General features: G+C 42.5%; 7 protein-coding genes and 2 long non-coding RNA genes across 13 annotated transcripts in view; 3 read left to right on the top strand and 6 right to left on the bottom strand.

Moving 5' to 3' along the window:
- The window catches only part of stxbp5b (syntaxin binding protein 5b (tomosyn)), a 31,391-nt gene extending 27,981 nt beyond the window's left edge, over positions 1-3,410 (bottom strand). For all 4 annotated transcript variants that reach the window (XM_036541944.1, XM_036541943.1, XM_036541945.1 and 1 more), the window contains exons 1-2: positions 2,892-3,410; positions 1,208-1,305 (exon numbers count right to left, since the gene is read on the bottom strand). In XM_036541944.1, coding sequence (XP_036397837.1) covers positions 1,208-1,305; positions 2,892-3,032 — 239 coding nt within the window. In that variant the 5' untranslated portion in view covers positions 3,033-3,410. The remainder of the gene's footprint in view (positions 1-1,207; positions 1,306-2,891) is intronic.
- Positions 3,411-7,097: 3,687 nt separating this feature from the next.
- LOC118786506 lies at positions 7,098-8,223 on the bottom strand. Its single transcript, XR_005005344.1, has 3 exons — positions 7,947-8,223; positions 7,555-7,731; positions 7,098-7,298 (listed from the first exon to the last, which is right to left on the bottom strand). It is a non-coding gene; the product is annotated as an uncharacterized LOC118786506 (long non-coding RNA).
- Positions 8,224-8,280: 57 nt separating this feature from the next.
- On the bottom strand, positions 8,281-12,249 carry LOC118786543. Its single transcript, XR_005005346.1, has 3 exons — positions 12,196-12,249; positions 8,630-8,769; positions 8,281-8,340 (listed from the first exon to the last, which is right to left on the bottom strand). It is a non-coding gene; the product is annotated as an uncharacterized LOC118786543 (long non-coding RNA).
- A 5,527-nt stretch (positions 12,250-17,776) lies between these two features.
- Positions 17,777-27,305, top strand: LOC118787022 (TGF-beta-activated kinase 1 and MAP3K7-binding protein 2-like). Its single transcript, XM_036542411.1, has 7 exons — positions 17,777-18,132; positions 21,461-21,641; positions 21,785-23,306; positions 25,121-25,281; positions 25,706-25,799; positions 26,490-26,579; positions 26,940-27,305. Exons 2-7 carry the CDS (start codon positions 21,540-21,542, stop codon positions 27,077-27,079), a joined length of 2,109 nt encoding a protein of 702 aa, XP_036398304.1. The 5' UTR covers positions 17,777-18,132; positions 21,461-21,539; the 3' UTR covers positions 27,080-27,305.
- Positions 27,306-32,842: 5,537 nt separating this feature from the next.
- Positions 32,843-36,700, bottom strand: LOC118787376 (CCN family member 2-like). The gene is made up of 5 exons (XM_036542915.1): positions 36,294-36,700; positions 35,478-35,694; positions 35,035-35,292; positions 34,571-34,782; positions 32,843-34,205 (listed from the first exon to the last, which is right to left on the bottom strand). Exons 1-5 carry the CDS (start codon positions 36,354-36,356, stop codon positions 33,930-33,932), a joined length of 1,026 nt encoding a protein of 341 aa, XP_036398808.1. The 5' UTR covers positions 36,357-36,700; the 3' UTR covers positions 32,843-33,929.
- Positions 36,701-46,704: 10,004 nt separating this feature from the next.
- On the bottom strand, positions 46,705-67,971 carry LOC118787091 (sodium/potassium-transporting ATPase subunit beta-1-interacting protein 2-like). Of its 2 annotated transcripts, XM_036542512.1 has the most exons (7): positions 67,918-67,971; positions 60,005-60,142; positions 59,043-59,123; positions 53,375-53,575; positions 49,994-50,054; positions 47,649-47,730; positions 46,705-46,927 (listed from the first exon to the last, which is right to left on the bottom strand). In XM_036542512.1, exons 1-7 carry the CDS (start codon positions 67,969-67,971, stop codon positions 46,918-46,920), a joined length of 627 nt encoding a protein of 208 aa, XP_036398405.1. In that variant the 3' UTR covers positions 46,705-46,917. The 2 variants fall into 2 exon arrangements, with proteins under 2 accessions (XP_036398405.1, XP_036398406.1); XM_036542513.1 differs by lacking the exons at positions 46,705-46,927; positions 53,375-53,575 and having other exon boundaries at positions 47,645-47,730.
- A 2,980-nt stretch (positions 67,972-70,951) lies between these two features.
- Positions 70,952-85,253, top strand: LOC118786823 (triadin-like). The gene is made up of 12 exons (XM_036542157.1): positions 70,952-71,380; positions 74,504-74,728; positions 76,631-76,684; positions 77,497-77,613; positions 78,208-78,237; positions 79,090-79,122; positions 79,365-79,391; positions 81,242-81,898; positions 83,690-83,824; positions 84,310-84,408; positions 84,913-84,942; positions 85,177-85,253. The coding sequence occupies exons 1-12, from the start codon at positions 71,335-71,337 to the stop codon at positions 85,251-85,253; spliced, it is 1,530 nt and encodes a 509-aa protein (XP_036398050.1). The 5' UTR covers positions 70,952-71,334.
- A 49-nt stretch (positions 85,254-85,302) lies between these two features.
- Positions 85,303-113,589, top strand: si:ch211-266g18.10 (neurofilament heavy polypeptide). The gene is made up of 65 exons (XM_036542155.1): positions 85,303-85,334; positions 85,722-85,754; positions 86,249-86,296; positions 86,750-86,776; positions 87,556-87,609; positions 87,858-87,905; positions 88,052-88,099; positions 88,406-88,453; positions 88,605-88,652; positions 88,838-88,885; positions 89,071-89,118; positions 89,314-89,361; positions 89,492-89,536; positions 89,667-89,714; positions 90,287-90,334; positions 90,701-90,742; positions 91,074-91,109; positions 91,926-91,973; positions 92,131-92,172; positions 92,276-92,323; positions 92,485-92,532; positions 92,688-92,735; positions 95,369-95,416; positions 96,001-96,048; positions 96,560-96,607; positions 96,871-96,918; positions 97,086-97,133; positions 97,882-97,932; positions 98,088-98,135; positions 98,285-98,335; positions 98,574-98,621; positions 98,777-98,824; positions 99,627-99,674; positions 99,836-99,883; positions 100,168-100,215; positions 100,711-100,758; positions 100,924-100,971; positions 101,102-101,149; positions 101,242-101,289; positions 101,904-101,951; positions 102,116-102,163; positions 102,337-102,384; positions 102,514-102,561; positions 103,035-103,082; positions 103,214-103,258; positions 103,394-103,441; positions 104,107-104,154; positions 104,943-104,990; positions 105,140-105,187; positions 105,627-105,674; positions 106,045-106,092; positions 106,265-106,312; positions 107,177-107,224; positions 107,734-107,781; positions 107,925-107,972; positions 108,084-108,131; positions 108,895-108,942; positions 109,098-109,145; positions 109,320-109,367; positions 109,583-109,621; positions 109,818-109,856; positions 110,767-110,808; positions 111,624-111,653; positions 111,903-111,938; positions 112,144-113,589. Exons 16-65 carry the CDS (start codon positions 90,712-90,714, stop codon positions 112,257-112,259), a joined length of 2,382 nt encoding a protein of 793 aa, XP_036398048.1. The 5' UTR covers positions 85,303-85,334; positions 85,722-85,754; positions 86,249-86,296; positions 86,750-86,776; positions 87,556-87,609; positions 87,858-87,905; positions 88,052-88,099; positions 88,406-88,453; positions 88,605-88,652; positions 88,838-88,885; positions 89,071-89,118; positions 89,314-89,361; positions 89,492-89,536; positions 89,667-89,714; positions 90,287-90,334; positions 90,701-90,711; the 3' UTR covers positions 112,260-113,589.
- A 9,689-nt stretch (positions 113,590-123,278) lies between these two features.
- LOC118787172 (clavesin-2-like) lies at positions 123,279-133,843 on the bottom strand. Its single transcript, XM_036542636.1, has 5 exons — positions 132,509-133,843; positions 131,308-131,482; positions 125,503-125,613; positions 124,624-124,844; positions 123,279-123,401 (listed from the first exon to the last, which is right to left on the bottom strand). Exons 1-5 carry the CDS (start codon positions 132,895-132,897, stop codon positions 123,308-123,310), a joined length of 990 nt encoding a protein of 329 aa, XP_036398529.1. The 5' UTR covers positions 132,898-133,843; the 3' UTR covers positions 123,279-123,307.
- Positions 133,844-142,652: the final 8,809 nt, after the last annotated feature.

Here is a 142,652-nt window from a genome sequence, read left to right as displayed (position 1 = left end):
ACCCTAAAAAGGGTGGCCAACATAACCCCAAGATAAACTAAAAAAAAAAAGAACAGAATGGAAATTTTTATGAATATCTGACTGTTCCTATTCTATATCTAAGAAAGCTCTACAGCCAAACATAACAGGAGAAGATTTAAAAAAAAAAATTCAACATATCAAATCATATGATAAAGGGAAAAAAGCATGAAGCACCCCTGTCCACCATGATCCATCGATGATCACATAAACACAAGACATTATACGCCAGAATCAAATCGCTCAACAAGCCCCGTACGAAGCTGAATTCTCACATGTGGAGCACAGGACCCAGCCACACGAAACGCCAGAGGAGCAGTGAGGAGTACAAACTCCTGAACTGCATCTGTCTGATTTATGTCTTTCAAACGGTTTTGAAAGAATTTTCTGCACGATGAAAGCAGTGAGGGAAAAAAAGTCACCTCTGCTGAACTCCACACTCTTAGGGTGGGACAAGCGCATTCATCACAGTAACCATTAATCAATTTCCATAAGCAACTATTTCACTTCACATGTCAAACTTAGCATGGCGATATATATATGGGCAGGTCTGTTGTGAGCACTGCATTTGCCTTGCCAGCACTAGACTTGTTCACAAAAAATAGCAGCCAATCCTTTCCCTGGAATAACCTGCTAATACAAACACAAGAGAGCTAGAAATATGGAAATGCTTTGGTTATCTACAGCACATGTGTGTGAAAAACACTCCCATACACACACCACTGAACCTGCAGGTCAGATGGGAGGCAGTAGAGCATAGTTTTAAGGGAACTGGTGGGTTGCAGGTGTACCGTTCGAGAACACCCTGAACTGCCTCTGTAAATGTCAAACTGTAAAGAAGAGGGACTTCAAATAAGAAAAACATCTAACGGACGGCCTGTGCGAGTCCCTTTAATAAGGGCATCTGCTATGAATCAGTGGCTGTTTACTCTGACGGGGGCAAGCTTGCCATCTCCTCCATCCCCATCACAGCTCATCCACACCCTCTGTCCTCAGCAGATCGTTCTGTGCGTTACCTCCCTTCCTCCAGACAGATTCCTCTGCCCCTGACTCAACATTCACAACTGCAATGTAACATACACACAGCCTACCTGAGTGCAAGGAGGTTGCCATTTCACAAGGTCACTTCAAACAGGTAACAACCTGCCTGACCAAAATGCACGAGGATGTTCACTCAGCAAAAGGATACATCCGCAGAGCTCCGGCCTGGGTCCCCACGGCCAGGATCTTCTGCACGGGGTCAAAGGCCATGGAGGAGGGCTGGTAGGGGAAGCCATGTCGAACCGTCTGTGCGCCCCGAGATGGGTTGAGGTCAGGGTTAGAGTGCAGGGCAGGTGGGGCAAAAAGCAGGAAAAGAATTATTGCCAAATCATACCTACTGAATCCCAGTAAATTCTGTCCCACTCATATCACTTGATAGGAAAACTGGGCTCTTCGGAGTACTGTGGCTCATGAGCCTGGCCTGAAAATGGCAAAACAGCTGCCATTTATGCCCAAGCAGTGGATAACTTTCCAAACAAATACCAACTTGATTCTTGTGATGCTACAGAGTTGTATTAAAACAGTTTTTTTGTGTGTGTGGCTTGACTCATACACAATACATGAATTATTTAGTTCTTTGCTTGTTCTTCACTGATAAAGGGAGAGTTCATATTTGTCATTTTGTCTCATGTATTATACATATTACAGTGTGTTCATAAACATTTGTCCTTGTATTCCAACATGGTGTAAACTGAACCAGCCAACATGTTCCCCTTCTGAATATTGCATGTTTTCAAATTTCTTCAGTTCTTACAAGACACATACTACAGTGTGGGTCTGTGAGAAATTAAAACCATAGAAACACACTTCGAAGGACATAAAAAGCATTTATCATCAGGCTCTTACGGACCACTTATTTGTTCATTGATCGGTAAATCCGACTAAACACATTCTCTTGGATGAATTTTCAAATATTAGCAAGCTCCTCCAAAGAGGTTCAGACAAATTTCAATTATCCATACCTGATAAAATAAAACTTAAACTGATAAAAATTACTTTTAACTTACAGCTGAATTGCATACAGGTTTAGATGAGTAACAAAGCACTGAGTTACTCCGATTCTCGGAGTGGATCACCTGGCCACTACTCTCCCTGAGGGATTAACCTCGCACGGAGGTTTGTTTCCTTCCTACAGCTGTGTGTTACACGAAACGCACATGGTCGGATTGACCGGTCTATTTACATGTCTGTGGACACCGCATGCTGCAAAGTTAGGCAAATATTACAGCTAACTAGACTAGCCGCAGCAGAGCATTTAACCCCTGGAGTGTTTGTACCGCGGTGCACGGCAGCTGCCAGAAACGGAGCTGGCATATGGCAAACGCCACTCTTCGCATCGGCTCCTTTTTGCGCGAACCAGGCCACAGGTGTTGACAGGTGCCAAGGATGACAGAACAGTCCTGCAGCCAGTCGCGATAACAGCGCAGCATTATCACGTGATCCACGACAGGAGCTAACGCTAGCCCTTTTAATCTGAAGTATTTCTGTTGACAAATCCTTTAATAACAGAATTAGCTAGCTGCCGCACTTAGCTAAATGACGCTGACTCGCTAACATCAGTCAAACGCAAAAGCAGTATGGAAATAATAAATCTTGTTAGGATGACAGCGAGCTGCCTAACTAGTCCGCTAACTACCTAATGGCAAACGACGAAATCTTAACTAGCGACAGTCAAAGTGAGAATATATGGACCTGTGCAAGCTGTTTTGCAGGCTAAATATTTATGATACCTGGCTAGTTTGAATTGTTCTCTTATGGGCAGGTATACGCAGAAACACAAACTGATTTCCTTAAATAAAGTGCATTACCACAGTAAAATATCTGACCCCCACCTTGCAGAGCTGGAAATGTTCGCACTGGAGAGTCTCCTGGATCGTATCATTCTCCCTGTTCCCAGGCTGAGGAGATGCGGGGGAAGACGAGGAGGCGGACGTAAGGCCGTCCAACACTTTCCTTAAGTTAAACTTCTTCATTTTCCCCCAAAATATAACCGGCGATGAACCGCAAAACGCGAACCACCAACAAACGGAGGCGAAGGGAAACAGACGTGCACGCGCTTATTCCGTACAATCTCACATGTTACGAGTGTGTTGTCGCTGCGATCTCCGCACCAAAACAGACGGTCATCTCTTTCCAAGCTTACACACGCATTGGGGACATCTGAAGGCGATCCTTTATGTTATTTTGTTATTTCCCGGTGCCGCTATAATGCGGTGCAACTCCTACATCCGCGCAGCTCCGGTGGGGTCAGCTGAGATCCCCTGATTTCCCCCTGCTAACACGGAAACGCAACTGTGAAACGGAGCCTGCGCATTTGGAGGAGCACCCGGATGTGTGTAACAGCGGTGGCGCTGTCGGGTAACTCGCTGAGGCGATGATCGCAGCGCATCGGTGGCACTGAACGGTCTTACCTTCAGGTGCTTCAGTGCGTCTGCAAAACAGGTGATGAAAAGAACGCGTAGCCTGGAGGTCTGTGCCAACCGCCGTCTCTTTCAGTGTGAAAGAGTACTGCGTCGTCCCCAGCGACAAACGCTTTTCTCTCCCAATATTCACACCCTCCAGGAAAAAGAGATATCGCAAAATATTCACGTAGAGTTCCATATTGAAATATTAAATATTAACCTCCTTTCGTATGCCCTATCGAACAAACAACTGCATGCCGTTAAAATGTCATTGTATAATACATATTTACATCAGTGATTGTTACAATGTCATTATCATTATCACAATGCAGAGGACTTTCAATGTAAAGACGACATTTTTTTCTTGTTCAGTACACGACCGTACGCCACTGCCTATGAGGAAGATGATTCCATGCAGGGGGTGTGGTGGTGGGGTCTTATTGGTAGGATCTGAGCTGAGCAGCACCAGTGAATTTAAGGTGATTTTGGAAAAACTGGTCCGGCAGTTTTGCAATACATCCAGAAAGTGAAGTCATGCTTCCTCATTTCCTCAAGCAGTAACATTTTACGCTGTAAATGAAACCTGACTGGTTGTATCTGTCTCCCTCAGTCAAGCAGGAACATAGCTGCTATACATAACCATCTGCAGGATACGTGTAGATGGGGTGACGGTGTAGTATAGTGATAAGGTTTCATAACCTAGAGGTTGCAGGTTTCATAACCTAGCGGCTGCCGGTTCAATCCCCTGCTGGGGCACTGTTGCTGTATCCTTTGGAAAGGTACTTAGCTGTATCTAAACATTGACCATGTTTTGTGTCAAAAACACACAGTCATTCTTTGTTAATTACCATTTTAAAACTTAAAACGAACACACAAGTATAACCTTGTCGTAGGCACACTGTTATAGGCATATAGCGTTGTTTCTGCTTACCCTACCGGGTTAGGATTGACGGCGGATCACTGAACGCAGAGAAACGGTAGTGACTGGCGGCTCCTAGTGGCTAAACGCTTTAATACCGTCTCCTTAGCCCAACGCTCCACTGGCTCAATTAATTAGGCTACTGTAGCTAAAATTCCAAAATAATAAATTTTTAATACAATAGTTGCAAGCTAGTAATGGTGTCATATCTGAAGTGCGAGTAAACTGCGTTTGGTTGGCTATCCGCCTATGATGAGACGTGTCTGGGGACCCACTCAATGCCACGCCAGCATGTATACTAAACGTTGACTATGTTTTGGGTCAAGAACACACAGTCATTCTTTGTTGATCACTTTTTAAAAAACTTATAGACTTATAAACAAATAGACAAGTATAACAGAGCAGCTGGTACACTCTTATAGGTAGGCATATATTGTTATTTCTACTTACTGTACAGACTTTGGATTGACCCCCTGATCACAGACAAAGGGTAGCAGCTAGCGGATTTAAGCGGCTAAACATTTTATATGCTTTGCTGCCATCTCATTGGCTCATCCATCCATCGCAATGTCATTAGTGGCCAATAGATTTCTTCTTTAAACACCCATCGAAATGTGATCTTTTTCACGCGATGGCGCTACGTATTCCCGCGAGAATACCAACGAGATCCGTTATTTTCAGTCTGCAACGGTTACCTAAGCAACAACTGACGGGAAAGTAAAGTAGTTCATAATTAGGCATCTGAAAGACACAATACGGCCCTTAGTTTCCATATATTTCCCTCCGATGAGGGTGTAAGGAAAAGGTGAATAATATCATACGGGAAATTTTAAACATTACAAACCAGGCGTGGGTTTGTAGTCGGCATTTCAAGCAGGAGGAGATGACAGAACCGACATCAGAAACGGGGCGACGGCGCCTGACAAAGGCAGCTGTCCCGATATGATTTGACTGGAAGACCCACGGAAGATGCTGCTTCACAGGAGGAACAGGCGGCCGTCAGCCTGGAAGAGCAGGACTACCGCTCAGCCGCCAACCCCGCAGTCACCGACCTCACTCTCTGAAAACAGTCCAGGTGAAATTGACCTATAGTGTATTTAACCATGCACATGCCTTTTACACGACCCGCTTGATGGACGACAAAAATCTCAAGGCTAAAAATATCTAGACTAAACATCAGGTTAAAATATTGTTTTAAAGACTTCCTCATCCAGCTCATTTTATAAACATAAGTAGTAAGAGGAAAATGTCTGTATCAGAACAGTGAAATCGGGGTAAAAGGAACAAATGCAGTGTCTGGGAATCGCATTGTTGATGCAATTGACTAGCGTTATCTAGCTGGAGCTTTTATGAGCTAACAACCGCTAGCGTAGCAACATTATGTGGGAAGCTACTAGAGCTATCCATTAGGAATTCCCAGGAACCTGAATTTAGAAATAAATCGTGGCCTTTTCTTAGCCGACTTATTGCTTCCTCTCCCTTAAACTCAAATTGTGGCTTTTGGCGTTTTCTCACTGACCTGAAGCGTTGTGCCCTAACGGTTCTCTCTCCTCTCATTCGATCCTTGTTGGAAACTTTAACGTTATGACACTGGATACGCTGAAATACAACGAGAAAGTAGCCAATATTAATAGCATAATTGACAAAAAGTTAGTTAAGATGATTAACAAAAGAGTTGTATTTAGTGGCTAACTGAGAAGCTAGCTAATATTAACTAATTGCATAATTAAGTTCTTTAAGAAGAAAAGTAACGACAGCGTTATTATCTTCATTGGCTAATTGTTAGACTAAATGGTAAGGCAAGCACCTATTATTAGCTCAGTCGATAGGTAGCCAGCTAGCCAAATTGTGACTGAATTTGAAACTTGAAATTTGATGTTATGGATGTAGCTTGAAATATAAACTTCAAAGCTCTTTTTACTTGCGAAGACACTGTACATTGATTGAACAATTCGATGTACGTTGGTCACCGTTAGAGGCAGACCTGGTAGACATATTGTAAAAAATGTAACAAGCTAAGATTCAGATAGCAAAAACCTGAGGAAACCGAAGCAGGAAATGAACAGTCTGGCTAATTGACGGTGCATACGTGAGCGTATATAGCGTCAGATTAAGCGAGCATAGTCTAGGACCTCATGATTAATTGAAAACAGGCGTCTGCGCCCGGTGCAGTTTTGTCGTGTTCTTTTTCGTGTTAAAATGTTTGTTACAGCAGTCTTTGCTGTAAAATTAAGTATAGTAACAGCCACATAACTGCAAATGGGCAAATGATTTTGGTAGATATATTTGAAGAGGATTTATGACCGTTGGGCCTCTGGCTTGCTTTGGTAAGAACGCTGCAGTCTTGCAGTCTTTGAATATTGTTGAATGTTTTATATGTTTCATTTTTAAACCTTTTCACCCTGGGAATCATATATTTTAAAATATTATATGTTGTATTATGGTGTGTCGGTACTAAGTAAATTCACACATACATTTTAAACTCCAGAACCTTATCATTGAAGATGACTGATATGAGTTAATTTGTTTGTCAAGAAAAATAATTAACAGATTAAACAACACATAAATAACAGATTAAACAAAGGTTTGTTAGAAAGGAAGTGCTCATAATCAATAAATCAGAAAATAAAACAATATTGAACCAGAACTAAAATATACTTAACCATAAATATATATAAAGATCTGTAATTTGGTATTTGATATGATGTGCTGTGAGAAGTGTCATGAAGCAGCACTGAAGTGATCGAATGTTTCTGTTTTCGGCTCTCAGCCCGTCCCTCAGGTGCGCTGTGCTCAAGGCCCTTCTTCCTGGTCTGGCTGGAGGCGTCACTGGAGCCAGGGGTGCTGGAGAATTTCGGCCATGGTGGGCCTGGCCAGAGGCCGCTTATCAAGGCAGCGGTGGAGAAGGTCCTGGCAGTCTGAGGGGTCAAAGGTGAAACGCAGAACGGGTCAGAGGGAAGAGGAGGGGGTCACGAGTCAAACAGGTGTACAAAGCTCTTTCTATGAGAACGAGCAGGATGTTCATAAAACAGCCACAGAACTACCGTGGACTTGGTGGGTGTGTGTTATGTCAACTGCTGTCTTCTAGAGTTCATTTTCAAATACTGACTACTACATGTATTTTTTCCTCTTTCAGAAACCTGCCCATTAAAGGACCATCTCACTCCTGCTAACCTCCAGAGAGAAAGCTCCAGAGATCCAGCTGCTTGTGGACAATCTCCTTTTTTCCATTGAAGGGTCTCTCCCCAGTTAACATCTGGTGGAGGACCACCCCCAGCTGCCAGACGGTGGAAGGCCCAGTGTAGAACTCATGTTTCTGGTACCACTCGGGGGCGGTGTAGGCGCGGGTGCCTGCGAAACAGGAACAAAACAGACACCAGTGTAAACACAATCATGTGTTTCTACATTACTCAGGTGCTGTGCCATTAATTCTCACATTGCATGCTGGGAAAGGCTTCCTTTTCCAAGAGACAAAAGTCACTCCTTTCGCATAAAAGGTAGACAATATTACACTAAACAAAAAATCAATGGTGTTGTGTTTCTGCTTGTCCACGGCGCTCTCTCACCGCTGAAGCTGGTGTAGGGCTTCTCACGGAGCACGCTACCTCAGCCGAAGTCGATAACGTGCACCCGCGGCTGCCCCGAGCTTGTCTCGACCAGCACGTTCTTGGGCTTGAGGTCGTGGTGCACCACGCCCCTCGAGTGGATGTCCAGCGTGGCCTCCACCAACTGCCTCATGATGACCTTGGCCTCGTCCTCCACCAGCCAGTCCCCTTCATCCTCCAGGAAGTCACACAGGTCCTTGCATGGTACAGGTCGCTCCAGGACCAGCAGCACTTCCTTGGACAGCCTGTACCAGTCCAGCAGGCCGATGACGTTCCTGGCAGGGGTGTCCCCACGGCCCACCATCCTGATCAGCGCCACCTCTTTGGGAACCTTCTGCTGCTGTCCATCAAGGGTCTGAGAGCAAATCAAACACAGACACACGCAATATTCACAAGTACACTGCCACGTAACTGTGTTTTCCATAAACTAGACAATGGACAATGCTGATATCCTAATTTAAATTTTATACAATGACGTGTTTTGTAATTTGTGTCTTCTGTGTAGAGTAACATTAAAACCCACACGCATAGTACATATGAACAGGTATTTGTGTTACCTGTGTCGGCAAGCATAACTATATTCATGTTCCTGTCTGTCAACTGTTCCAGCAAAGGAGGATCGGTTTGCAAAGAGAAGAGCTTACTGTAGTCATCCAGTCAGCTTTGTGCAGAGGGATGTGCTTTATGGCCACTGGCAGCAATCCCTCCTTCCGGTATCCGGCAAAAACTCTGCCGAATCCGCCACTTCCAAGACACTCTTCCTCTGTGTATTTCTCTGCAAACTCTGTTGAAATTTATATTAAACATATGTATGAGCCCAAAAGCTGCTTATTAGTTTTTTCCTTTTCTGCTGAAGCATAAAACTTGGATCTGTTCTAAGCTTTGCACTGGCAGGAAACGCTGCTGCAACTCCTCTCCGTTTCCTGGAGGCGGAGTCAGAGAAGGAGGCGGAGCTGGAAACGTGAAAACAAAATAAGGCAATAAACTGATCAAGTTGACCTGATACTAAAACGACATCAGGCTTTTAATATTCTGTTCCGAGAATGAATCAGATGTTGAGAACACGGGGTAGATCTTCTCTTTAATCACTGGAAGCTGTCAGTGAAAGTGACTTTACGACCAAACTAATAAAGTCCTTGATCATATGTTAACATATTGAAAATTACACATAACTACTCTAACCCTGACCAACCACCTCAATATCCCCTGGCCATATTCACTACTCAAAACAACCAAAGGTACTCTTTCTTTTCTCTTTACAAGAAACAAATTGTTTAGCAATCATTTTTCTGTCCAACTTGTCCAGCCTCTCCTTTTGTATGTGACACACAGCTACACAATTAAGGCGTGTTTGTGACCTAGTGCTACGGAGCCATGTTTTCAGCCTCTAGAGACTGCTGAAACCTCTTTCAGCTTCAGCTGATGACACAGGAAAAACAAGAAGCAATCTGACAAGCGTTTCAACTTGATCAAAGAGGCCACGGACCTCTGGGCTCATCCCCTTAAGAAAACCTGCAACTTCACTGCTGGACTGGAAATTATACTTCATCCTACCCATTGCTAGTTGTATTTTCAGGCAGTCTGATCTGAGCTCTGGGTACTGTTGCACAACATGATGTACCTCTCCAATTAGGAAGACTTGTTCCAGATTTCTGATCACTTGCATTCCCTCCTGCTCAAATCTTTCTCTAAACTGCATTTCAATTCAATACAATTTTATTTGCATAGTGCTTTTTACAACACAAGTTGTCACAAAGCAGCTTTACATTGATCCCAGGCCTGAGAGCAAGGCAACAGTGGCAAGGAAAAACTCCCTAATTAACAGGAAGAACCCTTGAGCAGAACCCAGCTCAGTGGGGGAGCCCATCTGCTTCTGGCCGGCACTGGCTAGATAGATATATCCAGAACATCGAAGACTATAGAATTCAGTTGTGTAGTACTCAGAAGGGGATGCATGTACATGTGCAGGAGCACAGCCTGTGAAACGCTGACGTGGCTTATGGGCACGTGGAGAAGTACTTGGAGTGAGATGAAGTGTTTCATACATCTTTGTTGCTTTGGTGTGAACAGTTTGGAAACTCTGGATTTTGTTTTTTGCCAAAAGTTTCTTTCACACAGGCAACAGCACATCATGTCATGAGCATGTCATCTATGCTGTGCTCTGCTCTGGAGGGACACACTGAGAGCCTCCAACTCCTCTGTTGTCTCAAAAGCACACAGAAGACTGAGAATAACATTTTCCTGCTGAAATTTGTCATACAAGCCCTACCAGCTGCATCTGAATCACCTGCTGCCATCTCACCCAAAGCATGCATTATATGCTCATATTGGTTCAGCACAGCACGGATGGCACTTGTGCAAACCGTCCACCTTGTTGGACAAAGAGGTCCGATAGTCTGACAGGGACCCTCCCCAGACTTTGCAATTCCTTTGAATATGTCCTTGAGTTTCCCTGACTGTCCAAATAAAATTCCTAACCCACTGACCCACTCCATAGAGTTGCGAATAACTGGCAAGGCAGTACAAGCCTGCTGTGTAATGAGGTTTACACAGTGGGCACCACAGTGGACATAAAGAGGCAGAGGTTGTGTTTTCCTGATGATGGCCTGTGCTCCTGTATATTTGCCTACAATGTTTGCCGCCCCATCATATGCCTGTCCTCGTAACCCACTGATGGGCAAATTGAGGCGCTGTAATACATCCATCACCACTCTAGCTAGAATTTCTCCTGTAGTCAGAGAAACCTTATAAAGACCAATGAACTCCTCATGAACAACTAAATCTTGGTTGACATATCTCAAACACAATGCCTCTTGCTCTTTGCCCGACACATCTTGTGTCCTATCCATTATCACTGAAAACTGTTAAGTGTGGAAGTGATCAAATATTGTCTACAATTACCCTTATGATGGAGTAACACAAGGATCATCGTCTTGAGTTGTATTTCAGTAACTGATGGAGATTTCCTTCACCAGAATCATGCCCCCTAAGAGGTAAGCCCTGCCTTGCCAACATCTGCACAGCACCAATGATTTTCAACAGAGATTGCTCTTGCTGTCTAGCACCCACATTAGACAGCTGAGACTAACTGATCTTTCTTCATACAGGTGTGTTGTTATGGCTGTAATGCGACAATCTGACTTCTCGTGTGAATCGCTCAAGGGCTTTGCCTCAATTTTTAGAACCAGACGAAATAAATGCTGGTTCTGCATTCTTTGCCAGCGCCTGCAACTGCCTATCCTAAACAAGCAGAACACAGCAGTAATCAGGGATGAGTTATTGGAGTGGGATAACAGGATTTATACCACGGCTTGGTTGAATTTCATATTGTGACGCATCCTGTAGAACGTCAGTTAACGGCTGTTTGTCCTGTAAGTTCAGAAACTATTCAATGTATGGCGGAAAGAAGTAGTTCTACAAAGTAGTCTGTTTTAGTGATCAAAACGTGGAAATTATATCCGCAAATTAACATAACGCAAGTGTCCCGCTTATCCCGTGGTATAAGCTGGAAAATGGACTTCACGGCGTTCGAGTAGCAGAAAATAATGCACTTCGAGGTGTAACGGCCGGTCGTGACCGCATTACCACCTCGAACGCGGATTACTTTCTGCTACCCGAACTCCGTGTCGTCTATTATCGCTTACTTAACCAAGCTCAAACAAATAGCCATCCGTTACCTAAACGAACACTAACATAATATTAAGGAGTGCAAGAACAACACTAACGAAAACGGAATTATCTAGTCAGCTGGCAAGCCTTGGGTAGAAAGCTAAGCAGAACAAGTTCATTTCATTATAACTCCACTTACATGATTTGACTTGAAAATGGACTCAGTCTTCTTCTGCCTTTTCCATTTATGCATCCTAATTATCTTCCATAACAAAAAGAACAATTCTATGATAGGAAAATGCAATGGTGCAAGAGAAGGTCCAAAAACACGGAGTTACTCACACTTTAACGTGCTAGCTAGTTGTGTCAATGCTATCTAACTAAATAAATCCAAACACCATTGGCTAGCATTAACATTAGCTGACTGGCTGGCTCACATTAGGGATGATTGACCTAGCTAGCCACCTCGTCTAGGATATTTTATTTTAGGCTATATCTTCCATAGATAATGTTAGCTGGAATCACGAAGCAAGACAACTTTGTGACAGTAAATTCTACATTACTAACTATCTACATAGCCTAATGCAGTATCGTTTCATACCTCAAAATTGTTGACAGCTTCAGAAGCTGTTTTCTCACGCACGTAACGTTTCATTACTTCAACGGACTTTGAATTTGTTGTCTTCTCCGACTCCGAGGGATTGGCTGTGATTGGCTGGATGGCCGTTCAATCAATCTAAGCTGACCTATGTACTGTATGTCTGTGTGTTTTCAGATACAGAACTCCTACTCTGGAGTATCTGCAACGCCCATGGCTACAGCTAAATTCAAGTATTTATTCAAAATAACTTATCAATAAAACAATTAGTTGCAAGCTAACAATGATGTAAGTGTGAGTAAATTAATTTTGGTTAGCTATCTCCCTTCGCAGAGATATGCGCAGTCATTCTCAACTGCCTTGAAAGTGTCTACAAACCAATTTCTAACCTTTTTCACTCGGGACTCCCTTGATGTAATGCGCGCACGTGTGCTGAACGCTGACCATGTTTTGTGTCGAGAACACACGGTCATTCTTGGTTGATTACCATTTAAACCACTGCTGTAGGCATTATTTTACTTACATTAACGTTAATGAGCCGCTGCGGATTCATAGTAGATCGCTTCCTTATTGCGGAGAAACGGTAGCGACTGAATGACACAATTGGCGATGTGTATAAAAGAATGAGGTCTTGTGATGGGTGGTTGAGCCAATACAATACAATGGCAGAAAAGGCTATAAAGTGTTTTGCCACTTGGAGCCGCCAGTCGCTACCGTTTCTCTGCTATCAGTAATGGATCTACGATTAATCCGAAGCCTGTCCCTTAGGCTACATTAATGTCAGTAGAAATAACGCTATGCGCTACTCTATGACTTCACCACCAAGTGACTGCATATAGGCAGATACCTAACTAAAATTAATTTACACACACTTCAGGTTTTACATCACTACGAGCTTGAAAATAATATTTATTAGGAATTTATTCATTAGGAATTTACATTTAGCTGTAGCTATTACTAGAGCCAGTCGAGCGACTCGATGCTAGGAAAAAACTGCCACTTTATCAGTAGCACATAAATACCCATTAACGTGAGGCTAATATTAGATGTCGTGCATATGACTGGCTAGCTGCATGCACATATTTCTTCCCAGCTGGCAGCTAGGTAAGCTAACTCTAAACTAACAATTTAGCCTCTAGTGACGCCCAAGACGTTATGCTTGTGGAAACTAAAAGAGCAAACGCAGTGTTTCAACCACAGGGATCGAGCCAGGCGCTCTGCTTCGTGACGTCATTGCTGAAGTCATCATCGAACGTTTGTGACATCAGTGCCGTCACCATTAAGTTTTTATTGTCAATAAAAAGCCGTGTTGAGGTGATGCACGCTATTCCTTAAGATCACACCTTGAGAAGCATCAAGCAAGGCTTTAGGAAAATACTGCTACTACCACTGCTACTGTTATTATTATTAAGCATTTTCTCTTAATTAATCTACAATGGACAGAACATCTGAACTCTCAGGTAAAATTTTAAACACGTTTATAGTACATTTCACATTTTCTGAAAATTAATTACTTTTCTTAATCAGATGATTTTCCTAATATGTTTTCTGACTTTACATTCTCTTTATATGGCCAGTTAGCTAGAGCCATCTAACATGAGCTAACTAGCTATCATGGTGTTAGCTGATACATAATAACACCACAATTACAAAGTATGTGCATTTCAAGCATAACAATAAATGAAAAAAAATAAGGTCAAGCAGCTATGTTCACACCCATCGTGTATCCATTCGTCATTTGGAATGTTGATGACAACCAGGTTAATATTCTGGAATCCAAAGATCATGGACAATAACAGCAAAAGCTGAACATTTTTCTGAACTTGGGCCTGGTGGCTTTGGCCGACCTCGTGTCTTGCATCCGAGATAACAAACGTCTGGTTAACGATCACAGACATACGGACATCAGACATACGGACATGTGGACAGCTCCCGGGGAAAGAGCTGTGATGCTCAGCAGAGTGTTTTGTTATTCACTGTAAAACTACTGTTTGAACAAAGGTTTTTGCGGAGATCGCAAAGGACAGAAGAGAAAAAGGGATGAGGAGGAGCCAAACAGACAGACCAAACGCAGGACCCCAAAAGGCAAGAGTGCAAAAGGGAAGCGCATGCGCTCAAGCAGGTCCTCGAACCCCAGGCTTTACATTGACATCAGCGCGTCGAGCTCTTCCCCTGACAATGGCAGGAAGAGGCAGCGAACCAGCAGCCCCTCGAGCTCTCGCCTGTGTATGGACCTGTCTGCCTGTAGCTCCGCCTCCAGCTCCACCTCTGACTCCTCCTCCAGCCTCCAGGAAACGGAGAGGAGTTGCAGCAGCGTTTCCTGCCAGTGCAAAGGTTCCAGCGGCCATCGCCATGGTCAAAAGAGAAAACGTGAGGAAGAGTCAGACACAGAGGTCAAATGCACGACCCCAAAGGACACGACAGCAAACCAGGAGAGGAAGCGATCCAGCACCTCGGGCTGTTACGTGGACCGCACCGGCCTCGGCTCCTCCTCAAACCCTCGCAGGAAGAGGCTGCGCCCCCTGCTGAAAGAGGACATGTGCCTGTCTCCCTCCCCCAGCCCCTCCCCCAGCCCCGTCCCAACACCTGTCCCTAACCCTGTCCCGAATCCCGACCCCATCTCATCCTCAGGGTCCTCCAGCTCCACCTCCTCCTCTGACTCCTCCTCCAGCCTCCAGGAAACGGAGAGGAGTTGCAGCAACGTTTCCTGCCAGTGCAAAGGTTAGAACAGATCCAAACAGATCCCTCAGCAGCACATTTTCCAGTCCAATCTGGCATGACTTCCCCAGCACTGGCAGCACCATCTACAATTTACTTATCTTCTATTATCATCCACTGAGTTTTAACACTTTACATTTACATACAAAAAAAATTATATAGTGAGAAAATATTTTACTAAATATATTTCTTAGCTCAGTGTCTTTGTAAATATGTAAGTTTATATATTTTAAATTTTTATGGTTAAGATTTGTGCTACAGCAGAAAAGAAAAAAAATTATATTCAGCTCTTTTTCCACATGTACATCTTCTACATTAATTTCAACAGAGTTTGCAGAGAAATACACAGAGGAAGAGTGTCTTGGAAGTGGCGGATTCGGCAGAGTTTTTGCCGGATACCGGAAGGAGGGATTGCTGCCAGTGGCCATAAAGCACATCCCTCTGCACAAAGCTGACTGGATGACTACAGTAAGCCCTTCTCTTTGCAAACCGATCCTCCTTTGCTGGAACAGTTGACAGACAGGAACATGAATATAGTTATGCTTGCCGACACAGGTAACACAAATACCTGTTCATATGTACTATGCGCGTGGGTTTTAATGTTACCCTACACAGAAGACACAAATTACGAAACACGTCATTGTATAAAATTTAAATTAGGATATCAGCATTGTCCAGTGTCTAGTTTATGGAAAACACAGTTACGTGGCAGTGTACTTGTGAATATTGCCTGTGTCTGTGTTTGATTTGCTCTCAGACCCTTGATGGACAGCAGCAGAAGGTTCCCAAAGAGGTGGCGCTGCTCAGGATGGTGGGCCGTGGGGACACCCCTGCCAGGAACGTCATCGGCCTGCTGGACTGGTACAGGCTGTCCAAGGAAGTGCTGCTGGTCCTGGAGCGACCTGTACCATGCAAGGACCTGTGTGACTTCCTGGAGGATGAAGGGGACTGGCTGGTGGAGGGCGAGGCCAAGGTCATCATGAGGCAGTTGGTGGAGGCCACGCTGGACATCCACTCGAGGGGCGTGGTGCACCGTGACCTCAAGCCCAAGAACGTGCTGGTCGAGACGGGCTCGGGGCAGCCGCGGGTGCACGTTATCGACTTCGGCTGTGGTAGCGTGCTCCGTGAGAAGCCCTACACCAGCTTCAGCGGTGAGAGAGCGCCGTGGACAAGCAGAAACATTTACATTTATTTATTTATTTAGAAACACAACACCATTGATTTTCTGTTTAGTGTAATATTGTCTACCTTTTATGCGAAAGGAGTGACTTTTGTCTCTTGGAAAAGGAAGCCTTTCCCAGCATGCAATGTGAGAATTAATGGCACAGCACCTGAGTAATGTAGAAACACATGATTGTGTTGACACTGGTGTCTGTTTTGCTCCTGTTTCACAGGCACCCGCGCCTACACCGCCCCCGAGTGGTACCAGAAACACCAGTACTACGCTGAGCCTTCCACCGTCTGGCAGCTGGGGGTGGTCCTCCACCAGATGTTAACTGGGGAGAGACCCTTCAGTGGAGAAAAGGAGATTGTCCACAAGCAGCTGGATCTCTGGAGCTTTCTCTCTGGAGGTTAGCAGGAGTGAGATGGTCCTTTAATGGGCAGGTTTCTGAAAGAGGAAAAAATACATGTAGTAGTCAGTATTTGAAAATTAACTCTAGAAGACAGCAGTTGACATAACACACACCCACCAAGTCCACGGTAATTCTGTGGCTGTTTTATGAACATCCTGCTCATTCTCATAGAAAGAGCTTTGTACACCTGTTTGACTCGTGACCCCCTCCTCTTCCCTCTGACCCGTTCTGCGTTTCACCTTTGACCCCTCAGACTGCCAGGACCTTCTCCACCGCTGCCTTGATAAGCGGCCTCTGGCCAGGCCCACCATGGCCGAAATTCTCCAGCACCCCTGGCTCCAGTGACGCCTCCAGCCAGACCAGGAAGAAGGGCCTTGAGCACAGCGCACCTGAGGGACGGGCTGAGAGCCGAAAACAGAAACATTCGATCACTTTAGTGCTGCTTCATGACACTTCTCACAGCACACAGCACATCATATCAAATACCAAATTACAGATCTTTATATATATTTATGGTTCAGTATATTTTAGTTCTGGTTCAATATTGTTTTATTTTTTGATTTATTGATTATTTAAACTTCTTTTATAACAAACCTTTGTTTAATATGTTACTTATGTGTTATTTAATTTCTTTAATCTATTAATTATTTTTCTTTACAAACTGAAATTAAATCGTATGTCAGTCATCTTCAATGATAAGGCTCTGGAGTGTTTAAAATGTATTTGTGAATTCACCACCATACTACAACATACAGTATTTTAAAATATATAATTCCCAAAGTGAAAAAGGTATAAAAATGAAAAATATAAAAGAGTCAATACTATTCAAGGACTGGAAGACTGCAGTGTTCTTACCAAAGAAAGCCAGAGGCGCAATGGTCATAAATCATCTTCAAATATATCTACTAAAGTAGATTGCTCATTTTTATACTCATGTGGCTGGTATTAGAAATAACGTTACAGCAAGAATTGTTTTGCAAACAGACATAAATCCAAATGGGGACAACTGCAATTTTCAGCCAAAAATAACAACAAAACTCCGCAGGACGCAGATGCCTGTGTTCAACTCCCATGTATAATTACAGTTCCAAGACTGTTCTCGCTTTATGCTGCAAGTCAACGCCACCTGGTCGGGTGACTCAGCCACTGAACTTCCTTAACCATAAAAGTTTGTGGAAAGAGTTTGATCTGACCGTGGCTCGGTTCAGCTGATCCAGCATCAGTAACTATACTGCTGGCCTGTAAAAGTCTCGTTCGATCTCGCGATAAGATGCCTGCATGCGTCGCCACCATATTGTTTCATAGCAGCTGGCTGGCTAGCTAGTTAGCTAGCTAATTTGATAAGTATGGTTGGAGTAGCTTAGCAAAGTTAGCCGACTAGCTAGCTGGCAGGAAAAGAGTTGGGAGTTGGAGTGGGGAAATATACAGAACTGTCAAAATATCCGAAGCAGCGGGGGAGGGGAGGGGTGGGGGCTAGGATGTAGCAAAAGTCCCCCCCCCGTACTCCTCAGTCAAAACAGAAGGGCCACGGTGCAATTCATTCCCCTTTTTTACAAAGTTTCCTCCCCGCTTTTCTGTGACAGCAACTCGGCCCCGGTGGTGAAAAAGTGACGGTGTGTCGGATGATCTAGGTGCTGCAGTACAGACGGTAAGGTCGCTTCGAGACAGTAGCTAACTAGGGAAATGTTAAGCTAGCCACCTAACTAAGCAAGCTAGCCATTAGCTGCTAGGCTAGCTAGTTTAGCTGATTACAAATGCACATTGCTACCCACCTTCATGCTATTAGCTAACCACATTTAGTAGCTGGCGAGTCAGCTTTAAAAAGTTTTCACAACTTATTGCAAACTAAGCTAAGAGAAAATAAAAATAAATCAAATCACCTCCAAGTCTCCATATATCTGAAGGTTGTCTTACAGTAACGTATTTGGCTAGTTAGTAGTGTACAACCTACCTAAGTTGAGACATATTTGTGCAAAGTGCAAGTAGTGTAAATTTCACAATGGCAAGCATTTCAGCAGAAGGTAGCGTTAGTTCCTGAGAGACTAATATTGTTAATGTCGCTTAACTGGGTGGAAACCGAGTTAGCAGTTTGCTTAGAAGTAAATCAGCTAAGCTTATTTGGCCACACCACATAAAAATGATAGGTTCACTGTAGAAAGTGGACTAGCGTTAGTTATCACATTTGTTGGTTTAACTACTATAACTTTAGTACTACTGTAGTTTAGTGCTGTAGTTAATGGTGGTTACGGTAATAGTTATAGTAGTTTAGTTCTACAATAACTGATCAATTTTATCAGTTAGCTACTGATGAACTTGATCAGCGACAGTTCACTTCATGCTAATGAAGGTATCACAGGGCAGTATTTTTCCAAGACGTTCACATCATTGATTTAAAAAGATGGCCGCGAAGCCATGATACCACCCTATGTTATATTATCGTTGAAGCAATAAATTAGGGCTAAAGTTAGGGTCGCGACTTTGAAACGAGCTTGATGCACCAACTCGCCAGGCTTCTGCACTTGCCAGAGGTGACACAGACCGTAGGTATTGGATTGTCAGAAAAGGTTCCTCGAAGCTCTTCTCTTCCTAAATTAACAAATCTTTGCTCAGCATCGTATTCAGTTTAGTGTTTTTTTTTCAGCTTTTTCTCTCTGAAAAAGTATTTACCTTGGTGTCCACTCTCAGTGGCAAACCCCATTATAGATGCTAACTCAGATCTTAAACTGCTGTTCCATTTGCTGGGGTGTTTTTAGTAGAGGCACAAGGGAATTATAACTAAGATAATAAACTTTCAATGGTACACAAGACAGAAATCGCAAAACTCACCTCTATAGTGCGAGAGGAATGTATTGTCAGAGTGGCCTGCACTGTGGCAACAGTGTGTGATTGACACTTTCTGAAGGGCTCTGTGGCACTGTCAGTATGCCAGCTGTCCGTCTTTGATGGAGGAGGTTGGCGCCGGTCTTTGTGTTTTGGGTCACCTCATAATGGCACTAAAGTGCTCCTAAGGCAGGTGACTGAGGCAGGTGTGGCTTTGCACTGCCCTGTGTGTCTCAGTGCCTTGCTTTTAATTCATCGATTTCCTTCTTGCTTTTGTAAGTAGGCCTTCAGTTTTTAATGCTGTCGTATTAGATCTCTGGTCCACCAGCTCTTTTTTGCTTGGTTGGTCATCTCTGGTAGACCGTGAATGTAGCATTTTACTGCGTTAGCAGTAACTATTGTCTGTCACAGTGTTTTAACTTTTAATAATGCATAATGTCGACTTCCCGTTCACTGTGAAATCTATAGTAATTCATTATGAAGTGTTTCAGTCTCTGTTCACAGCCAGGTGAAGCTAATTGACGGGCGTTTGTTTAAAACAATGTCACTAATTTGTGGACTGTGTCAAATTTAGGAGCGGCAAATGGATTCATTTTTTATTTCACTGAAATGTTGTCGTTCAAAAGTTCCTTCTGGTTCCCTGCATCATCTGCTGGGTTGTAACAGGGCAGTGGGCAACAGTAAAACTAAAAATTAAAAATTGGCCCATTAAAGTGTACCTCGGATATACAGCGTATGCACTCACTAGGACTCAAGGAGTCAAGCACCAGGAGTCCAGCCTTCAGAGCCCTCAGCAGTACCTGGACGCAGGACATTAGTCTTGCAGGGGTCATTAATTAGCTGCTTGTGCCTGTCTTGACTTTCAGCCAATACTGCACTTTCTGAGCGGCGAGCTGCCACAGGCAGCTGTCAGGTAGATGCAGACACCAAACAAAACTATGTGGTGTAGAGTGGGACGAAGATGTGGGTGTGCAGTAAAGACATTATCAGCGACCACTCCTGCTTGTGTTTTTGTAAGGACACGCGCGTATTCAAAAAATACCCACAGGGTTGCTGACGCTGGCAAACTAATTTCTGCAAAAATTTGTTTTGTTTTTAAAAGCTGTTGCACCATTTTTTTTATATTTGGCATTATCACTTGTTGCCATAGTGAATTATGTGTGTGTGTGTGTGTGTGTGTGTGTGTGCGTGCGTGCGTGCGCGCCATGTGAAGTGGCTGGGGCTTCTGCCGGCAGTTTTAAGTGAGCACACTACCGATTAGTTCCTTTATTTGTTTAAATTTCTTGAGGCTGCGTGGCACTTGGCAGCCCCTCAAGAGCCAAGGTTGTGTCTGGTGTCAGATTGGGAGGAGGTAATCCAAAAACCCTTTTTGTATGCCTTTGGGTTTGTAATATTCTCAGATGAAAAGTCAGGAACATCTAGAAGAATGGGACAAACTGCTCATGGTGGACGTCCTTATCCTGTGTTATTTCTAGTCAAACTTTTTGTACGATCAGCTTTCCTCACTTGTAGTGATAGCCTTTTAACAGAGATCTCATAAACAGCTTCATTTAATACCAGTGGATCCTTCTGTGACAGAGTGGTGACTGAGTGCACCTGGACTTCGTGCTTTTTAACCTCTCTCTGAAGAAGCATTACCTCCAGGTTAAAGCAACTGACCAGGCATGTTTTAGTCCTCTTCTGCACATGGCCATTGTGAAATCAGACCCATTTTGGCATGATGCTGAGATTTTGAGAGGTGGCACTCACATTTCTTTTGTCAAGGTAACCGCAGAGCCAGACATTTACTTTTAAATAATTTCTGTCTTTTAATAAATGCATATCTGGGGAAGGAGTGGGTGCTTCCAGAACAGCCGAGGCCTTTAAAGGCGCCTAGGGGTTGTTCCTTTCATACGAAAGGCAGAGAGAGAGAGTTTGCTTTGACCTACCAAGAATTTATAAATTTGCCTTTTCAGGACAGGTTGACACGGTGTGGGCTTGATGCAGCAAGCAAGCAGTTTCCTTGGGGTTCGTCTTTAAATATCGCCTTCTTCCCAGAAAACGTGTGATTAATGTGAAGTCTGATATATATGTTTTAAACAGCAGTGCGGAGGAAAGCGGGCAGGTTGTTGGACAGCCCCGGCGGCTTGCTCATGTCTCCTGGTTGTTTCCTGCAGTGATGCTCCGCTGTGGGTGTGGCTCTGCCCCTGCTGAAGCATCAGTCTGAGCGATCTGTTCTGACCCGGCGGCACACGGATGGCCCAGGGAAGCCCGGGGATCGACCTTCAGGTTTTGCACGACCTGCGGCAGACTTTTCCCGAAGTGCCAGAGGGTGCAGTGTCCCAGTGTCTGCTGTCGGTGAGTGCCACACCGTTTAAAACCAGCAACCTGTGACTGGAAGCTCCGCCCAGGCTGCTAGCTACCATGCAACAACCTTGTTAATAACTCGTCATTCATACCATTGCGTTAAAAGTTGACTAAACTCTTATTTTCTCCCGCAGAAGCACAGCGATTCAGACGGCTGCTCTAAGCGCCCGCCCCAGGTGAGCGGCGAAGCAAACCTCGGCCTCTCGAGATTACGGAACCACATGACCCAGCTGCACCTGGGTCTGCAGTCTCAGAATGCGCCCCTGACCCCGCCGCGGGACGGCCCGAGGATGAACGGGGGCAGGACCCTGTCCCACAGCCTGAGCGACGGACCCCTGCGAACGGGACAGCCCGAGTTCCTCCCTGCGGAGCCCCTGTCGGCGCCCCCGCAGGTGCCCGCCAGCCTCCGCGTGTTCGCGGCGATGGACGCGGCTCAGGGCCCGCAGCTGGGGCTGTACCCGCTGGCAGGGAAGGAGCTCCTCTCCGGCCCCCAGCCGGCCCGCCGATTCAGCCCCATCACCGTCACCCTGGCCCCCAACGTGCAGAGCGGCCGCAAGACGCCCACCTCCCTGCACATACACGGGGGGCACCAGGCCGGGCCCGGCAGCCCGCAGGCCAACGCCATCTACATCAGGCCGTACGTGACTCAGGCCGGGGCGGCTCGGCTCTCCCAGCAGCACGCTGGCCGGCTCCAGAGCAGCTCCGTGTCTCAGCAGCTGCAGCAGCAGCAGCAGGCGTCTCAGCCTCCCTCCCCGCTCGGCCCCCAGCCCCAGTCCCAGGGTCACCAGATGTTGCACGTCTACATGCCCATCAGCTCGCCCACCAACCCCCAGGCCCCTTCCGTCCACCAGGCTTCCTCTGGAGCCCAGGCCTCCTCCTCTTCCTCTTCCTCGCCCTCCTTCGGCCAATACAACATCCAGAACATCTCCACCGGACCGTGTAAGAACCAGATTGAGATTAAACTTGAATCTCCCCAGCGCAGTAACTCTGCCTCTGCAGTGCTGAGGCCTGGAGCCGGCCCCGCCTCTGGCTCCTCCTCCTGCCCCTCCCCTGCTTCGGTTGCCGTGGCGGCCTCCTCCCCAGCTCCCCTGTCCGTCACCGCTTCCGGCCTCGGCCGCAGCCAGCCCAAGCTGTACATCTCCGCCACCCCACCCGCCGCCGCCGCTGCCCCTGAAGAGGCGTCTGCCTCCTCCGGGTCCCGCCTCCAGCCCACGCTCTACATTTCCACCAACGCTGGGGGGGACGAGGCCGGGGGCGGGCGCAACCCACCCACCGTCTACATCTCAGCCAACCCCCCGCTGCAGGGCCCCCCAGGGGGGACCCGGAACGTTTCGGGCCAGGTCAGCATGGGCCCGGCCTACATCCATCACCACCCTCCCCGGTCCCGCGCCTCCGCAGCTTCCCCCCGCGTGCTGGTCACCCAGCCCAACACCAAGTACACCTTCAAAATCACCGTGTCCCCAAACAAGCCCCCGGCGGCGCACCCCAGGGCAGTGCCCCCCGCCTTCCAGCCCGCGGACCTCAGCTGCCTGCCCTCCGACCACTTTGTGGAGCCGGAGCCTCATCACCTGTCGGACCCGCTGTCGGCGCGCAAGGAGAGACCCAGCGAGGCGCGAAGACTCAGCACCGGCTCCGACGACCTGGCCTACACTCAGGGTGGGGGATGAAGTAAAAAAAAAAAAAAAATGTTTTTTTTGTAATACTATAAGTTTGTATAAGAAGATGCTCTTATAGATTGGCACTGAGAGGAAGTTTAAGGAGAGGCTCTTCCGTCTCACCAAAAATAGGTTTTACTGAAAGAGTTACTCCAGTCATGCTCTGCTGAACGGGACATGTTTTTTCATCTGATAAGCCCTTTAGGCAAAGGCACCTGTTCAGCTTTGTGTCTGGGCTTGCATCTGATCTGATCTTCATAGCAAGTTGCATGTCCTCTGCACAGCACTGAACGTGTTTACAAATAATATCAGAGCAATAGCTGCAAGCCCAGGAACCGAGCCTTGAGGGACATCACATGGAACTATGAAAGGGTCAGAGGAGACGCCTTTAAATCTAAAATCTGCACAGATTTTTATCTGAGTGGAAGAAAGAGTTACATCTGAAGAGGCGCTTCAGCTGGAAGTGGCTGTGTCAGGGTTTGCGGAGGTTTGTTTTGGATGATAGTGCGGCAGATACGCTTGCAGGGCCTGACATCTGACAGCAGTTGTATTAGTCAGCCGTGCACAGAAAGAGCAGAACTTCCTTTTTAGGAGTTTTTGGGTGGATTTGTTGTGAGTCACCCCTGGTACCTCTTTCTGGGGTGACTAATATGCAGGGCCTCACCTTGGACCCCCCGCACCTCCACCCCCCCCCCCCCTGTAGTGATGAGTCATTCAGTTCCTCCACTCTCAGACTGCTGAAGATGGTAGATGGGTTGCATTACCATTTTATCATTTTTTTCAGTAATTTACTTTTAATTTATGTTTATTTTGTATAGTTCCTGTAAGCACTCTTTTTTTTTTGTTTTTACTGACAAATGAGGTTGCCCGATGTTGGCAGCCGCCTCATTAATTTTTGAGGTGGACCTGGTTAAATGTTTTGGTTGCCCAGGGAAACCGTGCAACCCGATATGAAAACCCAGAGGAATCTCTGATGATAGCAGGGTGATAATCAAGAGTAATTGTCAAGTTCTGTGGCAGATGTTTTGGAAGGAGGTTATAGGAAAATAAGAGAGTAGAACTGGGGAGTGGTGTGAGTTCAGAACAGAAACAGCAGAACCGTTTATGAGATCCAGTCAGGGGATTCCGAGCAGAGAGAGAGAGCTTTAGTTCTGCAGGAATGAGAGGTCGGGGGAGGGTTGAATCTTTAAAGGCACTGAGGATCCAGGAGGAAAAGCGGCAATGAGCAGGGGATTGGTGGGCTCTCCGCAGGTCAGGATGTGGGGGCAGCGCCCTGTGAGGAACTGGATTCTTCATGTTGACCTGTGGGGGATGTGTGTAGGAGTGTTTTCCTATGTAACACTGTGTGTGTGTGTGTGTAGGGGTGTTTCCCCTGTGAGATGTAGTGTGTGTGTGTGTGTGTGCGCGTACGTGTGTTTGTGTAGGGATGTTTCCCCTGTGAGGTGCAGCGTGCGTGCGTGTGTGCATATACGTGCATGTGTGCGTGTGTGTGTGTGTAGGGGTGTTTCCCCTGTGAGATGCAGCGTGCGTGCGTATGCGTGCATGTGTGCGTGTGTGTGTGTGTAGGGGTGTTTCCCCTGTGAGATGCAGCGTGCGTGCGTATGCGTGCATGTGTGCGTGTGTGTGTGTGTAGGGGTGTTTCCCCTGTGAGATGCAGCGTGCGTGCGTATGCGTGCATGTGTGCGTGTGTGTGTGTAGGGGTGTTTCCCCTGTGAGAAGCAGCATGCGTGCGTGCGTGCGTGCGTGCGTGCGTGCGTGCGTGCGTGCGTGCGTGCGTGCGTGCGTGTTAGTTATCGGAGCATTATCTCCCCTCAGCTCTGCTGCTGCACCAGCGGGCCCGCATGGAGCGGCTGTGGCGGGACCTGGAGCTGAAGAAGCTGACGCTGGAGAGGCTGAAGGAGGAGGTCAGCGAGATGCAGGGGGGCCTGACCCAGAGGCAGGCCCACAGGTCCCGCTCCGCCTCCCCCGCACCCTCCGTGAGTCCTCTCCGCCCCGGCCTCACACAGAGAGCTGCTCTCACCCTAACCCTAACCCTAACCCTCACCCTCACCCTAACCTTAACCCTCACCCTCACCCCAACGCCCCAGCCTTACACAGAGAGCTGCTCTAACCCAAACCCTCACCCTAACCCTGCTGCCCTCCATGAGTCCTAGCTAATTTATGCACAGTTATGCCAATAAATTTCATTGTATCAATTCATTATTTTGCAATTTCATTGGCAGATTAGACTTTTTTGCAGTTGTGTTTTTAGGTCATACAGTACCCACTCCAGTGTTGGTCTTAGAGTTGACCGTGCTCTCACACCAAAGCTGGTGTAGGGGTAGGATGCAGGTCTGATTTGCTTGGTCACTGCAGTGGTGGTGTAACCGTGGGGTTTTCGGGTGGTTTCTGGGGTTTCAGGTTGATGAGGTGCAGCAGCTGCGTTGCAAAAACAGGATGCTGCAGATGGACATCGATCGCGTAACCAAAGAAACGGACCTCTGTCAGGCCAAAGGTACGCTGGGAATTATGGCCTTATCTGCAGGTATCAGCTGAGCTAGAGAAATTCATTCAGTAATAACAAGCATGTTTGATATTGCATGATATTGTTATTTAGCAGATGCTCTTATCTAGAGAGATTTCCATAGCTCACAATGTTGTCCATTTATACAGCTGGATATTTACTGAGGCAATTGTGGGTTAAGTACCTTGTACAAGGGTACAGCAGCAGTGCCCCAGCGGGGAATCGAGCCAGCAACCTTTCGGCTATGAGCCCTGCTCCTTACCACTATGCCCACTGCTAACCCAGTGATGTATATTGATGGTAATGCTGATAGTTGTGCTTGCAGTTTAGCAGTGTAGCAGTTTTGACATAGAAATCAATAACGACATGATGCAGTACCCTTAAAAATATGATGTGTTTCCATACAGTTTTGATTAGCTGGGCTCAGTGATGAATTACTGAATCAGATCTGAGTAGCAGAAGCTGAAATGCAGTTACTCTGTCAGATTTCTCTGGTGCCATTTTTGCCTTCAAAGAAAAATGATGATGCCTTTCATACTCGGATTGATCCAAGGAGGTCTCCCTTTGGCATTGAGCTCATAGAAAGCGTGGCTGTTGCATTTGCTTTGCTTCTTGTTAGCAGTGAATGTTGCTGGTTGTGTTGAAACTGTGGGTTGACTGCTGGTTTCCCTGTTGTTACAGGAGCTCTCCTAAACCTCAGTGGTCATAACCCCCCTGACAGTACCCCACCCCCAGGTGCTGTTCCACCGAACCGCAAAGGTACTTCCGCAGGTGTGTATCAGAAGGACGCATCACAGCGTCCAAGGCCAGCTCCCCTGTCTGAGCACCTTGCCTGACAGGCAGCACAGATTTAAGTCACCTGTACACTCATCTCACACATTTGTCACGCTGTCTAGACTAGTGCCCCCCTTTCTGTTACACAGAGCCAGGTAGAAAACAGGTGTAGGATGTGAGGTTATACCTTCTATGAAGTTCATGGATGTTGTGTGTTTTCTGAAGATACGCAAAATGGCATGGACAGTTAATTACTGGGCGGGTGGAATGTAACTGCGCCTCTCTCTCTCTCTCCCTCCCTTCTCTGTTTCCCTTCTCTCTCTCTATCTCTCGTCTTTCCCTCCCTCCCCCGGACAGACTCAGCGTGTAGAAGCCCGCAGACGGTCAGAGACAGTGAGGAGGATGAGGGGGTGCCGTGGAGCTGCACGGCCTGCACCTTCCGGAACCACCCCGCCCTGCTGCGCTGCGAACATTGCGAGTTCCCACGCCACTTCTGAGCCTCTTCCGTTTCTGCTCGAGGAGGGGACCTCCGTTTACTCCGGCAGTGAGAGGACACGGGCGGGGTTTTAACACATGCCCCCCCCCCAAGTGGGGCCCAGTTCCCGGGTACAGAGCTGCGTGCCAAAGGCAGTTTGTACAGCTTGTGTTGCTGTGCAGGGAATGTTTAGGGCGTGTGTGGAGAGAGTGTGTGGGGAGTGTGTGTGGGGAATGTGTGTGAGGTGTGTGTGGAGAGAGTGTTTTGGGGTGTGTGCGGGATGTGTGTGGAACTGTCCTGGGGCTCTGTGTTTTTGCAGGCTCAGACTGGCAGAGGTAACTCCACGCGAGATCTCCCAGTCATGAAGAGAAAGTGTTTCTGCTCACGTCTGTCTGTTGGTATTCATCAGCGGGCCTTTGGCTCGTTATTTCATTGTGTCAATAAAATAGACATTTTTCTTAACATTATTAGGTAATCAGAAAGACTGCCTCATTGCGGGTGACTTGTAGCATTAAAATTAATAGGCATTGTACTTGAGTACAAATATGACATGTCAATATTGGTAGGAACTGGTCTCACAGTGAACCCATTACAGCACAGGAACAGGGTCATACCAGTGGGTTCTGGGTCTGAAAAAGTGGCATTCCACCCCACACAAGCCGTTAGCACTCTTTAATTTCTCGCACTCCCCTTGGAAATTTCTCCCCTTAGATGCTACTCATGGACCAACAACCAGACCTGCCTTAAGGCTGATGCATGTGCGCCACTCTGATGTGGAATGGCAGTGTGAAGTCACAATCGGAAGGGAGCTGCTAGAGGTGCGCTTTGGTTCGGCTTCCGTGTTGTATGGTTTGCACAGTGCAGTCTGGAGAAGCTGGCTCACACTTCTCCCAAAATGCCCCACAATAAAGGTCCTTGGATTTAAAAAAGGGAGGCTAAAGAAAATGCACAATGTATTGGAAAGAAAACAGCAACAGGCAATAGTAAAAGGGGTAAAACTAGGACCTAAAGACAACCTTCCCCAGTTCTCTCCTTGCAGTCCCTTTTTCTTTCCTCAAACCCAGCTTTTGTTGGTTGGTTAGCCACACCCACCAACCAAGTAATTTCCCCATTACTCAATGCCACTCGTGCTTTCACACACACACACGCGCACACACTCTCAGGATTTGGAATGGAAATGGAAATGGAAACACATAGGGCTCAGATGACAAATGAATTCATACACCTTCAGACTGAATGAATGGGAAGGCAAGCTGTCCTTGGTTGTGAGAACTGTGTCTTCACACAGTCACCAAGTAAAGTATGCCGCAAACGGTGTGTTTTTAAAGGCCCTCAATGAGGGATTTTATACTGTAACTTAAGCTGATGCTCAAACTAGCCAGTGAAATTAATATTATAGACCTGAAAGTGATAAACTGTACATTTTATATGACAGTGCATTAAGGGATTTTTTTTTAATGAAATATTCTGGACTACTTGGGAACTAATGATGTAAAGTGCAAAATGTACATCCACATACCATGCTCAGTGTAGGTGGTTTGATCTCTGCCTTAGGCACCAGATGTGGGATGGTTTTGTGGGCCAACGTCGTCTATAGGGTCCTTGCTCCGCTGCCAGTGTGGGCTCTGTCGCCATAGCAGGACAACGTTCATACAACATTCACACAGCATTCTCACTGCGTTTGCACAACATGCAGGGGACGATGGGAAACTCTCTCACAGTACCGCTCCTGTGCAAGGGATGGTGGGAAACTCTCTCACAGTACCACTCCTGTGCAAGGGACGATGGGAAACTCTCTCACAGTACCACTCCTGTGCAAGGGATGATGGGAAACTCTCACAGTACCGCTCCTGCACCTCCCTGCCCCTTCTGTGGGCAGGGGATTATGGGAAGAGCTTGCCCCCTGGCACCCCACCCTCCCGCCCCCTCAAGCACAGCACTCCAGGCCTCAGGAAAGGAGCAGAAATGAAACTGCATGTGATGTGCGTGCAGTACACTGAGGAGTGAATCTTATCTTTTTACTGCACATAGCTTTCCTCACAAAATAAGCCCTTTATATCTGTAAGCACAGTTGTAGTTTTTTGAACTGGCACTGTGTGCCTAAGCTTTTTAATCGATGTGAGGGTGAAGGCTTAAGTAATGAGTCGTAGTATGACCCCGCACAGCTGAGGGCTTTGTGTTCCCTCCGGTCCTTGCAGTGTCCAGCTGGGGTCGTGGAAGTGCCTCTTTGTGCTGGTTTATGGTCCAGCTTCGTCTCTCACCTTCTGAATTAGTTGTTATTGTGTTTTTGCTTTCATACTTCAGAACTGATAGGCCTACATCATCAATGTTTAGTCAGACATAACAGGCAGTAGTAAAACTTTTCCTGGGTCTGATGTTTATTTTACAAATAATTACATAAACATATTTTTCAATGATACTTATCACATATATAATGTTTTATAAGTGTATTTTCTTGGATTAAAGAAACTTCATCTGAATAACTGTAAATGGTGAAAAGGAAAAAAAAAGTTTTTCAAAAGATAAAAGTCTCATTCTTAAAGCCGGCTTGAATTGAATTACTAAAGCAATAATTCGTGCCACGGTCCATTCTTAGGGTGTGGTCGTCTGCTGCTGCTGTTGCATTGGTTCTCCGTGTGCTTGAATCCTTGACCCAGTGCTGCTACTCACAGCTTGGATGAAACGGGCCCTGAACTTGTCCCACAACACGGCGTACAGGACCGGGTTGACACACACATGCGCCGTACGCAGAGTCTCCGTGATCTCTACGGCCTTCTCAACGTCCGCAGACAGAGAACAGCTCATTTTAATCACCCGTGAAGCCATCAGCGTTATGAAATACGGGCTCTGAAGCGCGGTGAACGCCAGCATCACTGCAAAGACGAGCTTTGCTGCTTTTTCGTTTCCCGGCTCGCCGTATGTAAGGCCTCTGCGGGACACGGTCACAACCAGGAGGAGCAGCAATGGCGGGGCAACGATTCCAGCGCAATATTTAAGCATGCTGAAAGCCAGCCACTGACGTGCGAGGCCCGGCCCCCCCTCGTCGTGATGACAGACCATAGTAGTCTGATCGCGGAGCCTGGACACTTTACTGAACAGCATCGCCGGCAATGCGAGGAGGATCCCGAGCGCCCAGGGTGACGCGCACTGTGCGATTTGCGGCGGTCTGACCAAACGCGCGCACACGCAGATCAATATCAGGACTCCGGTGAATAAGCACTGCTCCTCCTGCACTGAGAACACTTTGCAGGCGGCGTCTCCAAACATCCATTCGGAATATTCTTGGACGGACCAGGGCACCAGACAGAGGCCGGACAGGAGGTCATTTGCCGCGAGGTTCAACAGGTGCCTGTCGAGGTGCGTTTTGTGGATCTGTGGGCGACCGACGAGGAGCAGCACGGAGAGGTTACCGGCCACGCTCAGCATGGACCATAAAAGGAAAATGGTCCCCTGGACACTTGCGCCGATCACTGACTCTGAAGGTGGGCAAGGGGGTGTGTCCAACTCGTTGTCAGTCACTGAGAAATTGAGGTCTACATCAAGATCTTCATAGGTGTAAGACATCTTTCCAGCAGACACCTGTGTATCCTGTAAACGGGTAAATGAGTACAGAGAAGTCAAGCAAAATTCCTGGATGACCTAGCCTACTACATGCCGGTGTTCGGATAGCTCCAAGCTCTGTTGGATTCCAATTCCAACATTCATTCATTTCGACCTTTTTGCAAATTCCTGCAAATTATAAATCCCCACGGAGGGCCGTATATGTGGTATATTCTCAATAAATAATTCACCGTAGTATTAGGAAATGAAGTAGCCTCTGAATGTAGAGAGCGACCTGGCTAACTGCTCGGATCGAGTAAGCAGTGATGAATTTGTTAAAACAAAAACCAACATACACACGGGCCGTGCATTGCTGAAATTAAAACAATACTGTAAAAGTACATGCAGATGCTTGCCAAAGCATAAACACATACTTATGCTTTAAGTATTGGCGCAGAACATCGGACAGTGAGAATACTCCTGAGTCATATTTGACACAGAGTACCGGTCAAAAGGTTGGACACACCTGATTAAGGTTATGGGAAACATGAATTCAAAGATATCTTGAGCTAAAAAATTATGCTTGAAATTTGTTTTTTTTAGCCCAATATAAATATAAATATTCTTTTTTAAATACTAACGATATATTTGACATATTTAACAAAAATAACCCTATGATAAAGTTACATGTACTGTTACGCATATACATGTGTACAGTATATGTGGCAGTGTATATAAATATAGAAAGTAAATAATCCTTTACCTGCAGAAACCCGAGACGGAGTGAGCGGTGGGAAACAGAAATGCTTGTAATTAAGACGCATCACGCAACGCTGCCAGGACGCGGGCCAAACTGCCGGGTGTGTCCCGCCTCAGACAGCGCCTGTTCTCTGATAATTTCACATTCCACTTTGGCAGTAAACCAGACCATTTGGCACTTTACCTATTAGAAGGAACACTTTGCATACCCATGCATTTTGTTGGGTATTTAGAGGAGAAACACAGGACAGGCGTCTTGCTTAAGCTCGCCTGTACTCGCTGTATCCCAAATGAACAAAGATTCAATTTCACCAGTTCCCAGAATTCCACGAATTAAGTTAGAAAGGCACTGAGGAAAGTCTCAAGAGAATTATGTGCAGGATATCTGAGCGATGCCGCGACCCTCTTTCGGAACAGTACTAGACTGCACACACAAGAGGGCGCTGTATGATTATTTTTATGATGTTCTGCATTAAATTTCTCCGTTTGGAGTGGTGCTCTGGATAAACTTTAATTCCTGAGTAGTGCGCTTTAAATGGCGTTCAGAAACGTCTTTTCACAGAAACGTTCTTAGCACCGGTTTAGCTCAAAAGTGTAATGCGACGTGTGTAGATTTGAAGTTAAGTTGGAGTTTTCAGGAATGCATTTGGAAAAAAAAAACTGAAAAACGAGAGCAGGAGAAAAAAGAAAGAAAAAAGAGAAAGGACATATTGCTTTATCGAACCTTACAGAACTGAATACCTAAAAAAGGTCATAAAGTCTCATTCGTGTTGGATAAAAGCAAATGAATTAAAAATAGTTTTTACTTGTATGATGTAAAAAGAAAACGGGTATCACAAGTATTGGGTGTGTTTCACTTTCCTGGTGCCTTTAAAAATGACGTGTACTCACACTTGTGTCAATGTCTTCACTCATGTCTGAAGTTAATCATTCCATTATTTCATTTTAAAGATCAGCAATATTACTGAATTTACTGAATTTCCTAATCGGCAACAGGACTCGGGTTACCAATAATTGCAACGAATGCGTCTTGTTAGTAGGCTGAACAAAGCAAGAAGCGAATAGTTATTGTAACAATGTCAGTTTTCGCGACAGTGATTTCTGGTTTTCATCTGAAACAGGGCAGCAAACAGGGGTTCAAGCCGCACCGTTTTCAGTTCTATTTCTGCGCGTGCTCCGCCCTCTTCAAACGCAGAGAGCAAAAGCAGTCAGAGCACAGCGGAGTATTCTCCGAGGCGGCTCCACTCAAGCACTTTCGCCCAAGGAGGAGGAGGAGGACCAGGAGGAAGAGAAGGAAGGGGAAGAGCAATGCCCCCTCTTGCACTGAAGTTTGCAACACTTGGGGTGTCGGCACACCTCGCCATTCTGGCTGCTGGGTCTGAGGTGAGAATGTGCCGGTGATGAAAAAATGAAAGCCATGGGTGTGCAAGGTAAATAAGTGACACGCGTCAGCTTTATACAAAAATATAATCGTTTTATTCCAGACAGTTCGAATGAAAACGTGCAACGCTCTGCTCACAACTTCTCAGTCGTGGTGCAAGCAGACTGTCAAAAGTGCAATCACTCTGACAAGCAAACTGTCAAGTCAAATCAAAGAATGTAAACATTACATTGGCTTTAAATTAACTTAACTTAGGAACTGTACAGAAATATATACAATATTTACAGTTATTGGAAAGTTGTACATTATCCAGTCTTTGTCAGGTAAATTGGATTATCCTCTCAGGATATAAAAAGTTTTTTTTTTTGTTGGTGTCCCATCAGACTTTCAAAGCACATTTTTAATTGTAAGAGCAGGGGGCTGTAAAAGTGCTATCAATACTGTTTCAGGAAAGATCAGTACCGATTACTGATCACTTACTAAGCATATTCTAATACAGTAGCTTTGTGGTCAGTAGGATTCCTTTGGGTTAAATCTAATACAGTAGCTTTGTGGTCAGTAGGATTCCTTTGGGTTAAATCTAATACCGCAGGTCTGTGGTGGGTATGTTTCCTTTGGGCTAAATCTAATACAGTAGCTTTATGGTCAGTAGGATTCCTTTGGGTTAAATCTAATACCGCAGGTCTGTGGTGGGTATGTTTCCTTTGGCCTACACCTGCACCTGTTTTTCTGACAGTGGTAAGAGGAAGTAAGCCAGTTGCCCACAGTTCAGAGAGAAGAGAGCTGTGATTGGCTGGTCCGTAACAGCACAGGGGCTGTTAGACAGTGGAAGTATAATGAAGTGTCTCTGACAGGGCTGGAGAGCCCTCTTGTCTTTCATAACTCCTTCAAAGTGAATGTCTTACATAATATCACCTTCTATTAATATGCTCAAACATACAGTCTTTTTTGCATAAACATGTGGTTTGGTATCTTTCTTAACTATATAATGTAAAGCAACCAAAAACACACAAAAGCAAAGGAACTAGACCTAAAAAACAACAAATATTGTGCTGCAGGTGAGACGGATGTCTGCTGGCTTCAAGTGAAAGGTGGTGTCGCTCGTCGGTCGGGGCGCGCGGCGTTAGCGGTGGACTGCTCAAGCACGGCGGTCTGCTCACGCACGGCGGTCTGCTCACGCACGGCGGTCTGCTCACGCACGGTGGGCAGCGCCCAGCACGTCGTTCTCGCTCGGGCAGTTGCGGTGGCATGAGCAGGTCTTGACGAACATCATCTGCTGGGTGGTGACGCGGCCGCCGGGGCAGCTGAAGTCCACGGGCAGCGTGGCGGTTTTGTGGGGCGAGCAGCAGCGGCCGTCGGAGCACGCCCCGCAGAAACTGGGCCTGTAGGCCTTCACCGACACGCAGCCCGAGAACTCGAACCTCATTGGCTCTGACGCCTGCAGGCTGCGGTGGCACTTTTTCCCTTTCTGCAGAAAAAAAGCAGGTTGTTCGTTAGCTTCGCTACATACATCACACGATCTACTGGCTCAACAGAGATTTGGGATTCAGCAGGATAATTACTAAAGATATTTACTGATGAAAATCCAGTTGCTTTTGGAACTATACAAGAGCCATGCCTCATGTACAGTTTGAACTTAAAACCTTCAGGTCACAAAACGAGTTCCCTGTCTACTATATCACCATCTATCAGTTAATTAAACAATGATGTGACTGCAAACTCTCATACAGAATTATCAAAGAGTATTACAACTGTAAATGAATTTATTCTGATCTCAGCTAAAAGTCATACATGTTAATGTAGTGGGTGGCGCCCCCCCCCCCCCCCCCATACCTTGGCGCTCTGCTCCGGGTGCGAGCTGCACGGCCGCACCATACACAGGCGGGTCTGCTTCTCCAGCCGGCACTCGCGGTTGTCGTTGGTGACGCGGGTGGACATGCCCATGCCGCAGGTCTTTGAGCAGGCGCTCCACTCGGTGGCCTGGAGCAGGCAGTTCTGCCTCATCGGGGCTGGGTCCGGCCCGAAGGTCTCCTCCTCTCTGTACGCTGCGGGAACCACGAGCACACAGTCAGACAGGGTGAGAGTGTATCGCAGTGACTAAGGAACCAGAGGGTAAAGTTGCAGGCCCAGTTCCTAGACAGAGGTACACTGCTGCTGTAACCCTGTACCCTGAGTACGCATGTTATACATATTATTACGTGAACTATTAGTTCACTAATAGTGAGGTAGTTATGAGGTCTATAACTCTTCCTTGTTGATGCGTGGGCGTGTCTCGCCAGGGAGGGGCGGGGTCTCACCGGCGAGGGCGGGGCCGAGGAAGCTGTGAAGTTGGGCGGGGCGTGGCTCGCACACCCACTCCTCGCAGCACTTGCCGGGCAGCTTGACGCGGCGCGGGGCGGGGCAGTCGGGGCTGGGGAGGCGGATGTCCATGCCACAGAGGGGCACGCAGGCCACCGCCCCATCCAGGCAGGTGCACTGGTACTTGCAGCTGCTCTGGAAGGACTCCCCGCTCCTGTACGTCACGCCCCTGAACTCACACGCCGCGCCCTCTTTCGCTGTGGGGGAGGGGGGGGGTGGTGTTAACTCTCCAGTTACATCATGACAGCATTCGCTGCGCAAAAAAAGTTTCAACTATTATTATAACACAAGAAATATGGGGGTGAGAGCAGGCAAAGGGAGGGTGAAGATTTATGAACGATTTATGGCGATCTTTTCCGCCAGCAGGGGGAGCTCTCCTCACCTGCGCAGACTCCGGTCCTGGGCTCGGAGGGGGAGGTGAAGTCACAGTGGAGCCCCTTTTTGGGATCGCAAACGTCCCTCTCGGTGCAGAGCTCACCCCTCTGCCTGGCGCACACCTTGCAGCAGCCACAGGCGTCGGTCAGCAGCGGCACCCCCGGGGCACAGCGAGGAGGGGCCTCGGGGCAGCTGCACCGCCCGCTGCACTCCTGAGCCCAAACCTGGGGGCGGAGAGGAGCCTCGGTCAGCGGCTCGCATTTACACACACATGCACATGCACGCGTGTGCGCACACGCACATACACACACACACACACACACACACGGGCAGGGGCAGGCCCAGCGCTATGGGGCTGCTTAGGGGTGCATTGCACCGCCAGATGGACCTCATTGCACAACTTGACCAAGTTGTCTCCTTATATCTCCATACTATTCATTACATTTTTTAGGATATGATGTTTTGTGCACAGAATGTCACAGGTTCACTTCCCAACTGCAATACTGCTGTGAAGTGACTTGCTTCAGTTAATCTCTGGCTTTACACACAGCTGTACAAATGTTATATCTACTATGTGTCAAATATCCTGAGTATGGCTGCCTGCTAAGGTAATAATAGTAATCTAACGATAAGATATAACGAATAAATTGAGTTACACTGGGGGTACACTGCATCTGGCATCTAACCAGTCATTTTCGACCCCAGTTGTGTGGGTCAGTTTAGCACGTGGCCAAAAGCCAGCTGTTAATTACACCAACACCAAAAAGCACAACTAAACAGTGTTTCAGTAACACACAGCTCTCCTTAAAAGCTCTTAACTTACCAAGGAGACCAGTGTGAGACAAAGGAAAGAGATCATTTTGAAGTTGTTCGTTCCAGTTGACATTCTGCTTTTCTTCAGTAGCGTTAACTTTTCTTCTAAGAAGTAAAATCTTCACAGCAGCGTCTGCGTGTGCTCTCCGATCGGTGAGTCTCTTCTTCTCTCGGTTCCTTTCGGAGTCGGGGAGACGGTTGATCTTCAGTGGCTGATCCGTGCCGCTGCAGGGGAAGATCCGTGTTGCCTGTCTGAGGCGGCCAGGCGGCCGCTCTTATACCCGCAGAAGAGCCGTGACGTCCGAGCGGCGGAGCGGAGCGGCGGCCAAACACCGACATTCCTGGCGTTCTTTCGCGGTTTCCTGTCTCTTCTGTAAACTTGGAGAGATCAGCCCCTGACCCCGCGACATCGCACAGCGCCGCTGTCCGAAACCACGCACAGACACTGTGTAACACTAGGAAATTCATAGGTAATCCTATGAAATAAAAAAAGTGTGAGTTTTATTACACATGCGCACGCATACGCTGCGTCTGTTGTTATCGCTGTACATTTTTGACGTAGTTCGATGGCAAGTTGCCATTTGCGTTCATATATAAGGGTTATCCAAAGGACATCCAAACCCAGCCCCTTTTACAATCATATGATATCAAGCAGCAAAACAGAGAAAAGTCTGTTTAGCTCTGTGCTGCAAGAGATCTGTTCACAATAGAAAAACAGGCAAGAAAATATTTGTCAGACGTCTTGATTTTTGATTTAGAGTAAATCATCTTAAAGCTAAGCACATATTAGTATAGACAAACTGAAGTTTCAGTGCTGGATACTGAGTTTGTGTGGATTGTCAGTGTAAGGACATGTTAAAAGCAGAGGTCAGCACATAACTACATTTACATTTATTCATTTTGCAGACGCTTTAATCCAAACCGATTTACAAGTGAGAGCATTGATATCTTTATATTTGCTTGTGTTATTTTACACTATTGTGGGTACCCACTCTTTGCTGCATTGAAGTGGTTGCAGCGGTAATATAATCAAGGCAATCAAACGTGCAAACAATATTAAAATAGCTTTTGATTACAACTGAACAGTCAGTTAAAAGGGGGAGGTTATATTCATAATCAAATAATCTTTGGAAGTAGGTGCCTGCTGTGAGAGCTAAATACCAGCAGGTTATTGACACATTATGTTTGCCACATATAAACCTCTGTCCATCACAGCTATCAGGTCAAAAGTGGGTTTGTGCTGGATTCTTAGTGTCTGTCCTAGTAACTTTAAAATGTACAGTTGCGTCATATTTAGAGCAGTCTCCTGTTTACCGGATAATGAAAAATGAAAATGTTAGTGTTTATTTTCATGGATTGCTACAGACACCAGTGAGTGCCGGAGAGTTTTTCTGTCTTCTGAACATTATGGGAGATGTCTTGAGCTGAAGCACCCGCAGAATTACCCAATTTTAATCTTGTATGTTGTACCTGTCTATGTTTAATTACTGTCTGGCTGGCGAGTATCGTATTTTTCTCCATCGGTTCCTAGACGTTGGGCAGCCCAAAGGCTTAGAAAAAAATCAGGCTAGACTTTGTGTGTTTTAAAAAAGGTCACACAGGACTGAGACTCTCTCCTGTGGAAGGTAGGGGTGCTTCCCACCGCAGCGGCGGGGTCGGAAATGGAAAGACTCCCTGCGCAAACGCAGCGCAGCTGGAATGCGCGCTTCGTGCCAGGTGACACCGCGCTCCTACATCACTGCGGGGAGATGGAGGAAGCGCTGCCATATATGGGAGGTTCCACATTCTGCACTTTCCCCCTGTTTTTCTCCTCTCCTCCTCTCTGCGTGGTAGGTCCGCCCCTGCGATGCGCTGTCTGAAAATATTTGCCGATGTTTGGGATCGTATTCGTATCGTACCGTGAACGTTTCAGTCTGGGTGAAGCAGGTCAGACGGTGCTCCTCACCCGGGTGCGAGGCAGCGTAGCAGAGCGGACGTTACTGCGTTATGTGATTGCAGAGGCCCGTGTCGGGTGTGTCTGCACCCCACACAGCCACGGAGCCCGGACTCTGGACCTAACCCAGGCGATTTACACAGCTGCGTCTCTGCTGACCCACCTGAGCTGCCCAGTCGGGCACCAAGTCAATGCTGACGAGAAAATTCGGACGCTGAATTTTAGGAAAAACACACAAACTGCAGCTTGTGGGAGCTTCCAGCCAGGCTACCCATGACTCAGCATGAATTTTCCTCCATAATGACGTATTCAGATACGCTATGGTAATAATCTAGGGTTTTTTTTAAGTCCCTCACCACTATATAAATTGCACCTTTCATTACTTCAACATTATGAGTGTAATTATGTATTTTTATGCATAGGCCATTTAAACTACCAAAACAATAAACATTACATATGCTTTGTTTATAGTCAGGTAACCTCTGGGGCAACATTTTTAAATAGGGCTAGCTTGCTAGCTAGTTAATGACAAAACAACAAGTATATAGATCTTAAGCATACCTATAGCAGAACAAAGAAGACACATGCAAGAAAGACATCCAAATTCATTGCAACCAGATCCACTGAACAATGTTGTCAGACAAAATTTACTATGAAAAGATTTTACCTAATAATTTTCCCTTCTGTAAAAGTAACTTACGGCTACCCCCAAACCTTTCTCGTTTACAGCTGTGGAATTTTCACTTGAGAAGGCTTACCATATTAACGAGTGCATCTGTATTCCACCAAGTAGGCTTACAGTGCATCATAGCAGATCATTGCATCCAATATATGCCAGCATAAGACACCATGATGCTAAATGCTAGCAAAGTGTTATGCCATCTTAAGGTCAAACTGTAACATTTGCTTTAATTTCTACACAAAGACCATGGGCCAAACATAACTGTAATAAGCCCGAGTCTGTGACTGGTGGTAATGGCTCTCTGAGGCACCAATCAGGGTCATGCTCACAAACAAGGAAGAGAAAAGGGAAGAGAGCTAAATCTAAACTCTCAAAGCCTTGCTGCTCGAAAGCCCCGAAAACGATGTGAAAGTGTTGTGTGTCAGGACCCAATACACCACACATAACCCTGCTATATTTACAGGGTAGTATGTGGCATAACATTACCAGGTAATTGCACTCTGCTATTTACAGAAGAGACCTTTTTTAAAAGAATTACTGCATTCCAAAGATGTTAGCTTTTATTCTCCTGTCGTCCTGAGAGGACTCTGTTTGTGGAAACACGGCCAGGTCTTGTGGAATTCGAATTCTTTCTCCGTAAATCTGTCACTTGTGTTCGGTCTTTTTCTGTCACGTTATAGGAAAAGGCAATGAAAGCCTTTCCCATGAGTTCCCCTGTGTCTCCTACAACATATGAATAAAGCAGAGAAAAACTCCAAGTATAAAAAAGCCACAAGAAACACACAAACCTAACTCATATGCACTTTGCTGAATAATCAGTGCTTGTTATTTGGCAAGTAGATGCTTTTACAAATCACCAATGAATAATCAACAAATATGTCAAGAATGTTAATAAATCTGTTTTTACCAACACATGAAAATGTTCATCATTTAGCACATACGTAAAATTTGAGCTTGAACTCAAGAGTTCAGCCCCATTTTTTTCTGGACAAATTCCAGTATATGAGAATGAGGCACAGAAAGTGTGCAGTCTCTTGTAGCAAGCTCTTTTTCTCAGTTTGTCTAACCCAGCTCCTTTCCGTGGGTTTAGTCATAGGCAGGCTCGGCACCCTGGGAGAAAATATAGAGGAGTGCACTTGCACGGGGGTCAGGTACAAAACGTCATATCTTAAAAGAAAAACTTAATAAATACTATGTAGACATCGGGATATAAGGAGACAGCTGGGGGTGCACTGCCTAAGTACCCCCATGGCACTGGCCCTGGTCATAGGACGGTCTTAGTTGTTTAATTATATCCTACAACACACAAGTATATATGGTGGGACTTGCCCCTCTCAAGTGAAACAATCCCCTTAATGTGACAAGGAGCAGTGAGAATCCATATGCAGAGATGACTCAGGACACAGGAGGTTAGGTTCAAACACATGAACAATGGGCAGGCCTTAAATTACAGAACACAGGTGAAACCAATAACTCATCAACACACGTGAAAGACATGAACTAAATGAGACAGAGACCACAGGAAGTTATGAGGGCATCTGCTGGCTGTCCCCAGGAAGCAGCAGCCATATGCCTGACACTTCCGTGATACAACACAACCCATCCTGCAGAGAAGGGTGACACACATTTGATGCTGTTCGTTAGTGCAGTGTGACTGTGGGTGTGTCACCTGCTCACTGTCACATGATCAGCCCGTGTCCCTGGGGCCTTCCTACATTCTCTGTCCCTCCAGTGAACACTGGCCACCTGCCAGCTCCTGCCGCGGGATGTGAGGAACTTCCAATCAGCAGCTCCGAGCTCACCGGCCGCCGGGAGCCAAGACAATCAAAGCTGGAATGCGCTCATCACAGTCGCCATGGCAACGGAGCAGGCTTTATGGGGACAAACCGCACCCGGACCTTGCTTTGGTCATACGTCTTATAGACCCATCAGTGCTAAAACTTTTGGGTGTGCCCCTTTCAACAGAAGAAGAGGTACACCCTGAGACATGCATTAAGAAATATTCCTCTTCATTTTCCTCAATAATGAAAATAAATGTCTGGGCCGTTAAATAAAAGGGATGTGTTTTGTTTGGAGAACTGGGGATTTTTACCAGAGTTTTGCAGGGTCAATTCCCAAGGGGCATTTTTGTTGTATTCTCAAGAAAGGCACTTGACCTGAATTGTCTTGGCAAAAAATTTGCTTGAATAATGTGTGAAATGTACAGTAAGCTGTCCAAGTTTCCCCCAGTAACGCTGTATGCCTCCCAACTCAGTAATCTAGTCATGATGAACTCAGAACGACCCTGGCTCGGTATGAACTTGGCATGTGAGACAGACAAAGGGAATGACAAAGGGAAAGGGAAAGACTTCTGGGGTTTTGTCTGTCTTCCTGGCCTCAGAGATTTGGCATGACTGAGTCCATGAGAGTTCAGTTCATGGTTCTTATCAAGAAAAACATTGAGCTGCTCTTTGAAGCATAACCTTCCAGGGCACAGCTGTGTGAACACAAACCAGGAGCTTTGAGTTTCTAATCTGCCCAGATAAAGAGACAAAGGCTGCAATTGCATGTCTTTCACGGCACTCTGCTGAGAGATGGCATTAGCAGATTTAATTGGGATTTCAGCCTCACCAGTGCCTTGGCTAGTGGGTACATTTCAGCCCTAATTGGTTTCCAGTAAAATGTTTTGAATCCCAAGACTGGTGCTGGTTGACTGGACATAATTTGCATCACTCATTACTAAAGAAAATGTCACTAAAACACAGGCATTATCACTAAGATGGCATTTAACAGGTCATTTTTTTAAGTAGACTGTATGTGACATGACAGCTCTGGGTCCTGTTGAGTGCTCTGACACGCTGCCACCAGCAGAACAAACCTTCTCACTAGTTGTTAGTTGTTAGTATGCGTGTATATCTGCATATAATGTACTGTGTGGATCCTGATAAATTATAAACTCACAATGTATCAGTTATTGATCGAAATTGTTGATCAATAGATGAAGATTATTTTTTTCCCCAACAAGCTCTGATACACACTATGTGAATGGCAAAACAAAACGGAAAATGAACAGAATGCACCCTTCAACAAAAACATGCTGACGTTTTCCTGCAGTTGGCGGGCTCTTACTCTGACCACAGCACCTCTGTCGTCTTCTTCAGTTAATGTCTGGCTGTTGAGGAATATAACACTCCACTCAGCCCAAGCGGCTTTGCCAGGTGGAGGATGCCATTTTCTCCTGACCACCGTAGTCGTCTCCTTTGGTTGATGTTTCAGCTGTCGGGTTCTGATTGTTTGGGTCGGCCTGTGTGTGGCACGATGGCTCCGTGGACGCTCCAGTTCCAGACGAACAGAGTTTCCATGGTTACCCACAGGGTGCGTCACACAGCGGTCTGTCGAAAGGTGTCGGAAAGGGACCAATCAGGGGCGTTTCCCAAAACGTAAGAGGACGTTCTGCTCCTGATGAATAATCGGAAGGACTAACAAAAAAGCAGATGCGGTTGGAAAGGCTGAAATGAAAGCACACTTGTCTAGCAGCCTGTTTTCGTCTGAATGACTGACCCTGCTGTATGACTGCACCTGGAGGCCAGCTTATGTTATTGGCTGCCATGAGACATGACCAAGCAGCAAACAAGGACTGAGGTCTGAGGTCGCTGAGCAGATGCAAGCATCTTCTGTCCACTGGAACAGCACAATGTTCCAGATGAAAATAGCTGTCCCAATTAGACAACGTTTGTGTCCGAAGTAAAACAAGCAAAGCACAGAACTCAGTGTAGCGGAGTGGTAAGGAGCAGGGCTCGCAACTGAAAGGTTGCTGGTTTGATTCTCAGCTGGGGCACCGCTGTTGTGCACTTCCGCAAGGTACTTAACCCAGAACTGCTTCAGTAAATATGCAACTGTATAAATGGATAACATGTAAAAACTGTAACCTGTGTAAGTCACTATGGATATAAGACCATCTGCTAAATGATGGTAATGTAATGTATAAAAATGCATAAAACATGGCATGTCATGGCCTTGACTACAGTGCAAATATGTCTTTTTAAAGACCATTTTTCTGGTCAGCTCTAACACATGACTAAACAAACTGAACTCTGGGCCTGGAGGAACATCCCCTCCATAGGAACCAATCACCCTCTGTCACCATCTTCATTGAACCAATAGAGCTTCTTCCTCCGCCCCTGAGTGATAGTGATGCAGAGGTGAAAAGCCGTTCTCTTATGGTCCTCGGGGATGGAAAAGCCCTGTTTTAAACAAGCACCACCATACCCAGCTGTGCTTGTACAGACATTTTCATATCTAGTAAAATGAAATTGGGCTATACTGTGGTAGTGTAGCTTTGATGGACCGAGGCCTTCTGCTCTTTGCTGCTTCAAGTTCTCGGATGTCACAGTCAACAATGACCTCTTGCTGTCAATCATCATGACGATGTGAGCAAATCAAAGCCACAAATGAAGCTATTGAAATGATCCATCTTGTTATTTCCCATATTCTGTGCAAAAGTCCCACCTGCGTGATGCATCCAGGAGACCTCGTATGACTCACCCGGCAGCGAGCCCCAGCAAACGGACTCTGTCCCTGTGCCATGTCCCCCAGCCCCCCCAAACTGCACCTTCTCTGTGAAACCTGCAGGTATCAGGCCTCATGTAAACATGTCCCGGTCCGCACTGCTGGAGACGGGGAAGGTCATGTCTGTGTTGGGTTCTGGGGGGGGGGGCGGTGTGAGCGATTTGTTGATTTCGAGTCGGCTGCTGTCACCGGTGTGTGAAATGGGACGGGGTCACGACCCTGCCGGTCCTGCCAGACTCTGTTTGTTCTCCCTCCCCCCGCTGCGGGTACTGGGAAGCGATGGGGGGGGGGGGGGGGGTTGAAGGTTTGGGACGGCCCCTCTGTCTTCCCCTTCGTCTTTTCACCACAGGAAGCGTCTCGCACTCGCTCCCAGGTGTGAAAGACGGCATTGCGGGCTCGGGTGACTCCTGGGTGACTCCGGCACCTGGCTTTGTCACATAGCGGAACAGAACTCCACTGTGCTGGAGGCTAGGCGGGGTGTGGCTACTATAACGGACTCATCATCCTGATGATGGACTTGCTTCCTTGATTGTCATTGTCAAAAGCACAGTAATCTTACATTACTCCAGCAGATATCATGTGTGAGGAACTTTGATTGGAAGTAAATCTAATTGAGAAGTCAATGGTGAGGGCCCTGCTGAGTAATCGTACTCAACATGAGAAAATACAGTAAGAGCGACACTTGCTCAATGTCTGCTTGCAAATGTTTGTTAAGAGTTTATTCCCACAGGCAATAAACACACAGCTTTTGAACCAAAGTTTAATTAATGATAAATTAGATCAGTTTTTGATGTTTCATGAATACTATAACATACAAATTGTGGAGATTTTTTTGCTAAGCACAGAGGCCTACTTACTCTTGAGAATGAATTTTCATTATTTTTCAGCTTTGAAAACACTGCCATCTGGTGGTGGATTGGCTAACACCAGCAGTGACGTACTGAACGATACCAACAAAGCTTCATCCACTGACTGACCTGCTCGAAGGGAACAGACATTGTCTTTGTCCTGCATCACGTCCTGCAGCTTGAACCCTGCGGCCGCAGGTGAAATATCCCTCCTGACCGGCTGCTCCAGAGAGACTCTTTGACTGGCCTGTGGTCTCGTTATTCTGGAACATTCTCACTGTGCAGTGGTGTGCGAATGGAAACATTCAGACGACAGCCCAGCAGCAGAGAGAGACGCAGCTCTGACTGAGAGAACGAGGGATTCTGCGCAGAGCACGTTACATACGAACATTTTTTCTGTGCTTTGAGCTCATAGCGCAGCAGCAAAAACATCACCAGTACACAGAACAGAACTGTGGAAGATGTTCAGAAGTTTAATGAAAGTAAAGCCAGTTTTCTTACACACACACACACACACACATAAAAAAACATCCTACCTATTTTCTTGAACTCACATTAACTATACAGTTTTGTCACCAAAGTACTTACAAATGAATATTAAACCTTTTGTCAATGAAAAATTGCTGAATGTTCAAAGCACAATTGAATTGAATTGAATTGAATTACACCAAGCTGTTCATTTTTTCCCCATTTCATACTGTAGCATTGGGTCAGGGGTATGCCATTTACAGCATGTGGTGCACTAAAAAATTCAAAGGGAATATGAACAAACAGATAATTTCACTGCTGTCAGGGTGAGGAGCAGTCAGTTCAGTCTGTTTGATGAATGTGGGGTAACCCAACTCACCAGCAAGGAGTAGAACTGGTGGACATGCTGTTCATTTCCTCTGTCTGCCTTCAGATTTTGCAGCATCACAAACCTAACAGGTCTATGCCTTGATGGTCAGCTTTGGAGTGGATTTAAACCTTTACTTTAGACCAATAGACTGCGGAACTGTGAGATTAGGAAAGTCAAGCTGTATGCCACCAATGCCACCCAGTGCTACAGATTTCAAGGAAACCTGAAAAGTGTAGCTAGGTATGTAACTAGTTGTTAGTTATTGTAGGTATGCAGGATGTTTTGGAGGTGTTACAGAGTCCCACTTGTGTTGGTTTTGTACAATTTGTGGTGCAGGATTCATGTACACTTCTGTACATCTGTACAAACATTTTTAGAACTAGGCTGTGGATTTGTGTATGTACATCACAAGAGATAGATTTCACATACACAATGTTGTGTAACTGACAAAAAAGTAGAGCTAACATGGATCTGCTGAAGTTATAGTCTAAGTTAAGGGCAAACCTCACAGATTCAGCGGGCCTGTCAGTATGTTCTGCTGTTGGCATATGACACAGGACTCTTCCAGAATAACAATGACTTCCTGTCCGAAGGTGACCTCAGTGTTGCACAGGGTATTTCTAGCAAAGTAATCTGAGCTGTCAGTCAATTATTTTTAATTGAGTCATGCTTTTGCCAAGAGGCAATTAATTTACTAATAAATCAACCCATTAATGAATGTAGCCTCGGTTAAAGAGCAAGAGCTTTCTACTGAGGAAGTGTTATTTTAGCAAGTGCTGTATTTCCCCCTGACAACAGTGTAGTAGAGTACCGCTTAAAGGTGGCTTTGCTTACAAGAAGCCTCGAGCCATAACTCACTGGCCTTTACTGCGGGATGCATCCTAAAGGATTAAAATAAAACAACATAAAGTCATATTCTAAACAGTCTGAACATGTAAACTTTTTTTACATATACACTTCTTCCATAAATAACAATCAGATGTAATGAAACAATCTAAAACAACTAAAATTAAACAAATATTTTGCACTGTTGACTGATTTTAAGCTTTAAATATGTCTCTCTAAAAAACATTATCTACAATCAAGTTTTCTATATTACATTCAAAGTAAAATTGGCCCATTAGAACAAAAACAAAGACACATTCACTTATGATCAAAACAATCAAGATATTTTCCTATGAGAACACAAGGAGATACAGCACATCTACACATAAATTACAATGGATCTGTCCAGCTGTACAAATGCATAACAGGGGATCTTCGGTATGTTAGATGCCAGAGCCTCTATTAAGCAAGTCAATGATAGGATTCTATATGACTACATAACAATCAGCTTTTGAAAGTGAAGAGCACTTCAGATGCTGTTAATTACATCATTGACATTCCCAGTCGGTACTTATTAGTACCTCTGACTAAGTGGCACAATTAGAAAAAAAAATCTTTTTGTTCCCTTTGAGAGACGTCCATCAAGATCAATGTCATCCACTGCTTAATGCTGTGCTGTCCGAGAGAAGGCCAGAATCAGGATGGATGTCACCACAAGAGGGCGCTCTCAAATCTAATGGTGGCTTCTGCAGTCAGTCAATTAAGCATTGGCTGAATATAGGCAAAGGAGGATCTGCTGTATTAACTTTAGTCCCTGTGTTGAAGCTTTCGATTGCTTTCTTCTTTTCCATCGGTGTGTGAGACAAGTATTATTATTTCATTGCTATTTTATTTATTCAATTTAGAAAGGAGCAGAGGATGTGTCTTTGATTTATTGAGTATATACAGCCTTTGTCTTTGTTACTTTGACCTAGAATAGATGAGAAATGTAGAAGAGAGGGGAAAGGCAGACATTGTTAATAATGTATAAATATTCAGGAAAATGAGAAAACCATTCTTAAGCACAATGTCTCAGCACTGGTCTAAAAAGAACAGTTTCCAATTGAGTATAATTTAAAGTGACTTTGAACGCTTTATTCGCAAAGCGAGCTTCTAAAAGTTTTCCTAATACCCACCTTACTTCAGAGGAATATGAGACAGCTCAATTCAAGGCTCAATTCCATTCCAATAAAGCAATACAGAAGGCGACGTTTTAGACAAAGTGGCGAAAGGGCTGAGTAATTCATCAATAAAGAAAATGTCTTTAAGTCCTGAATGACTCCGTCGTATCTTTCAAACTTTGTCACCCCTAACAAGACTTCAGAATTAGTGTGGGCCAGGCACTGATACAGACTGCTAGTCAGCCACCGCTAAGAGTGATTCTTTAATCCTGGGAATTTGCTGAGGTCATTTCACTCAATTTCTTTCTTCTATGGTGGTGTCTGAGCCACTTTTTAAACACAGAGTTACACCTGTTTTTACTTGAATTTTAGCCCCTCTCCACCCTCAAACTGTAACATGCTTAATTGGGATGTTAGAAGGTTTTGCTATCAGAAACAGTGGCAGTGCAAAGGCTGACAGGAGCAGAACATTACAGTCACAACCGCTGCACAGTGTGTGTTTTACTTCTCAGTTTCTCTGAGTTCACTCACAGGTACAGAGGTTGCAGCTGCAAATTCGATGTCTTCTGCGGCCGTTGGTAACCATAAGAATCAAACCCTCCAATGAAGTCAACTGCGGGAAAAAGGAGGCACAAAAACACGATTAAAACAAAGCCGAAATCTGAGGGCGTGTCTGCTTGTGTGTGTGTGTTTTTATTGTTTCCTGCTGCCAGTACCATTATACCCTTGTACGTGTAAAGCATGAATGCACATTCAAACACACAAATTCAAGTGCCAATCCGTAAGACATGCAATGTGTGTGGTAAAACACGCTCCAATGATCTGCCTTTCCACAGAGCGTGTGGTAACACCTTGGATTAGTGTGTTCTGGTTTTTTTTCCAAGGTTTACACTTTCACGGATAATTCAAACACAAGGCTGGCAAGGTCGAAATACGGGACCAGTAAAAAGTTTGGACACACCTGATTAAGATAATCGGAAACATGGATTCAAGGACACTTTGATCCAGGGACTTATGCTTAAATTGTATGACAAATATAAATAGTGACGTTGATGTCTATGTATTCTTGGAATTTCTTTCCAAGAAATGTATTTTAAAAAATATTTTGGCTACTTTGAAGAGTCTAAAATATATCATAGCTTTGATTGTTTAACACTTTGTGGTGACTGCATAATTGCACTTGTGTTATTTCATAATTTTGATATCTTTACTATTATTCTAAAATGTGGAAAATAGTAAAAAAAGAAAAACCCTTCCAAGAGTAGGTCTGCCCAAGCTTTTGACTGGTACTGTACAATCAACCACACAGATGCAAGTTCAAATCCCTCAGGCCTATAATGTGTGTGGTAAAACATGCTCGAATGACCCGCTTTTCTACAGAGTATATTAAAACATCCGGGCCCAGTGCACTGTGCTTTTTCCCCCAAGGTTTACACTGTCACGGGTAATTCAAACGCAGGGCGGCGAGGTCCCCAGCACCACGGCTCTCATTTCCCACATGGTGCTCTCTGCCTCATTGCAATTCCCACAGAGGCCTCCGCCTGATTGTCCTGCTATGATAGCTAAAAGCCTTCCCAGCATCTTTTGCATGCCAGGAGTAATATCTCCAATTTTCTCTGCCTTTAAATGAGGCCTTTCTTCTCACGGGCCAAAGGAGCTTACCCTTGAAGCGGGCAGTAATTACCCAGCGGAGGACCTGATTGGTCCAGGCTGTGATGTTCATTACCTGCACCAAAGTGTTTTATGTAGCGTGCTAATGAGAACACTAATGGCCAAAGATGGTTTCCAGATAAAAAATGACCTTAAACCTTCCCACTCAATCAATGCGACCCTCAACACTGGATGCAATATCCACTGTTAGGAAACATCACTCAGCCTTTCATAAATACAAACAGCAGAGCACTCAGAAGTGTAATGAGAGTAATGCTTTTATCCGGGAAATGAGAGAGGCCAGGGAAGGTGCTCTCTGGCATCAAGCAAGGCATTCATTAGAAAAACTGTATCTGATGAACTGATGATGAGACTGGCTGTCTGATGTAAGCATTACTCTACACTTTGTGGGCCTCCTTTTCGGTGGGGACTATTTGTTGTCATGTCTGTCTTTTCTTTGTACATTTTTTTTCTTATTAGCACAGCTACATTAGACTTATAATTACATATCTGGCAGCATGTTCACGTTAATCTTCCAAAAGAAAAACACAGGTTTTGCTGACACTGGGGCCTGGTTTTGAATGACTACACGACTGAGACCGGTGAGAATCAGCAGCCAGGTGGCGGCCAGATCTCAGCTGGAAATGACCATGTCAACCATACCAAAGTGTTCACTCATCCCCAGGATCTTAAAACTGCCATCCCATTTTCATGGGAAATTCATTTTTTGGACTTAAAAGCACTTCAGACTTAGGAGGGCATGACAGGGGCCACTTCCTCTTTCTCAGTTTCACAGGAGGACCTGGGGAGCAGAGATTTCCTTACAGCAAATCCATACCTCCTACACCCTTTTGAACCTCTCCCATTGCTGGAAATGGATGTCTTTATCTGTTCAACACAGATATCTCTTTCTATTTGCATTTCTTTAGTACAGCGCTTTCATAAACAAATTCCGTGACGATAAATATTAATGACTGATTCAATGATTAGTGATATGAATTGATCATGTGAATTAATAATATATTTACAGTTTCTGTTGGGCTAAATACGCCTACATGAACGTAACACATTTTCCACTAACAACGAGACAAGCACTGAATTCATAACAATCTATTTTATACCATGCGAAGATGTTATAACATCATACAACATAATTCATTCAGATTTCATTTCAAGCACAAGTTGTTTTTGCATTTAGAAGGAACAAATCCTGACACTATACTTACAGCTGTCTTCTTCTTCCGCGATTAATTTCACAACATAACAGGCAGAGATGAAGCCAGCAAGCTGGAAAAAAATGCAAATGCAGTCGGTGTGTGCCACTCTAATGTACTGAACACAGAGGAGACAGCTGAGAACACAACTTACAGACATTCAGTTGAATGGTCCCATTCGTCTGGGGGTGGTGCTTCTGTCATTTTTGGTCAATTATCACATTACAGGGGTATTACAGTAAAGGTGCTGAAAATGCAGGCTAATTAGGGACTGTTGAGCCAGTAGGTGCTGTTTAAATGCAAGCTTTATGAGTCATTCCACACAATCAAACAAAATGTCATGGTTGTGTATGTGATTACATTCATGGTTGAGCTTTAAGGTAGTGTTGGGGTAAGAGTTAGACAGTTAACTATATATAGGTTAGATTCACTGGGTCTGAATTCAAAACCTCCACAATAGTTACAGCACTGTTTGAGAATTTGTTCTTACACAGTTATTACATGCAATTACATTGTAATTACATTGTAATTATCATGCATATTACAAAGTGTGACCGTTTTTCACTGTACTAATAGTTCCTTGAAAAACATTGCTTTAATACCATAGGCTATGTATAAAATTAGACTGGCATGTTTTATAGAAGTAGCCAAATTGGTCAATGTTCTCAAGCTAATACCTGTTCCTGATGAAGCTGATAAGCATGAACCCTATTGCGGCAATCAGGGGAGAGCACAGATATCCGTTCACGCGGATATTTTGTTTCTGTTCTTTTATGGCATCTGTACAGAGACACACACTATGCAAAATAAACATTTTACTCTGTTGCTAATGTATTGGCAGTTTTTCACTTTTTTCCATGCAACAGGCAGTGCTTTTGGTCCCAGTGGCCTGAAGTAACCATTTAACAGAACGATGGCCTCATATGACCACGCCCAGCGAGAGCGCCTGCCTCTCCCGCTGCTTTATCAAGCGCTTTTTCATATTCATCAGTGACATTTGAAGAACAATCGCTTTTCCTCTCCCGTCTTCCCCTCTCTGAAGGGGAGATGCTCATTAGACACATTCAGATATTCTCACTGTATCAACTCCTCTGTCATTCTGCTCACAGCCTCATTATATTTCCCATTACAGCACACACACACACACACACACGCACACACACGCACGCACGCGCAGGCCACAAACACATACACACACACACACATGCACACGCACACACACACACGGGCAGCAGGGTGTGGGTGTGTGAGTCTGAACAGTGACGTTACCACGAAACCTCATGATATACCCTTTTATCCTGTACATAACACTGTCTGGTGCTGTTCTATGTATGTTTGGGGTATTTTTTAACAGATTTTTATAACTGAACACGCCACCATTAAGGTGCAGCAGTGATTTCCAGGTGAACAGTGAGGAGTGTAATATGAGTGAAGGTGCTCCTTCACTCAGACGTGCCGTGATGCCTGTTATACGGTCAGACAAAGGGAGGCAGAGGAGAATGAGGTGCCTTTCTGCACGGCTGTCCAACACACTGCCTGCTTTGCATTGATGAATGTGAGATTACCACTCAGCGCTTTGTGCGCAGTCAGACTGATTGAACTTTAATACAAGAAAGACAGGGGAAATTCTTGGGAATAATTGTGCTCTTGTCTCTGGGCCTAAAGGGAAGGAGAGAGGCGTTGTCACACCAATTAGCTGATCAAAGATCCACACCATCTTTTCCGGGAAGACTTTTTTTTTCATACAGTTCCCCTGTGCCGAAGCCACCTAATGTGATTACAGTGACGTTCATTAAGCTGGGAAACATGACAAAGGGGAGGAGAGGCGGGTCATAAATCAATTTTACTGCCACGTGTCTGTGAGGATTATGTGGAAGTTCCCCATTTCACTACCCAATGGAAAACAAAGCCATTCACACAGGACATTGATATCTAACCGATGTGAATGAATTGCAGTGAAAAATGAGTTCTACTTCTCATAATTAAATGAATATTGTGATTATGAAAACAACAGCGATATGAAAGTGACTGTCTAGACTGTGATTAATGGTGGGACACCAAAACCAGACATATACAGTATATTTAAGTCTTAATTTATGTGAGTCCAGTACATCATTTCACAAATGTACCAGATACACTGCACACTAAAACAAACAGCAAACCACTTTAGCATTTTTAAAGATGGTGCAGTTAATTTTCTAATGACGAGAGGGCTCTTTCTACAGAGTAACTCTAAAAGGTCTTACTGAACAATCATCCTCACTGTGAGAGAGTTCTCTCTGTCTGCATTCTATCAATTCTCTACTGCAACCGAATCTTCATCTCGGTCTCAACACTGTGCCAATCCCCAGATCTGACTCTGAAAGGGAATCTTTTGTTTGGTTTCAACAATGCCCTTTCATCCCGAAGACTGGCTGCTCCTGCCACTAATTTTGCTTCCTTTCAAATTAATATGAATCCCTGCCATCCCAGGGTGCAGCCCAAAGACAGGCAACTGTCATTGCAGCTTTAACACCATTGACCTGCTTTCATTCAATCTGCCCCCCCCCCCCCCCCCCCCCCACCACACACACACACACACACACACACACAGAAGTGCTGTCAAAAGAATCCATGTAATGATTTCCACAAATATGAAAGTATTTTCAAAAACTCTAACTGCAGCAACAAAACTGAATGTGTAATATGGTATCACTAAGAAATATCCTATCATAAATGTTCATATTTCCTTGCAACATTTTGGAACTTAGGTTTTGTTTAAAATCTTCTATTCAAAATTCTCACAGTAGTGAGTGAAATTCCACCAAATCTAAGGTAAACCCTACATTTGGGGCCATTTCTCGAAGAAACCATGGAACCTCATCTCATGGTTGATCTGATGTTTTAGAGAAAGGAAACAGGGGGGTGTAATTTGGGAATGACTCATTCTGGTGCTTTTATCTTTAAGAGCACTTAATGAATTCTGAATTTCATTTTTATGCTTTTGCAGAACATGCCAGATCCAGTTTGAAGACATATTCAGGTGAACATAAATGAAATTTGATGGTTATTACCCAAATCTAAGGTAAACCCCTACTTTCCAGAACAGCTCTGATCCAGTTGAAAGACACAGTTAAATTTACGTTTAGCCATTTGGCAAATTCTCTTACCCATAGGGACTTACAGAAGCGCACACAAAAAAGGTAAGGCTGATAAGACTCAGTACCAAATCACCAGTGTGACAGGAGTAATTAAATAACATGCAGTATAGTGCCATAGTAGGTACAAGAGGTACTTTGAGGAAACAGTGCAGTTAGATGGATGTATTTAGTGATAACTACTCTACAAACGTCAGACAACTGTTATTTTTTCCCCAGATGGCAGCCCCAGGTGCGCTGTAAGAGCTGGACTCACAGCAAGAGTGATGTGCAGGCCGCTGTGGGCCACCTCCACGTAGCGGTACTCCAAGAGACAGCCTGACAGGCTGATGTAACGATGACCCTCGGGGGCCCAGGGTGGAGCCGGGGTCACCAGGGTCACCCTGCATCCCGGCCCATTCTCCATCCACCAGGACCGGTGCATGGAGGTGTTAAAGGTCATTACCAGGTCAGCATCCTGCCAGAAGCCAATCACAGCGAACAAATGCGTCATTCACATGAATCACTAATGATGTTAAACATTTCATTGCTGTTGGTGAGAGCTGAGACTGACAATGTTCCATTATTTAAGTTTCAGCATATCACCCCATGCAAATACAGTGTTTACAGCGAGATTAGATTTTATATACAGTTTACTGTGGACACAGTGTGACATAAACTAATAGCTCATAATACTACAAACATCTGCTGACTATCTGAATAGAAAAAGCAAGCAAGCTGGTCACAGTAACTCAATTCTAATATGTGCCCGCAAAGTCTGCTTATCTCACTATTATAGAAATGATGTAACTCTTAAAAACGATCAGTAGTTCATCAATAGTAGTTTAACATGTAAGTGGTATTGTCAATTGAAAATATTTCTTAAATAACTGCACAGTAGACCCCAGGGGAACGAGTGAAACGCTTACAAGATTAGTGTATACATTGTTACGACCCCCTCTCTAGGGTCAGGGATCGTAACTAACATAGTGCGTGGAGTATGCCTTCTCCCACTCCAGCGCGAACCGCACTAGCCTATACATCCTTGGACGTAACATGCTTAGTTTGACCAACTGACAACTCTCTCTGAGTTTTATTTTCATACACCACAACCCTTGGTGCTTTTTAAGATAGTAATAGCCAAAGATTTATGCGGTAGCTGGCCATGTCTTTTCGCTGTGGTTTTGAATACTGGGGAGATTTTCCAGACATTAGTTTTGCTGTGATAATGGGACGGAGCCTTGGATTCCAACAGCTGAACAACTGAATGTTTTGCTTTGTTCTCAGTCAATAGGTAAGTACTCATAAAACTCTGAATGACAACATTGGTACAGAGAAATCATTCAGCACTAAATACCTGCAAACTATAAGAAGCCATTCAAATGCCGCATTGCTTCAACATCAAAAGAACGGTTGCTTCACAGGAGAGAGATAGTGATAGACACCCCTTTCAGTAAAAAGGAATCCATACAACAAAACTGCAACTCGCCAAAGCTGTCTCTTACAAAGAGGCTGGTGTGCAAAGACAAGGACCGTCTCATGAATGAGGGGAAAATTGTTTTGGCTCGAGAGGACCATGTCACCACTTGTATGAAAAGCAAGAGTGAAGTTTAGCGGACAGATAAGACAAGACACGGCTGACCCTCTTTAACTAAATGTACGCGAAGTGACATATTATGTGTATCAATAAAGCCATGTCTATCATAACCCCCCCCCCTAAAATGGTTTAGGCACTGGCTACTGTACTTCTTTGGAAATGAACCTAAAATCTCCCAGGTTGCCTCTTGTGTGCTTAGCACTCTTCCACAGCCGCCCTCTAGTGTCCACACCACTCCCTTTTCAAACATTCACTGACTTCTTTCTTGAGAAACATAAAATTTATTTCAAGATTGAAATAGAAATGCTTGTTATGTGAAGACTATGTGGTAAACTACTACTTTGATATCAACATATGCTTATGTAAGTAAAAAAAAAAGTGTGTTAGGGTTTACATAAAACTAGTATATCACTATAATACTAGTATTTCAGTAGAGATATGATTCAACTTGAAGGATGATTTTAATATTTGATGGCATCTTGCAAAATGCAAACAACTATTTTCCTGGCTCTTATTAACAGTAAAAACTGACCTTTAGAGAGAGCCCAGGTGTCTCAACAGAGCAGGCAGGAAACTAATTACTTGCGCTAAATGGCGCAGTGAGAAGGCAGGATAATCACTCTCCTGTAGCTCCATTAAACAACGCTGAAAAGAAAACAGTACAAAATGGAGCTAATTGCTGCTCCTCTTCCCAGGCGGATTAGCATATTAGACCCCTCAGCGTGCTACACACTCACACAAAACAGGCTCAGTGCACCCAGCCCTTTGGCTCTTTGTCCTTGCGTTTCAAAAGCACCACAGCTCCATTTGAATCAGTCTCTGGCTTTTTAACTTCAGCTAATTTATCAGTGCTCTAAGGTAACTCAAGGTCGACGTTACAAGTGACCTAAAATTGGCGTGGATTTGTGTCTGGACAGGTGCAGTCTTACAGTTAAAGAACCTTGCTAGTTAGAAAACCAGCAAGTGGGAGTGGTAAAGACATGCATGACCTTATGTATGACAATTTACACTGATAGAGCGTGCTTGAATCGACCTGATAATACCTTAACAAGGAGGAGCCATCAGGATTATCAGAATGCCTTTCTCGGTGTATCGAGACCCCAAAATGGAAATCTAAAATGTTGAGGAGATTGTATCGAGATGTATCAAGACCCCAAGATGGAAAACTAAAATGATGAGATTTTACAGAACCCTGGAGGAACAGGACCCAACACCCCCCCCCCCCCCCCCCCCACCACCACCACCCCAAATGTCAAAGAACACTGCCGTCTCAGGAAGAGGCAATCCTGGCTGGCATTTGGGATCGCTTTACAATCCAGACACATCAGAGAAGTCCATTCTGACCTCTCTGAGGCTGCTGACAGTTGCGTGTGTGTACAGTATGTATGTGTGTGTGTTTATGCCTGTATTTGTGCGTGTGTGTGTGTGTGCGCGTATGCATGTGTGTGTATATATGTGTGCGTGCGTGTGTGTGTGTGCGTGTTTGTGTGTGTGCGTGTGTGTGTGTGTGCGCGTATGCATGTGTGTGTATATATGTGTGCGTGCGTGTTTGTGTGTGTGCGTGTATGTGTGTATGCGCTTCTGGGTCTTTGTGTTTTGCCAGCTTGCAAATACAGAAGAGGACTGCACCAGCTGACAGTGAGCCATTTCTGCACACAAAACGGCACAGACTGAAAATGTCTCTACAGCCTGTATCTGTGGTGGGACCCACTGCCTGGTGGTTCAGGAGCTGAGGGTGTAAAACACAGGCAAAAGCATCTGTGGTTTCCCAAATTAAGCTTCTTAACAGCAACTCGGACCTTTTCATCAAACCATGAGTATATTTAGCTGAAGTGCTTCTCGCTTCATTAATGAATTTTGAATTTACCTGTACTATATTAGCTGCCACATTGGTAAATTTCCTCATAACTCTGTATGAGAAAGAAACAGACAAAAGCACTAAATATTCTTCTTTTGACAGTTTTCATCCCACATCTTTGAAAAAGGAACTTTCTACAGAGATTTTTATTTAAAAGGGCAACTTAGATGAACCTGAAATTCACTGAAATCAAGTCATCAACAGTCACTGGGATTCTCAAGAAACATTAGGACAGTTTATCCTCTGATCTGAAGTTCATGTCATTGTCTGCTTTTCAGTGTGTTAAAGAAGGTTAGAGACATACACAAAAATACAATACAATACAAGGCCTGTTGTGTGAAAGCTCATCCTTCATGGCACCGAGCGGTCAACTTCTATACAAGCGCGGTTGTAAAATTTCCCAGGCGTGCAGAGATCGTTTATAATAAAAGACGCCATAAAAGGAATATAATTACGATATATCAATTATCGCCACTGTAAAGTATGAACGTCCACGCAGACAACTGAGCTGAAGGAGCTATTGCTTCTGTAAAATGGAGGCATTGCGCCTCGCTGCTGTGGAATTCCAAATATTCTCTTTGTAAGTCATGGTCCTTTTCAGAAAGTAATCTTCGATACTGCATGCGTCGGCCATTCACAAGAGATTATTCTGTCCTTTCGAACAGTTTATTTTAGACAAGTTCAAACAAGGTCCATCAAAAAGCGGCGCTGAACCGGCGGTGGCGGTGACCCGCGGCGCATAACTGCGCCGGTTTTTCTACGCACCCCACCTGCTGTCTGCCACGCTTCCCCTGCCGGCGCCCTGCACCAAATCATCTGCTGTGAGTGACACTTGCTGATGGGAAACGGCAGCGTTATTAATCAGCCGCGTTCACATGAACTGTAACCCGTCCGCCCATCGATAACGGCTCCCTGCTTCCCACCCCTACTTTCCGTCGAAATTGACTGTAAATCCTTTTATCGCTTCTAGGCCTAACGGTTTATCCGAATACCCGAATTTCATACGCAGACACGGAGGTGGACGCGAGGGAGAAAGCGAGCGGCGCTTAATCTCATTGCGCTCAAAGGGGGCACCGGCGCCTGAGATGTAAACATCGACTCTCTGCATCCGCAGCTCGCAGCGATAAAAAACATTTCTTTTCACAGACTGATTTTGAAAACGTATTGGTTTGATCTCCAAATGACAGGTGTAACTTTATTTCTTAATATGGACTCTAGCTGACACTAACTTACCAACAGACTGTAGCCCTGCAAATACAAGCTTTAGATTTAAACGCGAAGCACATGCAGACTTAGATAGCGCAGATGCAGCAACTTTTTACAAATTAGGCTACAATCCGATCTTTGAAGAAGACATAAAAAGACAATTAGCTATTAAACGAAACATAATAATTCAGTGAAAATTAAACATATAAAAATATTTAGCGGGATGTACCATTCAGCATATCTGCCTTGTCATTTAGTTTACGCTTTCTATGAACAATTAGTATTTTCCATGGGGCCCATTTTACAATACTTTGTTTTTTAACCTTAACAGGCTTCAGATACTGCCATTAATGTCAGTGGCTGTGAAATTTGTAATGCAATAAAGCTACCTTTGTCTAAAACTCTAAATCGCGCAACGTTCTTAAAACACATTCCGATAAGACTGAATCTGGGTGCAAGGCTCATTCCATTATCCTCGCCCTGTTCCTTTGTATCTGTGATCCAAATCCAATGATGGCTGCCGGCCCGGGTCTCGATGGATTTCCTCCTAGGTAAGCACACTACGCCTGGACCCTTTAATTGTGAGCATCATGAACGAGGAGAGAAAGGAATCGCTGCAGACGCAGCAACGCATTATAAATGCCGTAACTGGAGCGCGTAAGATCTGCGTGCGCCAGCATCGGTCACCACGATAGCAGCCAGCGTTTAACCCCAACTCTTAGCCTAATTGTAGGGGCCTATTATTTACGACTGATTCAGTCCGAGGATTGAATTTAGATCTGCATACAAACGTTTTCTCAGATATGTATATATTTAAATAATACATTACATACTAACCTTGGAAAGACCTCAGACAGGAACACTGTCTGTCTGCAAGATAAATTCCTTAAAAATCTAATTAGGCTCAAATCTAAAAAAAAAAAAAAAACAACTAGCATGGTGCTGACAAGACTTATGTTTGTATTAATTACACTATTGTCATTTACCAAACCAGTGCCCCAGCAGGGAATCAAGCCAGCAACCTTTCAGTTACTAGCCCTGCACCTTACCATTGCACTACACTGCCGAATTCATTACTCAAAACCTCTGTGCCCAAGAAAATTGTGGCCCACACCTTAACAGGAAGTGTATTTAGAAACAGAAAGTGACCCACTTGACAATGACACGGCATATCCCTGCATTGCAGATGGTGGCCTACAATAACAAGACAGATTCCTAGCCACTTCCTCGGACTGTGATATTTTAAAAGCATTTTAACAGCTCTGGTGCTGAGTGATACATTACCTTGGACAGGTCTCCCACTCCCAGATAGAAGCAGATAATGAAGACATTCCAGGTCACCCAGGGAACCAGCCATACTGCATACTGCAGACCAAGATAAAACCAGACAACACTGAAGACTCCATTCAATCTGTGATTTACTCACTTCTTAATATTCCTGGAAGCTGTTGAGGCACATTGTATATCATGCAACAGCTGACAACAGAAAAACTGCAGTAATGACGTTAATTAAGCAGGGATCCAATCTTCTACTTGGGTAACGAAAAATTAGAATTGACTGTGGACTTTGTGCTTACAGAATAACGGAAAACAGCTCATATAAATTCGCAGTGGGCCAAAGGGAATGGCCAGTGGACAGTGTGGAGCATTCTCCAGCAGACCCTGCCCTAGGATAGAGGCCCAGATTCAGGGCTGAAGTCCTGGCTGGAGCGTTCACCTCAGAGATAGCACTATGCACGCTCAGACTGTATCTGCATCACTCTGAGGATCGTGTATTCCGGGGAGAGCGGGCAGCTGTGCACTCCGTTAGCTCACTCACAGGGAGATTATCCAGAATTCTCTCTCATGGCAGAAATCATAAATTACAGAATCAGACTTCAGATGGAAGGGGTAGCGACACAGAAAAATCATCAACTCGTTAATAATCCAATTAAAACATTTCTGTCTCAGGGCAACAGATGTGTACAGAGAAGCAGGCCATACTTTAGGGAAAAGTTTCCACACCAGCGTACCAACAGGCATGGCTGTGATGTTTTATCTGCAAAATGTGTGTGCTTGTGGACCGCAGCCTATAGGACTAAATGCATAGCTCTGACAAATCATACTCTAATATGCCGTTTACTTTTAAAACACTTGGCATCCATATTTCCAGCTTCTTTCGTATTTCATATTGACCTTTGTGCTCAGGGATTGAAGCTGTGCAAAGTGAAAAGACAAAAATAAATAAGTAAAAGGACCAGACTTACCCCTGTGACATAACTCGGTCTGTACTGCACTGTTCCAAACAGTCCCATAATGACCGTGATGATGTGGAGAAAATTCATAAGGATTGGAGCCCACTGATATCCGAGGAAGTCGAATATTTGTCGTTCCAGTGTGCAAATCTGAAAAAAAGGATGGCCCATATTAATTACGACGCTGTTAATGTTAAAATTTCTCCTCTTTCCCATGTTGGTGTTAAGCAATTTGTGAGAAAACGGGGCACAGTCAGTGGGCTGTAACTCATTCATTGTTGTTTATGAAATTACTATTCAGCTTGCATACAGTCATTGCAAAATGCACATTTTATCCATTAAAATGGGAAGTTTCTCAGTCTCCTAAAAGCCAGCAGCACCATAATGGACATTCAGCTGAGTAGATTACACAGACTTTTTAATGATTCAATGAGATTGGCATCTGTGCATATCTGATTTCAGAGAATCAAAAGACTTTGTCTTCCAAAGACTGTTTAGGCGATGTGTCACAATTTAGCTGTGGATTGGTGACCTTGTGGTGGGACCTTTGTTAAGGAGGAGCTGAAGAAAACAGACACATTATTGTTTTATTTTATGTTGCTCATGCGGAACACCACACTCGTTGCAGCCTGTGCAGATGCTGGAGGAGAGAGGGACAGTATTATCAGACTATAATTGCAACGGTCACCTCTTTTTCATTAATGTATTTTAGCTGCCACTTTAATCTGCATTGTAAAGACCCATCTCTTTAAGTGGGACACTTAAGGCATTAATCCTGCTTAAAAAAAGACGCTTCAGCATTGTTTTCAAGCATTTAAAATGATCCAGAGGCCTGGATAACCGCATAAAGAGGAAAGTAAATATCACCAGGAGAGTTTAACTCCTGATAGGTCTAAATCAAACTACAGAACCATGCTTTGTCAAGCTACTTAAGAACAGCATTGATGCAGATGTTTCAAGCACTTGCAAACCTTTTGACTGTGTTCTGGGACAGATAAATATTGCATTTTACAGTAATAATGTGCCATTGGTTTAATCCTGATCAAATTCTTGATTGAGAATGAAATTTCCATGCATTTTTATACACACACATACAAACTTAAAATGTAAGAAATGATCTGATACATACATGCACACATACACTCACGCACACACAAACTGTTCCCTAAATGAGAAAGGATCTCACATGTGCACACATTATTTCTCACATAAATACATGCACACACATGTGGACACATTACATTTCCCAGAAATGAAGTATTTCACTCAGTATCACAGAATCCCACCTCACCACCTGGCTCTCTGCAAATCCCTCGCTCCAAATGCTACTTTTAAAAAAAGCTAAAACCTGCTTCCCTTCAAAAACACAAACTGTGCACACATACTGTAACGAGTGACACAGAGAGAGAGAGAAAAAAAACAGATTATATAAAATTCTACTTTAAAGACCCAAAAAATATGGAGGGTAGTTTGTGCCAAATCCATGTGGAATGTGAAACAGGGAGTAGAAATGCCAAAGGAAAAATAACAGATGGGGCAATGGCGTTCTCTGTCATCCTCTTCTTCACAGTCTGTTTCTCTCTCCCTCTCTCTGCTACCTGTACAATTTCCAAAACAATAGTCACTACGGTCTCTGAGTTCAAATTTGCCACCATTTTCCTCTCTTCCTCTTCCAGTCAGCAGTTCACTTTTATATGTGTAGCTGGAAGAGAGGCTGCCTCTACCTGCATTATGATTGCTTCATTTTTAGTATATACAATAACATTTCAAAACTAAAAAAAAAAACTTTTTTGCTTTGTCATTATGTAGAATGACAGCCAAAAGAATATATTTAAGTCTATATCATTGTAATGTCATTACAAAGTGTGCAACAAGTGACAGGGTCTGAATACTTTCTGAAGCCACTGTACCTGAGAAAAACCATTTATGAAACTTGTGTTATGTTTGACATGCAAGTCTTTGTTGCTGAGACACACCACCAGTGTCTATGCCATCTATGCCTGAGTTCTGAGTTCTGTTCCATTTTCCAGACCATTCCCACGGAAACTCATCGTCCCGGATGACTTTCTCCACTTCCTCGCTCACAGGGGCCCTCACCGTGCACTGACCTGTGGGGCCTTGGTCTCCCCACCATCTGGGCAGACATAACAGTCAGCAGCTGTTCCAAGGGGGCTGCGGAGGTTTCCACGGCAGCCAGGTGCGTTCAGACGGTCAGCCCGACCTCCTGCCCCGTCCCTCTCCCAGGAACGGTCAAACCTCCAGAGGCAGACTGCGGAGTGTGAATTACAGCCGGGACGAGTCGGCCTGAACTCAACTCTGGGGAGCGATACAAACCCAGCCGTCCTTCCGGAAAGCCACAACTAATGACACAAATGTGTATAATCTAACGAGTCAGGGATGCTACTGACAGCGCACTCACAGAAGATTGGTTTTTTTTTTACAAAGCTGGAAAACTGGCCATACATCAAACTGACATTGAAGTTTTGACATTGAACTGACACCGGTTTTACAGTCAGTTCAGTTCATGACTGTTGCGCTGTATTCACTGAAATGAGGCAGAACTGGATTAATTTACATAGTAAAACAACAAAGACAAAATATAACAAAGTATCTAATACTGCCAATATATTCAAGAAATGATTTCCTGTTTTCACGAGAAAACATAATCTCATTTTCCACAGCGATAAAATCCCATCGTTTTGGATAGATTTTGCATATGATCTGTCACACCTATCTATGGAATTAGTCTAAATCCCATAATCCCACACTCCTGTAGAAGTGTAGAAGTTACCATTTTAAAGGATGGTGTCTTTGCTCAGGGATTTATTAGTTGGATTCAAATAGCAAAGCCCTAAAGCAAAGTGATGAAACAGAAACAATGAAACAGACCAAGATGCAGATCCAAGTGCAGTCAACAATCTTTTCTTAATCTCCGAAGACAAATCGTAGTCAGGGACGTAAACTGGTCAGTAACAGGGAAGCAGTAATTTAAACAGATCCAACGAACACAAGGTCCAGAGAACAGGCAAGGGTCAGAGTAACGGCAAACACAGTATCGCAGAGTGCAGGCTTGGTAGAGTAACAAGAACAATACCTCACAATGAGGGAACACAGACTGAGTCCTTAAGTAGCCAGGAATTGATTGAATAACGAGTTACAGGTGCGCTTGATGAGCAGATGAGGCTGAGCCGGGCTGAACTGGGCGTGGCTGAGCTGGCTGACTGGGAGCGGGAGTGACGGATGTGTCCTTTGGTGGAACCCTCTTAAATGCCCGTAAGAGTTGTGATTTTGAAATCACCCGCAGATAACTACTGAAAGTAGGTCATGCAGTGCTGGAGCACTCGCCAGCTGGAAAAGTGATTGTGCAAAAAAAGGTCTTCTAAAACGCATGGTTGAAATGTTTGGTACAGACTTAAACTTCATCTATAATTTGTGATTTAGAGCAAAAATAACAACATCAGCATCATCATCAACAACAAAATCACCTCACAAGCCTCTCTCAGATCATTTATTGTCTGAGGCACCACCAATTTCTCTGTGTGGCTGTAGGGTAAATCACAAAGTAATTATATTGTAGAAAAGGGCCACAGGTTTCTGTCTCTGTCTTTGTCTTTGTCTTTGTTTGCGCACCACCCCCACCTCTCACAGGCACTTGTTTACGACTCAGTTGAAACCTGGCCAAACCGGTCCTGCTGCTCCCCTTATCAGCAGGACCCCCACAGGGAACTCGAGTCACAGGCGCACCCCCAAGGACGGCCCCCAGGTCACCATTTGCCCTCGGACCTGCCCGTATCCTTTGGCCACCAATCAGGGCCTCAATAGGGCCGGGGATACGGGACAAGATAAAGGTGGCAGTGACCTCCCCCACCTCAGTACCACAACAATATTTGGGAGGTGAAGAACTGGGGAGACCAAGCCTTTGGGGACCAAACAGTGTGCTGTTGTTGTGTGCGTCTGTGCCTAAGTAAGTAGTATGCCTAACTTCAACTGGTTGTAATATAATTGCCTGTAGAGAGGGAGGGGTGTGCATGTTAATTAAGATAGTGTGTCCTTAATGTATAAATGTTTTCATCGCCATTCCTGCAGTTTAAGTTTGTATGCCTCAATGCCTGTATGTATATTTTTACATTCAATGGACCCAACAGTACTGATCATTCTCCCTGCTTACCCTTTGCAGGGAACCACACACACACATGCACCACAAACCCTCGCATCCATCCGTTCAAAATCCCCAATAAACACCTGAACCCGGAACCTGACTCCTGTGTCCTGACCGACACCCCACTGTGATAGCAAAGTAGCCTGAACCTAGTACGGGTGAAACTGCCCCCTCAGTTTCAGTGGTCCTTCGAGCCGGATCGGTGCTGTTGCAGTGGAAATGTCAGGCACACCGGGTTCAGCTCCTCCATCCGCAAGCCGCTCTCGCCGTGAGACCCGTCGCCCGGTCCACCACGAGAGCTACGAGGTCCAGTATGTGGGGAAGAGCACCCACAGACCTGCGGACGTCCACGCCAGTGAGCAGGAGGGACAGGCCGAGATGACCCCCCTCAGGACGCCAGAGAGGAGTTCCCCAGTCCAGCAGAGCCCATCGTCCACGACCCCACAGAGTCGTGATAAAGTGGTGCAACAGCTCCTGGACACCATGAGGCGGCAGAGTGAGCTCGTGGGGGACACAGTGAGGCGACAGAGTGAGCTCATGGGGGACACTGTGAGGCGACAGAGCGAGCTCATGGAGCGCATGCTGCAGCGCTCTGCCACCTCCACTCCCTTCAGCGCCAGGTCCTCACGCCGGAGCTCAAGGCAGCCATCACCCCAGACGGCTCACACCCAGCCTGTGCAGCCAGGACCTCACCTAGCCCTTGTCCAGGAGCTGACAGATCACCTCCATCGGATGCAGCTGCCATCATCGCCCCCAACGCCGCCGCCAGTCAGCCGCTCCTCGGCGTCCATCTCCAGTGCCCTGTACCACCTGCCACCGGGGCAGGAGGGCACCCTGACAGACAGTGCCACGCCCAGCCAAGTGTTGCCACGGCAACCAGCCCCTCCACAGCAGCATCCCCTGCTGCCACTGCAGGTGCACCCAACCCACCAGGGGGAGCACCCACAGGGCCAGCTCCCCCAGCTGCCCTGCAGCCTGTCTCAGCCTCAGCCGAGTTTTCCCCCTGCCATGCAGACTGTGACTGCAGACCAGAACCCAGTCCTCCTGCAGCCCACTCAGTATCTGCCGCAGGGACCAGTAATGGGCGTGCCCTCATACCTGACGCCCTACCCACAACCGGTTGCCACCCTGCCCTGCCACTGGCCAACGCAGCACCCTGGAGCAGTGACGACGTCTCCACCACAGACAGCAGGAACAGCGCCCCCTGCTGTGCGAAGACGGTCCTACAGGAGGGTAGAGGGTCCGACCTTCCCGGACCTGAGCAAGGAGGATGAGACCGAGTACACCATGCTCCGGATGGCCCTTGACAACCTGCTCGATCCAGAAGAGACCGAGCAGTACAAGTACCACATCCTCCTGGACCACCTGAAGGTTGACCAGGCCCGGCGGCTGGCACTCGCCTTCTCCAAGGCCCCAGACCCCTTCACGAGAGCAGTGAAGGCGTTGGATGACCGATACGGGCAACCACGCCAGCTGGCATCCCGGGAGATTAAGGCTATCATGGCCTTACCTCCAATCCGGCCAGGGGATGGGCAGGCCTTTGACGACTTCGCCCTCCGCATCCATGCCCTGGTGGGACTCCTTCAGACTCTGGGGGGGCAGGGCCAAGCTGAGCTAGCCTGCGGCTCGCACGTGGAGCGCCTCCTGGAGAAGCTCCCCTCTGAGCAGTTCAGCAGGTTCAAAAGGTACATCAGCCGACTCAGGCCCGAGTCCATGATGTACACCCTGCTGGACTTTGCAACCTGGCTCCAGCTAGAGGCCCGCTGCCAGCCAAGGAGAGAGCGCCCCCCAGCTGGACAGAAGGAGCAGCGGCCTGCACCAGAGCCCACCAGGTGGAGGGCCAACATCCTGCACGGAGCCAACCAGGCCACCAGCACCGCAGCCCCAAAGTCATCGCCAGCAGCGCCACCTGCTGGGAACCTCAGGGGGAGGAAAGACGCGTACTGCCCCCTCAGTTTCAATATGGTTTTAAATTATGGGCATAATTTCATGGATATACAGAGGGTGATCATGCCACAGGCTCAAAGCATATATTACATGTTGTCTGACTTCTGCATCCATGCCTTCATTTAAATTCCCAGGACAGAGGGCAGGTGTTTGCCTAGACAGCTCCCTTTCCCTCTGGCCGCTTAGGTCTATCTTGTGTAAAGGTCATTACCAAATGTCACATTACAATATCAAATTCTGCCTTATTAAATCTGAAACTTATTCTTGAAGGATTCTCAACGGGCCACAACCTAAGCCCTGTGCACCTGAATACAAGATGGCTAAAGTGCAGTTTCAGGTTGTTTTGTATTCCTGTCCTTGCCTGGTTATCCAAAACTTCTGATCTTACATGCCTTCTACATCAACAACCCATTTTTTCTGGGTTTAAAAAGACCATCATAGTCCACTATATCAAACGTTGCCTCCTACACTGCCCCCTGCTGGTGCCACACGACTTTCCCTCTGAGCTATCACACAGCTTTGCTTGATTTCTGTTGCATGTCTTTCCACTGAGGCCTGAAGGGATATGGAGAGAAGAATATTTACCTTTTTACCTGCAGGGCAGAGATATTATCTCGAGGGAAGGACATTCTTATCCCGTGGGAATGACTTAATATCTTGAGGGAATTACTTTTAATATATCTAGAGAACAATTTAATATCTGAAGAGAACGACCTAATATCCGGAGGGAACAAGATCCTAATCGCCAGTCAGTTCCCTCGAGACGCTGAAACGCACGCGCAAGATATGAAGTCTTTCCCTGGAGACACTGAATCAAGCTATCCAAAACAGACATTTTTGCTTGACATTTTTAAAGGAGCATGTGTAATTCTTCTTTTTGAGGGTAGGAAATCATCTGTGGCTACTAGACTCATACGTTGGCCTAGCCCCGAAGTTGTATGTGCCAAAAATTCAGAAAATCAGATCACGTTTGAGATGTGACCCCGCCACTTACTAAGGTGTACCTCATTCAAATGAAATAAATAATAAATAATATAAGTGATAAAATAATAAGTAATATAAGTAATAATAAATAATATAAGTAGGTAAAAATGAAACGTGGGAAATAAAAGTACGAAAACTTCGCAGTTTTGGAGTTGCCGCGTTCCCAACGTGTTATTTTCAGAGAGCGACATCTGGTGGTTGAATATTAGAATGCAGAGAAACGGTCAGGCAGGTCTACTGGCCGTGTCGAGGAAAGTCTCATTATCAGATAGTAGGATTGAATTTTAAAAAGTCTGAACTGGCAGGTGTCAGAGCATATGAAAACACTCCGTCAACACTCTTTAATATCATGAGAAAAATGATATGAACTCTAATGTATGTAGGCCTACATAACTCGCGCAGATCTTACGCACAAGAATATAGCCTACACTATACATTTCAAAGCAATGTCATCATCTGCTCAAATTGCAAGGAGAGCGAGATAAAGTCAAATGGAAACGTGAAATGGAATCACGGAGCTTATTAACTAGTATTACTTATAACTGCTGGAGAGTTTCCCGTACAGTTAATGTCGACGGGGCTCGGTCGTTTGGTGAACAGTTGACTCTCTTGCCAAGCACAGCTTGGCCTGTTGCCCATAGCCACTAACAAACGGCGGTTAAATGCAACGAAGCAGTTCGCCTCAAGCTGCACGAACGTAGCTAAGACGCTGCATTTTGACACTTCCTTGGACAACTGGGTTGGACTGTAACTATAATATTCAGCCATTAATTGGCGTTTCTGTTCCGGGTTCAGTTCAATGCAGTGTCTTGCTTATTGGCAGATTTGAACTTACCAGCTGCATCCCACATATAAAGGACAGCGTGCACCGGCCGCTGCAGCACCCCATGGTTACCCCTACTTCGGATATCTGTCCCACGTCAATCACGCAAACTCCATCACCAAAAACACGCTCCTGTTGGCGGAACAAGCCCGGGATGCAGCGAAAGCAAGATCCGTGGACCATCAGCTGTATCCATTCTGGTTGTCTGCATACCGTCTGTCAATTTACACAAGTTCTCCACAATCAAAACTGATGCATTGCAATTGAACAGTAACAGAAGTCCGTAAATGTTGACTTGGTGTAATACATTTGAAAACGGCTTTTTCAGTGCAGGTGGTCGCCGTGTTTAATCTTTTTTTCAAAGGTATCACATCTTAGAAAGTTTTTCTTTTTGAATAGTTTGTCTCTTTATATTGCCACTCGTACATAGCTACCATAGCCTTTACGAGAGCATAATTGAATGGAAAAATTTTAAAAAAGGAAAAAAAAATGGGCTTAATGCATTCGCAGATACAGGCGATTGATGTTTTAAAAGAGTGAATAAAAAATTAAGAGTGATTCTCCGATTAAAAAAAAAACTGAATGAAAATGTCCATCTCACTGTCCTTTGAAAAAATCTGCTACGTCTCCGTTCCCCATCCACAATTTTAAGATGAGATGCAGCGGTATTTGCCTTACTGGCGTCGTAGACGCTCTACTCCCTTTACGCCCCACATTAAGTGTGTATATATCTGCGAAAAAAACGATGTCGCTTCCAAGGCGGAGAAGAGACAGACAGATCTTAATTTGTGAGGGGGAAATGTGGGAAACGGCACCAGCGAAGTGTTCGCTGAAGGATCTCCGTCTTCCTTTTCCCAGTCTCAAGCAGCAGCCTGGCACAGAGAGGGAGACACGGGAGAATCCCGCTTTCTGACCGAAATCGGCGGAACTGAGGTCCGTGTGCTGTATTTTCTTTAACCGACGTCCCTGTGCGCGTCCCAGTTGTCCGTTTCTGTGAGCGTGTAACAGGCGTCCCGAGCGATGCGGTGATGACGGGCGGCAGAGACGCAGAGATGCCCGCACAGCGGCCAGACCGCACACGCTGGCAGGCGCAGTGGAGATGCCACCGGGCTGCCTTTCCTTTGCGCCAGACTGATATGGAGCGGTCCACTAAGGATAAACTAATTCCAATCAATAGGGGTGCATTTTGCTTCCGTCTCTCAGTATAATAATAATAATAATAATAATAACCAATACTTGTTGGAGGCGACAAAGGCAGCGCCCTTTCCAGGACAAAACCCTGTAAAACACTGATTACAATTCCAAGACAGAGGCTCCAATCAGTATGCCATAATGCTGCTGTCAAGTGTCATATTACAGAAACCAGGTGGAAAAGTGCCATGTGAAAAAGTATTTTAGACAAATACAAAGCAGTTACAAATCTGATAAAGAGAGGTGAATGAAGCAAAATCAGGAATTATTGGAGAGATTAAGCGCAGACACCAAACAATTGAGGTTGTTTCGTAATATGATGTACATTCATGCTGCACAAAAGTGACCTTTTTGCTGTGCCTTTCAGTGTATTTAAAACTCCATACCAAGTTCTGATTATATTAGCACACAAAATCAAACTATTCAGTTAATTAAAAGCACCACAAATTATGTGGTGCAAGAATGTTACAATTATTAGTGTTAGCTAAACATTTAATTTAACTGTGATTAGCATCAGCGCAATGCCCCAGCATGTTCTGAGACAATAATTTTTAACAGCTTCATTTACATTTTAATTCAGGCTGTCCAGCCTTTCTGTAATGTAATCCTATTTGGTCCTTCAAGTTCAACAACAATGAAGTGACTGTTACTTCTCTTTCCTTGTTAGCACAAGTACAACAATTACACAAGCTGTGTAAGCAATGAAAAAGAGCTTCATTTAAATTACATTAATCAGGCAGAATGTGGGCCTAAAGCAATCTGATCTTTAACGTACAGTTCTGGATTTATTGAATGTTTCAGCAGTTATTGTGCAAGCTGCAGCAATGTATACATGTATATTTGTGTGTATGTGTGTGTGTGTGTGTGTGTCTGAGTTTGAATAATGTCCCCTCATACATCAATGCATTTGACACCAGCATGAGAGACCATGACTTTGTTCTGTTTCTGATTGCATGACATTTCATCACTTACTGGCCTGTGATTTCTCTGCTCTTGCTAATCAGCTGGAATGAGCAGACCGGTGATGCTGACAGGTGTCTGACGGTGGACTGGCACAGGGAATCTGAGCTAGGAGAGCTGTGTATTGCATCTCATTAACAGATCTGAGGAGGTAACGCACCCCTGCCACCGAGCTGGGTGAGGTAACCACATGCAAACGACATTGGACAGGTTGATTGTGAATATTGGAAGGCCAGACTTAGAGAGAGAAATTGTGAATTGAGCTAAGATGGCAGGGTGAAAGCCCCTGCTCCCTTTGCAGAGTCCGCTGCAGGAGCGCTTATGATCTCGGTTTCACCTTTCATCCAACGGGATGCACTATTTTCCCACATAGAGAGACTCATTTTTTCCCATGTGGTCCACAGAGAAGAGTGGCCCCTACTGGCGGGCCACCTGTAACTGCAGTGCTGTGGCGGCACAAGCAAGCTGAAGCAGGTGGTGGTTAAGACCTGCCTGCTTTCTAATGATCACCTCACCTCTTAAGGTACACCTAAGTCAGTTATGGCAGTCAGAACTTTCACTGAAAACAGTGGTGCTGGCGAGGAAGTGTCCTGCTGTTTTTCCTCTGTCAGTGACATTTCAGAGTCCTGACTCGACAGCCTGACCGTGCAGCGGGGAAGAGCGGCGTTTTAAGAGGGTACACGTGAGTGCTGCTGTGTTTTCCCCCCACGGTGACAGCAGAGGTCCACTATCGGGTCACCCCCCCATCCCCCTCCACCCCCCACCCACTCTGCCCCCCAGCCAAAAAAGGCAAGCCAGAGAGCAGCTGGTGGAGAGAGCTCTAAGAATAAACAGGGGCAGCAGTGGATAGCGTTACCACGGTTCCCAAGCCCCCTGCTTTCTGACCTATACCCATCAGAGGCAGCGATTATATTGGGAGGAAATTTCCACCTGGTTCTGCTCTCTCCACCTCACGGGGCCCGCTGCTCTCGGCTCCTGCAGTGTTCACTGTCTGTCGGACGGACCTCCTCCAGACCTCCTCTGCCATGCTAGGAGACCAGGCACTGTGAAACTTCCATCTGCCATTTTTAAAACCAATTGGCCCTTTTTTGGGGGGCGTAAAAACATGTCCCCTGTGATTTCGTGGAGGGACTGATTTCCACCAGGCCACAGCATCCATTGGTACCCTGTGCAAGCGGGGTTGCCAAGGAGAAACTTTGTTTTATTTCCACTGTAAGGATAACTATACATGTATTTTACAATAAGGGATCAGACCTGAAGTAACGTCCTCAGCGCACCATGGCTGACGTCACAGCCGAAGATTCCGTGTCTTTTCCAAGCCCAAGTGAGTGTTGCCTGTTTTCCTGAACTTAAACTTGCAGGGAGGCGAATTGTTTTTTCCTGGTCGTGCATGACGGCGATAGCATGCAATCATTGCGGTCTTTTGGAAAGTTCACGAGGGAAGAATTTCATGAATGAAGCCCTGAGTGGCTATCTGCTGTACTGCCTCGGAACATGATTGTGCCGTGAGCGCTGCTCCTAAAGTAGTTTAAGATTGCTTATGAATTCAGATTAACCTCGAGCCCTGCGGAACATAGCGTCCTCGGCTTGTGCAGTAACGGATTTGTGTACCAGCTTATTACGCGATAGGACGTGCTTGAGGAAAATGCTAACGTATCTCTCAACAAGTTGATACCTGTTGAACTAGCGAGAGGTTTCATATCATATGTTATACATTATGAATTACTATCACATCTGCACACATTGTAGAATGCACAAAGTATAGTAAATCTTATTATTCAATATAGGGTGCTTTGCATACATAAAAAACGCACATCTTCATCATACAACGACAAACGTTATGATCAACACTTCAATGTACCTGCTATCCACTTAATGTCACTAACTGTGCTTTGAAGAAAACACTTCCTTTGATGTATTTTATACCTTCCTAAGGGTAACTGCGCAAAGCTGCGTTAGGATGTGCTCTTTTTCCTGGTTGTTTTCCGTTTTGTTTTAAACACGTCATGCGCAGACTCGGTTAGTCAGCAGCGGGTGGCGAATTCGCGATCTCGGTGTTGACAGGAGCGCGCAGGAGCGTAAAGTACACGAACAGGTGGTGGGTGCAGAGTTTCCACTGTAATACATTAGTTAGGACCCGGTCTCCCTGGAGTGTACCCACTCTCCCCTGGCTCCGCCGACGCACGGCAGAATAAATAAGCGGTGTTTATTCTGAGAATATCCATTCGCTGCTGAGCTCAGACACACGCGGCAGAGTTAGGTCTGAGATTTCAGCGACATCGCCTTTCCCGTCTGTTTTGTAGCGCTGCACGGAGAAAGGTGCACAATATCATGAAATACTGAAAAGGAAATAACTGTTACAAAGCTGAATGCAGGTTGTTATAACAACCAATAAGTACCCTTGATTTGGGTTTGAGACGTGATCATGTAGGTTTAGCATGTACTACTGTTATATTTTATTCTTGAAAAATCCCACCATTAATTTGTAATGCATTTTGATATTTGCAAAAAACAATAGAAGCAGGCATATCAATTGTGTAACTTGCTGGTACAATACCATGTAAGAATTGATCATTTTGTAAATAAATGTATGCCACCCAAGGGCTGAAACATCTGTAAGCCAATTGTTTTTTCAAATCAGCACATTCAAACTTCACTATGCTTCATCTATAACTTCAGACAAATGTAGGAAATTTTTACTTTTTGCCACTTACATGACGCTGTAGGTTGTTTTTATCGCTGCAGTATATTTAAAATGAATTTGCTTCAATGATTAAAATGGTTATGTGGCTTATGGGCATATTTCTGTTGTTACACTTTATATACTTTTGTAAATTAGCAAATATGCACAAACAAGCTGATACACACACAACAGAGCCAACAGGTTATTTATTTAATGAAAGCGTTTATCTTGATTCACCGAAGTTGGCTGTTCTCTGATACGTTATTGGTATTTGTACTTTACAATGACCAGTTGTCTTAAATCAACTGTACATTCAGCTGGAGGTTGACATTTGACCTTTTTAATGGAGAACTGTAAACAAGTGTTTAAAAATGAGCTGAGAAAGACTTTAGTTGGATGTTCCAAGGACACACCTTGGAGTATGTGGGAGGCTGAGTCATGCTGTAAATGCTTGGTGCATCCAGTCATTTCTCTTGAGTTTTATACACCCATAGAAGTCATACTTCTTTGACCTCTAGTTACCTGAGCTGCTGTCCATAAGGAAAGTCCCCCTCCAAATGTGTCTCAGGAGCTGGATCCCCATAACGAGTCAGCAGAGGCAACGTGTGTGTGATGTGAAGTGTGCACTGGGGCTGGTGTTTTGACGACAGATTCTGTGTGCAGTGTGATCCCCACCCACCGGTGGCTAAAAGGGGCCGCTCTCGTGCTTAGCCTTCTCCACTTCCCACCAGTATAAATAGGATTTGGGGCAGACGCTGTGGGTCTCTGGAAAGCGGACACTCTCAGAATGTGCTGGGCTGGACATACCCGGCATGTTCAAGTTCCCTATGTCAAATGATAATAATAATAATAATAATAATAATAACAATAATGAGACAATGATGATGATGATGATGATGAAGCAGACCTGAAAATGTAAGACCACATCACATGATGCCATCAATCGGAAATGGCAGCTGATGTGTCATAAGGTTGGGGTGCCATTTTATTGTGTGAATTGTGAAGACAGTTCTTGGGTTTTGGATTGTTTTTGGAGCAGGAGAAAGATGATCACAGCCTAAACCTCCGCATCAGCTATTCATCAATCACAAACCCAGCTCTTTTTTTCTCAAAAAATAACTTTTCATGATGTAAGTGCATATTTGGTTAACAATACAAAAAAGACACGCAAAGTGTGTTTAGGTGACAGATTCTGTCATTTGGATGACAGCCAATCCTGCACCCCACATATATATATATACATATACATATACGTGTGTATGTTTCCTCCCAAGCGCTACACTCTGCTACCAAACAGCATCTGGTGCTCCCGTTGCATTGCAGTGCAAAATCACTATTTTCTCCGCCTTTGTCCCCCGATGGCAGAATGAACTTCCACACGTCATCCGTTCAGCCAAGTCCCTCTCTGTTTTCAAGAAACACCTGAAGACACAGCTCTTCCGCACTCACCTGAGCATCTGAAACACTACTCCCTAAAGGAATGTCTCATGTCTCAAATCTGTTTCCTACTAAACTATTAAAAAAATGTAATCTAATGGTTTAACACACTTGTCATCTCTACCAGCTGGCTTGTACCTTGTCTGGCCAATCGTTGAAACCTGATCATGCATGTTCTAACATTGTTGACTCCTTATGGTTTTTTGCTTGTGTTATACTCTGCATCACCTGTAAGTCGCTTTTGATAAAAGTTCTCTGAAATTGAATGAATGTAAATGTAAGCGTAAGTGAAACTGTACGTCTTCGGGGTTTATTTTCTGTGAGCAGGTCCAGATTCAGAGCCAGTGATGGAGCCGAGCAGCACCGCTGCCAGTGACAGTACCAACGGGGCAGTGATTCCGGAAGAGGCCCCGCCCAAGGCGCCGGAACCCCGAAGTCTGTTCTCCGCCCTCAGCTCGCCCCTGATATGGCTGCTGCTGCTCCTCTTCCTCATCGCTTCCTCCGCCGTCGCTGTCATCATGTTCGATGTGGTGGATTACAAACGGTTGACAGGTGAGCCGATACACGGGCCTTACTGTCGGCTTATTGGGGGCTACGCTAGTGATGACGGAGCGAGATGCCATGTGTCATCAGTGATTTGCTGACGTGAGCCAATCATGTTTTTTTTTACTGACGAGAGAAAAGCCTTTTGATTTGTTCAAACTAGTCTGTGACATCACATGGTGCAGCCTGCCACCCCACCACAGGCTTCATGAAGTTCTCTGTTGTATTTCTAGGTTATGAAGTCTTACCAGCCTGTGGTTTGTGCTTAAATTTGAGTAACAAGGTTCAGAAAGTGTTACTTTTGCTTTCTGAACAAAATATTTTCCATTAATCTCTCCCATCACTCAGAGTGTTGTGTGAGAAACTCTTCAATTTGTCCCTCAAAGTTAAGGAGAGGCCTTGTAGCAGGATTGCTGAACAGACTGAATACACAGAAAATAAATTAATTTAGAGGCGTTTATTTATAAAGGTGGCAGTCCAGGCAAAGGTCACAGTGGTTTGACAACAGTCCATAATGACCCTGAGGTGGTTTTAATTTCTGTCTTGATAACTTAAAATCATTACAACATGAGTATGTGTGTGTGTGTCTGTGTGTGTGTGTGTGTGTGTGTATACATGAACCAGCACAAGCTTTGACAATATGCAAAGTTAAGGGTGGTTCTTGTGGCTGTCGTGCAGCACAGCGTGTTTTTGCTGTAATGGCAGAATGTTCTCACACGCCAGACAGCAGGGTCCCGCCACACGGCTCAGTGCTCCGCCGGCTCCATGATTTATTAATCTCAAATGGCATCTCAAGCTGTTCCCCGAACACCTACCTTAGACAGAGCGCTTAACATGTACCCCTGAATGTGGGATTCTTCAAGAGTCTCTGACTGAGGAAAGTTAGTCGATGTTTGAAAATGAAACCCAAGTGTTTTTACTGCAGGTGCTCTAATGCACAATGAAGCCCTTACAAACCAGATTTGTAGGGGCTTTACAGGGTCCAGCCAAGCACTTTTTTAAAAATTTGCTAGATAGAATCGCCTTCGACGTCTTGTGACAACTGTTTAAAGCATGCACTGTCCTTGGAGATGGCTCCACATGTTAAATTAATATTCTCACAACTGCTCCCACTATTTTTATGATAATTCCATCCAACCCTTCTTTATAGGATAATAAATTCTCCCTAACAATTCCTTGTAATGCTGCCACCCTAAGAATAATATCATAATTATAACATAGCTGTGAATATTGGTTTGAATTGGCTCAGTCACCGGGTAGTACTGGAGTTTCAGTATCTCTTAACTCCTAGCTGGTCATACAGTATGTGTGAGATATTAGTTTTAATGGTACACAGACACGATAGATAAATTTGAAATGTTCTGATTTAATATGCTGTACAAATATATCACTGTGCAATATATCACTGGCTAATACACTTGAACAGGGTTGGGGGGGGGGGGGCGTGCTTAGAATCCCATACATAGCAAAGGATGAATATCCCATGAAATAAATTCTCTCAGACATTAACGGTAATGGGGGCAGTTATTATGGGAGGCAGCACAGCGCAGGGTATACTGCTTGGCACTGGGGCAAAAATTAAGTGAATGGGGCATCACTGGCCAAAACTGGCAACTGGGATCAGCTCCAATTGGATAAACAGTCCAAACATTAAAAAAGCACACATGCAATTGAGAGATGGCGTGTAAATTAGAAACAGGGAAGGCAAAGGACTTATATCTAAACTCTGATCTGTTTTCCATGACTCATGAGTTTATCAGTTTAAACACAAATTACCTGTTGGCCATTGGCTCCTTTTTAACTCATTGTGTGCAGTGCTGTAGCGGTACAGTATCTTTGCAAGATTCGCACTGTGTTACTCATGACTAAGAGCTGGAGTTACATTTGAAAATTCTGCTCTCTCCCCAACAGGAGCACAGCCCCCCGGTATCATCCTCGCCATCAAGCAGGCAGAGAGCCTCACAGGCAAGACCCTTCTGTGCTTTTCTGCACTTCTCCTTGCTTAACTTCCTACTTCCTACCTCCACTTAACTTTCTACTTTCAGAAGAGACTGCAAGTGCATGCTGGATTTCACTCAAACCAATCAGCCTGTCATAACTGGTCCATAGATTTTGCCATTAGCTTTCAAACCAATTAGCCTGGCTTAACTGGTCCAATCATTTAACTATCTGTGCACAGTCCAGATAGCCTGGCTTAATTGGTCCAATTATTTAATTGACCATGCTCATTTACACAGGAGCTTTTCCCAAACTGCCGCGGTAAAATGTCTTTGTATAGGGCACATGCACAATTATCAACCATAATTTATCATGTTATTTAAAAAAAAATGCAAATAAAGTAAATAATTAAGCAAAATAAGGAGTTTGGAGCAGAGGTTTCAACAAAAACCAGCATAACTCATTTCACCTGCAGGATCTCACTGACATCCCTTCAAATTTGTGGGTACATCAGTGATGATCACTGATGTACTATAAAAATTAGGGAAGCAGAAGACTGAAAACTTTAAGCTCCTGAACCTGTCTTTAGTGATTAACAAACTGGTCAGTATTAATAATAAGGATTGCCCATCAGTAACTGAGTGCTACTGATTTGTGTTTGCATTGCATTTGTGTGCTTCCTGCACAGTATATGTATATATATATATATATATATTTATATATATATATATATATATATATATATATATATATCAGTGTGTGGATCAGAGGTGTGTGTCCTGCCAAACAGAATGCCAGTGTTCTGACTGCCACACTCTGCTTTTCATTCCTGCTGTCAGGAGGCATTTTTGAAATGGGCTTCGATCCCACGAAAGTCGTTAATGAAGCAGTGGAGGAGTTCGCGGACTTGAAAAACACGCTCCTGACCATACTATCTAACGTCTTAATGGATGAAGGTACCCCATTTCCCAGCATACACTGTTGTTGATGCAACTGTCTCTACATGGTCGCACAAGATATACAGCACAGCAGGATATTCAACTTCAAATGCAAACCCTTGTCATCCACAACAACATCCCAACCAAATTATATCTATGGGCTTAAGACACGAGTGCTCCCTTGTTAAAACAGTACTTGTGAATAGTCCAGTATTTTAACATTGCACATAGTCTTAGCCTTTATTGTGTGTGTTGGTGTATGGTTGAGTCGTGGGTTGGGGAGGCTGGGTGCGCTGGGTCCCCCCCACCTTAAAAATGTAACATTTTACCCACTGTTCCTCACTTCTAACATTCCATTGAACATGTCACAATTGGGTGCCATTATTATGGTAGCGGGGCACTCCATCTGAAGAGATGTAGTTTAATCATGGGGTTCTTACTATTCAGTGATTTTTGAGGCAAAAATAGAATCCCTTTATCTGGGCAGAAGTTTTTGTTCCCACTCTCTAATCCACATGTATAATTTATTTGCTCCTCATCAATGTTTCAGAAGATATATCCTTTGCGAGTTCCTGTCTCACACTGCCTTGTCTCTTTCCTCATTTGTTTCAGATGACTCACCACATTCAGTGAGAAAGAAAGGTTTGTCCGGATTTTACACATTGTTTCTTTAGTTCATTAATGGTAGTTTCCTTTCAACTTCTTGCATGTTCGCAGAACACACTCGTTTCATTTCTGCAAAAATATTCCAAATATTCCCTGAATTTTCAGTATTTTCTGCTGCATTTTTTTGCCGATGCATCAATAAGTCATTCAGAGAAGTGTCTCTCTGGAGTATAGGCCGCATCTTACTGAAAGCAGCAGTCCGTGATCGCACATTTTCTCAGACTTATGACCATTTACTTGACGGCTCTGGCAGATTCGTGACCCATAAAGACAGTGGAAGGAAAAAAAATTACACCTGAAATTTATTTTTAAAAATTCAAGCGAATGTTAGTCCCGTAAGAGGAAAGCCCGCTGCCCAGCTCCTCTCTGCTGCAGCGCTAATTAGACAGGAGCTGGTGAGACAGTGTGGCTGGTTTCATGCCATTAGCTGTGACACATACAATGACAATTGCACAATAATTTATTTTTCCAGTTTTAAGCATTCCAAGTATAGATGCTCATCCAGGTCAACGCTTCCATATTTTCAGTTATACGGATTTTTGTATAACCCTTTGATGTGTGAGGGAATATGTCAGCTGACCTTTTTTGGGAGGGTGGGGTACCCACTGTCTCGGAGCGCATTGACGGCAAGTGATACCTCCACTGTACCACTTATCGAGGTGTGTCGAATCAGGGTTTTAAACAGGCAATGGGAAGGGAAAATGCCTTCAAAATTAACCCATTGCTTCTCTCTGTAAAAAAAATCACTTATTATTGAATGTGTCATGGTGGTTTCATGGTTTCTGCTGGAAAAGATCTCTGTTTTTCATTTGTGTTTTTCATTTTCAGGTGAATTTCTTCCACCAAGGAGACCGATAGAAGGTTTGTAACATCCATCATTTAACTTTATTACCAGCTGCTGTCCTTCAGCCGTGTGTTAGTAGGGCATTATGAAGTTATGATTTGTTCATTATGACACCACACAGAGCCGTCATTCTCAGGCAGTGACCTTTATACCTCAGAGGAGGTGAACCTGAATATCTGGAAAAGATGAATATAGTTTGTAACGCCTGCACGATGTCTGTTCTCTGTTTTTTCATTATTTGTTGCTTTTTTGTCCTCAGGAGACTACCTGCCTGCCAAGAAGAAAGGTTTGTTACTTACAACCTCAAACTTATTACTGTCCAATAACTGTTAGATACAGACATCTGTGGAAACCAAATGATCAGTTTTCAAGGGTTTTGTTTGTGTTTGTGCGTTTGATAATTGTGTGCACTTGTGCATCATTCCATCAGTGTAAGATCATTACCAGCTGCTGTGACTTACGAATGATGTGTTTTATTTTCTCATTGCTCATGTGATAATATGGTGTTATGAGATTTGTGGTTCGGTGTATTTCCATGCAGTTTCATCTGTGTGTACAGATACACAAATTCCTTGTTGCATTGGAGTCTTTTCATGGGGATGAATATAACAATAACTGTGTGAGAAAGGTTTTCTAAAATTCATGTGATGTTACATATAAACTGCATCTACACCTACAAATACACATCTTTAAAGCTTGTTGTTTTTTCCTTTGACATCTGTGGCATTCGTGTTTAATACATTGACTTATTTTTGTATTTTCGGTTGCTGTGGTTTCTACCCTTTTTCATGATGTGTGACAAAGTTGTTGACGCTTCTTGCACTGGGGTGTGCAAAGCATGAGAGGGTGTTGTAAAAGGTGAAGAGATGTTCCTGAATAATGCACCCCCCCCCCCCGACTGTACCCCAATCCCTCACACACTGTCATCTCCATCATGTTTACTGTGGCCCACAATCAATCTCTGAGTCTTGACTAGGCAAGTGTTATATTTCTTCCATCCTCACGCAGCATTTTTTCCTACATTCAGTGACTTCTGAACCAGTAAAGATTGAATGTGGGCCTTACTGTCTGACTAATTGACTGACTCTTTATGGATTGTGAACATGTGGTCTGTAAACTTGCCATCAGTTTGATCTAGGATGCTGTATCTGTCTGTATCAGGTCTGTTTCACATGTGTTTTGCATGGTAAAAAGCTCAATGTCGTTTATACCACATGTTGCAAAGAGTAGGGATGGGCAGATATACATGTTTGCTCCTGTAGCCTTTTCAGGGTTTCTAGAGGGCAAGCACTGTTACAAGAAAACAGAAAAGAATCCAAGACTTTCAGAGACTTCTGTAATTCCCTAGCTATTTCGTCCACCTGTGTTTTGATTTATATTTACTAGTGACACTTCAAAACCACTGCACTATGTAGCATACAGTATAGCAGACCTACAGTATACATTTCAGTTATGGCATTTGTTTACCAATCTGTCAGTCAATCATATAAGATGTAATAAGAATGTGCAGTAAATTTCCATACACTAGGTTTCTTAACAATGTGAATCTAACCACAATTCGATTCAAATATGTGACACGGGACAGTAAAATGGGTTTGAATGCATGCATGTCAATTCCTAAAAAAAGGGAAAAAATACCACCCTGTGGTTGAAATCACCACATTTTTAGAATGCTTAGAGACACCGATATGTCCTTTTTGCACCGTTTCATTCGGTGAGACGTGAGAAACATTGTCAAAAGTGTATTAAAAGTGAGCTTTATTAACATTCAACCTCTGGTAACCTCACATGGAAAAAAGCACGAGAGACCACATTCTGTTTTGAATTCATTTATATTCCCATTTTCCTCTGCTGGGAAGTGGTTGTGTCAGTGCTGTTGCTGCTGGCCTGAGGTGAAGCTTTTGTGAGCAGGAATGTCAGTCGATCATTAGAGCTGTTAGTGGAAGCAGGCGGACACAGTGCAACATGTGCTTATAAACGGTGTGAGCTTAATGACGGGGAAGAGGCTGCACTAAGGTGCCATTACACTGGGGATGCATGTGAGGGAGTTCAGTAATAACCTTCAGTCCCTCAGTTTTCACATCTCAGCTTGGTTCTCATAATATTAAACCAGCCAGTTTAATGACACACTTGCAGAAAAGCTGGAGAGGAAAGAAGATGACAGTACTGTGGTGAAGAAGGTCGTGGTGCCCATCAATGTCACGGTTGTGGAGGAGGAAGAGGATGATGAAGAGGACCATGATGGCGCCAAAGACGTTGGTGTCGTTGATGATGGCAAAGATGAAATCAAAAAAGAGGCTGAGGACGATGAAATTGAAGATAAAGACAGTGGTGAAATCAGTGATGTGAAAGCTGCTGAGATTGCTGCTGTCGACGATGATGAAGATGATGAAGATGTCCCAAACAGAGAAATTATACATGCTGAAGAGCTCATTAAAACTGAGGTGACACGCGATGATGATGAGGAGGACAAGGACGACAAAGAAAAAGCTGACGAAGATATAATTGATGCTGGCCACATACTGGACAATGCTGAGGAAGATAAGGATGAAGGCGAAGAAGAGGAGGAAGGTTTAGACACGGACGAAATCAGCATTGTTGCCAGCCCAGACGGAAGCGACTGGGACGACTCAAACGATGAGAACAACAACAATAATGAAGGCAAGAGAGACAAAGCCAAAACCACCAAAAGAAACAGACATGTACCAGTTAAAATTCAGAGGGCGACAGTGTACAAAGCTGCAGACTCAGACAAAGAGAATGTTGATGATCGCCACGGACAACAGACAAAAGGTACTGAGGCGTCTGTTTATTTATTCGTTACTTTCACCTGAGAACATTCCCTGTTATATTTCTCTCTGAGCCTTTGACTGTTACGTCATTAGTGAAAGACCAGTAACAGGTGTGCATTATGGCCTGTCCACAGTGATTTAAAAGAAGAGCTTGGGCACATAAAAGTGTGTTAGGCAGTTAAATGTACATCACTACTATGATGCTAAATCATTAGTGCAATTGTGGGAAATATTGCTGTAGTGAAACATAGTTTTGCTGAATTATTTTGTTCATAGTTATGCTCAGTTGCCAGTTGTTTTGTAGGCCTTCTTGCTGCATATGTATATTCAAAAAGTACTAAAAGAAAAGGGGATTGTTTCCCGTACTAGAAAACTCTGAGTTACAAATTGAAGCTAATGTTATTCTACTGTTATTCATGAGAGAGTTTGCTGGTTGGTGCGATGAACAAAAGCCGTTGTGTCACACTTGCTTAAATTCTTTTTGAAAATTTGCAGACAGTAACTTCTGTTGGACATGTAGTACTCTGAGCTGGCCGGAGTTGTTCTGTTGTAGCTGAACTTGTTTTCGTGCGCACACAGCAAACAGCTCAGATGGGTAAAAGGAAGGGAAGGACAGGAAACAGCAGCATGAAAGGCCTCCTGTATCAGATACCTCTCCAGCTGGCTAATTTAAGCCCTGGCAGCTTTCGCCCCGCTGCAGAGTGCTGTTGACACGACGGGCAGCTGTTGAGCTCTCAGAGTGCCTCTGGGAGCACAGGGTCCTGAGGTGTCGATTTCTCACAGGGGACTCAGTCACCTCCCTTATATATAGTCACCATGTGAGGGACGTTATCACAGAAGGGCAGTCAATCTGAGAGCACCTCCTAGAAACAGGCCCCTTGCTGAGAAACACTCACGCCTTTTAACTGATGAACTTATGCTTGAGCTGGACGCAGTGCTTCATTATGCATATATACATAGTATATATATATATATATATATATATATATATATATATATATATATATATATATATATATATTACACATAAATGTTATTGTTGCTGCACTCTTGGACTTCCTACTTTTCCTCTACTTTTATGTTTATTGCCATTATTATTCTATCAAAATGATTTTTTTTTACTTTTTACTTTTGAGGTGTGTGTTTTAAGAACAGATGTTTAATTGCCAAGTGTTAATTTCTGCTCTTGCAGGCTATGTTTTAAAACTGATACTATGATTTTTTTTTTTAGCATCTTATATGTAGTGACCGGGAATACTGTACGCATTTCTGCACAAGTCTCTTGTCACTTTAATATTCTTTGTTAATAGTTTGTTAATTATTTGTTAACTAATCTTTGCTAATTGTCCCTATTTATATTTCTGTGTTACCTGTAATTAACTATAAAATATGACAAATAACAGAAAAGGAAACATGTAAAAAAATGGAAGGTGAATGCCGAGTGTGTTTTGATTTCCTTTATTTCATTAGTGCTGACTCTGAGGTGGCCACTTGTGGGATGAAATCAGTTTCATATTAAATCATAACTACAGTATATATTCTCCATTAGGTGTTTACTTCTAGAAGGATGGTAGCAAAAAATAAACAATCCAACTAATAACTTTGCTTTGCTGAACATGTTTGTTGACAGTTTAAATGAATGCTTTTCAATATTTTGATGCTGAGAATGTCTTGAAACGCGAATGCCGGGTTCTCTTTCAGACAACCCCAGCCCTGAATGTACTGCGATGTGGGATGACAGGGGTTAAAACCACTCATACGTCCTTTAATTAGAGCATGTTTGTGCTCACAGAAAAAGCTGCGCCGGAGGAAGAAAAGGTGAAGTTGCCTGCAAAAGCTGAAAAGGCAAAGCCAGAGGAGAAGGTGGTGGAAAAAACAAAGCCCACCGCTAAGCCCACAGTGGAGACGGCAAAGCCGGAGCCCGAAGGTACTGAACCCGGCACGGCAGAACCAGGCTCCACTGCAGGGAGGGGATGGCAAACGCATAGATTCAATCTAGCTGCAGTGTGCTTTGTTCTTAGCTTCAGATAAGTGTAAGGGGGTTAAACTACATGAGTGCCTATAGAGGAATGGGAAAATAATTTTCATCTGCCAAATCAGTAATGAATTTTGTCTGAATGAGAAACAGATAATCATCTGCTAAATGAGTGTAATGTAATGCAATTTAAAAAAAATGTATGCTTGACTTCCATGGGAAACTAGAAAATATGGCTGACTGGTGGAAAGATTGAGCTGTAAGTGTGCCTTGAAAGAGAGACACAATGAGATTAAATTTGATGGGTATAACTTCCGTCTTTAGGAAATGACTTAAGATTCACTGACATCTGTTACTGTGTGTTACATAGAAAAGTTTTTTCATTAAATAAGCAAAACATAAGTAATAAGTTGCTGCATAATGTTGTGAATATTCAGAGGCAGAACCTGGAAAGAAGCCAGTCAAAGAGGTGAAGAAAGAAGTAAAGGAGGCAGAACCTCCTAAAAAGAAAGAAACTCATGAAGTGAGAAAAGCAGGTAGGAGTGTCTTTCTGAACCTGGCGAGGTCTGAAGTAAATGGATACTGTGTGAATCTAAAGTCTGAACCATTAAGGTCTTCAAGCTACAGACGCTGGAGCCAGCCACTACATCATTCATTTACATCATTCCCCATCACACCACCATCACATTACATCATTCACCATCACATTACGTCGCTCACCATCATATCCCCATCATATTACATCATAGTAACGTTATACCTGTCAGCATCACATCAGTATCATATGACATCATTCAGCATCACATTACCTTCACATAGACTGGAGGCCGCACTGAACACAGGGGGCATTCGTATGGAAAAATTAAAAAAAGGTTTTCCCATTAAAAAAAACCTTTTCCCATTTATTTACTATTAATATGACCTTATAAGTATCAATGTACTTTGAATGCAATGATTTTTTTAATCATATAACTGATGTAAATCTCCAGTGTACTTTTCCAGTGATGAGTATTGATTGATAAACCTTCCTTTTATTGCAGATAAAGTTGTAAAGGTTGAACAGAAACCAGGTATTTTGATTCCTTTACCATTCGTGAACAGTTATTTCAGTCAGTAGAGTTTTACAGGCGTTGAGAGTTTGCTTTGATGTAATACATTCTTCTTAAGAAAAGAGAGTCCATGAATTATGAACAGTGAGTTATGACATCATCAACAGAAATGTAGTCATACAGTAGATACAAGAATAATACTCCAGAAGGATGGACTTTTGAAAAATACACTTCATTGATTTTCTGTCTTTTTAGGCAAGAAAGAAAAAGAAGAAAAGAAAGAAGGTATGTGCTCTTTCCAAGATTTATACCACATGCCTCCAGAGAAATGATTTTCTGTCTTGGTAATGAAATCTCATTGTTTTGTGACATTTCAGCTAAACCTGAAAAAAAGGTGAAAGAGGACAAGGAAGGTAAGCTAGCAACATATAGACACATTATTTCTGTTCATTTGGGTTTGGTAAGAGGTGAGTGGAGATACCCTTACACCTGGGTAGCGTAACAGTTGGGGAACTGAGTCCGCAAACAGAAGGGCGCTGGTCTGAATCCTGGCGAGGCCATTGTAACACTCAGTATGTGTGTAACATTGTAACACTCAGTATGTGTGTAACATTGTAACACTCAGTATGTGTGTTTATATCTGAATTGTTCCAGTAAATATTCAGCTGGATGATGGAGAGAATATAGCCTCTCTATATCACCACCAATGAAGGCTGCATCCACGAAAATAAATAGATGCTGATAATGACCGTAGTCACAGGAAATTGCTCTAATCTGTAAAATATCTATGCCCTTTCCAGCAAAACCCGTGAAAAAGCCTGTGCATAAAGAAGGTAAGAGCAATGATAAATGGAATCCATGATGCTGCTTTTGTGCACCGCATCTCTGTTTTCCATCACAATTTGGCCGTGTTGGATCAGCATTCGTTTTCATTAGCTTTTGCTGGTAAACACAGACTGTTCATCACTGCCAGAAAAAGTCTAGCTGCAGAAGGGGTATAATATGTGTCTAAGAGGGAATGCCTTGGACAAAGTGACGCTGAACACTTAAACCTTATTTGGACCTGTTTAGTCTAACCACTGTCCTTAACCCACACTCAGTACTCCTGAACTTTAAATAAAACATTCCAGCATTGAATGGATTGAAATTGATTATCTTATCTTAAGGCTTATTCTCCATTTGTTGATCATTTAAACAGTTGCTGAGCTCATGGGGATATATAATTGTCAAAAAATAATCCTTTGCTTGAATTCTTTTCTCAGAGTTAAGAGGAAAATGCATTTGGTTTAGCTGACCTGAAGTATGTCATGTGCTGTTTATTCCACAGAGCCAGAGGTCCTTAAGGAAGTGCAGATAGAAATACCTAAAGCCAAAGGTAAAAATAATATATCATGGGAGATACTGAATTTTATCAGTTTTCCACAGTTTGGAAATGAAAGATATTAATTCATAACAGATGCTAAAACACTGACTGACAGGATATATACAGAGCAACCTGATGGTTGGCTTTTCACACAGTTTAAGTAGTGTCTGTTTCAAAATGTTGGGAACCTAAATAACAACACAAAACGTATATTTATCTAAAATAATAATAAAGAATACAAAATGCAACCTTATAAAATGTGTATGCATTCATTGTGATTATGATACATTATATGATACTACTACTGGTTGCAGTGAATATTGAGTTTACAATCAACGTAATAATCATACTAATTTAGCATAAGCTTAATGAAGTGAATTTACACAGGTTATTTAAACAGGTCTGTGAAAACATGGATTTTTAAAATGATTTTTTAAAATGATGTGTCTTGATGGTATGTTACAGAACATGTGGAGAAGGAGAAAGCAAAAGGTAACATTCAGCTCTGCTACCCTGTATCATGTAAATCAACATGTATTATTGTTATTAATTCATTAGGTCATTACTGTTGTTATCATACATGAGCGTGAGGTGGGAGCATAAGCCTAAATGCACAAGCAATTAGTTTTTACAATATCTATAATTCCTGATTATTATTCTGTAATCAGCCCACGGCACCTAGAGGACATATCGTCTCATCCTGTGCCATTTTTTTATTTTAAAAATTCTAAAATATATATACAGTAAACAGATGTATAATGTGAACTTCATTAATAGTGAGTGAAAAAAAATAGTCTGTAGTAGTACTAATAATCCTACATGCACCTGTACAATAAATCCCAGCAAACAGTGCTGTAGGTGGACCGGGAGAGAGAGCAGTGTTTTTCACTGAGGGGTGCTGCATTGACATGGCCTCTGTTCCACAGCTGCTCTCTCATACACAGATAAATTCCACGCACATTAGACCTATCACAAAGACACTCTGAGCACGCCTTCCTTTTATTCCGGATTTTAGAAGTGCTTTCATGCTGTAGCCCTTAAATCTGACAACAAACACAAAAAGGCAAAATGAAAAGCACTTGTTTAAATGTGTTATTCAAAGACAAAGTACAAACCGTAATGTGATAAAGTTTAATTTCAACTGCATTTGGTTGTATTGTCTTCAGTAAGATGCTGTACAAGATCTTGTACAAGCAATACACACATTTCCTGGCTGCCCAAGGCAATTTGCGTTTTTCATAATTGGTAATTATTTCTATTTCATGGTACAGGACCAGAGGCTCCCAAAAAAGCACATGTTGAAGAAAAAATCAAAAAGAAAAAAGGTAAATTAATGAAATGAAATTAATACTGTGTTTTTAAATTTTCATCCGATCAGTTTCATATCTATTAACATCAATATATGTAGCAAGTGCAAACAGTAGCCCTTAACATATTAACTACAGGCCACACCTGTGATCAATGCGAACCTTTGCCTTTTGGCAACCTGGGAGAAACAAGCACACAGATATACCAAGCCAAATATCAGAGTGAGGGAGAAAATAACATTTAGCATTTCGTTTTTTCATATCAGAACCTGAGGTTCCAAAGGAGAAGGCTGAACCCGCTCCTGTTAAGAAAGGTACTGGTGACAGCAGTGCTATCAAAGCCATAATTTATCATTTAAACACTGGCATTGCAAGGGAACCATTTTGTAAAGGCAAGCAGGAATGCTGTTTCTCAGACTGTGAATAAAACAGTGCAAATTTCATTTTATTTCTCTTTCAGAACCCAAGGTTCCCAAAGAGAAGGTCAAACCAGCTCCTGTAAAGAAAGGTGGTAGCTACTGTAGTTTGGATCATCTTTCTTTCTTTTTAAACAATGAAAGACCATTATAACCCACTCTTTGAAAATGCAGTTAGTTTTTACACGTGTAAAAACAGTTCATTTCACTGTTTATCTTAAGAGGACTTCAAGAAAGCCAAACTGGACCAAACAAAAGTGATCAGATTTTCAGGCTCCAGCACACGCACATTATAGTTTGTTCTTCTCAGATATTGCTGATCATATCATATAGCTTTGAGTTTTCTCTAGTGTATTTGAGGCTTGGAATTGATTTTCTCTTGTCTTCATTTTTTTCAGAGCCTGAGGTTCCCAAAGAGAAGGCCAAGCCAGCTCCTGTAAAGAAAGGTAAGCATGAGTGGCACAGTCCTCTTCCCATTTTAAAATAAGCACTCTGAAAGCATATTACTGTGTATTCTCTGCTAATATTGTTTAAATAGATCTGTACACGTGTCATATTTGAAGCAGAAAATTGGATGTTTCTTTTTGTTTCTTTCAGAGCCTGAGGTTCCCAAAGAGAAGGCCAAACCAGCTCCTGTAAAGAAAGGTAGTGGCTACTGTAGTTTGCACCAACTTTCCTGCTTTTTAAATGACAAATTATGAAAGCCCATTATAACCCACTCTTTGAAAATGCTGTTCAGTTTTCTACATGTGTAAAAACAACTCATTTTGCTGTTTCTCCAGTGTATTTGAAGCTTGGAATTGATTTTCTCTTGCCTTCATTTTTTTCAGAGCCTGAGGTTCCCAAAGAGAAGGCCAAGCCAGCTCCTGTAAAGAAAGGTAGTAGCTACTGTAGTTTGGACCAACTTTCCTGATTTTTAAATGACAAATTATGAAAGCCCATTATAACCCACTCTTTGAAAATGCTGTTCATTTTTCTACATGTGTAAAAACAACTCATTTTGCTGTTTCTCCAGTGTATTTGAAGCTTGGAATTGATTTTCTCTTGCCTTCACTTTTTTCAGAGCCTGAGGTTCCCAAAGAGAAGGCCAAACCAGCTTCTGTAAAGAAAGGTAGTGGCTACTGTAGTTTGGACGAACTTTCCTGCTTTTTAAATGACACTTTCCTGCTTTTTAAATGACACATTATGAAAGCCCATTATAACCCACTCTTTGAAAATGCTGTTCAGTTTTCTACATGTGTAAAAACAACTCATTTTGTGTATTTGAAGCTTGGAATTGATTTTCTCTTGCCTTCATTTTTTTCAGAGCCTGAGGTTCCCAAAGAGAAGGCCAAGCCAGCTCCTGTAAAGAAAGGTAGAGATGTATCTTTTGTCAAAATCAAAATGAAACACTGTGTAGTCACATGATGCATGCTTTGTAAATATTATATGTCTTTAAAGGTAAGCTAAATATAAAAACCAAAGGCTATATGTGTTTGTTTCAGAGCCCGAGGCTCCCAAAGAGGCTAAACCAGCTCCTGTAAAGAAAGGTAGAGCAGTCATTTTTGTCATTATAATTTTTCCTATTTCAAATTGAAAGATGTATGTATTGCAGATATTATTGATCTTCAATGGTAGCTGAATATGAAGAATAAAATGGGCCTCATTTGTTTGATTCAGAGGCAGAGGTTCCCAAAGAGAAGGCCAAACCAGCTCCTGTGAAGGAAGGTAAAGACTAGGCTCGGCAGACAGTGTTAAATGAGTGCGAGGAGTCATTGTAACCGACCTGGCCAGAGACATTCACTTTTAATAATCAGCCCCTTCTCAGATTTGGATTTAAAACAGTGAACTTTCAAATTTAGCTTTGCACAGTATGTGTTTTAAAGGTCAAATGTAGCAAGACTAATCCCTGTACTCAATCAGAATTTCCCAGTCATCTTACAGGAAAGTGCTATTTGATCGAAAAAGAAAGAAAGGAAAAAAAACCCTCCTTGATCTGCTAGAGCAAAGTGATTTTCCCCCCTCAGATGCTGGGCAGGTTGAATTAAATCTAGGCTATAAATTATAATAATACAGTGTTTCTAGAGGGGTGATTGATTAGCATTTTCCTTAAAGCTGATATGGCAGTTTCAACTAAATGCAGGGATAAACTGCACTGAGCTGCAATCTGCAAACAGCATTATTTGCATATATTAAAAATGAGTTCAGCAGTCCCTTCAGCAAATGAAAATGTATCATTGAATTTCTTCAGCTCAGATAGGTGACAAAGGTCACCAAATTGTTTTTTTTTTTTGTTTCAGAACACAAGCTTCCAAAGGAGAAAACTTGGTTTGTCCCTCCAAAGGAAGGTGCTTATTATGCTGTTGGCCTAACTTTACATGCACTTTACACTGCACATTAATACACAGTGCTAATATATGCCAGAATATGAAATCCTAAATGCAAAAATACATAAATGTATAAATATACATGTGTATATATATATATATACATATATATATATACACATGTATAAATAAGTATATAAATGTATGTATATAAAATGTAACATTTATAATGAAAAAAATCTGAACAGTGGAAATTGGTTTATGTTCTCAAATGTGTGATGCGCTTTGATGTATTTTGGATTTTATGTTTTGATAATAGAGTGCAGAACAGAAGCATGTGTATATGGATACGTCTTTAACATGGTATTTTTTGTTTGAAACACTCAGGACCTTATGTGATGGAGCTGCTGGTGCAAGCACCTGAGAAAGGTAACCATACTCAGATACGCAGCGGCGTGTGAGTGAACAGACTTCATCTTCATCTTTTGCAGAAAAAAGGTCACAGAAAAGAACAAAATGCAGTGTCAGAAATGCAAGTGGAATCAACACTTGATTTCATTTCTTAATCTCCTTTAATTTTGTAAATCGCAAAACAAATGAGAATAACAGCGCAGAAGCCTGAGTCTTTGACCAGAGGAAAGAATACGTGGAACTACCAACTGTCCTTTTAATTTCCAGTTGTTTTAATTTTCTTTTTGTTTGTGTATGTTTTTATGTGTCAAAACTGAAACAAAATCTTGCTTTTTTCCATCTACTGCAGTCCAAGATGCCATTCTCAAAGATCACAAACTGCCAAGTAAGTGTCATGCTTCTATTTTTGTGCGTTTTCTATGGGCTTTCTGTACACTTACTGATTACTTTGCTTCCAGCATGTTTTCACAGAGATTTTTCTGTTTTTTCATGGATTGCTTTACTTACAGTATTGTTGTCATATTTCATTTATGTTTTATTCATTAAATAATATAAAACAAGATATCAGTTAAAATTGACATAAAAACTACATCCGCTTTACTGGGCTTCCACAACAATGAACATTATTTTGAATGTTCTGCATCCCAAAATCACAGCGTTACACAGCAAAAAGTAGTTTGTTCACGTAGTTATCACGTGCTATATTTCAAAATCAAATATCTGTCATTGACTTTGATTTTTCCCCACTAAGCTTGAGATCGTTAATGAGCAAAACACTGTAGAGATTTACCCAGGAATATTTTATCGCCTTATTGCGAAACATTGTTGCACTCATAAATCAATCTGCGTCAGCTTGCACATGGTAAACTGACTCCATTGCTTTTGATCAGAGGGAATGACAGCTTTAAATAAAATGCCAGAGGTTCGGCCTCCAGTCATGCACACACACATACATTACACTTCAAAACATACCACATCACTTCAAACAGCTTTTCAGCCAGGCTGGCTTTGCCCGGATCATTACCCTGCAGGACGCGAACAGGCGCAATGGCAGATCACTCACCCCTGTCCCTTTGATGCTGACAGAGACAAAGACAGACATACAGACAGACACTGAAACCCAGTGCAAGACCCCTGAGTTAAGTGGAAAAATAAAACTGATCTGATAAAATCTTCCCTCTTCTGTTTGTTTTTCTGTCAGAGCTGGAGGCCCTCAAACAGAAGGCCGAAGCAGTGCCTGTAAAGAAAGGTAGAGACAGCCCAATGGAAACATTCCCAAAATCCGCAATATACAATTAAACACTGACTTTCAAAATGCGCTATTTGAGAAAAGTAAAGTAGAACTGGGTGTACAAGCCATGAAATGATGCAAATATATATATTTTTCCATTAATTCTCACTTTTAGAGCCTGAGGTTCCAAAAGAGAAGGCCAAACCAGTAAAGAAAGGTACTGATGTAATGTTTTTCTTTTGACCTTTTCCTATCGTACATATCTGCAGCTTTGAGTTTGCTGCACATTTAAAGTATAAATGTTTTTTTTTTCCTTTCAGAGCCCGAGGTTCCCAAAGAGAAGGCCAAACCAGCTGTTGTAAAGAAAGGTAGTAACAAAGTATATTGTTTATTTTTTCTAGTTATGAAGTTAGCACTGCACTATAAAAGCCTGGATAAATTACATTACATACAGCGTAAGCACTGTTATCAGTATGGCTATAAACTAATGATGGTTAACAAACTGTATTAAACTTTTTGTTTCTCTCAGAGCCCGAGGTTCCAAAAGAGAAGGCCAAACCAGCCCCAGTAAAGAAAGGTACTGATGAAATATATGTGTTATTTTTTTCCTTTTTTTTAAAAAATAACACTATGCTATTAAAACCTGATTACGTGATGCTCCCTTTGTGTTAGTACAGTATGGTTATTAGTTAACACTGGTAAATAAATTTTATTAAACATTTTGTCTTTCAGAACCCGAAGTTCCTAAAGAGAAGGCCAAACCAGCTCCTGTAAAGAAAGGTACTGATGGCAGCATAATTGTATAGTTACTTCATACATGGGTTACACACTACAATAAATGGTGACTTCAAAGGTGCACCGTTTGAAGAAGACTGTTCTGCACCTATTCTGACAGTTGTTCCCAATTGCATTATGTATGTACTAGTTAAAAGACAAATATGAAGTAATTTGGATTCCATCCATTCAAATATCCAGTATGTCCTCACTGGAACTGTACATGTTAATTCCAGAACAGTTGGGTGAACAGAACCAATTGGAGTTTCAGTCCACGGCACACACATGTTATAGTTTATTCTTGTCAAATATTTTTGATAATATCATACAGTTTTCTGCAGTGTATTTGAAGTTTGGAATTGATTTTCTCTTATTCTCATTTGTCTCAGAGCCAGAGGTTCCCAAAGAGAAGGCCAAACCAGCTCCTGTTAAGAAAGGTACAGAGCATTGTGTCTGTTTGATCCCTTATCTGCATGAAACTAACTTCTAACTGTGATGCGAATGTGTTTTAAAGTGACATAGGAAATTACATTTTCTCTTGTTTCTATTCTTTTCAGAGCCGGAGGTTCCTAAAGAGAAGGCTAAACAAGCTCATCTAAAGAAAGGTAAGGACTGGGCTGCATTGCCAAGTCCATTACTCTGAGGGAAAGTCACGGAGCTGGAAGGTTATGGGCAAACCAATTACCTGCATTACTGTACCATTATTCTGAAGGGTATGTCATTTTCACTGTGCTTCTTACATTGCTTTGGTGTAAAAACAAGAAAATTCAGAAATAATGATAATTTAGTTTTGAAATTTGGTGTCCCTGCACCGTAAATGATGGAACCAAAAAACACAGGACGTATTGAATTTTCTGCACCAAAAATAGCACTTTAAAAAAAGTTTAAAGCAAATACAACACAAACTGTTCTTAAGCCATCCACACACCTACCCTAAATGTTTTGAATGTGTGAATGTCTGGATGGATTCATATGCAAACAAAAGGTTGCAAAACAACCCAGGAAGATCTTAATCTATGATGCCAGAACTTATTTAAAGTGAGTGAATGTCCTGTGTTTCAGAGCCTGAGGTTCCCAAAGAGAAGGCTAAACCAGCCCCTGTAAAGAAAGGTAGTGATGTCACAATCCTGTGACTGTTTTGGTACCTTTTCTATAATTTACACTCAGAATAACCAATGGTTGTGAAAGTGCACCATTTATAGAAACCTCTTTGAATCCCTTTTGAAACACCTTTTCTGTGGTTACAAAAAAAGTAACAGAAAGGTAGTCAACAATCCATTCAAAACTTTTTTCTTGTTTTTTAGAAGCAGAGGTTCTTAAAGAGAAGGCCAAACCAGCTCCTGTGAAGAAAGGTATTGATGTAGCGCTCATAATTATACCTTGATTACACCTTAATGGCAATTAATTTATATAGACTGCACAGTCAAGTCAAGTCAAGTTTATTTATAAAGCACATTTAAAAACAACAGCAGCTGACCAAAGTGCTGTGCAATCGGAATAGCAAAAGCCATAAGACAACACAAGAAGAGAGAGAGACCAGATAAAAATAAAAAAGGCAATAAATAAAAGCAATGAGACCATAGCAATAAAACAAAAGAAAAAGCAAAAGCAACTCTCATAAAAAGTTAAAAGCCAAGGAATAAAAATGTGGCACATTGCAATCTATACTTGCTTTTTCACATTTCTGCGCACATGCTATGTATAAATAATAATATTGCATTTTTTCGCGATTTTGTTTCTTTCAGATCTTGCGGTTGCCAAAGAGAAGGCCAAACCAGCTCCTACAAAGAAAGGTACTGATGTAGTTTTTGTTTTTTCTTGTTCTTCAGATAAACACCATGTGAGCTCATTCCACTGTTACCTTCTTAAATATTAGTATGTTATAATGTTTATGTATAGATACAAGTGGTCTGTATATTTGAGGCATTAAAAGTGTCTTTTTTTGTTTTGTCTCTGCCAGAGCCTGAAGTTCCCAAAGAGAAGGCCAAACTAGCGCCTGTAAAGAAAGGTATTGAGGAGTGCATTTATTATTTGCATACTGGTCAAATGTTAAATATCACATGCTTTCAATATTATCAGTAGACATATCAAATATACCCATCCTGAAAAATGACATGAAATAAATAGTATTTACAGGATGCATATATTTACATGGGATATATATGTGTCTTGATGAATGCCCATGCTGTTTTCTCTTTTAATAACATCCTTCCCTTCCTGCTAGCTTTGAACTGTATTGGTTCCCACGCAAACTGTACAACTTTCTTGTTTGTACAGATAAGTTTCATCACAGATTTTGTTTGCTGTTGGATATTATTCTAATTCCATAAATATTAAGTAAATATGGCTGCCTAGCAAATTATAGAAGACAAAGTTCTAGATGTTATTATGAATTAATCTTAAGCTTTCAACATTATGTGTAACAGTGCATTCACTCCCTCAGAAAAATGGTTTGTAAATGCCCACTTAAATTTTAATTACAATTTTTTGCAAAAAAAAAAAAAAAATCACTTAACGTTTTTGTTTTAAAGTATAGTAGGTACTGTTCCTAGATACTAGTGCTAATGAATACATAATAGGTCTCCATTAGTATGTCAAACTGGATAAAGAAATCTGAGTACTGGGGTTGTATCTTTCAGAACCTGAGGTTCCCAAACAGACAGTCAAACCAGCAGCTGTAAAGAAAGGTATACAAACATAACGTATTTTCCCTGCCTTATAATCAGAAAGACTCCCACAGAGAGGTGTGTTTCTCTGATGTCTCTGACACCTGCTGGAGTTTATGAGCCTCTCACCTTCCAGACAAACACACAAATATGTTTTACAGGCTGCATCTGATTGCATTTTATGCAGCACATCTATAAACACGGTTTTACAGTCACCTGCAATAGACACGCCGTGATGTTAAACCAAATTACTGAATTAACTGGCGAGATTACAAAGCACCATTTTCACCCACTATGTTCTCCACATCATCCAACCACTGCTAATTTGAATATTTAATTAATGACAGAATGCAAATCCAGCACAAACATGCGCACACACACACACACACACTCACACACAGTGTGTACTTACATACAGATGCCTTCATTTGGAGAGGAGAAAAGTGTTTTAAAGGATCACGTGGAGAACAGTGAATTCCCTTCCCTTCAAACCAGCATAAAAATCCCAATGTTTTTCATTTAAGTGTGTTGAACACTTATGTTTCACACATTTTAAATGGAGTCCAGTATGAACTAGAACCGTAAAATGAGTTCTTGTCTTTCAGAAGCTGAAGTACCCAAAGAGAAAGCCAAACCAGCACCTGTAAAGAAAGGTACCAAACATATTTTCTGTTTGCATATTACTGTTCTTAAGTAGTCATAATATCTGCAATATGGTATGAATTAATTTTTAATACTAATACTGAAAATCAAAAGTGAATAATGAGATTATTTAACATGTTTATTGTCCAGTCTGTTGACTGTTCAGAAATAACTACAGAAAGGAACCAGTGTCTCACTGCAGTCTTTAACACAACACTGCTTTCATGCTGTTATGTGCTCAGTAAGTTGGAGGCTGGTTTAGGTTAGCGCAATCAATTTCCCAAGTTGTAACGTGTCAAATCACCTTACCACCTGTGCCCACTCACACCTCTGACCAAAAAAATGGTCTAGCGCTTATGCATCACATCAATGCAAAATAACTGTTGGTCAAGATCCCAGATCTGTGCATTTTATTCTTCTCAAAACATGCCTGCATTAACACAGCATCGTTATCAATGTTCAGGGTATGTCTGTGATTGGGCATGACGTTGGGTCCATTCCTGTGTTTTATGTTCGTTTCAGAGCCTGGGGTTCCCAAAGAGAAGGCCAAACCAGCCCCAGCAAAGGAAGGTACATTTTGTGCTGAAATGATAGTGCTATGCGTAGAGATGCAGTTTTCACTGCTGTTGCTGGCCAGGGCAATGCATCCAGGCTGTGTACATTCACTTCTCACAGCTGCCCCATTGTGAGATCTGGATTTTAAACATTACTAGAAAGCATTTGATTTGAAATATATGTATACGTAGTTATTTCTGTTGATGCTCAGTGTATATCTGTGAATGGTCTACGTTTTAAACATGATGTTGGTCCATTTAAGTGTTTGGTTGTTTCAGAGCCTGAGGTTCCGAAAGAGAAGGCTAAACCAGCCCCTGTAAAGAAAGGTAAGATGTTACCATAAGTCTTCTCTTACCTTATAAAAAATTTACAGACAAAATATCTAATAACTATGAAAGCGCAACATTTTTAGTAACCTGTTAGTGTCCCACCTTTTCTGTGTGTGCCAAAAATGAAATGAAATCATGCTCAACAAACCATTTAATCCTTTTAGAACCTGAGGTTGCCAAAGAGAAAGCCAGACCAGTTCCTGTCAAGAAAGGTATAGACAGTCTTATTTTGGCAGTGTTGTCTAATTTATTATTCATGTACTAGAAAATATCAAATATATATCAAATAATTTAGATATTATCAATGCGAATACCAGGTATGCCTTCATTAAAGCCTTCAGTTATGTTAAATTCTACATAATGGCTCTTTGAAGGAGATTTGATGGTATGGTTAGAAAAAAACTGTCTCAGAAAGACTCATTTTAATTGTATGGAAAGGAGATTCACATTACATGACATCTTCTCTCAATGTTGAATTCAGAGCCTGAGGCTCCAAACCTAAAGACAAAATCAGCTTCAGTAAAGACAGATACTGATTAGTGCTGTCAAATAATAAAATTAGTCTTACAACTGGTCAGTAGGGTCACTTACAACTGACCTTTGAACACAGGTCAAACTTAATTGGGTTAAAAAATAAATAATGACTTATCCATTTGACATTAATCACATGTGTTGCTGTGTTAACATTAACAGCCCCATTCTTGATTTTAAAATAAACATCCTATTACATTGTACTCTATTCTTCGTAGACCAAATAATTTTTTTCTATAAATCTGCAAGTCTCCTGCAAGTCTCCTGTATGAAGATATTAAAAAGCGCTCAAAAATTTAATTAATGCCACGTTTTCATTTGTAACTGCAAGTGCGAGCAGAATAACACATTTTTATGACGTAAAAGTGATATAAAAGATTTTTATGATAAAAAAGGTTTTAAAACAGTAAAACATTCTTGTTTTTTTAGAACATGTGGTACCCAAAGAGAAACCAGCTAAAGCAGCTCCGGTAAAGAAAGGTAGTGATTTTACTTCATGCAGCTTCCTGTTTTTAATGAACACCACAAACACACATATTCCACTCAGTGTTTTGTAAATGCTGTTTACATTTTCATATATCTGTCAGTGTTTCATAATCAGATTATGAAATAGGTTGATTTTTGTTTTATTCCAGAGCCTGAGGTCCCCAAAGAGAAGGCCAAGCCAGCTCCTGTGAAGAAAGGTACAGGTGGCTTTGTACAGACAGTGCTTCCTAACCCATTACATTCATACAATTTAAAGAACAACGTTATTAAGTTCAAAAAAGTCTGAGACCCCTTCACTGCTTAGGATGCACTTAAATAACCTGGACAAAATGTTTTCATTTCCCAGAACCTGAAGTTCCCAAAGAGAAGGCCAAACCAGCTGCTCCTGTGAAGAAAGGTACTGATGTCTTATTTGTGTTCTTAGTCTTTAACTGTTTTTTTTTTTTCTTTGCATTTATGTTTATATCACTTACCAGACACTGTTATTGACACAAATTAGTGCAATAAACATGTATTCAGACTGCATGCATATTGTATGCTGTGGTTTGCAAATAGTGTTTATGTTTTCCATATGCTGTATCTGTAAGTGCCTGTAGTATAAAATTGGTTATTTTATTTTATTACTATTTTTTCAGAGCCTGAGGTTCCCAAAGAGAAGGTCAAGCCAGCTCCTGTAAAGAAAGGTACAGGTGGTTCAGTGTGGGTTATATTTGCAAATCCATTAATTATAATCGCTTAAAAAAATGACCTTATGAAGTTCGTTATTCATAAAAAGTATAGTCCAAGAACCATTTTAGTGAATACACTGCAATTAAACAAAAATATTTTAACTTCTCAGAGCCTGCGGTTCCCAAAGAGAAGCCCAAACCAGCTCCTGTAATAAAAGGTACAGCTCTAGTATTTACCTGTTTCCTATTTCAAATAAACGGTACAGCCAAGGTACATTCTAACATGATAACCTGTAGGTATTACATGCACTATAATGTCCTCACTGTGGGTAACAGCATTTTGGTTGTAGGCAGGTTGTGTGCCTAAGGATTTGGTGCATTAGTTGCTTAATTATTGCTAGGGGAGCTGTTGTCCAAAGGGCATCATTGCATACAGGAGTAGAACAGAAAGTAATAATGCGTATGCATTGGTAATCATGGCTGCCAGGGCCAGTTAGTGATGTCTAGTGTAGTAATGACATATTATTTTCACTTCATTGACTTCACGACAACGTAGATTCACATCAAATGCAATCCTCTCAATCAATGTTGAATCACTATGAATTTTTAGGGTTCCGTCTGTTTTGGGTACTATCATGATGGTGCTGGACTGTGAATTGTGGGATTCTCTGATAACCTCCAGCATATATATGTCCTCATTTTTTAATGTCATTTTGGATGAAGTCATTTCCATAAGTTGTCTGAGGAAGATTTCAGATTTCTGTTTCAGATGTTCATTGGCCCTTTCAGCACATTGGATTCTGGAGGTCAGACTGACCATTGGCTATTCTCTGGACGTTAGAGCTGATCTTAGGAAAGGAAATTGAGGAAAACTGTTCTCACACTACGTAGAGCTCACTTTTCCAGTGGCATGGCTGACCCTTTCCACCAGATGGAGCAATTTTGCAGACGCATATCCTCCTCCTTGGTGTGTTACATTTGAAGTATAAAATTTGTCTTTGTTGTTTTTGGTTGTTTCAGAACCTGAGGTTCCCAAAGAGAAGGCTAAGCCGGCTCCTGTAAAGAAAGGTAGAAATGGTCCCATGGTGGCAGTATGATCCATCGTTAGCATGCAATTCAAATCATGAATTTTAAAATTTTACATTTTTGAAAAACTTGATTGAACCCTTTTCAAAGTTTTCACTTCATAACCAATGAACAAGACTTTTAAAATGTGATTCGTCCACCAGAGCCTGAGGTCTCAAAAGCGAAGGCCAAACCAGCTGCTGTAAAGAAAGGTACTGATTTACTACACTTTTAGTGATGTAGTATAAATAGCCTTTTTAGTTAACCATTTTATTTATACAAAAGAAACGCTCTGCATGGACAATATAGTGCATTTTTCATGTGTCTGTAATTGCCCAGTATTTGGAACAGAGAATCCATACTGTGTATTTTTTTTTTTATCAGAACCTGATACAGATACACTGTAAATGGTGCTGGTGTTTAATATGTCTACACTGTACTTTCAGTGTGATGTGGCATTGATTGCACTGATCTTTTCGTGGTGTGTTTCTTCCAGAGCCTGAGGTCCCCAAGGAGAAGGCCAAACCAGCGCCTGTTAAGAAAGGTAGAAATTGTGACAGAACTGCAATATTACCAACTCAATAACACACAAAAAAAAAATCAAATAAGCATTTCAAGACTTTATTTTACTGTAATGTAAATATGTCAGTTATTAAATTGTTAATTGGAGTTTGGGTCACTTTTAGCCCAGCGGACATTCTTACAAACTGAAAAAGTCCTAAAAACAAATTTTAGCACTTGCATTTTTTGATAAATGTACGCTCTAGAAAACTCCATAGGGCGCAGAGCCAGCAGTATTAGTACATGCACGTATTAGCTGAGCATAGCCGCTGGTGAGCTCCACTCTGGTAATGAATTGTGCTTTACATGTTCAGTCAGTTCATCTACTCATAAAACTCTTAAATCTCATTTAACTTTAAAAAGTCATTACAAAGTGTGTGGCTTCCATCTGCTCTGATCTATTTAAAGAACCGTGATCAAGTTGCCTTTTTTCAGTGTCTACTTCCTCGGCGATTAAAGATTTATTTTTATCTTTTAGCACCTGAGGCTCTAAAAGAGAAGGCTAAACCCACCCCTGAAAAGAAAGGTACTGATTAAATGTACACCATTTGTTCTCTATAATTTGTAATATATTCTGTTCAAGTACATTGTTTTGTGTTTTGTGAACAGTATTGATTTTCAATATAGACAGTGCACTGCATTTACTGTTCAACTGCATTACTTGTTTCTTATGTTTGTTTGTCTGTTTCAGAGCCTGAGGTTCCCAAAGAGAAGTCCAAGCCAGCTCCTGTACAGAAAGGTACTGATGGTTCCCTACCTTGAAATTATTACCTATGATTTAACAAATGATTTTGTTCATCAGAAAGAAAGAAGAACCATTTTACTGCATCCACTGAAGCAGTGCTGAACAAACCTTCTTCATCTTTCAGCACTTGAGGTTCCAAAAGAAAAAGCCAAACCAGCTCCTGTAAAGAAAGGTACAGGCAGCATTATATTAGAAGTGTTACTTCATCATTTGTTACATTCAGTATTTGCACAGTAAATACTGTATCGGTGAATGCTCTTTCAGAAGCTGAGGTTCCCAAGGAGAAGGCCAAACCAGCTCCTGTAAAGAAAGGTACTTTTGGAGCCAAACTGGCTGTCTAGTCAAAAGGGCAAATGTAAAAGTATAATAATATCTGATTGTGATCAACAACTTTTTATTCATCTTGTGTATGTTGGATTTTTTTTTTTGAATGCAAGATTTCATGTCATAAATCTAAATATCAGATGGGTATTACTGAAAATTGTCATGCAATAAATGTAGCTAAATAAATGTGAAATGTTTTTCAATTACAGCATAAAAATGCCACAGATTCAAAAGTTACCCCTACATTTTAAAAGAGTTGTGAAAACACTGCAGATCATCCTATAGATATGATTCATCTGGAGGCTATCACAATAGGCTAAACTTAATTTTGAAGATTTATGTTACATTAACTTTGTAATTAATCACATTAATGAACATGAAAATATTAACAACCCCTTTGAATACTTAGCATTGAAGCATATGTTATGCATCCTAGATGTTATGTCTCCTAAATGTTTGAAAAGAGTAATAATGTATGTAACACATTTATTAAGTGTTTACAAAGGTTCTTCATGTATCTGCTTCATTTATCAGCAGATATTTGCTTGTTATCTAAATTCAGGACATTAAAATACTTATTTCTTGTTTGCTGTTTCTTTCAGAGCCTGAGGTTCCCAAAGAGAAGGCCAAACCAGCCCCTGTAAAGAAAGGTACTGATGAAATATATTGCTTATTTTTTCTAGTTTTGAAGTTAGCACTGTACTATAAAAGCCTGGGTGAATTACATCCAGCGTAAGTAGTGTTATCAGTATCAGTATCAGTATCAGTAAACTAATGATCGTTAACAAACTGTATTCAACTTTTTTTCTTTCAGAGCCTGAGGTTCCTAAAGAGAAGGCAAAACCAGCCCCTGTAAAGAAAGGTACTAATGAAATATGTGCATGTGAATACATTTTCCTGATTTTATTTAAAATAACATTATAATATAAAAGCCTGGTTAAATTATAATCTTTGTGTTAGTATGGCATGGTTAGTATGGCATGGTTATCAGTCAACAATGGTAAACAAACTTTATTAAACATTTTTGTCTTTCAGAGCCTGAGGTTCCGAAAGAGAAGGCCAAACCAGCTCCCGTAAAGAAAGGTACTGATTGGCACGTAACTGTATTGTTCATTTTTATAAAGTTTACACGCTAGCAATAAAAGGTGACTGTCAGGGCTTGAAGTTTTCAGTGTAATATGAATGTAATAAAACTGGAAAAATGTCTTTCAGAACCTGAGGTTCCCAAAGAGAAGGCCAAACCAGCCCCTGTAAAGAAAGGTAGAGACCGTGTTGTTACTGCAATTTTACCTAAGTTGGTTACAACTGGTTTTCAAATGAACATTTAGCCAGCATACTGTTATAGCAATTAGCTGTTAGTGACTAAAAGTGTTCAGGGCACTTTTAGTCTGATGGACAGTATCACGTACTGGAAAAGACTGTGTTGAAAAATCAGTTTTATTCGCGCTTGCACCTTTTGTTAGATAAATGTTCCTGGAAGAGTCCTTTGGAGAATCCCAAATATAGTGCGTAATCACACCTTAGTCCAGGCAATCAGTCAGTCCATTCAGGCAGGGCATGGTAAGTCATCAGAGTCTTCAGTGGAATTTACCTTTATGAAGTCATCAAAAAGCCTTAAAGTTCCGTTTGGCCCGGTTATCATACCAAATGGTGGGATTTTTATTTGACTTCCACCTCCCACATTTTCTGTTCTTCCTTGTAAATGGCCTGTCTGTGTTTACTGTGTTTTTCAGAGGCTGAGGTTCACAAGGAAAAGGCCAAGCCAGCACCAATAAAGAAAGGTATCCATGCATTGCTTTATTCCTTAACACTTCTTTTTCTTTTGTGAAAATGATATTTACCAATAATAACCAAAGTAAAACTAATTTTAAGACGTCTATGTATGCATGTAAAAATGCCTATCCTCTTTCAGAGCCTGAGGTTCCCAAAGAGAAGACCAAACCACCTGTAAAGGAAGGTACAGAAGTAATCTTTCGACCATTTTATTTCACACTGCCGTGTCTTCTTTGCACATTACTGTAGTGTCAGTTTTCATTTGTCTGCTCTCCATCTGAAGCATAAAGTGATACTTTTCTTGGTTTGGTTTTATTAGAACTTGCGGTTCCCAAGGAGAAGGCCAGGCCAGCCCCTGTAAAGAAAGGTACTTATGTTACAGTACCATGACTGTACTCTTACCTAATCAATAAAACTATAAAATCTTTCAACTGTAAAATCTGAAAAAGTGGATTTAGCACTTGTTAATTGTATCTGAAATTGTCATGTGGTGAACTCCAGCGTCATAATGAATTAGACGTTCCTTCCATCCATTTACTCAGGCTATGGGTACTTAGTGCATCTAATTTCTGAAGGCGAAATTAAAGCGTGAAAAGTGTAAGTTTTCCATTTGGACTGATTATCATTTCAGTAGTTTTGCGCTATGAACTGAGATTCATCGGTGAATGAATATAGCAAATTTGCAAATGTGTTCAACTTAATTATGAAATAATTCAGCAATTAAATAAAGTAGTTTTGTACTATGAACTGAGATTCGTCGGTGAATGAATATAGCAAATTTGCAAATGTGATCAACTTAATTATGAAATAATTCAGCAATTAAATAAAGCTTTGTTGGTGTTGAACCCATACTGGATGAGGAAGTTGTATAAAGTACAGCAGTCAGTGTAACAGTTTAAACTTTATTCATAGCATGGAGATTGCTCATCATTTGACCTGTGTCAGCGGGCTGCTCTTCTTCCCTGACTTCCTACTTCCACACGCTGTTTATCCCTCATACAAGGCCTTTGTTTTTCACTGTATGTGTTTCAGAACCGGAGGTTCCAAAGGAGAAGGCCAAACCAGCTCCTGTAAAGAAAGGTACTGTTATTTCCATACAGCAAGTTTAGCCTTACACAACACAAACTAACAGTTTCTACAAGGACTATCAAATGACTGCAAAAGCATGGTTAAGAAACTATTGTCTCTGTGTGCTCAGTGTAGAAATGCTGTAGGATGTTTTTCCCCCAGAAACAAAAATGTCAGGAAAGGTAGATATGGTGTCATTTTGACTATGGTACCTTGTTAATTATATGAACACTGTGGATGTTATTGATCATTTTGAAAGTGCACCACTTGTAAAGGTCTATTCAACATGACATTTTCAACAGCCCCCTTTCACATTAAACAAGCTGGTAATCAGCCAGTATTGAACAGCTGGCATCATGCTTTAATGACATCTCACACTACAGGCTGTTGTAGCCAAAATGTTCACAAATCACTTGTGTGGTGCCAGATGATTCACATGTGGCATGTTACTATGTAGTCAAATGGAGGACGATCATTGTGACATATACTTACAGTCCTGTCAATTTCATTCACTGCTTCTTTTCTTCAATGGTCTTTTACGGTGACATAACTAAACTTGCTGTAATAAAATACAGAGTGCTAGTACAGTATCTAGGGAAGTGAATAAAAGTCTTTTGAGCTGTGACTGAAATAAACCGACCGCTGTTTGTGATGTTTTGTGCACCAACACACTCATCATATGAAGACCAGCAAATTAAACAGTCACATGGCACAATGGCTGGTCAAAGCCGGCTTTGAAGCCTCTTGGGGGTATCATGAAAGCTGGCGATGAAGCAGCTTTTTCTGTTTTTTTTTTTCAGAGCCTAAGGTTCCTAAGGAGAAGGCCAAACCAGCTCCTGTAAAGAAAGGTATCAATATTTTGCCTCCTCCTAATTTTCAAATTAACACTGTGTCAACCATTTGTAAAACTCTGGATCATTAATGCCGAGTACAGTGTGTACTACAAACATAATGAAACAGGGGGTTTCCAGACCTTTGAAGCATTTTTCTCTTTCAGAGCCTGAGGTTCCTAAGGAGAAGGCCAAACCAGCTCCTATAAAGAAAGGTATCAATATTTTGCCTCCTCCTAATTTTCAAATTAACACCGTGTCAACCATTTGTAAAACTCTTGGTCATTAATGCCGAGTACAGTGCGTACTACAAACACAATATATGTGTGTATGCACACAATATATACTATTTATTTGTTTCTACAAAGCAAAATCAATAGTGTTAATTCAACACAGTAAGTGTTCATTTCACTTTGAGAAGTGTCTATATTGTTGCACTTCAACACTTACTGTGTTGAATTAACACTATTGATTTTGCTGTGTAGTTTTGAAATGAACAATCTATGAGTACATTTTACTGAATTCTTTGTAAAAGGTTCGGCAGTGCACCATCTGTAAAAGCCTGATTAAACTACATTGCTTCAGTTTTTGCACGGCTGTCAGTTAATGCTACACAAACCAACAAACCAAAAATTTCACATTTTTATCTTTCAGAAGCTGAGGTTCCCAAAGAAAAGGCTAAACCAGCCCCTGTAAAGAAAGGTACCGGTGTATTATTTACACCTATTCATCTGGCAGATGCTCTTTTCCAAGAGCGACTCCTGAAAATGGCTACACCTGCAGTCATATAAGTACTGAGTCATGAGTGCTGTTTTTGTGATATAGCTCCATTGTGGGAAACATTTCCATAATCAGTGCTGTCATAAGCCGTGCAAACTGTACTGTCAGGAAACCTGTACCACCACAAGCTTCTGTCTCCACAAAGTACATGTATATTATATACAGTATATATAATATATCTAATATATTATATATCATATAAAGTGTGCTTTCTAATGTAATGCATCTTTGAATATGCTATTTTTAAATGTATAAAATGTATGTATTGATCTCTTGTTTTCGTGTCTTTCAGAGCCTGAGTTTCCGAGAGAGAAAGCCAAACCTGCTCCTGTGAAGAAAGGTATAAGCAGTCTTATACTGGACGTGTTACTTAATATATACCAATAGTCTTGTATCAGCCCATATAATTTGTCACAACCTGTTTGAGTTATCCTCTACCAGAGCATACACTAAGCCAAAACTTGCCAAAACATTGCTGAACAAAGGCTTTTAAATGTAATTATGTCTTTCAGAGCCTGAGGTTCCCAAACAGAAGGCTAAAGTAGCCCCTGCAAAGAAAGGTACGGATGTAACGTTTGACTTGTTAATATTTCCTGTTTTTCACAATAACTATACGGGAAAATCATTTTGTATCATAAGTCTGAACTATTATACATGTAATGCCTTTGATGTGGATGACAACGTTATTCAGTTATGTGGTGGTGCTTTGGCTGTGTGGCCCCATGGATTCAAATCATTTTTCTGTAGTCCTCCTGTTGTCCAAAAGGCATCACCACACACTTGAAAAGTCTCTAAGTGCTGAATAAGCCGCCATAGTGCATGTATATTTTACTGTTGTATCCACTACTTAATCAGTTCCGAGGGAGTCTAAATACCATGCTTTCGGCATCCTATGAGTTCGTCCAATGGACATGTGGCCTTATGGACAAATCTTATTTAACGTTACACAGTCATTACAAAATCTTAGGGTTCCAGCTGCTTCTGGGCACTATAACATTGGCACTGCACTACGAGCCATTGGACTTCTATTTCCATCTTCCATGCTGTTTGTGCTTCTTGGTGAAAGGCCTTTCTGAGCGCCTCAGGGAGCCTGCGGTTGGCTGGGTTTGTGTCTCTTATTAAATGAGGTCAGCTTTCCCTGTGGGAAGGGCTGGGAAATCAGCGCTGTGGTCTGCTGGCAGGTTCAGCCCCCGATGTGCCTGTGGGTTTGGGCTAACGGTTACCATGTCTCACAGTACCACAGACGGCCTCATTAACTCACAGACAGCTAATATAACCCTGGGGAACGCTGTCCTTTTCACAAGGGTGTCATGTTAAATCTCCCGCGGACAGGACCATTTTGCAGACACATATCTCACTCTTGCAACAATCCCTCATTTTGTCACAGTGCCCTATATTTGAAATATGTCTTTATTTTTTTCCAGAACCCGAGGTTCCAAAAGAGAAGCCTAAAGCAACACCCGTGAGAAAAGGTGCAGGCTAGTTATTACTCATTTATTTACACCTTTATAAAGGGCCAGTGATATCTTAGGGTTCTTCTTGTGCTCAATTTTAGTGCAACATATTTTGCCAGAATATACAGATTTAAATGAGGTATTTGTACAGCCAAATTCATAACCAAGCTAATTACATGAGGGGGTTGGATTGAACAGAAGCAAAGCATATATAAAACCATCCTAGAATTGTTTTACATCATGGGTATGCAGTGTTATTTAATCCCTAAATTATACCTAATTCTGAAACAACTTTTTAAAAGTCTTCCTTTTAAGTCTGCTCCTCTTAAGAGCCTGTTCAGAGTGAAGTATGTATGCTATATCAGCCATAAAAATATAGTTTTCCCTGATGTTCACAAATGGAAGCCTAAACCAGTCTCTTAAGTCACATAGAATGTTTTCAGCTTTACTAAGACACATTTTATATGCCATGCAGTGTATTTTCAGTATGATGCTGCATTGATCTCTTCATGTTTATATCATTTTAGAACCTGAGGTTCCCAAGGAGAAGGCAAAACCAGCTCCTGTAAAGAAAGGTATTTTTGATGTTCAAGAGTCAAGATAAATTATGACTTTGAAACCGCAATGTCCATGAAACCCAGATGAAATGATCCTTCTCAGAGAATGCAGTGTTAGCGTAACGAAGACCAGCAAAAACGAAACTAACTTTGTCTTCCAGATCCTGAAGTTATCAAAGCAGAGGCTAAACCAGTGCATATAAAGAAAGGTACAGGTGGTAGTTGGTTTTTTAACTTATTCATAAATAACTTACAAGCAATAAGCAATGACTTTTAAAGTGGGACAATTTATTTTTTTTTTTTGCTTTTGTTACCTTCAGAGCCTGAGGTTCCCAAACAGAAGGCTAAAGTAGCCCCTGCAAAGAAAGGTACTGATGTAATGTTTGACTTGTTAATATTTCCTGTTTTTCACAATAACTATACGGGAACATCATTTTGTATCATAAGTATGAACTATTATACATGTAATGTCTTTGATGTGGATGACAACGTTATTCAGTTATGTGGTGGTGCTTTGGCTGTGTGGCCCCATGGAATCAAATCATTTTTCTGTAGTCCTCCTGTTGTCCAAAAGGCATCACCACACACTTGAAAAGTCTCTAAGTGCTGAATAGCCCACCATAGTTTACTGTTGTAACCACTACTGAATTAGTTCCAAGGGAGTCTAAAACCATGCTTTCGGCATCCTATGAGTTCATCCAATGGACATGTGGTCTTATGGACAAGTCTTATTTAACGTTACACAGTCATTACAAAATCAAGGTACAAAGGTGCAAGGAAAGGTACTATTTGTAGAATTTTGTTACCTCATCTGCAGATTACACGCAAACGATATACAATGACTGAAAGTCCACCATTTGTAGAGGCTGCTTAGAGCTATTGTTCAGTGTACAAAAATATAATGATGCTGTAGAAAAAAAGGTAAAACAGTGGTTTGTCCCCACAGAGAGAAGCAAAACTAACAGTTACAGCTGGAAAGGCACTGAGATTTACTGACTTCTTTCCCTTATCCTTTAAAAACTGTTCTATGAGCTCATTGCCCTGACATGTTTGTAAATACTGTTCAGTTTCATATTTACCTGTGACAGCACTATATTTGTATAATTCTGTATTTTATTTTGTTTGTTTCAGAGCCTGAGGTTCCTAAAGAGAAAGCCAAGCCAGCTCCTTTAAAGAAAGGTACTGATAGAATCTATTACCCCATCATTTAAAGGTTAATCAGTCACTTTAACAGTGCACCATTAGTGACAGCCTGATCCAGTGAGCCTTTTGGTGTATGTAATAATAGCTTAACAGAAGAAATTGATGAATAATTCCTCTTTTTTGCCTTCCAGAGCCTGAGGTTCCTAAAGAAAAGGCCAAACCAGCCCCTGTAAAGAAAGGTATGGATGTAAAGTTTGGCATATAGCCAAACGGTAGTTTGCAAAGCAAGCATGGTGAAAGGGAACTGTATTGTCTCCTTCAAATATTGGTGATTTTCCACATATCTGTTCATGTGCTGTATATGAATTATAGAATATAGAGTATAGTTCTTTTCTCTGATGTGATTCTTTCAGAACCGGAGGTCTCCAAGGAGAAGGCCAGACCGGCTCCCCTGAAGAAAGGTACCGATGATGCCATTTGCGCATGTAAAGTGTGCTGTTTGTGAAAGCCTCACCAACCTGATTTCTGTGTGTTTGATTAGTCATTAAACACTGCTGTCACTTTGCTGTCATACTGGGTCCTACACATTAAGGCAAAACTTTTGAATAGGTAAATCACCTTCACCTCTGCTGTGTTGTCATAAAAATGTTCAACTGTCATGTTCTAAAATTCTCAGAACCTCATGTGAAAGAGGAGAAACCTGTCGAAGCACCAGGTAATCAACACCTCTGCCCAACTGATTCTACACAGTCACTGTTCAGTCACATGAATCTGAAATAATTTTTTTATTTTATATGAGGAGCCAGTGAATATTATTTAGCTGTAGGGCCTGTTTAGTTTGCACTAACAAAGGCAGGAAAATGGTTTAGATTTAAACTGAATGTTGATCTGGCATTTTCCTCCTCCTGCAGAACTGAAAAAAGAGAAACCCAAAATAGAACACAAAAAAGGTAAAACCTTCTTCCAGGTAATATTGTAGTGACAACCCATGGGGCAGATAGCAATGTGTGGAGTTACTACCAACATAAATAGCATGGTTCATATACGCTGTATATGGTCTTTTATAACTTTGATAGTATATAATATACCTATCTTCAGAAAGACTACTCTGTTGCTATCTTATCTAAAGTAATTCTGCTCATATGAAAACCAGTAAAAACACACTGGAAGGTCAAATGGAGGACCCACATATGTAGGCTTGTTAGTGTCCCACATACCGCATCCTGGAAATCCATCAGAGCAGATTAAGATTAATATGATCACTCACAGTATGACATTGAACATTGTGTGTCACATCCCTTCAAGGGCACCTTGTTCTTCAAGGCAACGTTTTGTTGGATTTAACTTAATTAACATTTCTTTCATTTAACATAATAAAGGAGGGATTCAATGAGTTTTCTCTTGACTTTCAAGAATGAACTTTCAGTGTGTTTCACAGTGTATACATATTTCATATTTGTATGTATTTGTGGATTTCCCAAATATCGTTCAACACACAGCAAATGCGTTTCTTACAAGAGGTTTGTTTTGTTGCATTTCAATATTACTTACTATTACTAAGAATGAATGAGATTAATTTTCTGAAGTGTGTCTGCCATTGATCTCCATCAACATTTAATTTCCCTTCATTTTTCCCTCATTTCTAATGAAGAAATTTTCTTCAAGTAACAGTGTAACATATTCATGTAACATAATTATAAATCATTGTCTTTTCTGACTGAGACTTATGCTTGCATGGTCAATCTATCACACAACAATTTAATGGAAATGACAAAGTCCAAATTATTACTGATCACCAGTTATTAATTATCCCTCTATATTTTCCACATTTGTTTCACAAATTTCTCTTTCCTTTTGCAGAGGACAAACCAAAGGAAATCAAACTACCTCAGCCTGTTGATGGTAAGTAGAAAAAATAAAACATACATTCATGTGTTAATGAAAAAGGACTGTTAAGAAAATGAACAAATGTCAATCACACAGCATTCAACAGGGCACTGTGCCTTTAGCCAGTAGCATAGTGCTACAGCAGCAGTGGCTGAGTTCAATGGGATTATTTCCCCTGGTTCATAGGTAAGCCTGCTAAGGAGAAAGCAGCCAAGGAAGCTAAAACAAAAGTTGGACCACTTCAGAAGTGTGTTTTTACAGTCATTGTAACCTGCATACTGAAATTTGATAAATTACTTTTTAGAGCTAATTCTTTGTAGCAAGCAGCCAAGACTGTGGACAGAACTTGCCTTCATTTCCTTTCCTCATTATTCCTGGCCTTGAAGTCAAGCATCGTCAGGTGCAGTCAAACAGGTCCTGTCCAGATTGAACCAGATTGCTGCTGGAAGTGGCGCTGGTGTGGTGATGGGGACACTGTGTATCAGGATGTTATGCTGAGTCAGAGTGGTCCCTTCCTGTGGTCATTGCAGCCTATGGTGATTACCACAGAGAGAACATAATTTACCCTCAGAGAGAACCACTGTTTTTAACTGAACTCCCTTTGGTCATCTGTGGTAATGCAATTCCTTGAATATCACTCTTATTTCCCCACACTATCACTCTCAAGAAAAATAACATTTGATTAATATGTCTTATGAAAAAGTGATATACCTTAGAACATATAAACAAACAACACTATATACAGTTGCCATGACTGGTATATTTTGACAGTGTTTCTGCTTTTTTTTTATGAGGTGTGTTTAAACAATGAAAATTTTGTCTGTTTATAGAAAAAGAAGCTGAAATTCCACCACCTAAAGGTAAGGAAAACAATTTAGTTTTCCATCCATGATTTGGCGCATTAAAGAAATAGTGGCACAAAACAGTCTTCTGACTTTATGGGAATTCAGAGCAGTCTGTTTGTGAATGACAGGATCTGTACTGTTGCATATCATGTCCATAACTCCACAGCCGTATGGTGTAGTATTTTTATTTATTTCTCACATGACTCTGTGGCTCAATCTTACAGCTCTCTCTCTCTTGCTCTTTCTCTCTCTCTCTCTCTTTAGCAGAGCCTCAGCTTGAGAAGCCAGACACAGAAGATGGTAAGATCGTTCCTCTGTATCAATGCTGTGCAGCTTCACTGATCTGTAATGAGTAGCTCATCCTGTTTGCTAGTCCCACTGCAGTATCCCATCCCCATGGGAGTAGAGGTGAAGAGTAGGGCCTGCAACTCAATGGTCACCCAGTGGTCCCTTTGCACACTTTGAGAGGAGGAGGAACTAACACATTTTCCTCCCTCATTTCCAGACTTTGAAGAGGAGATGTCTTACTTCCACTGCGTGTTTGTGGATGAGGAGAGCGGCCAGTACCCCATATTTCCCTTCACGCCCATGCAGAACCCATTCGTATGGACTGGACCCTGAGGGAGAGGAGGTCCTAAGCCCCATGGCACCAGGACATCGCAGGACAGACCTTTTTTTGCACGGCAGGCCTTGCCAGAGCCAGTGAGTCCACAGCTGATACCCAGCTGGGCAACTGGCGCCTTCAGAGGCCTTCAGTGTTCATGACGACCAGAGACTGACGGGATAGACCGTTGCTTTTCCTTTTCTCAGAGAGGCAGAGCTCTTGTGGTTCACTAAGTCTGTAAACCCCAGTTCCCTCTGTGCCTTCGGTGACTTGTTTACTGTGAAGTCGTTTGATTTTGCTGTTTGCTGTTTGTTTTGAGTTGTTTTTCTCTTGTAGCTTCTTGAATCCTTACCAGCAGTAGAAGAAGAAGAATACCTTTCTGTCTAATGTTGTAAAATGAATGATTGTATTAATCTTGGTCTTCTCTGCTAGATTTCCAAGATACTGTATGAGAAGCACAAACAAGCTAACAGCTGGTCAAGGGTGGATTTGAAAAAGTGTACAGAATAACATGTGACAACAATTTTGATTTCTCCTGAAAATAAGAAATGTATTAACTTATATTATCCATACAACATCACAGCTTTGATCCTAAAAGGTATGAAAATGAATTAATGTATAAACATATGGCAGTATCTTTTCAAATTTGGTCTCATCTCACTCCAGGAGGAACTGATTGACCCACCTCCAGATTTCAATTATAACCTGACCAAAGACATTACCCAGTTATTGGGTATATTGGCATTCGCGTCATTCTGACACTTTGAGGGATGGTATTTTTCTTTACCTGTGATTCAGGTTGGAGCAACACTGATTCTGAAGTACCAGCGTAGCCTTCATCTGTTGTGTTTCTTTGGTCAGTCAAGTTGTGATTGCTGTTTTTCATGAATGTTTAAACTGGAAGTGTTTTCTTGGAGATGAAGGATCAAGCTATTGAATGGTGTATTCATTTTGTTTTGTGGTACATGTAAATCCTCCTTAAGGGTCACCTGTGGGCTGAAGGAAGATCTTCCAGTTTTCAGAATAGTAACCTGAAATCCATTTGAGGTTTTCTGATAAAAGTCAGAGGTTTTTGACTGACAAAAGAAGTTTTTGAAAAGGAAACCCAGAGAAAGCATTTAGTTGGATGTACCACATACACTTCATGTCAGAGGCCCTTGCAAGGTTAATTGCTAAGATAGATGTGTTACCAAACTCTTTCTCTGGGTGTTCTTGTATTTCCGCACCACCCAAGGTCCTTTTCAAGGTGGACATTTTGTGCATATTGCTGTGGTTTATGTGAAGAAAATAGGGCAGAAATTGGGAAGAAAGGGGGGTCCATTTATCCACAAGAGCTACCTACGATAACGAAAAAAAAAAAAAAAACGCAGACCACTTTCAGCTCGGTGTGCTGTGTGAGTGTAGACAGCAGAGGTGTAAGCTGGTCAGCGTGGTCACCTGACACGCCCAGGTGCTTACTCTTTACTCTCACCTGTGTTACTGTATCTCATGAGTAACGAGTGATGTGCCATGACTGAATATACCACACTCCTCATTTTGATAAGAGTGCTGTTCCTAAGCATTCCTATATTTTTCTGTTTTCAGAATGAGGTTTGTGAGAAACTGAACATCTTTTTTTATCAGACTGTAAATATGTACTGTCTTCTTGCTCTGAGTTTAGTCAGGGTGATGGATGAGCTTGAAATGACTGGCATTGAGCAGGGGAAAATAACTGATTTTAACAACAGATCGGAGATATTTATGACAGTTTCAAGGGTTTAAATGGTACTCGAAACAAGAGTAATTAAAAATATAAATGAGGCAGTATAAACAGGACTGTCTTAATTGATTGTGATCTCCATCACTGTTAACCAGTTGCTAAAGGGGTCTAAGCTCTCCCACTGAAAAATACCTTTGGTAACAGGGCTCTAATTGCCGAGTCACTGCTAGTCAATCAAATCCATGCAACTGGTTAATGGGTTGAGAGACCAAAGTGAAAAAATCAGGATTTTTTTTTCCCATTGCCAATCCAACCAAGATATGTGTGTAATTACTTGTACATAACTGTACATAACTTGCTACAATGTTACGTTTGTACATTGCAACTTGAAGAACACAGAAAAGGTCGGCTGAAATAGCAAGGCCATCTGAAGAAGAGTAAACCATGGAAATACACCTCTGAAGCTCCACTGTACTTCTCATTCCACACAGAGAGCGAGTATTTCCTAAACATTAAGTCATACATGAACTACTGCGTAACCTGAGCAGAGCATACTGCTCAGTGATTAAATTATATTATTTTTATTACTATCATTATTAACACTACAACTACCACTACAACAACTGTTATTGATGTTCATAATACAAAATTTTATTACTATTGCTAATATTTACTTTTTAATAACAAATATGACTACTGAGCTTTGCTCAGATAAAGGTCTGTATTGACCCACAGGTCTTTGATTGTGACAGTGTAGGAAGATACAAATAATTTTTTAGACGGTTGGGACTGCAGTGTTTTGACACTGTTATTTAATCCTGTCAAAAAAGTCAACGTTCTCTACACATGGGAATGTTAGAATGTGGAATAACTAAACCACTCATGTTGAGCTATAGCTTTGGCTCATTAGAGTGCAAATTCACTTAACATGACATTTTAAGAGAACTACAGCACGTCAGTGGTCTAAAGTATTGACCAGGTGAGCTGTAAGATTTAAAAGAAAAGAAAAACCTCATCCAAAATGGAACGAGGAAGAGTCTTTGATGGAAAATATTTTCCATTAATCTTTTAAATGTTTATGATTGTGTCTATTTGCGCATGCTTGACAGTTTTGTTTGAAAAATAAATATGCAGATTTGCAGGTGAAGAAGCAACAGTCAGATGGATAGCTGTATTCAGGAGCATACCTGACTTTTTATTAGTGAGACATAGACATTCTCCTTCATGTTATATCAGGAAATGTTAAGCCACTCTGTCTCTCTGTCTCCGGTTTTCTGCTCACTTGATGCAGCAGAATTTCAACCTTTCCTCTTTCTTTCACACTAATACTAAAATAACACCTTTATTTACAGCCAAAGGTTTAGCACCATCATGTTTGATTTAGTTTTACGCTGCTGTTGATTTGATGTGCAGGCTTTACATGTGGTTCCAACAGATAATTATCTGTCTCACGGTTAACTTTGGGAAATACAACCCTATGGGGTCTGAGAGAGGCATAACAAGTCTCTTTTATTAACTGCTTGTATGCCAGTAGCAAGCCGTTGATGGAACCACAGCACATGAATTTGCTTACTGATGTATGCTTTAAAAATATACCTTTGTTTTCACACCAGGTCATTAGCCTAAAATGCCTGAAAGAGAACCTTTCTCATGTGTATCTCTGATGTCCCTGAGAAAGCAACTAGTGTTCTCCACCAAAGTTCACACCACCAACGTCCTAAACACCTGCTCTCATTGTACATTACTGAGGTGTGATTTAAAAAAATGACATATAGGAAAGAGACATAAGCCATTTTTGAATGTGTGGCTGTATTTTTTTTTTGGTCACGGAGGAATATAATACTTTTTCAATACTTTACTATCAGTTTCTTTTCCTGTATAGTTAGTGAACCTCTTCAGGCAGCCAGAAGAGGCCTATGGTAAGGAATTGGTAGATATTCTTTTACTGATTTGTTTTAAATGTCACACTTCTGCCTTCATGTCACGTGTGAATTCCCTCCAAATCCTGCTGCAATTGCACATTGTTTTTTGATATTGCTTCTGTGTAGACTAACACATGCCCTGCGTAGAAACATGAATAAAGTCTAGAATGATCAATGTTCATTTTGGTGTTCCCTCCTTCCTTCTTATTGCAAACATGCAGCTGTGTTGCCATATGTATTACTGTTACTGTAAATTGTAGTCTGACATGTTGAGACTTAATTAGTTTTTCAAAACCACAATGAGCTTTGTCACAAACATAAAATCATTTTCAAATATATTTTTTGTTTTCCACATAGCTTAAAAAGCACCTAGAATTGCTCTAAGCGAAATAAATAAATTGAAATAAATCAAGTTAACTTTGATGATAATTTTCAAATGTCTACTGAGCTATTCCTGAAAATTTAAAACTTGAGATACACATGTTCAGTGATAATTGTTCTTTCATGCAATTAAAGTAATAAAATGTTCACACTTTGAAATAGAGGTAACTTTATGAAGCACAATTATCACATGCATGAGCATAGCCTTGCACTTTATAAAACAATTGAAAGTAAAAGTGTGTTATGAGAGTTGACATACTGTAGCTTGCCTTTTTCAAATTTTTTTGCATATCATGCACTCTTCCATTCAATCTCTCACCCCCTTCCTTTATGTACTTATTACCACTAAAATCCAAAATCAGAAATCATAGAATGGAACATTTACAACAGTTGTAGTAAACAGCTATACATACTTATGAATGTTTAGGAATGCCATTACATAGATTTACAGGAGCAGTTATGAGGGTGCTATGTAATGTCCATGAATATCTCCTAAAGTACTGTGCCACTGAATTGGGAGATGTAAAGGACTGCTGTTGTAGTAATGCTGCTATGGTCACAGAGGGATAGGCACAGTGATATTTTTATTGCCACCATTGCCTACGGCATCCCGACTCTAAAAGCCAATTGAATTGCATTACTCACACAGGCTATATAAATCAGAAATAAAACACGTAGCCTCGGCCCTCAGTGTTAAATCCAAACATAGTCATTTGAAGTCAAGTGACGATAACAGTGATTTAGGGTTCACAGTTCAGTTACCCACATGCCTTCATCATTACCTTGTACAAGTAAAACTGAGCCAATCCACTCACAGGAGATAGAAATAGACTGCTCGAAATGCTACTACTTTTTAAAATATCATACCTGCCATGCTTTTCCCTCCACCTACACAGCCTAAGTTTAGAATCTACAGCATAAGAGCATTGTGGGACACTTGAAGTTAATTCACCTGGGCCCCCAGAATGAATGAATACGCAGTCAAACGGAAGTAGGCCATTTCCGAATCTCCCATCAGCCCACGCTTCTTGGTCATCCTCAGGGATTATAGGGGAGGGTGTCAGTTGCTCCAAATCAGAAATAAAACCACAGCATTGAGTAAATACTGCAGCAAAATACAAAGTGTGGTGTGACTGCATCGGTCTGAGTGACTAAAGAGGAGCGGGAAGAAGTAATCTACATTGACAAACCCTGGTGTGATGGATTATGGGAAAACCCTGTTGTGGAATCATGTGACTGGGCTAAATCTGCAGTTTGTTGTTACATTTGAGCAGTGAATTGTTTTTTTTTTTTTTTTAATTAATTTAAGATATCGTTTTTTATTCTTCTACATTTTCTTTTGGTTTGGCAATACAAGGCATGTGTGGTCCACAATTGCAATGTGCTTTGAGAATCATTTACCTTGGAAGGTAATGTCATACGGCCTGCTCTCAAACATCCCATAATAGTTCACATCATGACCGCAGCTGTTCAATATTTTTTTCTTTCTTTTTGTGGAGTGAGCCCTTGAGGCTATTTTTGACATTTTCTTCATGATTAATTGCTGTGAAATGTGAAAACTCTGCCAACGCACAGGTTTGCTACCATATGAGTCTCTGAGTCCACAGACATTCCATTACCAGGAACAGCCAGGTCTGTCCAGCTGCCGAAGAATGTCTTTGCCACAAACTGTGCTTTCAAGATTTCTCGACCCGTTGGACTGAACGTCTCACTGGATCTTCACCTCTGGCTTTGCTCCACAAATGTCTCATCTACTTCCTCTCACTGTCACGGCTGGCATTGTGGGACAGTTGTTTGGGATCTGGGCTGCTCAGAGGGTTGCGAGTTTGAACCTTAGGTCAGGCACTGCTATTATAATTTAGACAAAGTCCTTAAAGCTGAGTTGCTTCAATAAAAATCAAGCTGCACATGAACAGAATGCTCGGAGTGAAATGGAAGCTCTCTAAGTCTACCAGGGACATGGCCTTAATAGTAAATAACAGCATTCATAAGCTGTGTTGCCAAGTGGAGTAAAATCTGAAGATGCTCTTTACAAAACACTGGGTGCTCTGAATCAGCTGTGAGTCTTACTCCTCTCCCCACAAGAGAAGGTACAGCACTGACTTCATCCCCTGAGTACATACTTATCAAAAGACAATATGCACAAGAGTAAAAACATTGCCATTTTTTCCTTGCATAAGGCAAGCCTGGTTACACTGTAATTCAAGGACCTATTTGTACTGTTTTTCATTGAAGAAACAAAAGCATTCAGTAAATGTGTTGCTATATGTTACTTAAGCCTGACTAATTTTTCAATAAGGAAGGAAGTGACCAAGGCAAGAAGTGACTATATTTAACTGCCAATATCCATGTTAGATACTGACATGAAGTCAAAGCCTATGATTATTTTGGAAATGATTAATTGCTTACTGTCTTGAGCAGAAGTATGCTATAGCAGTAATGAGCAGTGATTATCACCAAATGGCCACTGGTTTCATTCTCAGGTTGGTAGCTGCTGCTATGCTTTGAAATATTCAGCAGATTAAATGAATATGGATGTACTGCCTCAATTGCTCTTGATATGAATGTTTGCTTAGTATATGATGCAATGCTTACTAACGCCAATTATAATGAGTCATATGTAATTCAACTGCAGCAACTTGTTATCAACAGTATAAATAGGCCTTCAACATACATGCCTGCAAAACCCAAAATATGCCAAGAACCAAGAAAATAACCAACAAAAACACCAATGTCAGAGGTGTGGGTCAATATTTATTGTTATTTTTTGCTTGTTTGTTTCAGTTTCATCAGTTACTCCGCTAAGCCCTCTATGCGTCGTAAACACAGCAGTTGTATTGCGCTTGTATGTTTAATTCACACATGGTTTACGGTGGGTGTCAGGAAACCCTGCTCCTGGAGTGCCACAACCCCGCACGCGCTCCAGAAAATGGAGGTGTAAAACTCCCATGCGGTCAGCTGCTATCACTCAGCCCGATAAATGATCCAATTAAGTAATTAATTGTTTGGATGGAACAAAAACTTGGTGCGGCCCGCGCACTCCAGGACCTGGGTTCCCTGCCCCCGTCTAGACAACGATATTGATGACAAAAGCCTGTGTGATTTCACCTCAGCGCATGCTGTGTGTGGGGCTTCAAACAGGTTATCACCTGCAGAGATCTGCCTTCTCTAGTTTCCTTTCTACAGTAAAGAGGGAACTCAAAAAAGGGGCTGAAGCTGGGCCAATCCAATCACAAGGCTCATACCATTAATGTCAAGCAGGTGTCATTGTTTACATTTATTAAGTACAGCGAGTCCTGAAATGAACCAAACCAAAAAGAAATGAAGTGGTAAAGCAAACAAGCCAAAAACAAAACTGCCGTTGCCTTGAATAGATACTTTATATTTAGGTGCAGTTTTTTTTTTTATTATTTTCCTCTTCAGCATACCCCTCTGTGCTCACCATATACAAGCATAGTGATACTGTTCTCCTATACACAGAAAAACTCGATACGGAAGTCAGTCTGCTGAAACCTCAGACCGACATGAACTGAGCCACATCCTTCTGAAACTACATGGAACTGCTCTTTTTAAAATTCTGATTATGATTTATAGACCCTTTCTGAAAGCAAAAACGTCAGTATTTTCACGCGAAAGAAACTTTGAGGAATTCTCAATGTCGTAAAAATTCATAGTCATACGAAACATCTTTCTAATATAATGTTAAAGTAACATGATCTTAAGGAGTGCACAGAGGAAAAAAAAACACCAAAAGTGTAAATAAATAAAAACAAATACATAAATACATAAATAAATAAGTCGATTATTTTGCTGTACAAACAACAATGGAAAGTCTCATGAATCAAATGAATACATTCAAACTTAGGCTAGACCTTTTTAAAGTGAACATGTAGCCCATATGATACCCTTCAGCCCTTCAGCCCTTATTGTTCTCCTGAAATGTGCAATTCTGATACTGTTCAGTTACTGACAGCATCCCATCTCTCACTAACTACATTTTAAAGGGCGTCTCGAGCTGTTCACTTGAAATAATATACATCTGTAGTTTGCCTAATATTTATCATTATGTATTATCAAATTGCAGTTTGAAATTTAAAGTTCTAGTTTTTATTAAAAAAAAAAAGTGTACTGCAGTCATAGTGCTCATTAAAGTGATCCAAGCACACATCAGGTAAATCTCCCTCATGAGGCTAATTTGTGAGCATGTGGTATGTCCAACCAAGTGCTTACCCTGGGTTTTATGGTCTAATAGAAGCACCCTCTGTGATTTGTAGAACAACCCGCTGTTTTATAAGAAAACACTGCAGAAAATTCGACAATCTAATATCGCCCCCTTCAGACACAAACCTGCAACTTCATCTCAGGCATCAAGCTGCATGGAACATGTTTTTCAGTTACTCAGAATAATGACTGTGTAGCCCACTTCACAGGACTACGATAAAATCCGGACATATCACTGTGGACACATTTACCTGTGTCTGAAATTTCCCCTGCCTTCATACAACTGAAAAAATTCCTTAACACTCTGACCCACTTTGTCACAAAACCTTGTCTTTACAGAGACTATAGATTGATCAACATCATAAAAACCTGTACTAATAATACTCATATCTATACAGCTAGATCAGTTTTCAAGTAACATTGCGTTCACCTTATAGTGCGGTAGTCAATACTGTTGTTTTACAGAATGTTCCAACAATCTTGAGAACGGCATTACTATTAATGGTAACATATGGAATCCAAAATATAAGAAACACATTTTTAAAAATATATCAGTTTTTACCACATTCAAATAAGCAATTGAATCCATATATCATAGAACATACAGTATGTTACAAAATATGTACATTGTATAATATAACCTACCATCTATGACATTGTATTACAGTGGCAATAATTTACATTTTCTGAAATATGAGCAGTGTATTTTAGACATGTATTTAAAATATGTTCCTTATATTCTGTGTGGTATATTTTAATATATGCTACTTGTTTTATAAGAGTACAGCATGTCTGAAGCCAGCATAGGCTGTTTTAGTCCCTTTCAGCAGACCAGAAGACACCTAGAATCGCTAAGCACTGTGTAGGATAGTACAACTGACAAATTACTGTGCATATTCACTGCCATTTCTCATCCATGTGTAAGAGAACCACTCCTTATTGACCAATCATTAAAGGTCAACTTAAGCCATGGCCCATCAAAACGTACCAGTAGCACATCTTATAATTGTTATTTAGCACGTATGTCTAATTGGAACTTAAAATTCCTTCTCAGCTGACTTCAGTTACATATGTGAGAACTGCATCCGAGGACAGTGTTATGGATGCACCAATTTCACATCCAGTTAACAGCCCTTACGTGGCAAGCTTGACCTATGCTGGGCACTTCCAGCCAAACACTTTTCAATGATTTATTTTTCCTGTGGAATCACCCATGATACTTTTAACAGTATATAGTTTCCAATTCAACACATTATTGCATTAAATTAGAACTTTCAAAGACCTCTAATTCGAGCCAAAAAACAAGTTTCCTGCTAAAATTGGCAGCATGCTTTAAATGTTGCAGCAGACAAAAACAGAATTGATTCACGGTGAAGACTCATCAGTTCGCCATGGTCCTGTTTCCGCTTGCGTATATTCAAGTAAAGGTGTTTTCAGAAAGAGTGGTGCTCTTCTGACCAAATCAGCTTCCCAGTACACATACAAAAGTAAAGGGATGTTTGCTTTAAGGTGAAGAAACCTGGGTCATATTTTATTTTAAAAAATCTATTCATACTGATCACTTTATCTCATTTAAGAATGGCTGACTTTTGGGAATAGCTTGAGAACAGGTAATAAACAGCTACCAAACAGGGTAGAAATTAAAATCACTAAGAGATACTGAAGTTTGAAATGAGTTTAAAATCATTTTTAATGATTTGTGGTTTCGAATTAACGTTTAGCTCACTATCTAATACTCTGGAGTCCCCTTCCCTCCTGACCTGAGGGGAATGTGAACAACACGTTTTTTTACCAGTTAAGGAGCTGATTATTACTGTTCAACAATATTGAAAAAAGCATTCTTAAATGATAAAAAGTTGCATATTTTAGGAGCTTTAACAGTATAAACAGGCTCTCATGAGATGTTACCTCCACCTGATTCCTGTTTGAGTTTCCAAACACAAACTCTTTAGACTCAGTCAGAGCGAACTGCAGGCTGCCAGTAAAAGAAAGCTTAATTGATATCAATGGTTAACTGCAATCCTGCCAGCCAGCATTAAGGCCTGAATCAGTTAGACGATACTTTTGCTGCAATTCAAATCATGCTGTCTTTAAAAAATCTTTTAGCTTTTTTTTATTTATTTATTTTTAACTAATCCTGAGCAATATTTCTCAACTTGGATATTGTAACAGCTCGAGTAATTTTAAACCACCTTCAATTTTTTAAACACTATCTCTTACTGGTCGACAGTTTGGTGCAGAATACTTCCTGATAGATATAGTACACGTGGAATTCACATGAGTCTGTACACAGGTTCCTTTCACAATGACCTCCAGAGTGAAGGCGTGGGATTGAAGTGTATTTACAGTTTGAAATTTTGGCACTTGACTTATTTCACGTGAAGTTCCCCATCACGGTCGTCAGGAAAGTTTAAAAGATAGCGTACAGCATACGCACGTCAGAACAGTTCAATTCCAGAGGCTGTCCTGGATCTCCTGTTCATTCCTCAACCCAAACATTCAAACAAAAATGTTTTTTGTTCATTAAATGATTCTGTCCCCTGTGTTTGTGTATGTGTGTGTGTGTGTGTGTGTATGTGCAGTGGTGGTGATGGTGGTGGTGGTGAGGGGGGGTAATTGAGAGATGAGAGAAAGAGATTTCACAAACCCTGCAATAGGTGTAGTCACTGTGTGCCATCAATCACCGACTCCAATGAACCATCATCATTCCTCTCCATAGTGAAGCAGTGCACTCTGATTGGCTCACATCAGTGAGTCACTGATGACACGTGATTGCTCCGCCTGTTCCAGGGTTCACCCCCCCCGTAGCTGTGCTTTCTCCTGCACTGCAGCTGAGGAGACATCAGTCCAGTGAAAGCAGAGGCTGTGTGTTCTCCTCGTCGTTCCTCACCTTCTCAGGCCTTTTGAGGACGCCTGGTTCCACCACAGACTGGGACCTGGGGAAATGAATACAGCATGACACTAAGGGGTATGTCTGTTCCATAAAAGCACCATCACCCAGAATCCTTCCTGTTTCATTCCACAACAAATAAGGAAGTGTGGGTGGTGATGTCGTTGAGAGATAATGGTCATAGTGAATGAGTATGTTTGTGTTCAGAGGTGTCCCAGCAGAGTTTACGACCCTACATTTTATTTTTTTTAGCACTCATGTTCACATGCACACACACACACACACACACACACACACAGGCAAGCCTTACATTTTTGCTTCTTCTGCAACACCATGTGTCAGCGATCGCTAATACAAAATGAAAATGGGGAAAACAGCTCTTGGCTTCAGTTTGTCAAAGTTAAAGACGAAGTACAATGTGGTTACACAGAACAGAGCCTCGGGTCCCCAGCATTTTGGGTAGTGGAGGCACAGCGGTTCGTTTGGCCAGACAGCACAGTTGACCTGTTTTTGATGTCTTTATCTGAGGCGTAATCTGCTTTGTGACTGGGGAGAGGCCATTCATCCTACATTAATCTGGGGCAGCGCTGGGCTCTAAAGCTTTGCATTTCGACCTCTGCATTTTGAAAGGCTGGCTGTGGTGACTTTAATACGGCCATGCAGACATCACAACACAAGGACACACAGCGTCCACAGCCAACAAAATAATCACACAAAAATCAAATGTCCTGAGTGCTTTCTTTCTCTAAGTTAAAAAGGGTCATTCCCTGAGAAAATATCAGACTGATTTTGTGATCATCAATACACACATACTGTATATCTATGTGGAGCTTAACATTATGTTTAAGGTTGATAGTAACGTTCAACCTAGGAAAGTTGTCAGTTGACTCTGATGCTGTACATGTTGCACGCGGAGTAAGTTTTCTAAGACCCTGCTAGCATACACCTGCAATGATTCTGTAGTCACCTCAGTGGTATAGGTGTTATGGTGGTATACGGTGGTATTGGAAAGGAAATGTGGTACAGATGCTGCCGCTGTGTGCTGTCATGTGCCAGTATTTTTGTGGCACACTGATGATGGAAGTACCAGCATGTCCTGGTATTGATGCTGCCAGTGTATGCTACAATAGGTATGTGCCAGAGTATACAGTGGTATGACCCCTTCCAGTACATTTGATTCTAGATATGTGTACTGCTGTGTGCGGATGTAGACTCTGCTGCTATACTGTATGCTGATATAGTATTATATGCATGAGTTTGTGACAGACCTCTTGATGTTTTTGGGGGAGAGGTCCTTCTCCAGGTCCTTGGCGGAGAGGGTGTAGGATTCGGGGCAGTAGTCCGGCTCCTCGTCGTACTCGTGGTCCAGCAGAGTTCGCGCCCACGTGCCCATGTCGTAAGGGGGCATCATGCCGCCGAACTCGGACGGCAAGATCTCGGGGTGGATCAGCTGGTGCAGGCTGTTCAGGTTGTTGCCGTGCATGAAAATCTGCAAAGGCCGTTAAAGATCAAGGTCAACGTTAAGGTCAACTTTAGCGAGCACCGACTACCCTACAAAATGAAGAGGTGTGAGTTTGTACCTCCACAGTACTGTCAGATTGGAAATTGAAATGATTTCCTGTCTAACTGGGGCTTGGAAGTTTTTTGAGCATGAGTATTTGACAATAAGACCCAGAAAAAGACCAAGTGAAAAGTCTTTTCAGGGAAATTTATTGATATTGAGCTGCTGTTCATCTAAGCACTTTCGCTGGGCTTTACTGTCTCACTACACCACATGTAGGTGACATTTATGGTGGACTTGGAGGTATACCCATGAATATCATGAAATATCATGGCTGCCATAAATATACTTTGTTGAAATGTTTTCATTTTATTTATGTATTTCTATATTTCTGTACTGTTTTTGTCACTGTTTTTAGTGTTTGTAATGCATGAGAAACATCATGTAAATAAAACGTATTGTTATCACATCGGATAAAGCCAAAATCTTGATCCAAGACAGGCTGAATCACCTGCCCTGATGTTCTGAATATTCTTACTTTCAACTGTTCTTACTGAGTCATTTCAAAGGTAATTTACCCACTCAGTGTTATTGAAACAGTTTCTGGACAGAAAACTCTTCAGGCATAGGGAGGCGGTCCTCTCACCCGTTTCCTTGTCTTGTCCTTGAGGAAGGGTCGGATGACAGTGTACAGCGCGTGGATGTACCAGGGCTGGTTGACGAAATGGATCCCGCCGAAACGGGCCGGGAAGCTGTCCTGGGAGGAGGGGAAGAGGGAGGAGGCCGTGACCATCGTGTCGGCTATTTTTGTGCTCAGAGACAACTTTGCCGGAGGCTGTGCGCTTCTGCTAATTTACTGCATGAATGTGGGACATCTTTTACTGCCAGCTTCCGTCACCTACATTATTACATTATTGGCATTTAGCAGATGCTTTTATCCAGAGCGACTTACACAGGTTAGAGTTTTTACAATGTTATCCATTTAGACCGCTGGGTATTTACTGAGGCAATTCTGGGTTAAAGACCTTGCCCAAGGGTACAGCAGCAGTGCTCCAGTGGGGAATCAAACCAGCAACCCTTTGGTTATGAGCCCTGCTTGTTACCACTATGCTACCCTGCCACCTAAACTAAGAATAGGATGTAAACATAACACAGGGAAAGGAAGAACCTCTTGATAAGGTTTCCACTTCACGATCTGAAGAGGTTGCCGCGCTGAAACTGGTAATTATATCTTTGCCGCTCTCCCATATCTCAGGAAAACAAACACCGAGAAACAAGAGCTGTAAAATAAGCCACTTCATCTCTTTGTGTGTACTGTGCACCGGGGTGTGTATGTGCAGCGTTCCTTTCATGTGTGCAAACACGCCGAAACGAATGCTAATGTGAACTTCACCATCGGTGTTACGGCAGCCGGTGCGGCCAGCCCCCCACCCCGCGCCACCCCCCCCGCTCCAACGTGTGTCCGCTCAGCGGCTCTTAAGCCGCTAACTCACTGGCAGGGCGCTGATGCCAGGAGTGTGTGTGGCACCAGTGGCCCGGCCACGCAGTCACCCGTCCAGCAGCGGTGCCATCTGCGATGGCCGCAGGCTGCAGAGCTGGCAGCCGATCTGACACACAAACAGATGATAGCCGAGATCCTGGGCCCTCTGCCTCCTCCAGCTAGATTTAAGCGCTGCTGTTAGTGTCTCACACACTGCGGCTTTTCAGCTGTGAGATAATGCCCTTGACAGGGACGGAGGTACCAGCTGCATTGGATAAAAGAGTAAAATACTGAATGTACAACATCTCTTTCTATGTCCTAGTCTCTGCACTTGATTGATCTTGCTCCAGTGGTATGTGGTTTATGGGAATGAAAACATGGATACATAGTACAATTCATTTGCTTCAAATTCAGCCTTGCCCTGGGCAAACTTCAGAGCTTAGTTTTTTGTATTTTATCCATTTATGTATTTAGTTGCTTACAGAAACAATTCAAGTATGCTGCTTCAGGGTGTAGTGGCTGTGCCCCATCTGAGAATCAAACCTGCAGCCCTCAGGTTTACGAGCCCAGCTCCTGAGCTCCTGTGCCACACTACTGCGTTTTGACAGACAATCGTTATTGTGTGTCTCTTTTCATCGCCATACAGATATTCATAGGGTCCAAATGATTTATTTATGAATGGGCAAGCTCACAGCTGGTGAATTATCTGATCCAATGCACATGCATGAAGCCAGGTGTCACCGCAAAGCCATCAACAGCCGGCGCCTTCACTGAACAGACGGACGTCTGTCTGCGACATCTTGCGAAGCTGCTTTAATTTTAATCATAAGATCATTTCGATTGACTTATTATTTTTTACCGCTCAAGGAAAGATTGGATTAATGATTTTTTCCCCCAGTGGCTGTTCGTTTCCTGTGGATATGAAAGTGATACCTTTTGGCTTGCATGCTCTATGTGGAGTGCTGAAGTACTACGAAGAGAGAAAGCATAGCAAAACACTTGTTATAATTCTGTTGTGTTACTTGTACAAACAATGTAACTTGTTCATAAATGGGTCACCATCATCACATGAAGTTCCAGAGACATCAATGCATTATGGAAAGCTCTTAGAAGGAAAAAAAATTAATGTGTTCACTTACACAGGCGATTACCTGCACCTTCACATCAAATCAAACACTTGACACCTCTGATCTATGAGGGCAGGAACTACTGTATCAGCACTAGGGCTGTAATTTTTAATAATATAAAATGTGTACAGGACTTAATGCTAAGTTGCAGCATCTGATCTGACAAGTGTACATGAGCATGCAACCTCCAACCATCAGAAAAAGTAGAAAAGACTGAAGAGACCACAATCAAAAAACCCACACATAGTCAACCCTCACAGGGGCAAAGATCCAGCTGCCCAATTCTGACTTACACACTAAACAGATTTTACACTGTGGAAGGTCACACTCATCAGAGAGTTAAACACAGGAGAGCTATACACTGTGGAGACTTTACTGCTGTGGAATTTTACACTGTGGAGAATTAACACTGTACAATTATACACTGTGCAGAATTTAGCACTATAGTCACTGTGGAGAGTGGCATGGTCATTTACCACAGCTGAGTTATACGCTTTGAATTTATTTTTGTCCTGAAGAGACTACAGAGCTGAACCAACCGAATGCCTTATAACATTTCACAGACACGTTCTGTCACACAACCGTTCAGCCACAGATGCGTTATGTCACACAGAAGCCTTTAATACAGGTTGACAGACCTTCCAAGTTCTGTCATACTGTTCCACGCAGGCAGAATCTACGTTTTAATGACATGTTCCATGACACTCATTCTGTTCCTTTAAGCTACAGGAGCTGTCCTTTTCTGTGAGGGTCTCAGTATCAGGGGCTTGTGGGATCAACCTCAAAACGTGGTGTCTCTCCCAGGAGATGACCTCAGGACAGGAAATGAGCTCATGGCACGCAAACAGAGGGAGAGTGAGAAAAAGAAAGTGAAACAGACAGAGAGAGCCACTTACTGTCTACAGAATCTGTGTTTTTTCTATGCCTCAATAAAACATTTCAATAAAGGAGTGGGTGGCTGTATCTTTCTCATTTAGTTCTTGCCCGTTTCTTCACTGCTCAGGGTTTCTGAGATTAGTTAAAGTCACAATTTATTTGATAGTTATTATTTACTATTATAATTATTAATAATGCATATTCATATTTTTAGTTAATATAACTGACCTGTTCTAAATACAAAGAAAATGCTTTGAAACATCCATTCAGCACCATGGACAGCTCCACACATCTCTGTGATGAATCAAGACTCCCATGCAAATAAGGGATGTTGCAAGGTCTGCAGGTTTACTGGGAGGTACTGTTACCTTTCAAGTGCTTTTCACACCCAGATGTGATCATTGTATGGTGGGAATGCACCATTCTTTAGTCCTTTTTTATTTTCAGCCTGGGGTATTCATAGGTCTCTCCACCCATAGCTATGCCTGTGTCATTATTCACTAAATCCTGAATGATCCAGGGAGCGACAGTGTATTGACACTCTCAGATGAGGTACAAACAATTACAATGCATTAAAGGCATGAAGATTGTTCTGTGAGAAGATATAAACCCAGAGAAAGTGTCTGGTTGGACATTTACAGCAGCCTTGATTTGAATTGTAACTGTGACATCCAGCCAAACAATTTCCCATTATTTCTTAACACGTATGGCCCCTTTTCAGAAAAAAAAATCTTATAACTGTAAACTACTGATATATCATTTTAAAGTATCACCGGGTGTCCTTTAATAATGAAGATTATTAAAGAATCATCATCATTAAAGGCTATTAAGAATGTTTAAGCCACCAGCTCTCAGCTCTGCTTCTGTATCAGCCTAACACAACCAGACATGAAGCTTCAAGTCATCACCAGCATTTATGATGATGTAGCTCTCCTGCATTTACAGGAAATTAAGCCTCTGAAATATGTGTCAGGTCCATGCATTATTAATGCTTAGACTGACATTTTCCAGGGTACATAGCTCATGCCATGTAGAAGAGGAGAATATAAGTATACTGGGCAGAATAATGTATCTCATGCTCTCATAGAACTGTAACAATACAATGCAATACAGCATTAAACTCGGAGGAGTGGTAATGCATGTGTGCGCACATGTGCAACCGAACAAATGCATGCGCTCAGCTCGCGCGCACAGCTGAATCCCATGGGTGTGTTTTTCTCTGCTCACAGCCTGTCTGAAGACTGCGCAGCATGTGGGTTTAACAGGTTGCCAGGGAAACCAGGGGAGATGTGTGGGGTGGGATGGCGAGATCTGGTCTGCTGTGATTGGCTGCAGAGCCTAGGTTATGTCACAATGCTGAAGAGGACAGAGTGACAGAGAAGCAGAGGCCACATCCAACACTGAGGTAATCACTGTGCAACGCTGGAATAACATCTTCCTGCTCCACACAGTCAGTGGAAACATCCGAGTTCTGCATTATGAAATCAGTACCCTGGCACAATGTTCTACTCATCTGGAATGTATTTACTTTGTTGCAGTTATTTAAAGAATATGTTCTCATACAGACCCTATTTTAGTGATTTAAAAATTGTATTTAAAATATGTATATTTATTTTATGCTTAGCGGCTTGCATTATAGATTTACATCAATGCTCCTGTGAACGTTATGCGGTGAAATAACACTCAGGCTGATGCACTTGTTGAATGATCAACCTTGACACAGACTGGGAGTAGCTAGAGTCTCACTCTCACACAGGGAGGGAAAGGTCAGGTCCTATTCAAGCCACTGCAGGAGGGGTAACAGGCCATTAATGGTGTGAGAGGTAAAAACATCAGGGCCCTGCTCAGAGATGGATGAATGGCTCAGGAAAAGATTCAGTTATCTTTAGCCTGGAGTCTCAGGAATGGATCGCACCTGGCCATTAAGCGTCTTTGAGAAGGAGGCACCAGGATCAGAGGAGGGATGAAGGAGAGGAAGAGAAGGGAAGGAGGAGTGCAGGGAGGAGGTGAAGGGGAGGAGGAGGAGGTAAGGGTGGAGGAAATGGACGACAGGAGAGAATTTGGGATGTGGGAGAAGGTGTACACAAGATCTGCATAATCACAGAAAAACACTTTAGACAAAAAGAGGTGATGGAGTGGGAGTTTTGGGAATTTTCTGTCCCAGTCTTTGGCACCACTGCCACTGGTAGTTGGTGTGGGAGGTTATGTGATCGCCCCTGCGGTTTTCTTTGTCTGTCTCTCTTTCTGTAAATGCCATCACTAAAAATGTATGGATGAATCTGAATGAATCTAGATGACGAGATCACCTCAGGGGGCAAGCAAGAAATTATTGAATTTAAGGGCAGCTACATGTTGCATACAAGCAGTTTTCCAAAGAGACAATCACATTAAATGGCAAAAAGATGGATCCTTTTTTAAAATGGAATTATACTATGACAAGCGCTAAGGCTGGATGGTAGAGATCCTCTCCTCTGAGTGCCACTCCAGTGGCCTTATCTCCAATTCCCACAGTGGCACAAGGACACCAATGGAGGAAATAAGACAACCTCTATTCAGACTCTATTCTATTCTCCACACTCTGTACCAGCAAATCATTCTTTTCCCCGTCTGAGATAAAAACAGCCCTGACATTGTGATTTGTTATGCTATTGTAACATCACTCATGATATGAATAGCAGTGCAGTTTGAGACTGTCCACTTCAGCTGGCATAAGTGTCTAGGCGTGTGAATGCAATACGTATTAGCACATCATATTCTGCTTATGAGGGCTTTGTATAATGCATTATAAAGCTTTCTTTGCGGATGGGGTACTGAATATACTCATCAAAGAGCAATCAGAGTTCTTAAAAAGCACATTGATGATTGCAACTCATCGGGGCAAAACATGTACACATTATAAGGTAATGAGGAAGTGTGACCATCATACATGGACTGATCCAGGGTCAGAATGATAGACTGGCTCCGTTACCTGTAAGCCCTCTATGGCCAGCCGCAGCATGCTTGGGGTCAGTTTGGAGGCCTGCTTAAAGGTGAAGTTGCTCCAGTCGATGATCAGCACAAACCCGTTCACCTGTAGCTCGGGATTTTCGATCATGGCTTCCAGGGAGAACAGAATGGCCCGCAGTATATCCACGAAGGTGTACCTGCAAGCAGAGCGTGACAGTCAGGGCACTCTGAGCCTAAAAGCAGCCAAGACAACTGCAGAACACAGGGACATGTCTATAGATACGCACGCAAATAAGATCAGACACATCTCAAATAAAGTAAGTCAAGTAAGATATATCTACATGTTAAATATCAAGAACAGAAGATACCTCATCATGAAGCATACAACTATGATAGGGAAAAAACATAAATTCAAATGTAGTGGAATTTTTAATAAATTGCTCTGAATTTGTACAGATGCTTCTTTGGTTGCATATGCACTCTAATCATTTCCTTTGAAGATTTAGCGAATAACCACCGAAAATACTCTCTAAGATGTAGACTATTACACAGTAGTCTTACAGGGTTTGGCTTGTCCAACTGAACATTTTCCCCGGGGTTCATTCATAAATACTTGTTAAAACATTCCAGTACCTTTGAATGTCATATCAAAGCATAGAGGCACATTTTAAATGAGAACAAGGTAAACCAACTTTTTCAGAGGCAGCTTAAAGAAGCTTAAAGAAGCTTTAAGTACGATATTTAAGTAGCAAATTTGTTCAAAAGCAGCAGTTGACAACTTTTAGATGATAAACACTCACTCACTCAGAAAAGCATTGATCATACTGGGGAGTGAAAGCGCATCCTGGCTTGAACTCGTTACGTTATAGTTACTTTTCACTAGAAAACTATATTGAAACATTACTAACGATAAATATTTGTTTGTAAAGTTCAATTTTTTAGCTCAGTGCGTGTGTCACTATGGGTCACCACGCATCACAGTGAGTTTAATCTAGACAATTAGTAATGGGAAACCTGCCCCTTTCTAAAAGTCAAATTTAACTCGGAGTTAAAGGGGCTGCGCTTTCATAAGGGAATACACTTGCATACGCTTTACATACACTTGCACAACATTTACAAGGTTTGTGTGGTTCTGAAAGAACAGCTGTCCGTGTAACGAATGATTGCTCTTTATTAAATGTGGGGGAAAAAAAGAAACAGAAAAATACAAATTCTCAAATTACCTGCTCTGATCCCAGTTGGCGGCGAAGAGAACTAATATTTTCCTGCCACAGGGGTCCAAGTTGGTTAGCACCCCCGGAAATCCGTCTTTTAAAGCCTGTTTGATGCCCGGGTCGGTTGCTTTGAAGCTCTTGAACATGTCTAGATTTTGCTGGCGGTACTCGAAATACTGAGCCAGCAGCCTGAACGCCTCGAAGTGGTTAAATTTCCGTGCTCGCAGGAATCGCAGAATGAAAGCGTCGTCTGTCCTAAGAAAGCCAATGTCTGGACGCGTGATTATCATATCCCTCACCTCCTGTATGTCCTGATGCAAAGTGTCGGCGGTTTCCTTCAACTCCAACTTGGCCTTCTCCAGCGTTTCGGGGGACAACCCCGCTTGCAAATGAGTCATGATTCCTTTTCTTTGTAAAGCTTTCGCCGAGAACAGTAAAAAATAAATAAATAATTAAAAATAGGTCGATTATTTTACAGTCGTTAGGTAGAATCTCCAGCAATAAATGCGTCACGTTATGAAAAGCCTCTTGGGATAAAGGTTTCAAAAATAATTGCCTGTTGAAATTGTCCCGAGCGGCACACACTTTGGAACATGTACCTACTGTTCAAACAGCACCGTAATGTTTTCGGTAGCCTATTCCGTTAGTGTATCTATACTTTGTCTAAATTTATCAGACCGCTCCTTACAAAAATAATTGGCCGTGGCAGCAAACGGTATGTCCGTTACGTTATTACAATACATTCTGCCGATGTAGGTTGACACGCTGATCTTACAGCAAAGATAACAGCCATTCTAACGTAGCCCTTCCACTGTCTATCCCCACCCCAAAGACCTAAACACCAAAATTATCATAGAAAAACATTACACCATCCTACCGTCAAGCGGCCAGGCAATGCGGCACCTTACAGCAAATGTCATAATTCTCTCCCAGAATCCATTTCAATCCATATCGCAACTATCAAAGACTCCTGGCTTTGAGCACCATCCTCTTTTTTTCATACTGTGATTACCCATCCGTTTAAACCTGTTCGTTTGAGATTGCGGGATATTTATGTTGTTTAAGGTCTCCCCCTGGCTCTGGACGCCTTACGCTGCGGCGCTGTGCTCGGGATGCTTTACGTCAGCGCAACGGCTGCTTTGTTGCTGGTGAAAATGACTCAAAATCACTGCTCCAGCGGCACCGTCAGTCAGTCACTCTCATCACATGGCGAGGACAAGGGGATAATCGCTCGGGCGCTCAGTTCATCGCATCCCGACACCTGCTCCGGGACTGCAAACAGCCAGCGAGCCTCCGATATATTACTCGCCATCGGCCGCCCATCACGGCGTATTCAATTCACAAAACGCGCACAAAAGATGGGTTTTTTTTAAAGTTTAGAGTAGGCGTGTTATGAATCGATTCGCTGCTCTTAAATGAAACACATGCGGAAGCCCAATACACAGATGGGCGATCGCTCGCACGGTATGAGCTCTGCTGGTGCTGGTGCTTATTTTACAGCCCAACACAAAGCGTAATCAGACAAAACGGCAGGTTTCCTGTAGCACTGGATCTCTCCGTCGTGGCGTGTAATGCAGTGATGAGACTGTTGATCATACATGCTGGTTTGGAAGATGATAAAAGTAATGAACCATATGTCCAGTTTCCAACATTGTGGTATACAACATCAAGCATAACGAAGTTTAGTGGCGTGTACAATACATTCAAATGTATTTGGACGTGCTGGTTCTTGATCATAGAAATAAATAGGTGTAAGCAAAACCCAAGCTGTATTACAAGAGTTGGGGCAATAACAACTGAAAAGATTTACATTAACAACGACGACAACCACAACAACAATAACAACAACAACAACAATAATAATAATAATAGTAGTAATAATAATAATAATAATAATAATAATAATAATAATCACCATCATCATCATCATCATTAATTTACCTCAGATAACACCTGCTGTAGATTTGTGAACAGGTAACTTGTAGACATACAGTCATGTTTCATATTTAAATACAGGACAACCAAAGATGGCTGTAGAATTTTACATCCACGGAACTGATGCCAGCTACTTTTACAGTTCAGTGCGAGCGTAAATTATCTCCTTAAATACGGTTACATTTCAAAGGGTGATTCTGGTGGATTCTGTACGCTGTTACTGCAGCAGTGACGTCTCTTCCATGCCAATAACATGCAGAGATGGATGCCTTTTACATGCTAAAGAAGACCAGCATTCTCTAACATGCTTCTAACTGAAGCTCAGATCTGTAGCCATAACCATAGTTATTAGTGACTCTAAATGCTATTCAGGGCAAATATAGGAGAAAAGATAGTCACGCGCCTTGTTCCAAGGTAAATGCATTCTGGAGAGCCGATAATGAACATGCCTAATAATATTTAATCAGTTAATGGACAGTTAATGGCTTGCAGTATGCCCACTCTGAGATAGAACCGTCTGCAATCAAAGACCAAGCCTCTCACTTGCAACCTGAAACACTTCCGATATGCCTCCATTAACATGCTCTCTGGCAGTGACACACAAAATGTAACCCCAGTCTGTTAGACATTTCCCATGATTTTTTTTGAGGTAACTCTAATAAAGACAGCCTACTCGCCATGTGGTCATATTGAAAAAGGGCATAAAACCCAGTCACATGTTCAAGGATGTTGCTTAAGACCCTTTTTTATTTTTAGTCCAAGGCTTACTGAGGAACTTGATGAAATGTCAGGAAATACATTAAGTTTTGCTGATTTCATTTATTAAAACAAAGAAAACCACATACTGTCAATGTTAGGTAATTGCATACAATTAAAAAATTGAATATTTTATGTTGTTTTTTTAAAGGTGCAGAGAGTTGGTTCATGTGCTAATATTGTGTAAATTTAAGAAAACAGAAAGGCTTCTCTTGACTGGTACTAACATGAAAATGTGAAATGAACATATCACAACCTTGCCCATGTTGGAATGCTGTGGGAACACAGTTTGGCCCATGTCTGTAGAATGACCCATTTGGACTGATAACTGAGAGGTTGCTGGTTCAAATCCTCACTAGTGCACTGCTGCTGTACCCTTGGGCAAGGTACTTAACCCATAACTGAATCAGTAAATATTCAGCCTTATAACTGGATATAATTCTGGATAAGAGTGTCTGCTAGTGTCTGACAGTAATGTAATGGAATGTCAGAACTAAAGGAAAAATCTAAGTTGAATGTACAAGCTGCTAGACTGCTAAAACCACCACGGAGTGTGAATTGATATTCTCTTGCAGCCTGTGGGGTTTGTTAGTAGTTTGTCCTGCAATTCTCAGTTAACATGCACGTGTAATCGCAGATTTACTTTGTTCATGATGCAAGGCAGCGGTACAGCAATTCCACCAGAAGGTGGCGATGTTGTATTCTTGTGCATGTCTGTCTTCAAATAATGAAAATTGTTACTTTGTTCAAATTCACGAAGCATACAAAAAGACTGTCAACCCCAATAGCTTAAGGCAAACATCATTAAGATTGGTTGGTTTGTTTTTATTACGTTTTGTTTGGCAGAATGTTCTTCTATCCCCTACACTATCTCCTATCATAAACTTTCTGTTTTATGATTTACTTGGTCTGACTTTTGTTTGCAGGTTTTTGAGTCGTTGAATCCGTCTACTTTGAGTAATGCCAGGCTTAATATGTTTGTTGGAGGTTTTATGTTCCATACATGTATTAACTAATAGACTTTGGCCAGATTTGATTCAATTTGCAGTGAATGTCGTAATGCTAATTATTTTTGTACGTTTCACAATATCTGTTACCTACTTGGTCTGTGCCATCACATTTTTATTTGCGAGCATTTTTAAAATCGGTATAGCATACACACTTACCCACACCAGACACACACACACACACACACACACACATAGGCAAGTACACACGAGTATATAAAAATGAGACAATTGTTTACATGAAAGCCAATGCAGGTATAGCATCAACATGTTGTGTGCAATATTCTGCATGTCCATTATGTGGCGTAAGATGGAACATATGCATTTATGAATAGTGTAAAATCTGCACGGTTTATCTGAGCTCTCGCTCCTAATGTAACTGCTCTCACAGACGAGCGTCCCACTTTGTGGTCCCGAGTTTACATTTGTGAAAAAGAAAACACAGCCCTCTTCTCCGCCTTGCCCATGCATACACGTCATGGCACAATCACATCTTTGTATCGGCGCACAATGGCTCGACTTCGGCCTATCATGGGAGTCTCTGCCGTGCCGTTAACCCGCGCCCGGTGGGCGGAATTTTAATTGCAGCAGCCGCTGCGCTGGTGCTGCTCGTCACTGACTTGGAATCCGGCCAAAGGCGCTCGGTCCCCACTATTCGCCAGCGCTACATGCGACGGTCTGGAACGCGGCCCCATTGTGGCTCGCCTTTTGTTAATTACAATATTCCTCCAGCCCCTTGTTAGCAGTTCCCAAGGACGCTGTACTGGAGTTGCATTCTTTCCCATAGTCCCAGTGCCACTCTCCTTTCAAAAGCGGACAACAAGGAGAGCATCTTCTGCGTGCCTGGCGAGGGCACCATCTGACCGTGATGTCAGGCGCATGCTCCGGGGCGATTGGCCGCGGGGGGAACGGGTTACGTTCGCTCGGCAAATGAGGGAAGCGCAATAAGCTTAGGGTTGAATCAGACCCGAACCCCTGGCCGTCTCCGGGGGTCCATTAAGGCGGACATTCAATGGCAGCTGACGGATTGCCACTGAAGCGTGAGAGGAAACGAAAATTTAGGCTGCGCTTTGGTTCTCTCCTCTCTCTCCTTCTTTTCTCTGTCTCACCCCCATTCTCTCTTCTTGCAACCCCCCCCCTCACTCAAACCTCCATTCATGCTATACAGGAAGCAGTTCAAAGGGAATAGGGAAAAACAGCATACAATTAACAGAACGGCTCTCAGGAGCAGCCAGGACTAACTGCCTTCAGCTTCTCGGGTCTGAAAGTGGCCACTTTCTCACATTTTAATTCAACACATTCAGGCACGTCACAGCAATGAAGAAGTTAAAAAAAAATCTGTGCCATGCTCTTTGTGTGTGTTTGTGGTGACAGAGGTCAACAGGGGCACCACCAGTTGAGCACAGAACAATGTTTGGGTGTGTGTCTGGGACGTCTTTTTTCCCCACACTGATGAATGTCTTGCATTACACAGACGCTTGTTTGGTCTTTGCTGGAATGCACTGGCAGACGGTTTAAACAGATGCTTCAGATATTTCACTTTTTTTCTGTATTTGACCAATTTATGACGGTACTATGTATCTGGTGAGTGTAATGGTTTTCCTTTCATTGATGCAGCTTTATCGTGAATGTGTAGCTGGAGCTACAGTCGATTAGCGCAGATTCACTGAAGATAATCCCTGAGACACTGTCAGGCCAACGTGAGCATTTTGTCCCAAAAAGGTGCCCCAAAGAGTCTGCTCAGGAAACCTGGCCTGTTGGTGGAACTCCAGTGCTTTCATGCAGAATATGTGCAGCAAACAAAAAGAGCAAAAAAGCCACAGGGGCCAGCTGCAGAGTGTGAAAAAGCTCCACCCTCTGGAAAAAACCCTGATTGTACGTGCCCCAAAGTGTGGCTCTGAAAAGGGACAAGACACTCTGCATGCTTAACTCCTGAGGGAGACGACAAGAAAAAAAAAAAAAAAAAAAAACATGAATGAAGCAGCCAGGAGCCCTCTATTCAGAGGAGTACAAGACAGAGGATCTTTAGAAGCCTTTCCCTGAAGGGGATTAGCAGGCAGTGGGAGCGGTGAAAGGTTACTATCAGTCACTGACAGCACTGACACACATTTGCAGGGTGTAGAGGGACGGGGCCACGCCTCTCTACGGACAAAGAGCCAGGGAGCGGATCACACTGCACCTGATTGAGGCCAGGCGGAAGAGGAAACGTCGTCTGACTACAAATCGCATTTTGACAGGACGTTTAACCTCTGGATTCATTTAAAACCACTGCAGTCACCTTCAGGATAGAGCTATATCATTAGCCAATAAAGAAACAAGTACATCAAAATCACAGCACGTTACGACTTCATAATGGCTCTGTCCTGCAGCGGCTAGACCTAATGGTCTTTTTTCTTGAATTCAGGTGTCCCTTCATTGTATCTGGTTTAACCAGGGAAGGCTTGTACGTTATCACTGTGCTGAGGCATCTGCAGAATGGTAGGAGGTGGCCACTGTGGCCATGCACTTGAACTGGGTCACTGGCCCAACATGCACAAGCAAAACCTCCTGCTTTCCTCTGAGTGCTCTGCCCTGGATTTCTGCGATGAGAAACTGTGCTGACTGAAACAGCCCACTCCTCACTACATGATTGAATATTTGCATATACTGCCTTTACCTCATAGTAGGCTGCTGGTCTATTTTAATCTCACTGGCTTTACTTTCTCCTGTTTTAGCTGTACTCTGGTTACCTGAATAGTGTCACAGCAGCACCAAGCATACGCAGTCATCAACGAGTCAACTACAGAGCAAAGAAGGACCTTCGTTACATACGGAGTGTGAAATTTTCAGGTAAGGTGTGAAGCTTGGTCTCTCTGCCCTCTTGGGAATGTATGCAGACTATGGCATTTAATCAGCTTGCTCTAGGGCAGTGGAGTCCACTGCCGGTTCCAAGGATCAATGTGTGTGTGCTTACAATGCCCTTTGAACAGCGGGGAGTTTTAATTTCCCATTAAATTAGTGCCTCTAATGAAATCACCCTGAGCAGAGCCGGGCCAAAACCCAGGAGCATTCAGCAGCCTGAACCACTGTAGGTTTTTTTCTTATACCTACAGCACCCCCCCCCCCAACCCCCACCTCCTTAAAGGAGCACTTCTACCCTGGTGAAAGAGATGGAGGCATTACAGAGTGGCAGAGAATACGGGTTCAAACAAGGACAGCAGGGGCCGGTGAGAACACAGCACCCTCTGTGGAACAGAGGTGAATATCAGATACGTGTGATAGCATTTCCTTTGTCTACCAATGCGGCGCTGAACTAACTTTACTACCATATATATAGTGTCTGTCTGTCTGTCACTATATCAAATATGTGCAGAACTGGCAGTCAGTGGTGTGAGGTCCTTAGTCTTTGAAAGCACTTGTTTCATGCTGTAATTTGACTGCCCCTCTGATTCATTGGGATTATAATTTACTGTGACAGGTTGATGCAAAACCCAGCGCAGCAATGGCATGTGACTTTCTGTCATCCAATCAACATTCACAATCTCGAACAGCACAATCTTAAAGTTTCATGCCAGTGCAATTTACCCATTTACTGTATCTATTTATTTATTTTTGAAATAGCCAATATATTTGCTCACGGCTTAATCATCAGGTATTTAAAGACAGATGACAGCTTTATAAATAAGTAGCAGTACCCACTTCTGACTTTAGAAAAAAAGATTTAATTTTGGAGCTAATTTCAGACAAAAGAAATTAGCTCCAAAATGTTGCTAAAATGTTTTCTTTAAACGTGACAGATTCACAGCAGCAGAGGGAGAAAGGCGAGTTGGGGTATAAGTGACTGCAGAGCGCTCCTGTTGGCTCGGCCCATGCGGAGAGAGGGCTGGAACTGGGTTGGCCGCGCTCGAATCGAATGATGGGCCTACGTAATGACACCATGAATAAGGTCAGATTACCTCAGAGGCGGATAATTGCCTCACCCCCCCCCCCCCCTCGGGTGCTCATTTAACATCTTTGAGAGGAAGGTCACTAGCGGTCAGTCCCTCTCTCTTTCTCCGCCTCTCTGCTCCGCCAGCGTCTCAGAGACGTGGTCCAGATTAAAGTGACAGGAGCACAACCAGCAGCTGTGACACCGAGGCTATGACAGGCAGGGGAAGCATCGTCCAATGAGCTCCTTCCCGAGGTCGATCATTAATAACTTTGACGCTGAGGGAGGCGATCCCAGCCGCTCTCACTGCTGCTGGTTTTGATAAAAAAAAAAAAAAAAAAAACACATTCACTTTATTACCATTTTACCTTGTAACTGTTAATTGTCCTGTTTGCATTAGCGTTATTGTCGGTTTCTGTTTCTGCTGCTGCTGTTGTTTTTAACGCAAGCTCCTTTGAGCAGGGTGATTTCCAGAGACAGTGGAATGGCAATCAGTCTAGCATTAACACGTCTGAATACATCAACAATCTACTGTTCAAATGTTAAAATAATAAACACTTGATGCAATGACCTAAATGCAGTGAAAACCCCACAGGTGCATTAAAACCTGCTGATGAGTGGTTATCTGCAGGATGGAAAACGATCACTATGGTGACGCATGATCAAAGTTTGCAGCATTACATAAAGAATGAATTGGAGAAATGAAAATGCAGAGATATGACGATGTGATTTGTGATTTAAGACACTGACATTAAGTGGTTTGACATTGTGAAACCTCTTTATTTCTCTGGAAAGCAAAATCATTTATAGTTCCCTTTGTTCTGTGTTGCTGTGGTTTGACATCTTGAAAAACCTCTGGAAACTTCTCTGCTTCTGGAAACTACTTCTACTTCTCTGAAAAGCAGTGCTGTAATCTCACTAAACAGGGCTGTAATGTGTGACTAAAGCCTATGTTACATTTAATCCCAATCATTTCTTTTTGCCTTGTGTGATACATGGGAAAACAGAAAATGGCACACAAAATCATTTAAGACTCCTGTTGCATTGCCAGTTGTGATTAACGTTGAAAGATTTATACCTTTTTCATTCCCCTCACAATATTATGGGTTTAGTTGTTGTCAAGAATTTTAAAAAAAAAAGAAGTAATGAAACAAAAACATTTGTTTTATGACATTTGGAGAACAATGCATTGTGGTTTGTTTGAATAGAGCTGCACTATAAGGGCAGAACTGAAGCTGGAATTGCAGCAGAAAGCATTGCATATTGATCTCATTGTACATCATTAACCCTTTGAGAGGGGTACAAAGTTTTATTTACACTTGCCATCCTAAATGTAACGAAGGCACATTACAGAAGAGTTGACTTTCAAACCCCATCCCCCCCCCCCCCCCCCCCCCCAAAAAAAAAAACCCTTACAAGAAGAGGCTTAGCCTGTGTGGAATGCACGGAGACACAAAACAATCAGGGTGTACTGAATGCAGGTCCATTCATGCTCTGCGACAGCACGTCAGTGGCAGGCTTTCGGTTCCTGTCTCAGCATCCCCTCTGAATGTGTGCTTAAATAAAGGCAGCAGGCTGAAGATGATAATAATTAACCGCTCTTAAGATGACAATCTGCCCCTCACAGCTGCTAGCACAAGGGGGCCTTAATCGCGGTTTAAGCTGGTAAAAGCACTTTACACACGTAGTGAAATTCCTGTGGAGCGGGAGAGCTGCTGTTAACTCACTAGCCTGTGAGGCTTTCATTATCCAACAGGAGGCACAAGCAGACACGGGCAATGCGCCGAGGGCGGGCGCTTCTCGCCTCTGCTCAATAGGGAACTAAGCATTGTTTTGGGAAAGCTAGATGCCCAAGGAGGTGTTTTTGGTCAATGGCACAAGCCATTTTAACGCAGAGATGAGGAGACCCACTCTTGAGATGTGGTGGTGGTTACAGCTGCGGAAGAAGAAGGATGCCAGTCCTGGTAGGTCTCTAAGCAGGGAACGAAGCTGGTCCCAGTGTCCTGAAGTGTAGCCCTCAGGGTGTGAACCTCCAGGCCATTGGGATGTGTGCCTCACTTCACCGGCATTAGAAGAGGATTTCACAGCAGGGCTATCCGCTGCTTTGTAGTGACAGCGGGGACATTTGGCTCAGACAGGTAATTTGGAGACCTTTTGTAAACACGTTTATAAATTAATCTCACCCTATAAGCCCTCTATTGAAAACCCCAGGTGAGGGGAAAATGAAACCTTTGGACTGCCACTTGTAGTGTCAAGCACCTCTGAAGCCAGGGCTTTGAAAGTGAGGCAGCGTAGCTCTACACACAAGGGAATATTTGGTCTGTACTGATGCACTGAATCTGGTTTAGCTACTTGCATCTCCAAGCACACAATGAAAGCTTTCTGCACAGTAACCCTGTGATGAAAAAGCAGTGTGCAACAGTGCTGCACTTTGGTTATGATCACCATGATCATGCAGTCCAGCACCTGCAGAAATTCTGTCTCTCTCTGGTACAGCCTGAAGGCAAAGCCGCTGAAAAAACATAATTCTTAAAGGTTCTGTTTTATA

Source organism: Megalops cyprinoides, chromosome 12 (genome assembly GCF_013368585.1).
Source record: "Megalops cyprinoides isolate fMegCyp1 chromosome 12, fMegCyp1.pri, whole genome shotgun sequence".
Classification (NCBI taxonomy): domain Eukaryota; kingdom Metazoa; phylum Chordata; class Actinopteri; order Elopiformes; family Megalopidae; genus Megalops; species Megalops cyprinoides.
The sequence above is the reverse complement of the archived record's forward strand: the minus strand, read 5'-3'. Positions and strand labels throughout refer to the sequence as shown.

What these genes read in the sequence shown, in the direction of transcription:
- LOC118787022 (XM_036542411.1), top strand. Translation starts at nt 21,540, where the DNA reads ATGGCCCAGGGAAGCCCGGGGATCGACCTTCAGGTTTTGCACGACCTG. An exon ending in GGACCTCTGTCAGGCCAAAG is followed by an intron (nt 25,800 to 26,489) that starts GTACGCTGGGAA and finishes CTGTTGTTACAG; the next exon opens with GAGCTCTCCTAAACCTCAGT. An exon ending in CCGCAAAGGTACTTCCGCAG is followed by an intron (nt 26,580 to 26,939) that starts GTGTGTATCAGA and finishes TCCCCCGGACAG; the next exon opens with ACTCAGCGTGTAGAAGCCCG.
- LOC118787376 (XM_036542915.1), bottom strand. Translation starts at nt 36,356, where the DNA reads ATGTCAACTGGAACGAACAACTTCAAAATGATCTCTTTCCTTTGTCTC. An exon ending in CCTCGGCCCCGCCCTCGCCG is followed by an intron (nt 34,783 to 35,034) that starts GTGAGACCCCGC and finishes TGGTTCCCGCAG; the next exon opens with CGTACAGAGAGGAGGAGACC. An exon ending in ACCCGGAGCAGAGCGCCAAG is followed by an intron (nt 34,206 to 34,570) that starts GTATGGGGGGGG and finishes TTTTTTCTGCAG; the next exon opens with AAAGGGAAAAAGTGCCACCG.
- LOC118787091 (XM_036542512.1), bottom strand. Translation starts at nt 67,971, where the DNA reads ATGGGGTGCTGCAGCGGCCGGTGCACGCTGTCCTTTATATGTGGGATG. An exon ending in GACCGAGTTATGTCACAGGG is followed by an intron (nt 59,124 to 60,004) that starts GTAAGTCTGGTC and finishes CTTGGTCTGCAG; the next exon opens with TATGCAGTATGGCTGGTTCC. An exon ending in GAGTGGGAGACCTGTCCAAG is followed by an intron (nt 53,576 to 59,042) that starts GTAATGTATCAC and finishes GGCTTCTGGCAG; the next exon opens with GATGCTGACCTGGTAATGAC.
- LOC118786823 (XM_036542157.1), top strand. Translation starts at nt 71,335, where the DNA reads ATGGCTGACGTCACAGCCGAAGATTCCGTGTCTTTTCCAAGCCCAA. An exon ending in TAACGTCTTAATGGATGAAG is followed by an intron (nt 77,614 to 78,207) that starts GTACCCCATTTC and finishes CATTTGTTTCAG; the next exon opens with ATGACTCACCACATTCAGTG. An exon ending in CCTGCCTGCCAAGAAGAAAG is followed by an intron (nt 79,392 to 81,241) that starts GTTTGTTACTTA and finishes ACACACTTGCAG; the next exon opens with AAAAGCTGGAGAGGAAAGAA.
- si:ch211-266g18.10 (XM_036542155.1), top strand. Translation starts at nt 90,712, where the DNA reads ATGGAGCTGCTGGTGCAAGCACCTGAGAAAG. An exon ending in ACCAGCCCCAGTAAAGAAAG is followed by an intron (nt 92,533 to 92,687) that starts GTACTGATGAAA and finishes TTTGTCTTTCAG; the next exon opens with AACCCGAAGTTCCTAAAGAG. An exon ending in ACCAGCCCCTGTAAAGAAAG is followed by an intron (nt 96,919 to 97,085) that starts GTAAGATGTTAC and finishes TAATCCTTTTAG; the next exon opens with AACCTGAGGTTGCCAAAGAG.
- LOC118787172 (XM_036542636.1), bottom strand. Translation starts at nt 132,897, where the DNA reads ATGACTCATTTGCAAGCGGGGTTGTCCCCCGAAACGCTGGAGAAGGCC. An exon ending in GCCAACTGGGATCAGAGCAG is followed by an intron (nt 131,483 to 132,508) that starts GTAATTTGAGAA and finishes CTCTGCTTGCAG; the next exon opens with GTACACCTTCGTGGATATAC. An exon ending in TCCCCCAAAAACATCAAGAG is followed by an intron (nt 123,402 to 124,623) that starts GTCTGTCACAAA and finishes TCATTTCCCCAG; the next exon opens with GTCCCAGTCTGTGGTGGAAC.